This window comes from Camellia sinensis, chromosome 5 (assembly GCF_055761805.1).
Source record: "Camellia sinensis isolate YWXY chromosome 5, ASM5576180v1, whole genome shotgun sequence".
Taxonomy (NCBI): domain Eukaryota; kingdom Viridiplantae; phylum Streptophyta; class Magnoliopsida; order Ericales; family Theaceae; genus Camellia; species Camellia sinensis.
The window spans coordinates 198,331,039-198,447,221 of record NC_138965.1 but is presented as its reverse complement, the minus strand read 5'-3'; the positions used below and the strand labels follow the sequence as shown (position 1 = coordinate 198,447,221).

Sequence of the window (116,183 nt, the reverse complement as noted above, 5' to 3'; positions counted from 1 at the left end):
AAACACCATTCTCCTTAGCATATGGAATGGAAGCGGTAATCCCACTAGAAGTTGGCCTCCCCACAATTCGAAGCGAAAATTTTGATCCAGACTTAAATGAAGAAGCCATAGCCTTAGAACTCAACCTTGCAGAAGAAAGAAGAGAAAGAGCGTTGGTCCACATCGCCGCATACCAACGAGAATTAATCAAAAAATACAGCAAAAAGGTTCATCCAAGACAATTCAAAATTGGCGATTGGGTATTACGCAAAGTAATGGGAAACACCTTGGTCCCAGGAGACGGCAAGTTAGGCCCAAATTGGGAAGGTCCTTATAAGGTGGTTGGGTTAGCCGGCAAAGGGGCATACCACCTAGAAGACAAGGATGGCAAGGCAATCCCTAGGCCATGGAATACGGCCAATCTCAAGTTATTTTACTTTTAGCTTTTCTTTTTCAAACATGTGTAATTTTTTCTTCCTTCAATAAAATGAGCAATTCTTTTTAGCACAAATTATTCTTTGTAAAAGTTAGCTTTAGAGACTAAATTTTTTGCGAGCATTCTATTCCAAGTTAGCTGGAAAAACTAACTCAGAGGTTGGCTGGATTAAACCAACATCCTTCCTAAGCCCAGGATAAGGATCCAGGCTGCAGGACATTTGGTCGGAATAACCAAATACTATAAGTTAGCTGGAAAAACTAACTTCAAATAGTTGGCTGGAATAAACCAACCTGTAACTCTTCAGCCGAAGTAAGTGCAAGGCTGAAGAGTGGTTGGCTGGAATAAACCAACACCCGTAACTCTTCAGCCGAAGTAAGTGTTAGGCTGAAGAGTGGTTGGCTGGAACAAACCAACTCTTGTTACTCTTCAGCCGAAGTAAGTGCAAGGCTTAAGAGTGGTTGGCTGGAATAAACCAACACCTGTAACTCTTCGGCCGAAGTAAGTGCAAGGCTGAAGAGTGGTTGGCTGGAATAAACCAACACCTGTTACTCTTCAGCCGAAGTAAGTGTTAGGCTAAAGAGTGGTTGGCTGGAACAAACCAACTCTTGTTACTCTTCAGCCGAAGTAAGTGCAAGGCTGAAGAGTGGTTGGCTGGAATAAACCAACACCTGTTGCTCTTCAGCCGAAGTAAGTGTATGGCTGAAGAGTGGTTGGCTGAAATGAACCAACACTGTACTCCTCAGCCGAAGTAATTATATCGGCTAAGGAGTGGTTGGCTGGTAAGTATAGTTTAACCAACCAAAAACCGAAATAACACTTGGAGTAATAGAAGACATTACAAACCCAAGCATACACACAATAACCGGAATAAGAGAAGTGAAATTTTTATTCAAACAGAAGTCATTACAAGGGGGCTTAGTTCGGTTACAAAGTAGAAAAAGTAAAAAACTAAGAGAAAAGTTCATCAATTTCAGCGTCGAAAACCGCATCGGCATCTACTGGAAGACCGGTCTCTGGCGGCAGCACTCCTTCAGTCACAACGGTGGCATCGACCGGAGCCACAGTTTCATTCGGCTGTTCAATAGCCAGATCTTCCACTCTGGACTCCGGCCGATCTGTCTGATCCACGTTTTCAACTGGAGTACCCCCAGAAGCAGAATCTTCGTCAGTATCTGAACCTTCAAGGAATTACTGCTGCATGGCATCCGCGTACCCCGCAAGGGACTTCGGTATAAAGTACTCTGGAGGGTTGAAGACCTCGGTCTGTTGATCATGACCGAGCTTCTCCACAGCCGCCCTCCAGCCGCACTTGAAGAAAAGCTCCTTGGCGGCATCGCATTGCTTGACGTAGGCCTCCTCGGCCTCCTTGAAACCTCGCTTGTACCCCCCCTTGTCGACCGCCTCCATATTCTTTTTCAGTTCGCTCATTTCGGCGTCCTTTCTCTTCTCTAGCTTCAACAACTCCCGCAAATACTTGTCCTTCATAACAATGGCAGCTTTCTGCTTCTCCGCTTCCGCCGAATTAACTAGATCGGCAAGACGGCCGTTCTCCGCTTCCAGCTCGGCCATTCTCTTTTCGGCTTGTTGTAGTTCGGCCGACCTTGCTTCGGCTTCCGCCATCGCCTGCCTTGTGGTTTTGCGGAGCTCTTGGACTTTCCGGTAAGTGACATTGTTCTTTTGCAAGGCCTGGCAAAGCAAAGATACCTTTAGAACCGAAGTAAGAGTTAGAAAAATTTAGACAGGAAAAAGCAGACAGCTACTTACCAAGACCATGGACTTGGAAACAGACCGAATTGATTTCATTTCGGTATTCAGTTGCTTCAAGTGGTGCTCCATGTCCTTAGGGAGGCACACACTTTTGGCCAGGTTAAAGGCCAGTTGGTGGTCTTTTTCACCCACGACCGAATCAGTGACTTTGATGTTTCGGTCATTGAAGATCAAAGGCGGAGCCCACTTCGGAGATCGGGCTCGGTCAGTTTGTTCAGGTTGGGAGGCAGGTTGAGGACTTTGGGGAACGGTTTCGACTTCGTCAACAAGTTGTTGTTCGGCTGACGTAGATCGGGCGCGTTTTGAAGGGCGAGACGAAGAGGGCCGTTGTGAAGGAAGGGCCACGACGGCAGGCTGCACCTCAGTAGTTGGTGTTACTTCGGCTCTAGTTGTTGAAGTTAGAAGGGCCCTGACTCTGCTCTTCTTTGCCATTTCTTCCTCAGCGGTTAATGGAACAAGTCTTATCTCGGGCAAAGTGGGGTCCGGCTCCGGTGCTTCCTCGAGAAGAAAATCGGTTACTTTTGCCTTCCGTCGACCGCTGTAACGGTAGGTCGGTTCGAAATTTAGAAGCTTGGCCCAATCTCTTTCTTTAACCCGAAATGCGGCTCGCAAAACGCCGAGGTTAGGATAGCTATACAAGGAGTGGAGATGGGCGAAATCTGCAAAAAAAAAGACAAGTGTTAGTTCGGCTAGCAGATTAAACAACCGAGATAACATACAAAGCGGAAGACCGAAGTAAAATTACCAGGCTCTCCCATTTTCCAATTTATAGGTCGGCCAGGAATTTGAGCTTGAAAATCCTCAAAGTTCCCAGAGACCCAAAAGAAATCGTCATCATTGAGATCTTTGTCCGGAGTATGCTTAATTATCTTCTCTCGGCGGCGGCGAATTCTAAGGTAATATACCCACCCAGCATTCTTTGAACCGATGGAATACTGATGGAATATTTCGGCCAGACCAAGATTCAGTCCGGTTTGGTGGTTTAATGCGGCTATCCCCATTATAATACGATATGTGTTGGTGGATAGTTGGGTGGGACATAGCCTAGTCTGCCTAAGGAATTCGCAGATTAGCGGTTGGACAGGAAACCGTAGTCCGGTTTCAATTATTGATTGAAGGGTGAAAGGGACGAAGCCTTCATTGTCCCAGGGAGTAGCATCTTTCTTGGCCAACTCCAGTTGAACATCATCAGGAATCTGGTAGTCCTGCCTGAATTCGGCCATGCCACCAGGGGTTTCGACTAAATATCTATACTTACCCATTTGTTGTATAAATTACGGATAAGTTATTTCGGTACAAAAATTTGGCTCAGTAGCTCGGTTGAGCACACGCAGGAGGGCCTGGGCAACCTAAGTCTGCAAAGTAGAAAGCAAGGGGGTTAAGCACAGATCGTTGGACCGCGCTACAAATTATAAGCAAGATATACAAATCCTACTTCGGCTTAGTTGGCTGGTTCTACCTTGGCTCATCAGAAGGTTTCTTAGCTCGGTTTTGAGCAGTTTAGACCGGTTTAACGTCTAGGGGCAGCTTTCCTGAGTTCGGTCTAAGAAACTAAGAAAGCTGGTTTAGTCCCAAGGCCTAAAACGGTTTCAGTATAATTACTTCGGTTGAGCTCTTAGGGGCGGCTTTCTGAATTCGGTTTGAGAACTAAGAAAGCCGGCTTGGCCCCAAAATCTTAGCTCGGTTATAGACCGAAGTACCGAGTTCGGTATGAGCAAGCTTGTTCGGTGATCTTATCTTGGCTAGAGTGGGTCAGAAGAAACTGCTGATATTCCTACAAGTTCTAGTTCGGTTATGTTCAGAATCTATCCACACACATAACACAAACAGTTTTCTAGTCCGGTTACTAGGTGATTTTGGATCTAAGATTCCTACAAAATAGTTCATACACATACAAAGTTCTACTGGTTTCTTCATAGAAAGTACAAAAGCAGAGCAGATAAATGGAGAAAATGTTTGCAAAAAGCATACGAAAACTAGATATACAGTTGCACAAAACGAATGTAAAAGCAAAAACATAAAGGGAAAATGGATTTGCTTACCAGAATTAAATAAGGAAGGACTGAAGATGAAAACTGTCGCAGTAAAGAAAGAGCACGAGCAGCAAGAACACAGAGAGAGAAGAGGGAGAAATGGCAAAAGTGAAGGGACCCTAGCCTCAGGGATTGATCTTGTTAGAAAGCCCAAAATTTGGGCGGGACTGTTCGAATTTCACGAAGTACGAAAGACGGCGTGACAGCCGTCCTTAGCCAACCAAAACATGCCACGTGTCATAAGAATGGGAAGCGTTACAGACATTAAGATTGAAGAGACGTTTTTGACCGGACAAAACATGGCCAGGAGTAAAATTAGCTCGGCTTAAAACTCGAGAGTTTTTAGCTCGGCTGGAGAGGCTAAAGTATTTTTTAGCTCGGCTGGAAAAGCTTAAAACGACACTAGCTCGGCCAGTGGACTGGTAATCCCAATCATGCTATGCAGATGGAATTAAGGGGCAATTGAGAGGGTAATTTTTGGGAAAAATTGGGCCGAGCTGCAAGTTGGGCTTTGAGGCCCAAAACGCGAAGGACTAAGTAAAAAGGCCGTAAAGGATACTCCGGCCCAGAGAGCAATGTTACTCCGGTTGGGAGAAGTAAATGTTACTTCGGCTCATGGATGTAAAACTACTCCGGTCTGGAGGCAACTCATAGTTAGGCCGATCTCAGAGTTAGTCCGGTCGTGACTTACAATGGTTAGGTCGGTCAGAACTTGTTACTTGGAAGTTTGATCTAAGCGCATCAAGATTGAACAGGGCAGCCGAAGTAAAGAGTTGGAGGAGAGGACCGAGCTAAGGATAGTTCGGCCCTCTGTGGCTCGGTGTAGCCAAGGTTTATTTCGGTCAAAAGGAAGTTCGGCCGTAAAGAAAACCATCCCACTTGGTTTAAGCAGTGGGGGAGGGTGTAAAAGGATAAGCATTATCCTTAAGAGATTGAATCCTAGGAGGACTCTGTATGGAGAAATACAAGTCCTACTAGGATTGTGCCATATGAAACTTATAAAAGCTCACAAGTATCACCTTGGAGGAGGTAATTGAACACAATCTTTCTGAGAACTTAGAGCTTTGTCTATTTGTCAAGTTTTCTGACTTAGGCATCGGAGAGGTTTCCGGCACACACCCGCCGGCTAGCTCACGTTTGTGTTTTCAGGTGACAAAGCGACGTCGTACGGAGGAGCGTGGACTTGGTCAACAGGATTATACGAGGAGAATTATTTCCTCCCCGTACAATTAACAATTTAGTATGTTTTAATTTTTTGAATAAAAAATTAACTCTTGTTTGTGAGGTTCCAAACAACTCCCAAGTGGGCCATCGATATGTTGACAAAACAAAAAGCATATAATGAATGCGCCTTTGCGTAGAGAGACAAGTGTTTTACGTTTTGACTCTAACATAGTTGCGTGCCTTGTGATTTTTCGAAAAAGTTAAGGATAAAATTGGACAGAATTTATTTGCATGACAGGGGTCTAATTTTTTTGGGGGTCTAATTTTTTTTGCGGGTTTTAATTTTATCTTAAAGAGTTGTGTCTAATTTTATGATTAATGTTATTACACTTTTTGTTTTGATGGTTAAAGTTCTTTTATAATTGTAAGTATATACTTTTATTATATTTATTTTTTCTAAAACTAGATAATTTAGTTGAAAATTATACTCTCTATTTATTTTTTAAAAGTAAAATATAATGAAATCATGCTGTTATAATTGTCAAATGAATTTCATATTTTTATTAACGATCTATCTACAAAACCTAACAAATAAATATATCGAATCATCCAAGTAAATAAGGCTACCGTGACCTATGAATCCAATCTGTACAACGCAGTTTGCTTAGTCATTGGGCTTGTTTGGTGAAACATTTCTCAATTTAGAAATCGATCATCAAAAATCAAAAATTAAAATCACCTATTCTCTAGTTTATAGTATATCAATTTTAAAAGTTTATTTAAATTTTTCCTACCTTATAAATTATAAGTAGATTCTACATCAAAAATTAAAAACATCCAATCTATATAATCTGGTTGGTTCGGCTGGATTGCCCTCTTCACATTTTATAATGGTGGCAAATCAATAATGGTCTCGTTTGGTAGAGTTGTGGGAAAGTGATTATTATTAACATAAATTTCAAAACATAAACCTTACACTTTAGATCATTTACCATGTGTATTATTAAGAAATCAAGACAAAATGACATACCTGAATCCATTGATGAACGGTTAAACGGAAGCGTCTGATTGTCAATAAAACCTTAATATTGACTTTGTTAGAGCCTTCTAATCCTTTCCCTTTGGTGCCTTATGTTTCTCTTTGAGAGGATTTAGAGAAAAATGACAGTGTTCTTTTTTTCCACCTGGGAAGGAATAGGGACCATAACTTTTTAAAGGTTGTAATTGCTTTTCAAAACTGAAAGGTTGTGGAAATTCAAAAGGCATGAAAATCAACTTTAACCATTATTGGTTTTAATTACTATTTATTGGTTTTCAAAACTGAAAGGTTGTGGAAGTTCAAAAGGAATGAAAACCAACTTTAACCAATATGTTTTAATTTCTATTTCTACCCCTCATAGAAATAGAAATTATACAACTAGTATCTACACATTAGGTCCATAACACATATACCCTTAAGCCTATTAACTAAATTGAATCACTTAAATTGTAGGCTTCTTATAAATGATAACACTACATTTAATTATGTGGTCCCATTGAGACATTATCTAATAATTATACCTTATACCTTAACAACTTATAATTTATAACTGTGAACATAAACTGATTTTTGACTTATAAATTAAGGTTCTCCTCCCCCACTCAAAGAATAAGTTGATTTTTTACTTACAAAAAGCTATAAGCTGTATTGTTAAGCTGAACCAAACACATCAAAATAGCTCAAATTAAGTTAAAAACTGAAATAAGCTGGAAATAAACCCTACCAAATAGGGCCAGTATGAATTGAAAGATGGTGAAGAATAATAATTCATTCTCTTTAATCAATAGTAGATTATTTATCAATGTTAAAAAAATATAAAATTAGATAATTACGTGAAAAATATCTAGCATCACATGCTTATAAATCCAACATCAAGCAATGTAATATTGATATATGAAAGACTTTTAAGAGTTCTAAATTCTTGTTATAAAATTATTGAATTTTTTTAATTTTAAACAATTAAGAGAATTTTTATTGGTTAGTTTTTATTTACTTTTTATTTTGTAATTTCACATCGGAAAAAAAAAAGAAAAAGTGAATTGTTTCACTTACATAAATTGAATCTTATATTCCTATTTATATAAGTAAAAGGAGTTTTTTTAGTGAGAAACCTTATGATCAATATCGCGTACTAATTTTTTTGACTTTCTTAATTTTAAACAATTAAGAAAATTCTCATTGGTTAGCTTCCATTTAACTTTATTTTACAATCTCATATAAATGTTTTGATTTTAAAAATAATTTTATATGAGGTTTTGAAACTCTCATAATATCTCTATTTAAAAGTATTCTTTTGTAAAATATATAGATATATTGATAATCTCAATGCCATTATTACTGCTCCTTAATACAAAAATTATGACATAATTATGATAATTTTAAATTTGTATTTAAAACTTATAAATCATGGGATAGATTATTATAATTTTATATTTATATTGTATCAATTTGAAATTTAAATTAATAGATTACTTTCCATATTTAGTAACAGTTTAAATTTTAATAAAATAAAATTTAAAAGTTTTAATTAATTAATTTTTGTGTAAGCTGATTGGTCTTTTGACCTAACTGATTAAGCTAAATTATTTTTGGCTTGAACGGTTTGTTGGTTTAACTATGATTTTAGCGATTTACCAAAATATATTTGTTTGATTTGCTTTAATTTGAAATAAACTAAAGAACTGAGATTGCTTGATCATAAATAAACTTCTCGTCCAGACAATTGTTAATTTTTATTTTACAATTTCACATTCGGAAAAAAAAAGAAAAATTGAGTTATTTCACTTATATAATGTGAATCTTATAAAGAGCTCATTTGGGATGTGGGTTGGCTTTTGACTTTTTTAACCTGGAACTAAAAAGTATCGTTTGGGATAGGTTTTTTTGTTTTTTTTTGCATTTGTGAGAAAAAAAATAAAATGATCATGGGTTGGATGCGACATTTTGTTCTATTTAACTAAAATAACTTATTTTGTCTTATATGGCTATTTTAGCTTAAAGTGTCTTTCCAAACAAGCTCCAAGGGGGTTTTGAAAGAGAAACCTTCTAAAAATTCCAAACCCTCATTCTAAAATTATTGAATTTTCTTAATTTTAAAAAATTAAGAAAATTCTAATTAGTTAGCTTCCATTTACCTTTTATTTTACAATTTCACATCAGGAAAAAAAAGAAAAAAGTGAATTGTTTCACTTACGGAAAGTAAATTATATGCTCCCATTTATATAAATTATTAAATTTTCTTAATTTTAAATAATTAAGAAAATCCACATTGGCTAGTTTCCATTTAATTTTTATTTTATAATCCCACACCGAAAAAATAAGGAAAAAGTGAATTGTTTCACTTACATAAAGTGAATCTTATGCTCCTATTTATATAAGTAAAATGAGATTTTTAGTAAAAAACCCTATGATCAATATATCATACCAAATTTTTTTTCTTCTTAATTTTAAACAATTAAGAAAATCTCTATTGGCTAACTTCCATTTAATTTTTATTTTACAATCTCACATAGAGGTTTTGATTTTAAAAATAATTTTATATGAGATTTTAAAAAAATGTGAGTTGTTTCACTTATATAAAATGAATCTTATACTCACATTTAATATTGTAGTATTGTGCATGTTTCAGTTCAAGATGGTTTAAATTTTAAAATAAAATTTAAAAATTTTAATTAATTAACTTTGTTGTAAATTGGTTGGTCTTTTGACTTAGCCGATTAAGCTTAATCGTTTTCAGTTTGATTGATTCACTGGTTTAACCATAGTTTTAAATGTTTTATCAAAATATATTATCTAGATTTGTTTGATTTAAAATAAATTAAGATTAACCTTATTAAAAATTGAAGGACTGAGATTGCTTGATTAGAAATGAATTTTCCATCCAAACAATTCTTAATTTTTATTTCACAATCTCACATCAGGAAAAGAAGAAAAATATGAGTTGTTTCACTATATAAATCTTATACTCCTATTTAATATTGTAGTGTTGTGTATGTTTCAATTCAAGACAGTTTAAATTTTAAAATTAAAATAAAATTTAAATGTTTTAATTAATTAATTTTTGTGTAAGTTGATTGGTCATTTGACCTAACTAATAGGGTGAATCGTTTTCAGTTTAACTAGTTCACTGGTTTAATTGCAATTTTAGCAGTTTTATCAAAATATATTGGTTAGATTTGTTTGATTCGAAATAAATTAATGATTAAACGGCTGAGATTGCTTGATTCAAAATAAACTTCTTGCCCAAATAATTATTAACTTTTATTTTACACAATATCAGATTGGGAAAATAAGGAAAAAGTGAGTTATTTCACTTATATTATATAAAAAAAAAAGAGTTTTTAGAGAAAATTTATAGGAGATCCAAACCCTCAGTTTAAAATTATTTAATTTTCTTAATTTTAAACAATTAAGAAAATTCTCATTAACTAGTTTTTATTTAATTTTTATTTTACAATTCCACATCGAAAAAAGAAAAAAAAAGTGAATTGTTTCACTTACATATGTAGACACTCCATTTTTTACTATCCTCAAGACTTGGACGCTATCGTTTGTGCACACGATAATTGTAATTATTTGTGCTCGTTTTGTTGCCCCGAAGCCTTCGGCGGAATGCCCTATCTTTCAACCTTCAAACTCTCATCCATTCTATGCCCTGTTTTGGACCAAAATCTTTAAGCTTGCAATCCTTGGTGGCTGTTGGCCACCAATTGAGGTTACTTGCCACCAATTGAGGCTGTTGGCCACCCAAGTGGCCTGCTGGCCATCATTGGTGGATGACTGGCCACATTAGTGGCCGGCCAGCCATTGATGCCTTTTTGTAGATATTTTCTTGACAGCTGTTCCAGCTGTTGGCACAATGGGCCTGATCACCATACGCGTGTATGGACTGATATAACTCAGCCAGAAGCTTGTTTTTCTATAAATATGGGACTTTCTCCCCCATTGCAAAGGGTTAGAAAACTTGGAGTAAAATTCTCTCTCTCTACAAAACTCTCTCTCTCTTGAAATTTTATGCTTGGTTGCTTAGTGCCTCTACACTTTTGCATACACACCCTTGACCAAAGGTGTTTCTCTTTGGGTTGAGGTTACTTGAGACCCTCTTTGAGCTTTGGAAGGTGGTTGTGGCTTGTTTTGTTGCCTAATTTGTGCCTTGGCTTCAAGAGGTATAACTCTTGCTTTATTAGCTTGTTTTACATACTTGTTTGCCATCTTCTTCTACTATTTTGGAGCTGGTTTTGAATTGTAAAAAACTCTATTTTTATGGCCTAAAGGTGATAGTTTGAGGCCATTTTCAGTTAGGGTGTGGTTCACCCTCTTACTTCTTTGCATGTAAAGCTTTTGTACCTTTCACCACTTTCAAACCAACTTTTTTGGGCCTTTTAACTATTAAATTTCAGAGGTTTTTCAGTGGTAAAAAACTCATTTTGAAGTCCAAATTTGGAGGGATTAGCCTCCTTTTCTTGTGTCTTGTTTGCATGCCTAGTTAGCTCCATATGTTAGCATGTTTTTCTAGCTTAACTTAGCTCAAGGCCAGCATGTTTTAGCCTCTGAAATAGCTTGCTTTAGCTTTGTTTTGGGCTAGTTAGTTCATTTGAGTCTTGTTTTGCATGGTTGTAGTGCAATAGTCCTCACAAGTTGGTGTTTTAGGGTCTTAAATACCTCTTGTTTGAGTTGATAACATCTTTTGGTGTTGTTTTTCACTCAATTTTAGCACTATAAAACTTTGCAACCTTCCTCTTTGTTTCATTCTTTCATTTGCTTTTGAGGGTTGTTTCAAGCTTGAGATTGAGGTCATGCTTAATGGTTTAATTCTCTTTGAGGGTTCATTATCAACGGCATGATCTTTCTCTTGCCTTGCATTATCCCTTGGTTGACACTTCTTTTATTTTAGAGGACACTTACCAAAGGACAAATTAATTAAAGAATGATTTGGTAACTAAAATGTGTAAACAAAATTGGCAAGTAAAAGTGGCAACATAAGCATTCCTTTGTGTTGCATTGCATGTGTTCAAATCAGACGCTAATTTGAACGCAAGGGAAATGGGACATTTCATACTCAAAAGTGATGAAATGTGCCACTTTCTTAGGTCTTCATTGTCCTTGATCATGCATGATAGGGTGATGGTGTTTGAGTCTTGTTTTTGCATTCATTGAACTTGTACAAATTGGTCCATTGGCCATCATGTATGTAAATTGCTTGATTGATGGTTTGAGGGCCCAAATGTATCACTCCTTTGAGCTTGTGTTGATGATAAAGGGTGATACACAGTACAAATAACCTGTAAAAATACATTTTCTTTGCCTTGTGTGCTCTCTGTTGTAGTAAAAATGGTGTATCATCAGTGGCCTGTCGGCCACTGTTACTGGCCTGCCAGCCACCAATGATGGACGGTAACCTCTCAATGGTGGCTTGCCGGCCACCACTTCTGACCTGCCGGCCACCAATGAATTTTGAGCAGTGTGCTTATGAAGCATGACAGAGTTGATCTGGAGAAGGAAACAGTGCAAGGGTTGTGCAAACAGAAGCATTCGAGGGCAAACAAATGATGTTCTTCGAGTGGAAACCAAGCATGCATGGGCCTCCCTCGCATCTTGCGCCGAGTTATCTTGTTAATTAGTTTAATTTAGTTAGCCTATGATTAGCCTATGTCGTAATTCAATTAGTTTGTGTTGTAATTATTTAATTAGATAATTGTAGCTAATTAATTTGTGTTGCAATAATTAGTTAAACCAGTTTAGTTAATTAATTCAAGTTTTGTAATAATTAGCTTAGTTTAGTTAGCTAGTTAGCTTTTATTCATTCAGATCCTCATTCGCGAGGGTGAAATATTGTAATAAGTGTGCGTGCGTGCATGTGTGTATGTCTTCTAACCCCACATTTTTCTCCTTTTTATTTACCTGCTTTTGATGGTTAGATTAGAGACATGTTTCGATTAGCATACCTCATGCTTGCATCTATTTATTCGTATTGCATGCACTGAGGCTCGACCCATCATTCAAATTGCATTGTCATTTCAATAATTCTTTGAACATGGGTTTAATTGCATATTGTTTAAATTACTTCATATGCCATGCTTAGTAGCCGAGCCTATTAATTGCATTCATTGCATGTGTTGCATTAGACATTTGACATAGTTAGGAATCATGCATATTTTTCTAGCTCATATTTTCTTAGCTTAGAGTACTATGTGAGTTTTTATGCTTTAGCATTTTGCATTAAGTGTGAATGTTGCCATGTTTAACATGCTTGCCATGAGGCTATGTGCTTAAATGTTAAACTGTATGAATGCCTGTGGATGAAGGATTGTTGTTTGAATTGGAATAATTCAACGAATGTATATTTTAAGTCCACTATGTTTGGTGGCAAATTCGCAAACTTTAAACCCACTTCAGGTGGCAAATTCAAACTATTTTTGCAAAACAAACATGAATTTGAAACGTTTCAATTTGAGCAAACTAGTCTATACTTGCTTGTGCGCATCACATAGTAAAGGTAGCTTAATAACCGAAATAAGAACATATAATGTACAAAAAATCATATCATGATTAGTAGATGTCGATCTTTAATCGGGTGAGCGGGGATACTTAATTCATGACTTTCCCCTCTCGTCCCCAAGTTCTCGAGCTGAGACAACTTTGGTGATGATGGACATATGGCCTTTGACACGAGTCATGGGTTTCCTAAATTTCTCTAAAATAAAATATTTAGGTGGGACTCTGTATCTGGCAAAACAGTTCACTTTTGGCACTTTTTGATTTAAAATCAATTTTCCAAAGCGATTTGCCTGATTTGGACTCTTTGGTGTTTATCAGTTTCACATTGCACTTGTGAGATTAGATTCAGAACTACGGGAGTCCGAACTGTAGGGCTTCTTTTTGAGTTTCTGAAAGGGGGTGCGAAAAAGCCGAGCTACAACATAAAGTGAATCTTGGGCTCCTATTTATATAAAATATTGAATTTTCTTAATTTTAAACAATTAAAAAAATTCTCATTGACTTTCATTTAATTTTTATTTTACAATCACACATTGAGAAAAAGAAGGAAACAGTAAATTGTTTTACTTACATAAAGTGAATCTTATGCTTCTATTTATATAAGCAAAAAGGAAATTTTTAGTGAAAAACCTTATAATCAATATCTCATACTAATTTTTTTGATTTTCTTAATTTTAAACAATTAAAGAAATCCCGATTGGTTAGCTTCCATGTAACTTTTATTTTACAATCTCATATAGAGGTTTTGATTTTAAAAATAATTTTGTATGAGATTTTGAAACTCTCATAATATCCTTTCTTAAAAGTATTCTTTTGTAAAATATATAGATATATTGATAATATCAATGCCACTATTACTGCTCCTAAATACAAAAATTATGAGATAATTATGATAATTTTAAATTTGTATTTAAAACTTATAAATTATGGAAAAGATTATTATAATTTTAAATTTATATTGTGTCAAATTTAAATTTAAATTAATAAATTACTTTTCATATTTAGTAACAGTTTAAATATGAAATTGTGATTTTAAGCTAAACCATTTTTGGTCTTTTGACCTAACTGATTAAGCTAAACCATTTTTGGTTTGAATGATTTGCTGGTTTAATTGTGATTTTAACGGTTTTACATGTTACGATGATTATTTCTTATTCATTAAGTTTATAAAATTTAATTGTTTCCCTTTTAAAAACCAATATGACAATTTTTTTAAAATTAATATATTTTTATTCTAAAATAATGAAATATTAGAACTATGTCATTTTTTTTATAACAAAACATAATTTTAATTATTAATTGCCAATACAATAATTTTAATTTATCAATATTATATTTTATAGTAAAGGAACATTTGAAACAAAACCCTTAAACTTATATATAAAATTTTATTGACAAGAGACAAAATATAAAAAAATTAAATATAATTATCATATTTTTAATAAATAATATTTTATTTTATCCCATACATAGTACGGGTGACATGCTAGTAGTCTTATAATAAGAAAGAAATAAATAATAACAAAATAATCTTATAATAAGTAAAAAATATTAATCATGCCTTTGGAGAAAAAGAATTCCTAACTTCTCTGTTGAAATGAATGTTTAGTTAATTAAAAATAGCAATAGATGAATAACTCATAAAAGTGATTAAAAACCCAAGATTTGGTTGAATTGATATTTGTTTTTTCTTTTTTAATATTGCAAGAAAATATAAGTCTCACCAAAAATGCTTTCTTGAAATATTGTTTCAAATAATTTATTGTAAAAAACATATGACCTTGTATCATAAAAATATTAAATTATTATTTTTATTTTTAAATTAAAATTTAATTTTTATTTTTTATATTGACCTGGCCTTACATGCCGTGCACGAAGCTAATTCCATATGCCGATCAATAAACACATTTGAATAAAATAATTAGGAAGGGGCCATTAAGAGACAAAAATGTCACACCCATTATCCCAAAATTTCGTTGACATTTTACACTTATAAACAAAACAACCAAGCCAACTCTCCCAACTTTCCACTCTACATTATATAAATAATAATTAGTTATAATGATAAACAGAGTGGAGAGTAATTTAAGAATAATTTTACAGATATACTCTGTTTCATTTGGCAATTTCAAAAATTAATTTATAGGTTTACAATTTGTACCTTTTTTTTAATGAATTTTTTAATATGTTAATCATTTTTTTTTTAACTTTTTAGATTCACTAAAAAAATATATAACTTGTGTAAAAATATTTCAAAAATTCATTGAATACAAAAAATATTTTAAAAAATAAAAATTTAGTATATTTTTGTATTTTGTTCTATTCAATATTTTTTTTTATAAAAATTATATAAATTTTGTATTTTTTAAGCATATCTAAATTAATAAAATCTAAAAAATAAAAAAATTGATTAAAATGTGAAAAAAATTCATTAAAAAAATAAGAATTAAAAACTTAAGAAACTGTTTTTGAAAACGTTACACTAAACAAAGTATAATTTCCTAGAAATCTTAGTAAAAATATTAGAGATCAAGTATGATTAGTTGTAAAAAAAAAAAATAATACTTAACACAGATAATATTTGTACACATATTTTTTATAAGAGTTTTAATGACCTTGTTTGGTTTGTGCTTGCAGATATTATTTCAAAAATAATTTTCTAGAGTGTATTTAGAAAATTAAAAAATTTGTTTGGTTGTATATTTTGAAATTTTGGAGTTTGGAATGATTTGATATTTTTTAGTAATTGAATAGATGAGTGTGAGAAAAAAAATGATTGAAAATGAGAGAGCAGAAAAAAAAAGTGATTGATTGATGTGTAGTAGAGAGAAAAGTGACTTTCATTTTTTTTAAAATTTTTTTTTTTTAACCAAACATATTTTTAGAATTTTTTCTCCAAAAATATGTTTTGAAAAGCAAATCAAACATGCCTAATATATTTTACACTCCTCGTAATTTAATTAGAGAGGTTGTTGGGTAAAAAAAAACTCCCAAATAGAAAATACTCCATTGCAATTTTAGTAGACAAGTTAGATTTATTTTTTAAAATCTGATAATGTAACAGTAAATATTTAATACAACTTTTTCCTTTTTTTTTTTGTGTTATTTATCAATAGATAAAATAGTAATTAGAAATATGAGAAATATTTAGATTATTAAATTGACTATTAACCTACGAGAATTAAAAAATCAACAAAATCATAACAACCAATTACCCTAAGAGAAAAGAGTGAGACCCCACCACGTCCAGTAATTTTTGATTGATCCTTTTTTTTTTTTTTTTGTGTGTGTGTCATTCTCTTGGGGTCAACTCTCACTGGGGGTCTGGAGTATCACTCTATAATAAAGTCTAACATAACCATCAATAATCACATAAAATCTCCATTACAAGGAATTGGGAATGTGGGTTGTGTAGCAACAACTGTTGTGTAGTAAAATGGGTCAATTTTGAGACTCATTTCGATAATTCGAATCGTTCATATTTTAGAATACATCAAGTAGAATATTCTTGCAAAAAATTAAGTTAATTGGATATCGTTTACCCATTCATCTACTCACATTTGTATTCATTTTAATAATTTAAATCACAATTATTTTTTTATTTTTGTAGATATAAATGTGAGTTGATGAATAGGTAAACAATATCCGATTAATTTGATGTTTTGTAAATATATTTTACTTGATACATTCTAAAATAAGAACGGTTCGAATTATTAAAATAGACCTATTTGCTACATAGCAGTTGCTGCTGCACAGCCTGTGCAACGACATTCCCAACTCCCCATTACAAAGGGTATCACCAATTCAAAAAAAAAAAAAAAAAAAAAAAAAACACACACACACACCTCCTTATAAGGATTGAAGTCAAAATCTCACATTACAAAAAATATTACACAACCACTAAACTAAACATTTTAATTATTAATTGGTATCTGTTACACAGTCCAAAAAATAAATTTAAAAATTGAACCTACCATTTTCCATAAAATTAAGAAAATTGTTTGTGTAAGATGTATACCATGTATACTTGCATAAATTCTCATAAATATATATAAATTATCTCATAAAATTATGTAATTTTTACAAATATACATATTTTTTGTAAGATAATGTAAAAACTTATTTAAATATGGAAATAGGGTCACCGTTGTTTTAAAAGCACAGTTATGACTGTGGTGTCTTTATTTGAGGTGTATTATGACTTTATTTTTATGATCTAAATCGTTAATTTTGTAAGATTTGTTGAGTATTTCATGCCTATAAAAAATCATATTAATCGGATATCAACAATTATATGATCGATAATCAAGAAAATAAATAATAAGTTTTTCTTTTGAGAAATAGCATAAACAATATGCAATTCAATCATATAATTATTGATATCCAATTAATATAATTTTTGATAGGCATAAAGTACTCAACAAATCTTACAAATGAACCGTTTGAATTTTAAAAATAAAGTCATAATATATCTCAAAGGGAGAAACTTACACACTTAAAAATTATTCTGAAATTAATATCCTAAACCCCATGATTGTTTTAAAAACTCTGTCGATGACTTGTTGGCTGATTCGAAAAGGCAGTGGCAACCCCGTGATTCCTGAAGTCATTGGGTACATTTCCCTCAATATATTTATTATTTTAATTTTGATTTTCATTTTTATTCTCAAACAAACTAAAAATAAAAAAAAATAATGAACTCGTTTTTTCGTATCTCCTGCGTGGACTTTCTACAGAATTTCAGATCTTCCAAAACGAGAGAGCCTAGAAGATAGAGAAACTCGAGATAGAAGAAGAAGAAGCGGAGAGAGAGAGAGAGAGAGAGAGAGAGAGAGAGAGAGAGGTTTTCGTCTGCGACTCTACGAAAGCCCTAACGATGAACAACTTCAATTGGAGATTAGACTAAGCTTGAAAGTCATCAACATCAATGGCTGAAAACGAAGGATCTTTGCCAAGAGCTTCATCAGCTCCTCTCCGCCCTACGATCATGCTACCTCCTCGTAGTTCCATGGAAAATCTCTTCACTGCTGGTCCAGGTGCGAGCCCTGGTCCGATGACTCTCGTTTCCAACTTCTTCTCCGAGAACGATCCGGACTCCGACTGCCGCTCCTTCTCTCAACTCCTCGCCGGAGCCATGTCCTCTCCCGCGGCCGTTTCAGGCCACCGGCCGAGCTTTCCGCCGCCGCCGCTGGCTGAGGATTCGTCTTCCAAGGATAAGAACGGAGATTTCGATTTCCGGTTCAAACAGAACCGGCCGTCCGGTTTGATGATTGCTCAGGCTCCGATGTTCACGATACCTCCCGGTTTGAGTCCTGCGAGCTTGCTCGAGTCGCCGGGGTGGTTCTCGCCTGGTCAGGTATTCAAGCTTTGATTGATTTGTTTCGAGTAAAACAATGGATGAGTTTGTTAATTGTATGTATTTTGGTGCTTACATGTTGATTTGATGTGTAGAAGAGTTCAAAACACATCTAAATTTGTCATTTAATTTCGTTTTGTTCTATTCGGTACAGTCTATTGAGGAAACATAGAGAGGAGATGTTGTCTAAATTGGTATTTATATGCTTATACATTGGTTTGATATGTAGCAGAGTTCAAATCACATAAAAATTTGTCATTTAGTTTCGTTTTGTTCTATTCTATACAATTTATTGAGGAAACATACAGAGGAGATATGGTTTAAATAGGCATATGAAAAATGATATATACGACCGGTTTGACATGGTTTTGTGCGCTGCCTATGTGCATCCTGTATTTGGTTCCTTGCTTGCAAGTAATAATTAAGTAAATAATGAAGATGAATAATATATTGTCAGTGAAAAACATGTAGTGATATAAAGAATTGCTCTTAATGAGTTCATTGCAAGAATGTTGTGTAATTTTACTCTTGACTTAAAAACTAAGGCCTCTTAATTAATCTTCTCTAGGAGCTTGATTAAACTAATGAAATGATTCAAAGTTTGAGTTGATACTGTACAGTTGGGTCACGTTAAATGCTGAGGGAGTACTTCTGTAAGTTCTTGTGATTAGCACAACACAAAAGTTTCTTTATATTTTCCATTATGATAAATATTTTCGTTATCACTCTGTGAGGGGTACATTAGATACAGACCAAACTTTTGGGGCTTTGGCGGATATTCTTAGATGCAACGTTGATCAGTTGTCTTCTTCCTACTTGGGGTTGCCTCTGGGATTCTCTTTTAAGGTGAAGTCGGTTTGGGGTGTGATGGTGGAAAGGTTTTAGAAGCACTTGGCAAGTTCAAGGAGAGAGTATTTATCTAGAGGAGCAATGCTGATTTTGGTTAAGAGCACTTTTTCCAACCTCCACATATATTATGTCTTTGTTCACCTTTCCTCCTTTGGTTGTGAAGACGTTGGAGAAAATGTAGTGTGATTTTCTTTGGGGGAGGAAAAGTAGAGGAGTTTAAGTACTGTTTGGTGGACTGGAATTCGGTGTGCTCTCCTGTAAGGGGAGGAGATTTGGGAATTCGCTGGCTTTCCATCTTCTATGAAGCCCTTTTTGATTAAGTGATTGTCAACATGTACTTGCGAAAAGAAGTATTGGAGGAATGAGTGCTTTGTAAATATGGGTAAGTTTGGGCGGGTTGAACGACAAAGGATGTGAGTTTATGGTATTAGTTTGTGGAAAGTGATTATGAAGGGTTGGGTCTCCTTTGCTACTCATATTAAGTTTTCGGTGGGCAATGGGGTGCAAGTTAGGTGTTGAAGTCACAGATGGAGTGGGAAGCACATCTTGGAGGAGGCGTTCCCTAATATTGCCCATATTGCTCTGGACAGAAAGCCCTCGATGAGTGATTATTTGTAAAGGGAGGATTTGCAAGCTTTCTAGGATATTGTCCTTCGCATGGAAGGGTTGCTGGAGTTTCTTGGGCATCTTTATTGGATGCATATTGGTTCAATGGTTGAGATCATCCATTAGGCAGTTTAGTGTGAAGCCTTTTTATGATTTTTTAACATGGTGTAGGGGCTCTTGGCCTTTTTCATTTGGTGTGTAGCACGTGGGAAGATCTTTACTATTGATAATTTTATTAAGAGAAGGTTAGTCAATGTTAATTGGTGTTGTATGTGCACGCTTGACGTGGAATTGGTTAGCCACCTTCTTATTCATACTAAGGTGGCACAAGAGTTGTGGACATTGATACTTGGAATGTTTGGCATTGTTTGTGTGTTCCCCACGGAGGTGGTGGGGCTCATTTACTCATGGAAAGGAGCGTGGGTGGGAATAGGAGGAAGGCTAGGATTTACCAAAGAGTGGATTAAAGAGGGAGATAAAGATGCTTGAGTTGCAATGATGCTCATTTGATTAATTTAGTTTTTCCAAATTGCAACATCGTTTGAATGCTTATTCTCATAATTGTTTTTGTCGTATCCTATTTGATTCAATATTGCTTATTTTTATGTGGTTTGGACCTAATGCAAAATGGGTATTTAGGCCACAAACATGAAATTAACAAAAAAGCTCACATAATAAACAATACAAAGTGTATAAGATTGGATTGGGTAGGTTAGGGATTTCCAACTATTAAAAATTTTGAAAGTTAATTTTTTCTCCTTCACGTAGCTACTCCGTTCATGCTTTCGCGCTGGTAAAATTTGTACAGCTCAATGATATCCATCTCTAGAGAACTTTAGTAACAGCATTCTCCATAGTGAAAGCATATCTATAATTATATAGTTTATCTGTTCGAACCCAGTCATTTGTCATGAATGTGTTGGTGTTCTTTGAGATAATTTTGTGAGTTTGAGTGCTTAATGCTTTTTGTCTAAGACGCTGTCAAATTGTTAAGATTAACTGATTTGTCTGAGGTATGTGTGCATACATGCAGAATGACCATTTAATGAGCCACAGTTTTTAAACTTATTTTCCTCTTTGTATTTTATACAATTGATGGGAAATATAGAATCATGCCTGTTTTGTTATCTTAGCACATTATCATGGACTTCAGATTAACTGTGGATGTGGTTTTGCATAGAACCAATTGGAGAAGAAAGAGTCCATATTAATAACTGCAACTAATTGGAGTAAGGCTTGTTGAGTTTAGTTGTATCACATATTCTGGTTCTTGAGTTTGCTGTCTATTTGTCGGGCATGACGCTCCAATATCATCATTTTGATAAGATGGTATGAGAACTTTTATCTTGATGGTCAATATTTTTCATTTATTTTTTTGTTTGAAAATAAAATCTTCTAGTCTATGGTTGGTCCTTTAATGCACCTTCATTCTAGAAAGAGGGAGACCATTATGGTTGAATCTTTCCAAATTGTGCAGATGATAATAGCATGTATAAAAAAAAAGAAAAGAAAAGAGAAGAAAAATAAAAAGGAAAAAGGAAAAAAGAAAAATGAAAAACAATAAATAATATTTACTGTTTACAATTCAAAAGTTAAGACTGCCTTCAGCTGTTCATTATTGTGATTTGTGAGATGTGTAGGGCCCCTTTGGAATATCCCACCGACAGGCTCTGGCACAGGTTACAGCTCAGGCTGTACAAGCTCAATCCCAGACGCTTGCCCATGCTGAATTTCCATCTATATCAGCAGCTCCTGCTACATCATTGACACAATCTTCATCCTTTACTTCCAATGTGACATCGCAGCAGCAGATGCCTCCCTCTATGCCAGACCCTGGCATCACCAAGGAGTCATCTGATCGTTCTCATTCTGACCTTAGATCCCAACCTTCTTCCTTTATTGCTGATAAGCCTGCTGATGATGGTTTCAACTGGCGGAAATATGGGCAGAAGCAGGTGAAGGGCAGTGAATATCCTCGAAGTTATTACAAATGTACACATCTGAATTGTCCAGTCAAGAAGAAGGTTGAACGTGCTCTTGATGGACAAGTAACTGAGATTATATACAAGGGACAGCACAACCATCAGCCGCCTCAAAAGCGTGCAAAAGATACTGGAAATCCAAATAGTTACTTAAATCATCAGGGAAACTATGAATCGGCTGTGGAAGGTCAGACTGGGTTTTTGAACAAATCAAAAGAAGCTGCTAATTCATTGTCTTTGAAGGATCAGGAATCTAGCCAAGCTACACAGGACCATCTGTCAGGATCAAGTGACAGTGAGGAAGCTGGTGATGCTGAAACTAGAGTCAATAGAAGGGATGAAGATGAACCCGAAGCAAAGAAAAGGTAAACTCTCTTTCTTAATTATTGAAGCCATTCATACTGGAACGATTTTCATTTACCAAGCTATCTTGATTGCTACAATTTTTTCTTTTTCCTTCATCTATATTTGATAGGAACACAGAGGTCAGGGTTTCAGAGCCAGCTTCATCAAATCGTGCGGTTACAGAACCAAGAATCATTGTACAGACCACCAGTGAAGTTGATCTTTTGGATGATGGCTACAGGTGGCGGAAGTATGGCCAGAAAGTTGTTAAAGGAAATCCTTATCCAAGGTAATACAGTTGGGCCTGTTTATTTATTGTAATGGAGAAATAGTGTGCTACGATACAATGTCAAAATGTTTCAGTACAGTTTTGCTCCTAGCATCATACAAGGTAATTCTAGGACATTTCCTGAAACCATTTGATAGAACTTGTACCCATTGAACTATAAGTCCATTGTTGTAGCTATTTTTGAAGCTCTAGTACTTACCGTATTAAAAAAAAAAAAATCATCAGTCAACCGCAGTCACAGTCCTTGGTTCTGTAGGCCGCAATGATTGACATAGTTTATTCATGTAAGAGTATTTTCAAGGGATACAATAGTACAAATAACTAGTACGTAACCAACTAAATTTTCCTTTCCTCATCTTATTCTAGGAAGTCAAGTTCATACATTTTTTGATAAGTAAAGATGTATGTGAAAGAACCACCAGGAGGCGGCAAACCTCTACACAAAATAAAGAAATAAAGAAGGCTCAACACAACCAAAAAAAGGCTCGACATGGATTATTTCTCAAAAAAGTATTTGACAGTAGATTGAGGCATCCCAATAGCAACAATGATTATGTAATCACTAAATTTACATCTCCTCACCTTAGCTTAGATAATTAAATTGCATGCATACAATTAACTCATTGGTGAAAGCAAAAGAAAGTAATGTAGCAGTATCAGGCAACCTTTTCTTTGCAGCTCATCCTCATATTGGAAGGCATACACTATTATGTATGCTTAAGCATTACACCAAATAAATAGGCTCCTTTTAACCCCTCCCAACAAAAAAGATGGGTAGAGAACTAGAGCTCAAGAGCTTGGAACAATGGGAATGGAAGAGTGTCTACATTTTGGCCCCATATGACTTGGTTCTTCACCCCAGGAATCAAAGTATACCAAAGGGGAGTTTGAAGTTTATGAATTAGTACCTTGCTTGATACTTCACTCAGGCGAGCTGCTAGCACCTTGGGCAGTGCGAGGCTTATTGCCCTGTGGCTTCCTTCTTTAACTATATTTTGTGGTAGTGTAAATGGTTTTATTTACCTTATCTGCCATTGATAATAAATTTTATGGTATCCTTGACGCTCTTGTTAGATCAAGTTCTACTTGTCAGATTTAATGCTCTCTCTCTCTCTCTCTCTCTCATATTGATTATTCCCTTGTACAAAGTGTGCGCTCCTACAAGTCATTGTAGTATCTGACCCAAAGTTGCTATTTTTAGGTCCATGCTTTATTCGCACACTCCACTTCCAATGCTGCAGTTCTATGGCTTCTCTTCATTGAATACTAAATACTAATTAATTTGCTTTCAGAGGAAAAAGGGTTTTCCAATTTCCTTCCTGAACCTGTTATAACCCATCTTCTTTTGTATCAGCCTATGTTCCACAAAAGTTGCAGCTTCAGTCTTGGTGCTGATCTATGAAAGGCATCATGTTGATATTATGAATCTATGATAATTTGTCAATGGTAGTTAACAACGTTCAATCATTTCTTCCAAATCAAATATCATAGTACTTTATTTTGGTTATAAACTGAAATTTCCTCCTTTTTAACCTGTAATTACAGCTCCATCTAGTGGATACCCGTGTATTTTGTTCTTTGGTATTATTCTTGAATTGTCTTACTTCTATTTGCAGGAGTTATTACAAGTGCACAAGCCCAGGGTGTAATGTCCGTAAGCATGTTGAGAGAGCCGCAAGCGACCCTAAAGCTGTCATAACAACATATGAAGGCAAACATAATCATGACGTACCGGCAGCTAGAAACAGCAGCCACAACATGGCCAACAATAACGCGTCACAGTTAATGCCACCACACAATGCCGTATCTGACAAGCATAATACTTCAGCGAGAAAAACAGATTTTGGAAACAATGATTCACAGCCAATAGGACTTCTTCGGTTTAAAGAAGAATTGACATAGCTTCTTTGAAACTGTAAGTTTGTTTTCTTAGCTCTTTATTTATGCTTGTGGCTACAGTTTAGCCCACGATTATCTTCCCAAACTGCAAAAACACAAAGGACAGGATATAAAAAGAAAGAAGACCGGGAAGATAGTTTAAAACCAAAAAGGATGTCGGTATGGACTAGCAAAGAATGAATTGAATAGGGACATTGTTGTGTGTAAACTAGTTTGAGAGGGGGATTGGGGGGGTGATATACAGTAATTGTAATGTTATTCTTCTGCGTAATTCTTTTGTTAAATGAGATTTTGGTGGTAATGCTGTTACGTATCGTTACTCTTGGATTTGGAAATGAGAATATGCATTTGTTTTTGCATTTTTGTTTTCTTTGTTTTGTTTTTGTATTTTTTTTTTTTTTTGGGGGTAATATTCTGCTATGTTGGGCCTTTCAATTTCCTGTTTATATTTTCCTTGTTCTAATATTATCTGCTGTTGGAAAAAATATTGTGTGCTCCGGGGATAATATGCCCCACTAGTCTTAAGAGTCGCACAATCATTTGGACCGATAAAGATTTGTGAAGTGAGTTGTGTTTAAGCTGTAATTTCCATTATTGAAGTGAGTTGTGTTTCAATTTTTAAAATTTATTTATTATATTAACACTGCAGCTAATATATATATATATATATATATTTTGTGGTAATACTTGTTAATTTATATATCATTTTAGAAAAACATATTAATCCCTATCCAAAATACCGACTTATTGGCACCTTTGTGTTTACATTTTTCTAGGCGTGGATGACTCAATGGTTCGGATGAATGAAGACACAGTTTCTAATAATTTTGTATAGTTGGGTGATGGGGAGTGTCTTCGGATCTGTTTGTTTTTGTGGATTTTATAGCTGCTTGTGTGTTTTGTTAAAAATCTCAGATGGTAATCGTTAGCATCATCTTGATGCTCGTTTGTTAATAATATTTTTTTTTATTCATCCAAAAAAGAAAAAGAAAAAGAAAAAAACCTACTTATAGGACCGATGAAACTTTCAATAGTTTCTCAAGTCCTCCATTAATCTGGCCTGTGGATGAGTTGTTTTCGTTTTAAGTGACGTAATGTTAGGGGTTTTAAGTAGTGAGAGTGTTGGGGTTCGGTTCCGGTCTGAAAATTTTTAATCAGTCATTCGTCCATCGGAGAAGTAGATTGAAAAAAATTAATTTGTATCCGTTTGTCGAATTGATGGATGCGAGTCAAGCGAATTGACGGATGGATACGAATGACGGTTTAAACTTTTACAAATTTTGAATATAATATAACTTGTCAACATTTTTTTTTGAATAACAATTTAACACAACATACTCAAAAGATTATTAAGGAAATTGTCAAACACTAATAATAAATATATCAACAATGATAGATTAGAGACTCCTTTTTGTAAGACCTCTATAGCCCCTAAAGTGATCCACACTACTCATGATATGGGCTCCACACATACATAAGTGGGTCCACACATTATGAGTAGTGTGGATCACTTTGAGTGATCCACACTACTCATGATATGGGCTCCACACATACATAAGTGGGCCCACACATCATGAGTGGTGTGGATCACTTTAGGGGTTGTGAGGTCCTCCAAAAAGGGGATCTCACTCATTTTCCTAAATATATATAAGAAAATTATGCATAATCAAAATTATTTCATTATTTTTTTTATTCAAAAATTATTTAATTTGATTTTTTTTTTAAAAAATGATAAAATTAAGTCTTATTTTTCTATACAAAAATACCAAATATCAACCCTTACCATTTGATAAAAAGATTTCCAAATTAAAAACAAATTGAAAACATAATAGAATATTTAAATTTTTTTTTCAATTGAAAATACAAATAAAATATCTAAATGAATTAAAAATACAAAATTTTACAAATTATTAAGGGTGCTCGCTATTTGATTGTTCAGTTGCGGCCAAATGAATCTCAAATCCGCCATCCGTCCAAAACTAGGCGGATTGAAAAAAAATCAATCCGCAACCGTCCGCTCGTCAACACGTATCCGTCTAAAGTGCGGCAGATCGGTTCGGTTCGATCGGTTTGGACGGATCAAAATATCCGCTACTCATCCCTAATTTTAAGTCTCACCACTACGTGATAAAGTGCCCTCGTTTGGCATGTTAATTCTTGGAGTTACTAGGTTAAAATAGTTACAAAAAGACAAAATAAGTTAAAAAGTCAATTAGGTAAAGTGTCACATCTAAATTATAATCATTTTATTTTTTTCTCATAGAAGTCAGAAAAATCAAAAAGTTCAATGCAAACAAAACTTTTTAACTCTAAACTAAAATAGTCAAAAAATTAAAAAGTTAAAAATTCAACCTCCCTAAATGAAGCCAGTGCAATGCATTTCATAGGCTAAGGCAAAGGCAAAGAATAACAAATCTAGATCATTAAATTAAGGCAATAATAAAAACTTTAAATTTAAAAGGGGTAACTTTTCTTTCTCTTTTCCCCTTTTCATTTAAATAAAATTGAATCGTGGCTCAAATTTTACGAGGTTCCAAAAATTGACTGAACTGTTGTAACATTAAATGCATGACTCTCCAGTTCCTGATCCAAATATATCATTCTCTACTGTTACAAATCTAGGTATCTGACCATGATTTTGAAAATCAATTTTGTTCAACCGCACGCAGCACATGACTTTCTCCGGCAGCTCCTCTGGCTTTTGTGCCTGTCAGTATAGTGAAATGATAAAAATAAAAATAAAAATAATAATAATAAAAAAGCATTTAGTCCTAATTCCGAAAGATTAGAGACATATCATTTTTTTACTTAACTTTTTTTTCTTATGTAACTCGCGATATCTTCAGATTGGAAAAGTTTGAGATATAACCGTACCTGTATAGTTAAGCCTAGATCAAGTATTCCGTATTTTAACCTTTCTCGGAATGCATCAAGTCCTTTCCTGGATATGTAGCTAAACCGGTGTATATCAAGGTCAATCTCAAAGTAATTTGGTCCCTGAAGAAAAGAAAAGAAAGGAAAAAAGGACAATATTAATCTTGATGCAAAACACAGTAACACTCAAACTAATAAAATATCTGTAGCCAAACAAGCAGCTTATGAGTTTCTATCCTTACTTGGTCCTTTTACGTCCACAAAAAACTTTGAAAACTTCGCAAATATATAGAATGTCATATGAAAGTAAAAAGTGGAATATAACTTACACTATAGAAACCGTGTTGAGGGCGTGAGAGCACGGGCTTTTCATTATAAGCTTGCAAAAGTTTTCTTTCAGCAGAACTCAAGTGGAGGTCCTCTGGATTAACCACCCCGGCCATGATTTTCAGCCTCTCTCTGAAAGGAACTGTAGATTCTTTCGCAAACCCCTTCACCGTTTCCATCTCATCTTCAACCAGCCTCTGTCTCAAATCAAAGCAATGCAGTCAACTAAAACCTTATGCAAGATTGCAAGAAAGTAATAACTGTGTCGAATATTTTTCATCAAGTAGAAACTTAGCCAAATATATATATACTAGCACTCATTTAATATATAAAAATAAAAAGTACATTATATGACCTAAGTAAACTGAGAGAATGAAAAGAACGTGAGAATATTAATACCCCAACTGCCATTAAAACTAATAAAGGGCCAAATTGTAAGCGGGAATGCGCAAGTACCTTGATACTGTCTTGAAATTGAGGAGAAATCTCTTTGTTGAAGTTCTCGGATACTTTGAAATATAATACGAGGCTCATGCCCTCCCCGTCATTATCACCAAGGAACATGGTAGCAGGATAAGTAGGCACCTGTCAAGAGAACATCCGGATATAAAATTTCACAAGACGAGTCATTTCTAGTGTCATAGTTTCTCATACAAGTTGATAAAATTGCAGTTCATTTTGGATCACTACTACCCCCCTCATTGTGTTTGGAAAACATAACCACAGGTTCCACATTTTACAATCCATCGATTCTCTCAATCACTGTAAACCATAATGAGGAATGCATGCACAGTTTTGTTAAAAAGGATGACAAACAACTCATTAAGGTGCCCCATTTTTCTTATTACAATCACAACCCGCATCATAGAAGGAACCAAATGAGCTGTAAAATGGGGTATTTGAGGTAGATCTGACCCCTCCAATACTCCCAACCAATAAGAGTGAATGTGAGAAGTTATGATTAAGAAAAGGAAGAGATAAATGAAAACAAATACCTGTATATTAACAATCAGCAATGACGGGACTTTCTTGTGTGCTTTTAGACAGGGAAGCTCGAGGTGTTGAGCAATGTGATTGATCTTTTTTGGGCATACAAATAAATCAACACCAATTGGAGTATATGGGCTGTAATCTGGAGCAGAGTATTTCCGTTTATCTCTGCAGAATAGATTGTTAGAAGTATATACCACAGAAACCTCATTTACAAAGCTGACATATCAATTAATAAGCACAATGAACGGCAATAAATGCACAGAAAGTCTGGTGGCATGCCTGAAATAATTCAAACCCCGGAGCTTAAAGACTGAAGGTGCAAGAGGACACCAACATCCCTGAGTCGGCTTATCCCCCACTGAACAAGGAATGAGAAGTCCCGCTCTAGGACGTAACAAGAATCTTCTAGACGGACCTGCTATAATGCTCATTTGAATTATACAAAATTACTGTTAAACTTCCTTTCTCAAACTAAGAATAAAGGTCAGTGGTATTTTAGTACCATGAAAGTTCCCGATTAAAAGTCAAATTCAAGAAAGAGTTACTATGTAACAAGATGTATTTAAAACAACCTAAGGTACATTGTAGATTTTAGGAAAGAAATGCAAACGAGAAAGGCCATTCAACATACACAAGCTAGTTTTGGTTATCAATTAGAGGAAAACATAATCTAGAATCGGTTACTAATTAAAAATTAAAATTAGATAAAAATATTAACTTACCCCCATAAACACTTATGAAGTCATCGTCTGAATCAGACTCCAGGATACTGTGAGAGTCAAACCATGCTTCCTCTTGGCAAATTCCTGCAAAAAAAGAACTTCACTTGTCAACAAAGTACCTAATCAACAAAGTACCCTTATCCACAGCGTGTCTAACCATAAGAACTACCATTAAAAGGTATCCATACTAGAATTCTTTTTATCCAATTTGAATGAAACCCATATTCCAATTTCAAAACTTCTGACATCAGGTGATCAGTTGGTTAAAACTACCTAATTATGTTGAAAATCTGACTCCGATGAATTTGGATAAGAATTTTTTATTTGAATCAAGGACAGAAATATACCATTTGAATCAATTTGGCTGTGGTTCCATTGCAGCTGGGTGAGATGAAATGTCAAATTAGATACCTCAGATCTTCTACAAGTGGTCGTAGCACCCTTCTCAAAGTCCACACGGACAAACTCGCTAACAGCAAAATCTTCTAAAGAGTTTCCTGCATCACTAAGCCGTTCCATGGGCGCAATAGGGACGGCGGTTGAAATCTTTCTGCCACATCTGCGATACCTTTTTAAGTACTTCTTATGAGTTTTGATTTTTCTACTAGGCTTTGAAGCACAACCGCCCATGATGATGACTTGATTTTTAAAAAACCCGAGTGAGAATAAATGTCTTCTTCATATCAAATGGCACAAAGCATATGGAGAAGTAGAAGAAGACAATGGTATCGCCTTGCGTTCCTCAAAACAAGAACCTATTGAAAGAATATCTGAAAATTTAAAACCAGAGAGACACTCATTCCTCTAAATTCTCTACTACAAACTAAACTGCGTAAAAGACTTGATAAGCAATAGCCAGATATAATGTAATTCGACTTAAAGGGAAGAGCACACTCTTTCGTGGGCGCTGCAAATTGGAACAAAAGATTCAATTTGTTCTCCTAACTGAATTCCACATATTTTAGACTGAGCAAAACCAGGAAATGAGGTAAAAAGCTATTATATATCCACCGTTCTACATTCACATCCGTGACATTCTTGAAAGCAAATACCAACATTCATAAAATTAACACATTTCTTATGCAATTTCATGCAATGAATACAAAGCATGTTCCCAAAAAAAGAAGAAAAAAGAAAAGAAAAGAAAAAACTCATGGGACCTCTCGTACACATTGTAATGGAATCAACAAACAGAGTATTCTATGGAAGTCTTGCCCTTTATGCATGGTTTCGGCACAAAATGAAAATACTGCTTTGTGAGGAATTCTCCCAAAGAAGGCAAAGTAAAACAAGGATAAGGAGAACAGTTCACACATGCCCTAAGGAAAGTAAAACAAACAAACAATAGCATCTCTAACAACCACTCCCAATTTTCCAATTCTAGTTATTGGACAGACATAGAGATTTTGACTCAAACAATTACCTCGAACATCAAATAAGACCACAATTTGCATCTCCATGTAGCTTCCAGTTAGTACAAAAAATCACTCTTCCAATAAGATGGTGAAAAAAAATGATTTTGCAAATTATTGATCACATGAAAGTATTTGCCAAATTGCCTGATTACAATTTGCCTTTACAGAGAACCTACAAAAAATTAAAGAATGTGTGACTGTGAATTAGTGACAACTTCAAGAACTTCTGTGATGCAGATCCAACAATGAGAAAATCTAGGTACAAGACAATTTTTTTAAAAATGATTAGAGACAGCTATTTTTTGACAAAAAAACAAGACAACTATCCACCCAAACCAAACGCAAAAATTAAAAAAAGAAAGAGTATGATGGCATATCAAGAAAACATATTGTCTTCTTTGGTGATGCCCAAAAAACAAGTGAATACAGTAATATGCGAAGAAAATGAACTCAAGAAAGTTTTTCAGTTGTTCCTGTCTAATAAGATAAAAGAAAAAAGTCAAGAAAAGAATCAGAATGGGCTTCAAACTAGTTGATAAAGTAAACAAGTAATGAGTCCTTATCAGAAGGCACATATGACACACTAATAATGGCACATAACTAAAACAGAACTGTGACAAACCAGAGGAAACTTCGATAATTAGTTGAGCAACATGATGAACAATATATTCGGAATACATATCATCACATATGAATTTGAAAAAAATAATAAATTAAAAAAAAATTAATTTCTAAACACTAAACTCTGCTGAAAAAAATGACAAAACCGACAAGTAAATTAAATTTTAAAAATTCCAAGTATGCGACGTAAATAATGAGTATGTCAACCACAATTGAGACATTATGCATGTAAAAGAAACAATAAACTTATGCATATAGTTAAATTTTACTGAATTAAGTTTCATATTATGCAATTATTTATGCTTTTTCAAGCTTTGTCACACAATTTTCATTTCAAAAAAAGCCTGTAATTAGTTTTCAAAACCAAAACATATTTTTCAATCTGCAAACCGTCCAAAAATTTAAATATAAAATTACAGACGTGCACAAAATAGCTATATATATATATATATATTTATATATCCGCGTGTGTTACAATTATTTCTACTAGAAGTCATGTCGTGCGCATAGGATCGTTTCCTTTCAGCCAAATAAGGTTGTGAAGAGTGATTGAATTCAAAATTTAAAAACTAGAACAGAATTTTTGAGTTTCCATGTTTGCCTTCAAAATTTGTGAAACTGAAGAACATTTAAAACATTTTGTGTTCATACTAAGTTCATTGCAGAATTTATTATACTTCATAATAATAATAGTATACATATATACAAATACAAGCATACATATATACAAACATGTATACATATATATATATATATATATATATATATTAGTGTGAATTGAATTACAAGTAATGTACAAGGGAAATGGATGAAGAGAGAGAAAGAGAGAACCTTAGCACAGAGAGAGAGAGAGGGAGAGAGAGACGTACTCACTCACTTTCTCACTTTGAGTCTCTGTGTGCAAGCAACCACCACAAATGGCGGTGAAATGGAGAGAGAGAGAAAGAGAGAGAAAGGAAAAAAATGTAGAGAGAGAAGAAGAAGAAAGGTTTCTTCCGTTGTAATCGGATCACGGAATTGAAAGTCCCGCCCCCTTTTAAGTCCTCGTTTGTAAACATTTTTGGATTAAAAAAAAGTATAAAAAATAAAATAAGTCATATAAATTAATAAAATAAAATAATATATTTAAATTATAATCATTATTTTTTTTTTTTATAAAAGTTTAGAAAATCTAAACATAATAATTAAATGAGATTAAAAAAATTAAATTAAATTTTTTTAAGAATAAAAAAATTAATCACCGTAATCAATACTAAGCGAAACTTAAATAGTGGTGGTGCTGGTGTTTTTCTTCTTTGAATTGTTTTTGTTTATGTCTTTTTTTATTACTGAAATCCATGTACTTCGCTTTCCTTTCCTGCCACGTGTGCCTGTCACCCATTTTTATGAAGAAAAATGCTTGGGAGCATTAATTAGTGCTCCCATTAATTAGGTGGCAGTGGGTTCCGTCATTAATGATGTGATGTTTTGGTCTTTGAGTTGTATTTTTTTTTTTTTACTTTTTTAATGCATTAGTGCTTTTAGTAGTGATGTTTTTAGTGGGATGAATCATTGTTGTTTTATGAATATGAAATTATTAATGCCAAGTACGAACTCATTCAATCAATCAAACAAACAAAAATAAAACAACAATGATTCATCCCACTAAAAATATCACCACTAATAGCACTAATGCATTAAAAAAGTAAAAAAAAAAAAAAAATACAATTCTAAGACCAAAACATCACATCATTAATGGTGAGACCCACTGCCACTAATTAGTGCTCCCAAGCATTTTTCAAAATAAAAATAAAAATAAAATAATAATAACAAGATTCGTCCGGCTTGTCTAACTAAAGGTTAAAATTGGATCGCTTAGTTTGTATCGTAGGCTTATTTTTTAGCATTTTTTTGATAATTTAAATTGTTTATATTTTAAAATTCGTTTAGTACATTATTCATGTTAAAAATTAAGTCGATTATATAACGGAAATTAACGTATTTGAATTAGTTTTATATGAACCATTTATTTTCTTACTATTCATATTTTTTTATACAAAAACTAATTCGAATACTTTAGTTGTCGTTATTCAATTGACTTAGGCATTGTTTGGAAAGATTAAATAAGTCCACACTTTTTATTTTTTTTGGCTCACATCAATCAATATTTCCCCTCTACTTTTTTACACATCTTTTTATAAAAAGTTAAGAAGTGCACTTATTTAGAACATCCCAAATAATCTCTTAATTTTTTTATATAAATGATATACTCGACGAATTTTAAAATATGAACAATTTAGATTATTGAAATAGAATCTAAAAATGAACCCATGGTGCAGATTGATGCCTTGAACTCTACCTAAAGACAAGTTAGACCCTAAAAAAATCATATTTGCCCTCTTTCATTATTGTCAAAAGACTATTAGATAGTAAAAGAGATAAAATAATCTTGAGTACTAGAATAGTAACAAATTTTAAGTGTAAAAGGTAATATATATATATATATATATTTAAACTAATAATTAAATATAAGAGCTCCTTTTAAAATTTTGCCTAGGGTCTTTAAGAGTATAGGATCGATTTACATATGGTGGAATAAGTTAGAATTGAATTATATTAAGAATGAGAGGAAAGTAGAAGATAAGTCTAGTGGTACAAGAAAATATTAAGAGTAATATTCACTAAACATTTCTCAATCTATATCCTTCCCATAGACGACTTAGCCCTTGAGTTTGATAACTTTTCTTTGAATATCATGTTGCAATATGGGTTTTCACAATAATGAAAACTTCATTTACCATTTTTTGGGAATTTCTATAAAATTTTATGTTCTTTGATATGGTAAAATAAGAATAACGAGTCAATCATTTGCTTTAAATACAATATCATGAAATACCACTTGAATATTCATGAAGCAAAAACAAATTAATCATTTACCTTATCGAACAAAAATAATGATATTGTTCCTCTTATAATCAAGAAATTTAATTTTTGAAAAGTATATCATCTAATAAAAAGGCTTTCAATGCAATGGCCCCGTTTGGTAGAGCTGTGGGAAAGTGCTTATAGCTTATGCCTAAACAGCTTATAGCTTATAACTTTCAGCTTAAGCTGATTTTCAGCTTATTCTTAAAGCATCTCCTGCCCCACTCAAAGAATAAGCTGTTTTCTGACTTCCACAAAGCTATAAGCTATAAGCTATAAGCTATAAGCTAAACAAAACACATCAAAATAGCTTAAATTAAGCTGAAAGCTGAAATAAGCTGAAATTAAGCTGTACCAAACAGGACCAATGTCCCTTATGTGGTTATTTTTGAAGTTCGACATCAAACCATGCCATTAAATTTAGAGTAGCCACATTATATGCTTCTAATTAATGAATGCCTTTTTGTTTCAATATTGGTTTCATTTTTGAGGATTTTTTTTCTTTCAAAGGTGTGATGTTAAAGGGTTTGTAAATTAGATTACTACTAATAGATAATAGATATTTGATGTTCCTCCATAAACATGAACCCTAAACGATACCAAAGGGTATAGCCACTTTGAGTTAAGCTCAAATTTCGTTTTTGGGGACTTGGAAAATAGTTTGATAATATTGGTTAACAAAAACACAATAAATTTAAATTTGGTATCATTTAACATAATTGAGTGAATAAGGTACTCTCTTATAAAAAATGACGCTTGAGTTTAAACCTTACCTACTACACGATGCAATTTTCCATTATCCTAATTCCCTTTTATCATATTGTAAAATTTAGAACAAAGTTAAGCAATATTGACAAGAATTTAAGTGAAGTGTAAAATGCATGGTTGGCCGTAGAATAAGACCCTAATTGGTTCCTAACCCTATTTCCTTCCAAATTTTATAATGGATTCAAGGGTGTTTTTATCCAAGATTTGATGAAAATTGGCCGAAAACGACATTACAAACATTTAAATACCAATTAAATAAGTTAAAATGATACAATTAAAATATCAAGAACTAGAATGAAATATAAAACATATTTTTGGAATCTAACAATGTGATTTTCGTTTCATTTGGACCTTTGAATTTGTGGTTGAATTTTTGCCAAATTGATCATTGACTGATTTACACATATAGCTGATCCCATCTGAATGCATATGTGGTCTATTTACATCACTGTATATCCATTATATTATCTTCTATTCTATTATTAAAAGCACATATCACAGAAAATGAAAGTTTCATCACATTTTTTCATTTTTCAAAAATGCTCCTCAAATTTACCACGGGGTGTGGCCCAATGGATTACGCATCTCCCATTCACCCAGTAGAGTAGGGGTCGATTCTTGTGAGTGCCAATTTGCTTTGACTCATCGCGTTGTATTTTAATTGACACTTTGCCTTCTGTGTAACGGGTGGGTGAGATCTATTTGTGTGCCCCAATGGTGGGTTTCTTCTTATAAGTTGAATTAAATCTGACTGTCAACTGGTTATCCTAGGGCCCCGGTCTATGGATGCTACGATACCCTCAGAATATCCTCTCTTTTTTTATTGATCAAAAAAAAAAATTGATTATAAATTTTACATCAATTAACTGCTTCAAATTATTTTAAAACTATCTTAAACCGTTTTCAAATTCCATTAATTTTCTTCTTTATTTACCTTCATCACTAGTATATATATACCAAAAGATTATCCATACATTGACGCATATGTAAAAATGAAATATAATTGTAACCATCCTTTGATAATTTAAAAAAAAAAAAAATGAATGTAGATATAAATGGAAGAGGGAAAAAAAATTGAATGTATATACATATGACTTTTGTTTCAGTGTGTGTGTGAAGTCCACTTGTTTATTATAGGTTAGGTGCAGAGATTGACATTCCCAAGTTTCCCAAATTATGAAATGAAGCAACTAATTAAGTTGAATTTCTATACATCAGCATGGCTTCTATTGACCAAAAAAAAAAAAATCAACATGGCTGCAAATGCAAACATGTGATTGCATGAAAATCGTGCTTTTTTTTTTTAATTATTTTTTTTCTCAATTATGGCCGTTATGTGTTAGTGAGATGTTATTGTCATTCCCATTGGTCAATCTAGAAAATCATCATTTTCTATATCAAATAAAAAAAAAAATTATTTACAAACATAATTTCTATACATAAAAGTGTATTCAAAATGATGTGATAATGTTATGCTTGTAATTATAAGATATGATAGTGATTATTTTGAATAGAAATGAAAAGATCACAAATAGCTATGTCAGCCTGTATGAAATTTTTGTATAAAAATTTTGTCTGTATAGTATAATCCATAAAATAAAAGCTATTTGGCGTTTTATTTTATTTTTTTTGGTGTGATTTTCTTGCCCTTTCGATTTTTTAGGAATTTAAAAAATTATTATGTTTGAAAAGTTAATAAAAACAAAACTTTTTAAAGTAAAAAAATTGATGTGACATCTAATTTTTTCAAGTTGATAACAAAACAATTTAATGATTTTTAATTGTTTTAATAAAAAATTGACCTTTTTTTGGTTTTTTTGACAACCGGCCCCCAAGTATGACAAAAATTAAAGGGTTAAATTATATTTTGTACCCACAACATTTTACAATTTTTGTTAGCAAATTTAGGAAAAAGGTTAAGACTCCTTTTTTTTTTTTTTTTTTTGACCCCCACCACTTTCAATATATTGGGATTGGCCAACTTTTCGCTTTTTGTCTTATTTTGTTTTTTTTTTTCTCTTATTACTCACTAACATGTGTCTGTAGGAGATTGTGAGGTCAAGAAAAAAGGAGAACTCTATCATTTTTAGAAAATTTAATACAAAATTAACGGAATAACCATAATTGAAAATGAGAGATCAAATGCAGTGTAAAGTACAACAGTTTAAAGTTTAATAATTTATCAAAAATTAAATAAATTATTTAAAAAAATTTCCAACACTAACTAAAGCTAAGTCTTGAAAGTTTCACCAAGGCCCATGCAACAAACTGTTATGTGTATTTGGGTGAAATTTGCTCTCTAAAACACCTCACTACAATTATGGAATTTTTTTTTTTTTTGGAAATTATCGTTTTCATAGATTTATTTTGGGTCATCTTTGAATTCAAATTTGAGTGCAGCCCATACGTCTTTTGTGGAGGTCTAAAGAGGTGACGTGTTCCTTACTGCGTGACAAGTCACAGAGTGAAAACGGTTAGTCAAAGCCATTTATAAGTAAAAGAGAAGTTGATGTCGTTTTCAGATTCGTGAAATGAGAAGTTAAAGAGTCAAAAGTGAGTTTCCTTAAATTAGTTGTCCCACATTGAAACTTTAATAGAGCTAGTGTGAGTATATAAGTTTTACGTTGACACACTTGAGTTGAGCTTCAAGGGGCGCTCAAGTTTTTCAAGGAGGAGAATTATGAACAAAGTGGGTTTGGCCCAAAATCACCACACGCGCACGCCGTCACAGCCATGCCAGGATCGGGTCCTATCTTTAATTTTTTAAACAAATTTGTTTAAATTATTTATTTATTTATTTTATTTCCCGTAGTGATTTTATTAAATACATACAATTTGCTATTTAATAGACGTAATTGAATTTTATTTTGCCCCGTTTTCAACTAACTAGTATGTAAAATATTGATTTTGTTTACAATGGCCTGGTTATGAAAATGGGAAAAAGGCATTGAAAAGCTTATATAGAGAAAATAGATGATTAAATTCAAGCACAATATGCATCCAAACACACTATTTTAGAATTTGCAATTGAGTAATACTAAGAATACAAAATGAATCACAGAATGACTGATAAAAAATAAATAATGGATGACATTTATTAAACCCAATTATAATAGGAGTCACGTTTAAAATAAATCTTAGTCAGTCCGTACATATTTTTATAATCTGTTTTATATTCTTAGTGCTAATATTTACAATTCAATACGATTTATACTTGTGATGTACCCCTACTAATTTTTACATGATAATGCATAACAAGATCATTTAAAAATCAATTTCCTTAGCATGAATTGCATGGTACCTAGTCTAAGAACTAGTGCATGATTGCACATTTTAATAAATGAAGAGTGAGAATTAAACAAACCAAAACAAGGTTGCTTTATCAACAACAATGCAAAATGTTCTGAAGTGGAGGATTCTTAAAATGGTTGATGCTCAAAACAACCACTTTATTATGAGCAATGATTAAGATGTTTGCATTTGATTAAGTATGGCATTATTATAGTTGAAGTGTTGCGAATTGTTGGACCATAATCAAAATTTTATTATTTTGTTCGACCGTAAAGGAATTCGATTCTTTTTTTGAACATATAAAAAGGATCCAATTCAAGTCAAGGTGTTTGTTTTCCATCTCACCTACCATTGAAGGGAAATTTGATCCAAGAACTAGACTTCCACCTCTCAAGCAAAACAAGAATTAGGTAGAAGAGAAAATGAATACGGCTATTTTTTGTGTAAACTCTTTGTTTCCTTTCAAATTGGATTTGAATTCAAATTGGAATGTAACTTTTTTCTTCACTTTTTTTTTTTTTTTTTTTTTTTGGTTTCAATCAGAGAAATCAAAGAAAGAAACACAGTCGAAAAAATAAGAAACAAAACTAAGGGTTTGTTTGGGAAGTTGGTAGGTTTTTTGGCTTTTTAGTTATTTTGCCTGGGGCTAAAAAGTCTCGTTTGGGAAGGATTTTTTAACTTTTTTGACTTTTTGTGAGAGAAAGAATGTAATGATTATGAGTTGAATGCGATATTTTGTCTCATTGGGCTAAAATAGCCTATTTTGTCTTATATGGCTATTTTAGCACAAATCTTCCTTCCCAAACGGAGACTAAGTCTATGTTTGGGAAGAAGGATTGGGTTAAGTTTGGGACTATTTTAGCTACAAAAATACAAAATAGGCTTTTTAATCCAATAAGACAAAATATCACATCCAACCCATAATCATTACATTCTTTCTCTAACAAAAAGTCAAAAAAACCCTTCCCAAACGAGCCTTTTTAGACCTAAATTAAAATAGTTAAAAAGTTAAAAAGCCAATCTAGTTTCCAAACGAACCCTAAGACACTCCAGATTGGAATGCAACTAAGACACCAGTTTATGTTTTGAGTGAAAGGATCTCATCCTCAATTCAAACATCCTGTCACATTTTTTTTTTTTTGATTTCTAAATTACCTTTTTTTTTTTTTTTAACTGTCAAATTCATATACACCTATGAATCTCTATAATTGCATATTTACTTATCTTCTAATTATTATTATATAATGCAAACACCTTAGTTTGGTGTGAATAATTTTTTAAAGCTTTTTCACCCATTTTATATAATAGTAACAAGTTAAGGGCTATTTTGAGAAGATGATTATAATCAGTTTTTTGGTTAAAAACTGCTTATAAACAGTTTTTTTTGTAAGAAGGAAAGTGAGTTATAATCTGAGAAGTGAATTATAATCTACTTCCCAAAAGGGATATATATATATATATATATATATATTTTTTGGGCACAATGGAGGCCACGGCCGAAGAACCCCCCTAAAAAAATAAACACACACACACATTATTTAATGGCTTCCTTCTCTTAGCAGTTTGGTTCCGCCGATCATAGCCATCAACTCTTTTTGATTTTGTTGTTGAAACCCACCAAAAGAGAGGATTAGTTAACATTTGGGGGTCCATCAAGAATAGTATTGTAGCTAGGTAGGTATCAAAGGGACAATAACGATAGAAAAATGTTAATAAACAATAACAAGAAAAATTAAGGGGAAGAATCTCAAAATGTGTTTTATTTATTTAATCATGTCTTCCATGAATTCAAACCAAATCCATTAAGAGTTAGTGGAGTCTTACCAAGAAAATTTGTTTTCAATTTGTTTTTGAAACACACCTACCCATTTATTTTGTTTTGTTACTTTCCCAGCAAATTTTGATAGCACTATACTAACTGAATGTTTCCTAAGCTGGAACCCATACTTTTGGACTAGTGCCTCCATGAAAGAGAGATCAATGGCCACCCAAGCAATTAAAAGTCCTTTTTTTGTTTTTATAATTTTCTTTTGGGTCCAATGCCAGTGGTGCAATACATAGTAATTAATGGGTGGATATTGGAGATTCTTCTTTCTACTAATAAACCCACTTAGCAAAAGTATGAAACAAAGAACTAGCTTGTTGATCAAGACACTACAACAAAAAACACTATTGGCGACTAAAATGAGAATTTTCATCGCTGAAAGTCGTAGAATTGGCGACTAAAATGGAATTAGTCGCCAAAATTGGTCACTTTTGCCGACTAAAAGAGTTTAGTCGCCTAATGCAATGGTTTTAGCGACTAAAAGGCAGTTTAGTCGCCAAATATAGGGGTTTTAGCGACAAAAAAATTTTTAGTAGCCAAAGGTTAGGGTTTTTGGCGACTAAAACCATTTGGTAGCCAAACGTTAAGGTTTTGGCGACTAAAAACCACTTTGGTCGCTGATTGTACCTGTTTTGGCGACTAAAAACAGTTTGGTCACTGCAGGTCAAGCTTTTTGTCTACTAAAAAAAAATTAGTAGCTAAAAACAGGTTTACGGCGACTAAAATTCACTTTAGTAGCCAAAGGGGGAGGTTTTTGGCGACTATAAACAGGTTTAGTCGCCAAAAGGGTAGGTTTTTAGGCGGAATAGTTTTCTTTAGCGACGGAAAATTAATTAGTAGCCCAAAAATAATAGAATTGGCGACTAAATAATTTTTTTAGTCGCCAAAAGTGATCTAATTTTTTTTTAATAAATAATTTATTTTTTTACATAAATTATATTGAATATATATAATTACATTTATATATATAGTTTTGTATTAATACTAGTGAAAGTAATATATAAATAATATAAGTTGCAACTATAGTCATGAGATGGTTCAGTGGCATAGTGGGATTGCGTGTGTGGTTAAGGTTTGGAACCACCTGGAGGTTTCGGGTTCGAAGCGTGGGAGGTCTAAGGCAAAAAGGGAAAATTTTTTTTTTCAAAAATGCTTTTGGCGACTGAACACTGTGGTTGCCAAAAGATTGAGCATTGCCGACGAAAAAATAGTCGCCAAATGTATAAATAATAAAAAAAATTAATTCACTATTGGCGACTAAAATCTTAGTCGCTGAAGACCTGTGTATTGTCGACCAAAAGTTTTTTAGTCGCCAAAGGTATTGGCGACCGTCTCTTTGTGACAAACCCGGCGACTAAAAGATTTTGTCGGGGAAAGTGGAAATTTGACATTTGGCGACTAAAAAGGGACTTTTGGCGACTAAAAATTTAGTCACCAAAGGTGTATTTTCTTGTAATGAGAGTCTTGCACTTTGTTTGGAGCTCAAGGATGGACTCTCCCAATTCATGCGTGTGTCTTTCATCCTTGCATTTGTTGGTTTTATTATTGTATGTTTGTCATTGTGTGTTAGACTTTTATAGTTGAATGTTTTATTTAAGAGTAATATTAGAGATCTTAAAAGATTTATTAAAATTTTTACTAAATGTCTCACGTAGGACCCATACCATGCAGGTCCCATGTAGATTCCACACTTATGTGAGACATTTAGGCCCCGTTTGGGGACTTACCTTTTTAGTCAAAAAGCCAAAAAGTTACCCTTTTAGCCAAAAAGCCAACTACTCATACCAAAAAGTCAAAGATTCTTTTTTCTCTCTACTTTTTGCACATCTTTTCGTAATTAGCCAAAAAGTCATCCCAAACATATAAGTTTTTTTTACCTACTTTTTTAGCCAAATAGCCAAAAAGTTACTAAATTAGCCTGTTCCCAAACGAGGCCTAGTAGAAATTTTAATAAATTTTTTAGGGTCTTTAACATTTTGGTTAATTTAATTCAGTTTTTATGACAATTGGAATGAAAAAATTGGTGAAAAGTCTATTTTGATGGATATATGCGGCATTAGGTCAATGATTAATTTATTTTATTGATAAGGACATAATAATAAAACGTTTTGGTGGAAAAAAAAAACAAATTATTGCTTTGAAGATTTATTTATTTATTTTTATTTTCACTCTTGTGTAGTTATACCCTTACACACCACAATCACTCGACTGTCGCTAGATAGTCACAGGACCATCATCGGAAAAGTCATCGACAATTGTGGTGATAATTTGGACAAATGAGTGACACGTGAACAGATAAATGACAATTAGATAAATAGAGATAACATGATCTTTTACGTTGTTGTTGTTCTTATAGTCCCTGTGCCTTAAAACATTCGTTAATCAGATCCAACATATAATTACTTTGGATTTTTCTCATATTAAGATCTCAATAAGAGAGAACTTGAGGGGCCTATAGAGCCCACCACAAGTTCCGTTTCGATGATTCGAACCGTTTATTTTGTAAAACCCTACATTATCACATTTTAGTACCCTTTTGGGAACTTTATTTTTTTAGTAGCTTTTTAATTTTTTGGTCTTTTTATGAGGTGAAAAAAATTAATGTGTTTGGAATTTTTTTTTTAATTGAATAAATAGTTGTGAAGAAAAAAATGATGGATATATATGATGTGATCTTTTACTTAGGTTTCGTTTGAGAAGTGAGTTGGTTTTTTGGCTTTTTTTGCTATTTTAACTTGGGCTAAAAAACTTGATTTTGGAAGGATTTTTGACTTTTTGACTTTTTTGTGAGAGAAGAGTGTAATGATTATGGGTTGGATGTGATATTTTGTTTGTTGTGACTAAAATAGTTTATTTTGTCTTTTGTGGTTATTTTAACAAAAAAACCCCAAAAAGTCTCTTCTCAAACAGAGGCTAATAGGGTTGAATTTGTTAACTTTTTGAAATTTTTTTTTTTATTTTTTTAGTTGTCTTTTCAGCCAAATATTTTAGCCAATTTACCTTTGGTCAAACGGACCTTAATTAGCAAATCCCATGGGACTTGAAGGCTTAAGCACATTATGACAAGCGTCTTTTTAACATGTGCCTAATGTATTTAATTATTTTAACTATCTTCATTTGTATAGGAGAATGTAAAACATAAATAGAAATAAATATGATGAAACTTAGATATTTTTGTACATGGACAAAAATGTTCTAACATCTGAAATAATGAAATTAACTAATTTATAAAAAAAATATAACAAAATAAAATGATAGTACCCTCTTGAATAAAAAAACAAAAAACATTAATATTTCATTATAAATAAAATATAAATTTGTAAATCATATGAAATAATATTACTTTCTTTATTTGAAAGCTCATTTAAGTTGAAACAATTCTTTGAAATAGATTGTTGAGTTTCACTTACAATTAGATTTTAATCTATTAATTTTATAATATTAGAACCAAAAAAATAAAATCCATTGATGCTATAATATTACAAAAAAAAAAAAAAAAGCATTTCAATTTATTCCAAAAAATAAAAAACCAAATAAATAAAAATACTTTATTTAAAATTATATAATGACAGTATATGTTTCAAATTAAAAAAATATATAATTATAATAAAATAAAATAATAAAAGCCAAATTAATGAATGAAATTGAGGAAAATATAAGGGGGGTATTTTGGTCTCTATGTAAGAAAAATAATTATTAATCCTAATAGCTTTAAAAGTTTTATTACTCATTTATTGCATTCCTTAACATATGTTCTTAAGATACATGTTAATAAAAACCTTATGACAATATGCTAATCTTAATTAACTCATTAAGTAGTTTCTGAATCTAAGGGTCTCCCTTGCTAGGGACATTGCAGACTTTAGGGTAATTGAAATTTGGTAATGGGACCAGTGAATTTTGGACCATTGAGTCTCACGTACAGGGGGGTCATAGGCTTCAACACAACTGTGTTGACAGTAATTTCCATTTATTAATTATAATGAGTAAAGCCTGGCCTAGGCAAGGCAAGGCAATAGAGGACAGACAAGGCATTAAAATCCCCCATGTTCTTTAAATTTAAAGCATTTGTATTTTATTTATTTCAAAATGAATGGTTGCACATGGGTTGGGCCTTCCAGTTATTATGCTCCTGGATTTATGATATCGGAATATGTCCTTAAGAGTACTTCTCTGCATTTATATAGATCCATTTGGCAGGCAATTTTTTGGTTAAAAAAATAAAAATTATAAAGTTACATCATACAAACTAGTTAATCATTTTTTTCTTTCCATAATTATCTATTCAATTTAAAAATTATTCAAAACTCACTCACTTTTTTTCACCTTATAAAAAAGTTAAGTTGTCAAACGGGTACATAGTTCAATCTGAGAATTTGTCCTTTTGACAATTGGATTTTCTAGGATGAAGTTTTGAAATATAAAAATTTCGAGATATAATCTGATCACTTTTTTACATAGGAAGACTGATAGATTTAAGAGAAAAAAATCTTATGCCACTTGTATAATTGAACAATTATTTGTTACTTCCCGAGTATTGCTTTACACTACACACCAATTTTATGTTCGAATTTTGCTTGACGTCTTTTATCCACTGAATATTGCCACCAATAATATTAAACTAAAGTTGTGATTGGATCATCACTTTTTCCTTCTCATTTTTGTTCCTTCAACAAATCTATGATTCAAAATTACGTTAGGAGAAAATAAAGTAATAAAAGAAGTATTTTATTATGATATTTGTACAATTACAATTCTTAGTATGAATGATTTTTCTTGACAATTGCCAAGAGGAAAATAGAGAATGAGAAGTTGTACATAGTGATAAGATTCGAACTCAAATATCACGTTTGGTAAGAAATATCTCATCTACTAAAGTAAACTCCTTAGAAAATAAATAGCTACATTTATAGTATTATTATTTCAAACCCATCACAGTAAAACTCTCAAATTCAATATTAAAATTTATATATCATATTTTATTTCAAATCCATAAAATCCAAATCACAACCCAAGTCTTGCATTTGTGGGCAACTTTGGGCCATGATGTGAGCCTTTCAATCGGATTCTAACTTTGGGCTTAAATAGCAACTTGGGACCAGGCCTAGGTTTGGATTAGCAGATGTCTTGCCGAGCCTTTGCCTTTCAAAATTCATACAAACAAGGTTTTTTATTTATTTTTTATTTTTATTTTTATTTTATTTTACTTTTTTTTTGTTGTTGTTGGGGGGGGGGGGGGTGTGTGTTTGTGTTTACTTTTAGGCTATTTTTGGAAATTGGATGAAAGAAGTTTTGAGGGAAAATGAAAAAGTCATTACTAGTAATAAAATTTATGCGTTCTTATTATTCAAGTATTGGTTTTCGTTATAAATTCTCTATCAAAAGATATTAAATTTTTTTAAAAAAATGTGACATATAATTATATTTCTTAACTTATTTTTTCACTTCTAAACAAAAGTGAGTGGTCCTATATATTTAACACTTCTCAGGAATGTGCCTGAGGGACAGTGAGAAAATTAATTGGTATTTAGTTTATATAAGGAAAATGATTTCTACTTGATTCGAAACAATGGAATCATTGGAATCCAAAATTAAACTCTTATTTCCTCCGAGAATTCCTGCTATCCAAGATAAATTATGTTTCCATGATAGGAATAGAAGACCAAAAATGGGTATCACAGTCTTAGGAATCTAATTTCCATTGTTTGGATAATTCAAAAAAACTTGTGCATGGAAAAAATATAGGAATATAAAAGGAAATAAATCAACCTCAAACTTTTTGTTATTTTTGAATTAAATGTGGAGTTGAATCAGATTCTCGTTCAATCTACAAAACTAATCCAAATAGATTGAAAAATTAAGAATTACATTCTCATATCTACGTCATCTAAATAAATACTAATATTATAAAAATTCACAGATCACATTTTTATCATTCTCAAACATTAATGTCATCCGAACCTACTTAAATGAAGATGATGATACAACTGAGAGATCAGGGGATCAATCACTGTCATAATTTTTTTTTTTTTTTGATTATTTAGGTCGTATTAGATGGTCTTTATTTAATTATTTATTTCTTCTTTATTATGAATTTCTTTCTTGTAATGGTTTGGTGTTAGACTTGTAATTTGTTTTGTTGGACCTTTTATATGAATTGATGTCTATAAATATTCCCTCTCTACCTAGCAATAAACCCTAATTCTAAACCCATAAGCTATCATGACTCTTCTCGTTAATGGTCATGGGTTCTATTCTTAGGAGTAAAATATGTTGAGTCTCTGAAACAAATTATGAACTTGGATTTTTTGGACAATTTTTTCTAATGACATGCCCAAACTTATCCAATACACATGATTGGCGAGTGATTGTGTGTATCCTGGATTTGTTTTATATGGATGGATCAATGTAACTTGCTATGGAGACGTTCCCAATTTTTTTTTTTTAAAAAATACTACATAATATATTTTTTCACTAGATTTTATTTATCAAATAATTTGTTAACACTGTATTGATTTAATAAATTCTACCTTCATAGTATCCATCCAATACTAATTAGTTGTGAATTGAATACATGCCACAAAAAATCTATGAGGCATCAATAAATGAATCAGATCAAGCATACTTCAAGCTAACAAACTACTTCTCATTAAACCCTACTAGATGTAGGTGCTGACAAAATAATGAGATTTTTTTTGCAAATAGTGGTTTTCGAAAGCATAAAAATTAAATGTCCAACTCTTTTTAATATCGTGATGACTTAGCTAGCATTGGTTTGCTCCATCGCTTGAGCCCACTAAGTTTGGGTCCAGGACATCCACCTATACTACGACACTTTGTCACTTGGATTTTTTGTTTTCTGTGTTTTTAAAAACGAAAATAATAAAATCTCTCAAATTTTCCAACACTCTATCGACATTAGGGGGTGCAACTTGGGAAAAGAAAATCTGAGTGTAATCTAAAAAAATTTAGGAATTGAATAATATAATTTTATGTATGGTAAGGGCTTTGATTAGGGGTGCAATTCGGGCGGGTTTGGGTGGGTTGCAAGGTTGTCCAAGCCCAACCCAAGTTGTGCTGAGATCTGCCCAGGCCCGCCTAAGCCCGAATTGTAACCCGAGATTCTTTGTTCAAGCTCGATCCAAGTTAAACTCGAATTGTTTGAATTGCTTGAATTGTATTTTTTTTTGTAACTACATTATTAAATTATTAAAATTTGACTTTATATACATTTTTTATATATATAGAAAATCATTAGTACCATCAAAACAAATAATTTATATAATGTAAGAGAGATGCCGCAATAGTAATCTTTACAGTTTATGAGTGAAAATAAAAAAAATAAGATTTTATATTATTTGTATATATAATATATATTCAATATGATTTAATAATTTAAATTATTTTAATATCATGTAATGGCTAATAATTTTTATATATATATATATATATATATATCTATATATGTAAAATTCAGGTTTCGGGATGCTTGGTTTGTTTGATGTCTTTGTCCAAGCTCGTCCAAATTTAATTCGGGCTTCTAAATTTTTGCCCAAGCCGGTACTGAATTTAAAACTATCTTGTCCAAGCCTTAAAAAAATTCGGACTGAGTTCAGGTTACTCGGGTTGAGCCTGCCTAAATTGTACCCCTAACTTTGATCTAATTGTCGGCCTGAATTAAATTTAGACAAAGCTCATAGAGGGCTTCTCATGACCCGAGCAATTCGAATATATAAGAAAACTATGCATTATCAAAACTATTTCATTATTTTTTTTAATCAAAAATTATTTAATTTGATTTTTTTTTTAAATGATAAAATTAAGTCTTATATTTTCCACACAAAAATATTAAATATCAACCCTTACCATTTGATAAAAAGATTTTCAAATTAAAAATAAATTGAAAACACAATACAATATCTAAACTTTTTTTCGATTAAAAACACAAACAGAATGTCTAAATAAATTAAAAACACAAAGTCTTACAAATTATTAAGGATGCTCGTGATTTGGCTGTTCAGTTGCGGCCAAAGGAATTTCAAATCCGCCATCTGTCCAAAACTAGGCAGATTGAAAAAATCAATCCGTAATCGTCCACTCGTCATCACGTATTCGTCTAAAATGCGGCAGATCAGTTCGGTTCAATCGGTTTAGACGAATCAGAATATCTGCTGCTCACCTCTAGTTTTAAGTCTCACCACTACGCGATAAAGTGCCCTCGTTTGGCATGTTAATTCTTGGGGTTACTAAGATAAAATAGTTACAAAAAAACAAAATAGGTTAAAAAGTTAATAAGGTAAAATGTCACATCCAAATTATAATCATTTTATTTTGTTCTCACAAAAGTCAGAAAAGTCAAAAAGCTCAATGCAAACAAAACTTTTTAATCCTAGACTAAAATAATCAAAAAATTAAAAAGTTAAAAAATTAACTCACTTTCCAAATGAAGCCATTAAAATGCATTTCATAGACTAAGGCAAAGAATAACAAATCTAAATCATTAAATTAAGGCAATAATAAAAACTTTAAATTTAAAAGGGTTAACTTTTCTTTTTACTCTCTTTTTTCCCTTTCATTTAAATAAAATTGAATCATGGTTCAAATTTTACAAGGTTCTAAAAATTGATTGAACTGTTGTAACATTAAATACATGACTCCCCAGTTCCTGATCCAAATATATCATCCTCTACTGTTACAAATCTAGGTATCTGACCATGATTTTGAAAATCAATTTTGTTCAACCGCACGCGGCACATTGTTAGGATCAAACACACGCAGAAAATAAATCTCACCCACACAGAGAACACAATATTTTCGTGGTTCGGCCCAATGCCTACGTCCACGGAGCAAAAAGCAGAATTTTACTAAAATGGAGCAAAATACAAATGCAGAGGAGGAGATAAAAATTCTCACTCAACTCATAGCTCTCTCTCTATTTTCTGATGCAATTCATCCTCTCCCCCCCATCTCTATTTATGCACAAAGATGAGAGAGAGAGAGAGAGAGAGAGAGAGAGAGAGAGAGAGATACCAACCCATCAAAAATTTCTACCTTCTTAAATAGTTAATGGTGAAAATCAACAAACAGCAACAACGTGAAGAGAAGGGAGAAGATTGCAGATATGCCCAGCATAGACTTTTACTTCCAGTGGAGGTCTTCTTACGCCATCTTTGCATGACTCTCTACATGCATCTCTACATGCATGCATGGGGTTGGAACAACAATTCTCCCCCTCCATACCCACATGCATGACTGACTTCTCACTTGAAGTCCATCCCTGCAATGTCTCTGTAAATTTTGAGTTTGTCTCTCAAGACTACCTTTGTAAGCATGTCAGCTAGATTCTTATTTGTGTGGATCTTGATCAGTTCAATAATTGTTTGTTCATCACTTTGCATATCCAATGATACTGAACATCAATGTGCTTTGTGTGAGAATGGTACATCGAATTCTTGCTCAGGTCTATGGCACTTTAGTTATCACAATGTACCGTGAACCTTTCTTGCTTTAATCCCAACTCTTGGAGAAACCGCTTCAACAACAACATCTCTTTTCTAGCTTCTGCAATGGCAATATACTCTGCCTCGGTTGTGGATAAAGCAACACACTTCTGCAGCTTGGACTGCCAAGACGCAGCACCTCCTGCGAAATTGAACATAAATCCTGATGTAGATTTCCTACCATCAAGATCGCCTGTCATATCTGAATCAGTATAGCCTTCCAAGACTGGTTTAGCTCCTTTAAAGCACAAACACATTTTAGATGTACCCTCAAGGTATCTCAAAACCCACTTGACTGCTTCCCAATGCTCTTTCCCTGGATTGGAAAGGAATCTGCTTACAACTCCAACCGCATGAGCAACATCTGGTCGGGTGGACACCATTGCATACATCAAACTCCTTACGGCGGATGAGTAGGGAATAGCCTCCACCTCTTCTCTTTCTTTTGTAGATGAGGGACAGGAACTCTTGTTTAGCTTGAAATGATTAGCTAGCGGAGTACTGACTGGCTTGGCATATTTCATGTTGAACTTCTCAATCACCCGTTCAATGTATTTTTCCTGTGACAGCCACAACTTCTTGGCTTTCCTGTCACGCATAATTTTCATGCCCAAAATTTGCAGTGCAGGGCCTAGATCCTTCATGTCAAAAGACTGAGATAACTCCTTCTTCAGTGATCTGATTACTATGGCATCTTGTTCAACGATCAGCATGTCATCAACATAGAGCGGGAGTATGATGAAGTTTCCACCGGGAAATTTCCTGACATAAACACACTGGTCTGCAACAGTTCTCTTGTACTTATGACCGATCATGAATGAGTTAAACTTTTTGTACCACTGTCTCGGCGCTTGTTTGAGGCCGTAGAGACTTTTCTTCAATCTGTAGACTAAGTTTTCTTTCCCTTTGATTTCAAAACCTTCTGGCTGCTCCAAGTGAATTTCTTCCTTCAGATCACCATGGAGAAATGCCGTTTTCATATCCATCTTTTCAAGTTCCAAATTCAAACTAGCCGCTAGTCCCAAAACTACTCGAATGGATGTCATTTTCACAACTGGTGAGAAGATTTTATCAAAATCAATACCCTTCTTCTGCCTAAAACCTTTGACAACCAATCGAGCCTTATACTTGACTAGCTTTCCGCTGCCATCTTTTTTCAACTTGAACACCCATTTGTTCTGCAATGCTTTTCGACTTTGGGGAAGTTTCACCAAATCATAAGTCTGATTTTTCTGCACGGACTGCATCTCTTCTTGCATAGCTTGTTGCTAGCTACTCTTCTCCTTATGATTCTGAGCTTCTTGAAAACTTTCTCACTCCCTCTCATCAGTAAGCAAAATATACTCAGAAGCAGGGTATTTTGACGACGGCTTAGGCTCTCTTGTTGATCTTCGTAATTGTGGGCCAACAGTTTTTGGCGAGGGGGTTGTGGCTCCTCCTGCTCAACACCCTCTGCTTCTGGATCTTTTTCTTTTAGAAATCTATATTGCAACTCTACATCATTGGTCGCATGCTGCGGTAGCTCTTTTGCGTCAGTGGCGTGCTGTGATGGTGCAGGATTCAGAATAATTTCTGAAACATCATTAACTTTGGGTTTGGCTGGTTGCCCAAAGTCTTCTAAGGTCTAGCCTTCTTGAAATACCACATCTCGGCTTCGAATGACCTTCTTATTTTTCGGATCCCACAATCTGTATCCAAATTCTTTATCTCTATAGCCAATAAAGATGGATGAAGTGGTTTTATCATCTAGCTTCTGTCTGTGCTTCTTGGATACATGTGCAAATGCTTTGCATCCAAACACTCTCAAGTGAGAGTAAGAGATCTCCTTTCCAGACCATACTTCTTCTGGAATCTGAAAATTCAGTGGAATTGATGGCGATCTATTGGTCAAATAACAAGCAACATGAACAGCTTCTCCCAAAAATGGCTTTAGCAGCTTTGCCATTTTGAGCATACATTTGACATTCTCCACAATGGTTCGGTTTATCCTTTCAGCTACACCATTGTGTTGTGGGGTTCCAGGAACAATCTTCTCATACCAGATGGCATGAGTAGTACAGTAGGCTTCAAACTCCTTTGACGGGTACTCGCCTCCATTGTCTGTTCGGAGACATTTCAACTTCTTTCCAGTCTCCCTTTCTACCATGGCATGAAATGTCTGAAAATGCTGGAACACCTTAGCTTTGGTCTTTAGGACATAAACCCATACCTTCCGTGATGCGTCATCAATAAACGTCAGGAAGTATTTTCTGCCACCCAAAGATTCCACTTCTATGGGACCGCAAATATCAGAGTATACTTTGCTCAACAACTCTGATTGTCTTCTAGATGATGAATGGAAAGCGACTTTATGATGCTTTCCAAACAAGTAGTTGTCACAAGGGTTCAATTTTGCATCTTTGGCAAATGAAATAAGAGACTTCTTTGCCAGAATTTGCAACCCTTTTTCACTCATGTGACCCAGTCTTTTGTGCCACAAATTTGGTGATGCCTCATCTTCTGCTACGTTGAGGCTATCTGAATTCAGCTCCACACGAGGCTTGTACAGTGTGCCAATTGTCTGTCCTCTGGCTACCACCAGAGATCCCTTTTTCAACTTTCATATGCCTTTGCCGAAGTAGTTCTCATAGCCTTGTCAATCTAAGTCTATCCCTGAGATAAGATTCAGGTGTAAATCGGAAACATGCCTGACATCTTTCAACACCATTGCGCACCAAACTTTGGTTTGGATGCGAACATCACCAATTCCCCCAATCTTCGAAAAACTGGAGTTATCCATCTTCACTGTACTAAAATCTCCAGCTTGGTACGTACTAAAGAACTCATTCTGGGATGTAGTGTGGTAGGAAGCTGCTGTATCTACCACCCACTCGGTGTCGTTGTCTGACATATGGAGGCATTCTTTTTCTTTAACAGAGAATAATTCAATATCCTTTGAGACAGTAACTGCAGTGTTCCCATCTTCAGTCTTTGCCTGCTTAGTGCCTTGTTTTTGTTCTCCCTTCAAGGCATAGCAATACTTCTTTATGTGACCCTCCTAGCCACAATGGTAACATTTGAACCTTGGCCGGCTCGTACCTTTTCTGGATTTCCCTCTGTCTTGAGATCTTCCTCTGCTACGTCTTCTCCTTTTGCTTCTGCCTCTGCCTCTACCTCTACCTTGACCTTTATTTTCTATGACGAGGGCATGGGACTGATCTCCACCCATGTATTTCTTTCTTGCCTCTTCACTGAATAAAGCATCTGTAAACCATGCTCATGGTCAAATTTCCTTCTGGTGCAGAGTTGCTGAGGGACACCACCAATGTCTCTCAACTGTTTGGTAAAGAACTGAGCAACAATAGGGCCTACATCTCACCATCCAACTCCATTTTGACAGTTGCCAGTTGGTTCACCAGATTTTGAAACTCACTGGTGTGTTCAGCAAAAGAGATACCGCCTTTCAGCTTCAAATTCACAAGTTTTCTCATCAGGAGGGCTTTGTTTCGGCAGTCTTTGACTGGTACCTGCCTTCTAACTTCATCTAGAGAGCGTAGACATCAGTCTCCTAGGCGATATGGTGGAAGACACTATGATCGATCCATTGTCTGATTTGGCCAATGGTCTTTCGGTTCTTCCGCTTCCAGCCTTCATCATTTTTCGTTGCTGGTTTAACTCTATTAAGCTCAATGGGGTCAAACAAATCTCGACAATATAGGACATCCTCCATTCTGGGCTTCCAAATGGCATAATTGAAAGCATTCATCTTTATCATGGAACCTAAAGTCGACGTTGATTCCTTCATCAGACTTCGTCGTTGAGTCCGAACTAATCAAATTAGTCGGAAAAACACTTCGAATTTCCAAAATAAAGACTAAATTTTTTTGAAAATCTGATTTGCAGAATCTGACCATACAGATGTGTCCAGAATATTCCAAATAATTGGAAAGCACTATTAGATCACCTAAATCGGACCTCAAATGGCTTAGATCAAGCCAAAACATGTTGAACGGTTCAGATTGGTGAATTCTGGTGCGGCTGAGAAGCACCAGATAATTTCTCCAGTTTGGCTGGCGTTAGGCTGATGTCAGCGGCTTGGTTAGCGGCTTGACAGCTTGGTTAGCGGCTCTGGTCAACGCAGTTTAGTCAGCGGCGCGGCTCCAGTCAACGGCTTAAACTTGGCTTGGTCAACGCAGCTTGGTCAGCGGCTCAAGTGACGTCAGCGAATGACGTCAGATCGTCTAGTCCGCGCGTGTGGCGCTTGCTTGCTCGTGGGATCACGCGTCTTCTTCCTCTGGCAGCGCATACGTTGCGTGGGTGCGCGTGAGAACGACGTCAGTGGCATGTGTGAAGTCGTCTGAGCTCGGTTTTTGACGCGGTTTTCACGGTTATGCTCGACTTGTTGGGAGCTTCAAGCTGATGTGATCAAAAGTGGATTTAGACCACTATGATTTCTGGGCAATTTTTAAAAAACACACTCTGTTTTTCTGAAAACGCACAAAACCTGCTCTGATACTACTTTGTTAGGATCAAACACACGCAGAAAATAAATCTCACACACACAGAGAACACAATATTTACGTGGTTCGGCCCAATGCTTACGTCCACGGAGTAGAAAAGAGAATTTCACTAAAATGGAGCAAGCCCTTTATACAGAGGAGGAGATAAAGGGCTTGTTTGGTTTGTTTTTGGGAAAAATTTTTGGAAAAAATTCTCTACAAATAAATTTTCAAGAGTAATCAAATCAAACAAATTTTTTCAAAAAAAATCTCAAAATTTTGTTTGGTTTGCTTCTTTCCAAAATCACTCTCTTTCTCATACACATTAAATCAATCACTTTTTTTAAAAATCTCTCCCCAAAACAATTTTCCAAAATCATTTCTGAAAAAAGGCAAACCAAACAAGTTTTTGTACTTTTTATCTCAAAAACTACTCTACAAACACAAACCACTCAACTCACAGCTCTCTATCTCTATTTTCTGATGCAATTCATCCTCTCCCCCCATCTCTATTTATACACAAAGATGAAAGAGAGAGAGAAAGGGATACCAACCCATCAAAAATTTCTACCTTCTTAAATAGTTTCCAGTGGAGGTCTTCTTACGCCATCTTTGCATGACTCTCTACATGCATCTCTACATGCATGCATGGGGTTGGAACAACACACATGACTTTCTTTGGCAGCTTCTCTGGCTTTTGTGTCTATCAGTATAGTGAAATGATAAAAAAAAGAAAAAAAAAAAAAAAACAATTAGTCCTAATTCCCGAAAGATTAGAGACACATCATTTTTTTACTAAACTTTTCATTCTTATGTAACTCACCGTATTTTCAGATTGGAAGAGTTTGAGATATAATCGTACCTATTTAGTTAAACCCAGATCAAGTATTCCGTATTTCAACCTTTCTCGAAATGCATCAAGTCCTTTCCTGGATATGTAGCTAAACCGGTGTATATCAAGGTCAATCTCAAAGTAATTTGGTCCCTGAAGAAAAAAACGAAAACAGGACAATATTAATCTTGATACAAAACACAGTAACACTCACAAACTAATAAAATGTCTGTAGCCAAACAAGCAGCTTATGAGTTTCTATCGTTTCTTGGTCCTTTTACATCCACAAAAAACTTTGAAAACTTTGCAAATATATAGAATGTCATATGAAAGTAAAAAGTGGAATATAACTTACACTATAGAAAGCGTGTTGAGGGCGTGAGAGCACGGGCTTTTCATTATAAGCTTGCAAAAGTTTTCTTTCAGCAGAACTCAAGTGGAGGTCCTCTGGATTAACCACCCCGGCCATGATTTTCAGCCTCTCTCTGAAAGGAACTGTAGATTCTTTCGCAAACCCCTTCACCGTTTCCATCTCATCTTCAACCAGCCTCTGTCTCAAATCAAAGCAATGCATTCAACTAAAACCTTATGGAAGATTGCAAGAAAGTAATAACTGTGTCGAATATTTTTCATCAAGTAGAAACTTAGCCAAATATATATATACTAGCACTCATTTAAAATATAAAAATAAAAAGTACATTATATGACCTAAGTAAACTGAGAGAATGAAAAGAACGTGAGAATATTAATACCCCAACTGCCATTAAAACTAATAAAGGGCCAAATTGTAAGCGGGAATGTGGAAGTACCTTGATACTGTCTTGAAATTGAGGAGAAATCTTTTTGTTGAAGTTCTCGGATACTTTGAAATATAATACGAGGCTCATGCCCTCCCCGTCGTTATCAACAAGGAACATGGTAGTAGGATAAGTAGGCACCTGTCAAGAGAACATCCGGATATAAAAATTTTACAAGACGAGTCATTTCTAGTGTCATAGTTAGTTTCTCATATAAGTTGATAAAATTGCAGTTCATTTTTGACCACTATTACCTCCCTTATTGTGTTTGGAAAACATAACCATAGGTTCCACATTTTACAATCCTTCGATTCTCTCAATCACTGTAAACCATAATGAGGAATGCAAGCACAATTTCGTGAAAAGGGATGACAAACAACTCATTAAGGTGCCCCATTTTTCTTATTACAATCACAACCCGCATCATAGAAGGAACCAAATGAGCTGTAAAATGGGGTATTTAAGGTAGATCTGACCCCTTCAATACTCCCAACCAAAAAGAGTTAATGTAAGAAGTTATGATTAAGAAAAACCAGAGATAAATGAAAACAAATATCTGTATATTAACAATCAGCAATGACGGGACTTTCTTGTGTGCTTTAAGACAAGAAAGCTCGAGGTGTTGAGCGATGTGATTGATTTTTTTTTGGGCATACAAATAAATCAACACCAATTGGAGTATATGGGCTGTAATCTGGAGTAGAGTATTTCCGTTTATCTCTGCAAAATAGATTGTTAGAAGTTTATACCACAGAAATGATGAAAGGGTTTATCAAGAACTAGAGAGAGAGAGAGAAATTAGAGAGAGATATTAGAGAAATAAATTCTCTATTCCATTCAATTTCAATACATCTAACCTTCTTATAACTGATGTGGTACTCCTCTATTTATAAGATACACTATTTATCACATGATATGCACATGACACTACATCATACTTCCCCTCTTAAGAAAAGACTTGTCCTCAAGTGAAGACAACAAAATACAACCAATACTAGAAATAAAAGATACAAAAACCAAAGTACGAGATGACAACTTTTCAAGGAACTAATCTACAAGGGTAGAGGTATCATCAATGGAAGAGGCATCTGGAATGTAGGGTACAAGGTGTTGTACATTAAAGGTATTGGAGATGCCTAAATGAGGCGGTAGCTTGACTTTATAAGCATTATCGTTAATCTTGCGCAACACCTCACAAGGTCCCACCTTCTTGTCACTCAACTTAGTGTAGTTGCCATGGGGATATCGCTCTTTGCTCAATACCACTTGTAACGCCCCGAAATAATACAACATGAACCACCCACATTAATCAACATTCACCCAATAAATACTGTCATAACTCTAACCTTTACATAATATACCATCAATGTTTATACATTCAAGAATATAAAGATACATGAATCTACAACATGTAAAGCATCTAATCTCAACACAAATAAAATGCCCTTAAGGGCTTACATCTTCCAAGACAATAGCTCGATTACACAAAATGGTCTCTCGGACCCATACACATTAGCCCTTGGCTTACAAAAAGATTACAACAAATGGAAGAGCAAGACTACTCTTCATCAAAACATATCCATGCCCTTAGCCCGGCGGGACCACTACATCTTAACCTGCACCAAATCCCATAGGGGTGAGCATAATGCCTAGTAGAGAATTCTAACAAAGTATATACAGTTATGCAATTCTCAATAAAAAATAATGCATATGCCAATGCTATGCCATGCTCTTTCAAAGAAATTTCATTTCATGCTTTTCTTAAAGATTTCCATTTTTCAACAAAAGCTTGCAATCGCAACACATTTCAAAAACTTTCAATTTTAATCAACAGGGGCGGTAAATACGACACTGGTAATCCCTAGGCTGGTGTCTGCAAGTAGACTCTGCGAGTACTACCAAACTGTTATTTTTACCGGGATTAACCGGAAGGCTCGACACCTATCCGTGCGATTTTCTGGTCTTTCACCATGGACACTCAGGCCAACTTAACAAAATTCATCTACACCCCCTAACCAGACTTACCACCGTATTTACCCCTTTTCACATTTCCATAATTCATATCACAACATTATTTTCTTTCATAAAATAAATATCTTCAATCAGACTTTACAATGCAAAAAAAATGATAATTGAATGAATATGCAATGCAATGATTTTCCATAACTCAAAACATTTCTCCATTCAAGTACATGACAACAATATTGAATAAATACATTTCTCATTTTCTTTCTTCAGTGTTATATCACAAAATAATATATATACCTTTAACTCATAGCGATTCCCGTAATCCATGGTTCATACCAATTTTCCATTCCTCAATCATGCATGCTCATGTGTTATATAATAACTTCATAAATAATTTCTCATTTTCCAAGTCTCGACAATAACATCAACAATCACATTTTTCCATTTACCTCTTTTCATTACTCTTTCCCATGATAACCACATGTTACCTACACTTAGCCACAATTTCACCTTTCACAATGCTTAGCAATATAGTCTCATCAATGCAAGATGTAATGTTTTTCAAACATTAATTTTCACAATCTATAATGCACAACAACCATCATCTTCCACTTAAATATTTCCAAACATTCAACAATAGTTTAAAAAATAAGTCCTCCACTCTTTTATATCATGGAAATTATCATTTCTTTATATCACATTGTGAAAACCACGCTCATTTACTTATTTAAACACAAGAAAAAAAGAATTTCATAGTTTTCCTCATGTTTTTAAAAACCCCCAAATTTCTAGGGTTCTTTCTCAAAACCTAAAACACCACCCATTTTCATGTGAAAGCTCATCAAGATCATTTTTCTCATATCATAGGAAAAAGGATTCAAGGGATTCAAGGATCCCTTAGAACATTTAAAGTTTAGATCCTCGTTTTTAAAAAAAACTCATCATTTTGAAACAAAACTAAAATTTCATTATGGAACCAAGATAAACATAAAACCAACATTAAACCTTGCACAACATGTATATATAACTCAAGAATGTCCCTGCCTTAAGCTTAGAAGAGAAGATGAGCAAAAAGGTTGAAGCTCCAAAGTTGTCGAAACCAACTTCTACTTGGATTAAAACGAAGCTCTTGATGAGATCTACAATCTTTCTCAAAGGAGCAAGGCAAAAAGATGCTTCCAAGAGAGTAGGTCTAAAGATTTTGAGTGAAAAGTGCTTTTTGAGAAAGAGAGAGAGGGTCTCACGATTTTAGAGGGAGAAAAGAGAAAAAAAAATAAAGAAATAGGTTGAGTGGAAGCCTATTTATAGTACTAGGTTAAAGTAAAATAAAATTCCAAAGTCAACCCAAAAGATGAAGTCAAAATCCCCAAAAAGTAAACCCAAAACCGGACTGAAAATCTGGAGAAAAGTTCGCAGGTATCAACCCTTGTAGCACAGGTGTCGACCCTTATGAAGAAAATCTGGAACTTTTTGTTTGACAGTAATACATGTGTCAACCTTTACAGCAGAGGTGTCGACCCTTCAGGTAGAAAAGCAAAGAGTGTAACAGGCAAGGTGTTGACCCTTCCCAAATTGGCGTCGACACCAAAATGCAGTGAGCAATTTTAGAACAAGGGTCGACTCTTTCCAGATTGGTGTCGACCCTTGTGGCCAACAAAAGAGAAGGTGCCGACACCACTAAGACCGGTGTCGACCCCAGAACAAGATTTTTAAGCTTCCAAACGACTTTTCAACGTAAACAAGCGTGAACGAGCAATCCCAACTAGTTTAATTAAATTTTCACTCATCCAAAACCAAGATACAACAACAATAAAGATTCCCAAAACATAATAAATGATTCAAATACTCTTCCCAAAAGTTTAAAAAGGGTACAAGTGCTACACCACCCACACAATAAGATCCCCTACTTCAAACACCACTCTTCACTTATGCACGTCACCGTCCGCCTTATACTTTGCATTAGACTTTTCAATTTGGGCCCTCACTTGAGAATGAATGCTTTTCATGAACGTGGCCATATCCTCCGCCCTAACGCTTCCTTTCATTGAGAGTGGCAAAGGCACCAAATCCACCACACTTTAAGGCCTAGTCCCATAAACTACTTCAAAGGGAGAAGTATTGATGGTGCGTTGATAGATGAATTGTAAGTAAATTCTACCAAAGAAATGATGCCATCCCAACTCTTGGGGTGATCCCCCACAAGGCACCGCAACAAGTTGCCAAGGCTACGGTTCACTACCTCCATTTGACCATTGGTTTGCGGATGGAATGTAGTATTAAAACTCAAGGCCGTGCCAATTTTCCTCCACAAAGTTCGCCAAAAGTGAGTAATGAACTTAGCATCTCTATCGGACACAATAGAAGTCGGCACCCCATGCAACTTGTAGACTTCCTTGAAGAAGAGATTAACAATGTTTGTAGCATCCACGGTCTACTTGCAAGGTATGAAATGTGCCATCTTGGAGAAACGGTCCACCACTACTATGATATAATCACTTTGCTGTTGAGTAGGAGGGAGACCTAACACAAAGTCCATACTAATTCATCGCCAAGGAGCATCTGAATCAGTAAAGGTAGATATAGCCCTGCATTAGTGGTAGTCCCCTTGCTCCTTTGACAAATTTGACAACGCATCACATGACTTTGCACATCCTTGGCCATGCCCGGCTAATAATAAGCATCTTGAAGCAACCTAAGGGTCTTGTCCTTACCAAAATGCCCCATCTTATGATGCTCAACCAACAAATGTGCCCTTAAGGAGCAACTAGGAACACACAACTTAAGGCCATGGAAGAGGAAACCATCCCTTATCATGTAACTTGGATAAGTTGTCCTATTTCCCCCGTTGCAAAGCATCAAAGATCTTGGAAAAGTGAGGATCATTTGCATAGAATGTGCGAAATTCATCAACACCCACAACTTCATTTTTCATTTCAATTAAGAGAGCCATGCGCCTACTCAACCCATTAGCCACCTTATTAAGAACCCCCGATTTGTGTTGCAAAGAGAATGTGAATTGTTACAAGTAGGCCACCTATTTGGCATGGCGCTTTTTAAGATGGGATTGACTATTGATGTACTTGAGAGCTTCATGATCGGTGTTGAGCACAAACTCCTTGTATGCAAGATAGTAGCTCCAATGCTTGATGGCTTGGATAATGGCATAAAATTCCAAGTTATAAGTGGAATACTTGAGCTTAGCCCCATTTAACTTTTCATTAAAGAAAGCAATGGGCCGCCCTTCTTGGCTAAGGACGCCTCCAATACCCAACCTCGACGCATCACAATCAAGTTCAAAGGTCTTGGAAAAATTTGGTAATGCCGAAATTGGAGCCTTGGTAAGCAGCTTCTTCAAAACATGGAAGCTCTCGCGGTTTCCTTGCTCCACTCAAAAGCTTGAAGCTTGAGAATGTTGGTCAAAGGGGCAGCGATGCTACTAAAGTTGCGGATAAATCGCTTATAGAAAGTAGCCAATCTATGAAAACTCTGTACTTCTTGGATACTAGAAGGAGTAGGCCATTCTATAATTGCTTTGACCTTCTCCACATCCATAAGCACCCCACGAGAAGAAACAACATATCCCAAGAAGATGACTTAGTCCACGACAAATGTGCACTTCTTAGTGTTGCCATAGAACTTGTCTCGCCTCAAAAGTTCAAAGACTTGCTGAAGGTGGCACAAATGCTCTTCCAAACTTCGCCTATAGATCAAGATATTATCGAAGTAGACCACTACACACACCCCCAAAAAATGGTTGCAACAATTGTGTTATCACTCTTATAAAAGTACTCAGAGCATTGGTAAGCCCAAATGGCATCACAAGCCACTCAAATAGGCCATGGGGTGTTTTAAAGGCCGTTTTCCACTCATCATCGGGCTTGATACGGATTTGATGATACCCGCTTCTAAGATCAATCTTAGAAAACACCTTTGATCCGGCAAGACAATCCAACATATCATCCAATAGTGGAATTGGAAAGCGGTACTTAATTGTAATCTTGTTGATGGCACGATTATCCACACACATACACCAAGACCCATCCTTCTTAGGTGTCAAAAATGCCAGAACACCACAAGGGCTAAGGCTAGGCCGGATAAACCCTTTAGCCAGAAGCTTGTCTACTTGCCGTTGTAACTCCTCTTTCTCTTTTGGAGACATGCAATAGGCCGGTTTGTTTGGAAGTGCTGACCCGGGTACCAAATCAATACGATGTTGAATGTCACGCATAGGAGACAAATTGAGAGGAAGCTTTTGGGGAAAGACATTGGAATACTCTTCCAAAAGAGTAGCCACCTCTTTAGAAGCACCCGTGTGTACAACCAGAACCAACACCAATACAATTTCAAAATCCTGACTCTCTTCCACAAACTCCTTGGAAGCAAGCAATGTAGTGGAGGAGATGACTTTGAAACATCCTTGGAAGTAACCTTTTCCTTCATTGGAAGAAAGGTAAATAGGATATCATTCTTGACAACGGTGTAGGTATATTGCCAAGGTCGCCCAAGTAGAATGTGACAAGCATCCATGAGCACTATATCACACCATGCCTCATCAAAGTATTTTTTCCGGATAGAAAATGAAACCAAGCACCGTTTGGTAACCTTGATCTCATTGCCTTTCTTGAACCAAGATAGAGAATAAAGATGTGAATGTTCCTCCACCAGAAAATTGAGTTTGTCCACCACTTCTTGAGAAACTACGTTCTCACAACTTCCACTATCAATGATCATGTTACAAACACGACCACCAATGTTGCAAGTGGAGTAAAAGATATTGGTACGCAACCAATCTTCTTGGCTCTCTAGTTTTGGTGAGAGAAGAGTCTTCTTCAACATAAGAGCAAAACCTTCTTCTTCATCACTATCTCCACCAATTGCCACATTACCTGAATGATCAAAGATTGGAGCATCTTTAAAAGTCACCATGCTCCTCAACTTCTTTAATGAGAAGCGTTTTGTTCCGTTTATTACCCATGTTCTTGCGGCAATCGGAACATCTATGCCCCGGTTCACCACACCTAAAGCATTTGAATATCCCACCTTATGTTGTATGTTGGTTTCCGGAAGCACCATTAGAACGAGGAGCTTGAGAGGAGGAAACACCCTTATCCACAAACTTGGAAGGAGGATTAGCTTTGGCAAAGCTAGGAGTGGCAGGGCCCAGTCTAAAACCACCTTGGAACCCTCATTGGGAATATTGTCCCATTTGGGAAGCACGACGGCTTTGTTGATTCTCCATAGCGAAGGCCCGATTAGAAGCTTCGGAAACACTATAGAATGTGTGCAAGACAAGAACATCTTGGATGGAAGATTTCAAGTTGCTCACATAGCGGGCCACCCGTTGCTTCTCATTTTCACTTAAGTCAACCCGTGCAATGAGTTGATAAAAGGCTTTCATGTAGTCATTCATACTACCATCTTGCTTGAGAACATGAAGGCGTTGATAAACACTTTGGAGGTAGTTGAATGGTTGAAAATGGCCCTTTAGCTTCTTTTTCATTTTCTCCCAATCATGGATTTTCTCATTTTCCACATCGGCAACGGTTGAGTTGAAGTTGTTCCCACCAAGCAGAAGCTCTCCCCTTCAACCGAATAGCCACAAGCTTAACTTTCTTTTCAATGGAGGCCTCTCCATAGTCAAAGATCCGCTCAATGGTGTTGAGCCAATCAATGAACTCATCGAGATTGAGGCTTCCATGAAATTCGGGAAGTTCAATCTTGATATTGTTCTCCTATTTGTGTTCCATTCTACTTACATTCGTTCGACGCCGTCGTGGGGCCCAAAAGATATTATCAAAAGAATGATGAGTACCACCTTCAGTCTCATCGGAACCATCACTACCCTCGGTAAGTGGTAGGAGACGTTATACCGTCTCGGTTAATGCGGCAATTTGCTGTCTCATCTCGGCCATCTCATCTCTTGGATACGGAATCCTATTACCCCCATCATGATCACCCAAATCTGGGATATTAGCCCTACCACGACCACCCCTACAACCTTGACCTCGTTGAACCATTGAACAATTCCCAAGAATATGCAGAGACATAGTAATTTCACCCAGTTGAATATTGATAAAACAGTGCACCAATATACAATCTCAGAATAGTGAACAGATAATGTCACAACAGAGGCAAGACCCAAAATGTTGAAGACAAAAATTGAACTCAGATTGATGCACACAGATTTAAAGAATTCGAGACTTGATATAACACAAGAAATTCAACACAGATGGAATTAAAGACTTCAAGAATCACTTACCCACATATTGATTTCAGTCAACCGAGTCCAGAACAATTTCAAAGAACAGCCCAGGTATGATTTCATCACAAGAGAACAAAACCCAGATTCAAAGATGGTATGACGTGAGTCGCAGATGAATTCAAGGGTCAGAAGTCGTGATCTCAAATCAAATGAACCAGGTCGCAATTGCAAAAATCCAAAAACTTTGAATCGATGTGTTCTGTGATTCTGAAATCGCAATGTGAACAACAACTTCGATTTGCGACTGTGACTGGCTTCAAACTCGAATCTTGAATGAAGACTTCAATTTCCTAACAGATTCGAATCAAATTCAAGGCTTTGCAGGAGATCGCAAACCAGCCAGGGTACGTAAGGATGATTCAACGAGTGCAACATGAGATTCAACCCAGAGTAGAAGGTCGAATTGCAATTAAACTTGGATTCGAGTTGTGGAGATGCGATTTTGCTTTGAGTCGCAATGTGATTTCGTGGGCAATCGACTCAGGTCAGTTTCTAGGTAATGAATCTTGAAAATTTAGAAGGTTACGATCCAAACTCAAGGCTCTGATACCAAAATGATGAAAGGGTCAATCAAGAACTAGAGAGAGACAGAGAAATTAGAGAAAAAAATTCTCTATTCCATTCAATTTCAATACATCCAACCTCCTTACAACTGATGTGGTACTCCTCTATTTATAAGATACACTATCTATCACATGATATGCACATGACACTACATCAAGAAACCTCATTTACAAAGCTAACATATCAATTAATAAGCACAATGAACAACAATGAATGCACAGAAAGTCTGGTGACATGCCTGAAATAATTCAAACCCAGGAGCTTAAAGATTGAAGGTGCAAGAGGACACCAACATCCCTGAGTTGGCTTATCCCCCACTGAACAAGGAATGAGAAGCCCTGCTCTAGGACGTAACAAGAATCTTCTAGATGGACCTGCTATAATGCTTATTCGAATTATACAAAAATTACTGTTAAACTTCCTTTCTCAAACTAAGAATAAAGGTTAGTGATATTTTAGTAACCATGAAAGTTCTTGATTAAAAGTCAAATTCAAGAAACAGAGTTACTATGTAACAAGATGCATTTAAAACAACCTAAGGTACATCGTAGATTTTAGGAAAGAAATGCAAACGAGAAAGGCCATTCAACATACACAAGCTAGTTTTGGTAATTAATTAAAGGAAAACATAATCTAGAATCGGTTACTAATTAAAAATTCAAATTAGATAAAAATATTAACTTACCCCCATAAACACTTATGAAGTCATCGTCTGAATCAGACTCCAGGATACTGTGAGAGTCAAACCATGCTTCCTCTTGACAAATTCCTGAAAAAAAGAACTTCACTTGTCAACAAAGTACCTAATCAACAAAGTACCCTCATCGTAAGAACTACCATTAAAAGGTATCCATACTAGAATTCTTTTTATCCAATTTGAATGAAACCCATATTCCAATTTTAAAACTTCTGACATCATGTGATTGGTTGGTTAAAACTACCTAATTATGTCAAAAATCTGACTCAGATGAATTTGGATAAGAATTTTTTCTTTGAATCAAGGACAGAAACATACCATTTGAATCAATTTGGTTGTGGTTCCATTGCAGCTGGGTGAGATGAAGTGTCAAATTAGATACCTCAGATCTTCTACAAGTGGTCGTAGCACCCTTCTCAAAGTCCACACGGACAAACTCGCTAACAGCAAATCTTCTAAAGAGTTTCCTGCATCACTGGACGGCGGTTGAAATCTTTTTGCCACATCTGCGATACCTTTTTAAGTACTTCTTATAAGTTTTGATTTTTCTACTAGGCTTCGAAGCACAACCACCCATGATGATGACTTGATTTTTAAAAAACCTGAGTGAGAATAAATGTCTTCTTCATATCAAATGGCACAAAGCATATGGAGAAGTAGAAGAAGACAATGGTATCGCCTTGCGTTCCTCAAAACAAGAACCTGTTGAAAGAATATTTGAAAATTTAAAACCAGAGAGACACTTATTCCTCTAAATTCTCTTCTACAAACTAAACTGTGTAAAAGACTTGATAAGCAATAGCCAGATATAATGTAATTCGACTTAAAGGGAAGAGCACACTCTTTCATGGGCACTACAAATTGGAACAAAAGATTCAATTTGTTCTCCTAACTGAATTCCACATATTTTAGATTGAGAAAAACCAGGAAATGACGTAAAAAGCTATTATATATCCACCTTTCTACATTCACATTCGTGATATTCTTGAAAGCAACACTGCTGGAAATCAGACTTTTAGTGGCGTTTAAAAAATGCCGCTAATTCCTTTTGCGGCGCTTTGTACCAAACGTCGAAGATGCGGCCATCACTATAACTCTATGGCACTTTAAAAACGTCGCTATATGACAATAGGCGGCGTTTTCTAAAAACGTCGCTAAAAATTCTACTAACGGTAACATGACGTCACCATGCTGTTTAGCGACGTTTTTAAAGCGCCGCCATATCTTTGATGTTATTTAACGACGTTCTTTAAAAACGCCGTGATAGCCCCTTTTAAAAAAAAATTGTGCTAATTTTACGTTATTAAACTAAAAAAATACCTATAATAAAACTGAAAAAATAACACTAATATGAAATAATAACTCCCATTCACATAATAAAATCTTATCAAATGATAATTCATAATCGTTGTGCAAAAAAAAATAATTTCACACACAAATCATTTGAATGACATTAAGGAGTCACCAAAATTGGATACCCCTTCATTTGAGCCAAAATAGGAATTTGAGTTCACCAAAATACGAAAACCGGTGAAATACAAGCAAAACACACAATTAAACACCTGTTTTAACAAGATTTTAGCTTCCAAAAAGTAAATTTTATTTATTCTCTCCCACACACTTGCAGAGGGGTTTTGGGGAAGGAAGAAAGAGAAGAAAAGAAAAGGACAGTAGAATAATTACGTAGATAGATAGAATACAGACACTAGAATAATTTCTTATTTAAGAATCTACTTGTGAGTTAAGATAACATCTTGTATAATGTATCTGTGTAGCCAGTCAACATTCCCACACATATAATCAAAGATGATCCTTGACTTGAAGCACACGTTACTAGTCAAAAACATGAAAAATGATGCACCTTATATGACTAACATAATGAATGCACAAATTCTTTTGGTTGACTTGTATGCCTTGAGAAAGTTAGGCATGTCAATCACAATTTAATTAAATCTTGCATTTGACTCGTTACATTCTAATTTTTCCTAGAATCACTTGATCCTAATACTGCATAGAAATCATAGAGCAACTAGATTGTAGCATGATCTAAAGGTCGTGCTCTGGACACCTAGCATTCATATTGCTTTTCTAGGTTGTGCACAAGACTTCAAGAAGTTATATTGTTTTTGAAAACTATTATCTAATTTAGGAAAATACAGATAACATGAAAAAACATTGGTGATATGGTCCAAAGCTTCTTTTAGAGAGAAAAAGTGGTAAGGGTATTTTTAGAGTTTTGATGAATTATATTCATATTTCAGGAACTTGAGCTGATATTCTGGAAGCAACCCAAATAGAAAAGTGCTGAAGGTTTTTGCTTTTTCATTTTCAGCTTATGAGGTGGAATGTGGTACTCTCACAGAGCGATGTGGGATGCACTCTGTAGACACCCCATTTTTGACTGTCCTCAAGACTTGGACGTCATCGTTTGAACACTCGATGATCATCCATGTTCATTCGTTTTGAGTTCCCGGAGGCCTCGGCCGAGCGCCCTGCCTCAGGATCTCTTAACTTGTTTGTTTTGTGCTTGGTTGGACCAAACACTTGTTGATTTTTGCTTTGGAGGGTAGAGAGTGGCTTGTCTGCCATTCCCTAAACCCACCGGCCATGGCTTAAGGCCACCGGCCCTAGTTTCTTGCCACCGGCCATGGACAGTCGGTCGGTCGGCACCATTGATGGACGGTCGGTCAGCACCATTGATGGTCGGTCGGTTGGCACCATTGATGGACGGTCGGTCGGTCGGTCGGTCGGTCGGCACCATTGATGGATGGTCGATCGGCACCATTGATGAACGGTCGGTTGGCACCGTTGATGGTCGGTCGCACCGTTGACGATCGGTCGGCACCATTTGATGGTCGGTCGGTCGGTTGTGGTCGGTCGGTCGGTTGTGGTCGGTCGATCGGTCGGCACCATTGATGGTCGGTCGGTCATCTTTGTTGGCTGATTAGCCTTTTTTTTTTTTTTTTTGCTGGCTGAACCCTCGGTTTTAGCTTCTTGAGGAAGCTTGAACCTTTGTTTTAGTTTCTTGAGGAAGCTTGAACCTTTTGCTCTAGCTTCTCCAAGAAGCTTGAACCTTTTGCTCTAACTTCTCCAAGAAGCTTGACCCTTTTGCTTAAGCTTCTTTGAGAAGCTTTGACCCTTTCTTGAGGCTTCTCCAAGAAGCCTTGGCTCTCTTCCTCTATAAAAACGAACCCTCCTCTCCATTTGCAAGGGTTAGAAAAACATTTGGCTGGAGCATTTGCATACACCTCTCCATATCTCTACATTCCAAACTCCATAGACCCTTATTCCTGGCCATTTACACTACACCTCATAGCCTACCACCTCCACCATCCATTCAAGCATGTTGGGACTGATTTTCAGAGGTTGAAGGTTCACTTTCTTGGTCCAGAAGTTGCTGCATTGCTGTGCTATAAGGGTAAGTCTATATTTACCCCTTTTTTGCACTATTTTGCTCTATACTTTAGCTCCATTTGCAAGCATTTTTGAGCTTTGGCATGAACTGAAAAGTGTCTTATTTTGAGCCCCTCTTAAACTTTGTTTAAGGACACTTTTTTATTTGAGGCCATCTACCTCCTTGTTTGCTCCATCTCTCTTTTAAGGCTTATTTTGCTTCAAATCTTAGCCCTATTTGTGAGTATTTTTGGACTTCGACCTAAACTGAAGAAAGTCTTGTTTTGACCTCTTCTTTAAGTTTTATTAAGGTCACTTTTCTGTTTGGAGTCATCTTTTTCCTTGCATGTTTCATTTCCTCATGCTTTGAGCCATGCATTTGAGCATTTGCATTGGCCTTGTTTTGGCATCTTAACCACTGAAATCCAGTGGATTTTTAGTGGCTTTGATGTGTCTTTGAGCTCCAAAATCATAGAGGGGTGACCCTCTCATCCCTCATTCTCTTTACTAGCTTTGTTGGCCTTCCAAAGGAGCTCCATTTTGCATGTTGTGAAGTCACATTCCAGGACTTATTTTGTGAGTTTTATGGTCTGCATTAGCTCTTTCCGGAGCCCATTTTGCCATATTTTATGTCTATGATGCATGTGTAGAGCAATCCTATTCAAGGCCTTTCAAAGAGACCTTTCATTGCATGCTTCCTAGACCAATTCCAGGGCCTATTTGGTGAGTTTTAAGGTTGTCATAACTCATTTCCAGAGGTGGTTTTGACCTTTTATGTGTCCATCATATAGGTGTAGAGTAACCCCTTGCATAGCCTTCCAAAGGAGCTCGTCATTTTTGCATGCATTGACTGAGTTTCAGTGGTTATTTGGGCATATTTTGGCATGGCATACATCTGTTTTTTGGCTGGTTTAATGAGCTTTCATATGCTTCATATAGTTGTAGAACAACTCATGGTTTACTAGCTTTCTTTGCATGCTTTGTGGGCCCTTGATTTTAGCACTTTTTAGCCATGTCATAAACTGATATTGTGCTTATTTTGGACTTCCCTAGCTCTGTTTTTGGGTCTCATGATTGAATGATGTTTGTTTTGCATGCCTGTAGTTCAATACCCATGCTTAACTTTGAGATTTGAGGTCCATTGCATGCATGTGCTAAGGTGTGTTCATGTTTTAGGCTCATTATACATCATATTTCAGAGCTTGTATCAGTGCCATATTTCCATGTTTTGTACTCCTTAAGTGTGCTTGAGAGTTGTGCATGAATGCCTTGTTTTTGGACCATTGAATGAGCTCCATTTTCTTGCATGTTGAGCCACCATTTTAAGCCATTTCCCCACTGTTTCAGACCTGCCTAGGGTCTGTTTAGGGTTGGTTTTGCCTTTGGTGCATTGCTTTGGGTACCTCTAGTGTAACGCACTTCACTAGTTTCGGTACCCGGGCCCCTTAGCTTACATTGTGTGACATATTTGCATGTTTCGGGACCATATTACATGCTGTTTCAGAGCTGTAATTTATGCTATTCTATGCCATATTGCATCCCTTACCATGCTTTGGTAGAGTGGTATGTTATGCCTTAGGGTCGGTCCTTTGTATCCGTGCAAGTTTGCATGTGTTTCGGTTGTCTCATTTCCATCCTAATGGCCACTGATGTGAGTGTGGCTGAGGTTCACTCACATTGGTATAAGTCCATCTTGCATCGAGCATGCCATGTAGTTCATGTTGTTGCATGTTTAGCCTTTGCATTGCGTATGTTAGGTTGTTAGGAGCATTGTTCATGCCATGATATGTCATTCCTCGCATTATGTATGCTAGGTTGATAGTCGCATTGAGTATGCCTTAGTTCACAAGCATTGCGCATGCCATGTAGTGTTAGCATTGCATATGCTAGGTGCATGTTTGCATTTTATCCCTTGCATGCTTTCATCACTTGGTTGCATCACACTTAGGATTGCATGCTAGTCGCATTTGCATGTGCCATGCATTGCTTGTTGCATTGTGCTTGGAGTAGGGTTTAGTCCAAGCACGGGAAACGAGGGACGTTTCGTACTCCAAGTGACGAAACGTGCCTCGATTTTCGGTCGCCAACATTCCGGATTTCCCATGATGGAGTTTAGGCCTTAAGTGTGTATTTGTGCATTTATGTCACATTAAAACGTGCAATTCGACTCCTCGGCCATCATGCATTGAGATGCGTGGTTGATGGCCCGAGGACCGAGGGCCACACTCCCTAGAGCTTGTGCAAGGACGGGGAGGAGTGGTCGCGCACACATATGTTGAAAATACCTTGCTTTCTCTCTTTCTTGCCTTTGTTGCAGAAAAACCAGAAAGTGGTCGGCCGACCAGGTTTCCTGGTAGGCCGACCACCTTTTTTGGTTTCCACCATAAGGGGTGGTCGGCAAGGGTTTTCCAAGCCAATACCTGGTCGGTGGCTTTCCCAAGGTGGAGTTTCAGCCTTCTGGAGCTTTGTGTAAGTTTCTGAAATCAGCTGCAAACAAAGGCGAGACGAGGCATCGCGATGGAATTTACCGACAAAGCGCATCGAGCATGCATGCATCCATTATCATCCAAAACAGAGCCGAGGCAGTCACATTCATTTAATTTATTTGCTTACTTAGCTAATTTGTTAATTAGTTAGTGGTTGTGTAATAATTAATTGTAATTCGTTATTCATTCGGACTGTATTACTATCGGACTATATATTATTTATTCGGACCCTCCGAGTGAGGGCAATGTTGTAATAAGTGTGCGTGTGTGTGATGTATGTCTTCTAACCCCTCGTCTTTCTCCCTTTTATTTACCAGCTTATGATGGTTAGATTAGGGCATGTTTCAATTAGCATACTTATGCTCGCATGTTTGCATTCATTCATCTGTATTGCATGCACCGGGCTCGGCGCATCATACTAACTGCATTTGTATTTCAATTCCAAATTGAATACGTGTTAGCTGTAGCATCATCATATGCCATGTTTAGAATAGCTGAGCCTATTGTAGTTGCATTTTTGCATGTGTTACATTAGGCATTTCTGTATAGTTAGGATCATGCATGGATTTCTAACATAGCTTCTGTTTTGGCTTGGAGTACTTGGTAAGTGTTTATGCTTTAGCATCTGTAGACGTCCCCGAACGTCCCGGGAGGAAATTCCCCCCGTTTTGTTCATTGGGCTCACTACAGTTCAGGACTCAATGTCACGGTCCTGTATCTAATCTCGCAGAGTGCAATGCAAGACCGATAAAATCATCAAAGAGTCCAAATCCGGCAAATCGTTTTTGGAAACAGATTTTTTGAAAGAAGTGCCAAACATGGACTGTTTTGCCAGATACAGAGTCGCCACCTCAATATTTTATTTTGGAAAATTTAAGAAACCCTGACTCGTTGCCTAAGGCCACGTGTCCGTTATCACCAAAGTTGCCTCGGCTCGAGAACTTGGGTACGATTGGAGAAGGTCACTTCGTGAGCACCCCCGCTCGCCCGATCAAAGATCGGCCTCTACTAACCATGATATTTAGTTTTGAAAACATTATGCGTTCTTATTCCGGTTATTAGCCTAGATTTACTATGTGATGCGCACAGCATACAAGTATAGACTGGGTCGCCTGAATTGGAACAAAACATTTCATGTTTGTTTTTTAAAGCGGTTTGCTACTCGCAAGTAGGCTAAAATGTGGATTTGCCACCCTCAGGTGGGCTTAGAAAACAAGGTGATTTGCCACTATCTATTGGGCTTAAAACTCACAATTGATGAATTGTTCCAATCCAAATAACCTAACCTTCACCTACAGGCATTCAGGCAGGTATATCATATAAGCAAATAGCCTCATGGTAAGCATGCTATCATGGCAGTCACTCACACGCATGCAAGGATGCTAAAGCATAAAACTTACCGAGTACTCCAAGCCAAAACAGAAGCTATGTTAGAAATCCATGCATGATCCTAACTATACAGAAATGCCTAATGCAACACATGCAAAATGCAACTAAGATAGGCTCGGCTATTCTAAAGATGGCATATGAAATGCTACAACTAACAAGTATTCAACTTGGAATTGAAATACAAATGCAGTTAGTATGATGCGCCGAGCTCGGTGCATGCAAGATAGATGAATGAATACAAACATGCTATCATACTGTATGCTAATTGAAACATGCCCTAATCTAACCATCATAAGCTGGTAAATAAAAAGGAGAAAAACGTGGGGTTGGAAGACATACATCACACTCACGCACACTTATTACAACATTGCCCTCGCTCAGAGGGTCCGAAAGAATAATACAGTCCGAATGAATAATACAATCCGAATAAATAGTACAGTCTGAATAAATACAAAATCCTAATTAATTAACAAATTAATCTAGGAAAGCAGGTAAATTAGTACGCAAATCCATGGACCGCCTCAGCTCTGTTCCAAATGATGAATGATGCATGCTCGAGTTGCCTTGCACAGAAATCCATTGCGATGCACCGGTTTGCCTCTGTTTGCAATTGTTTTGGGAATATTGCGCAATGCTCCAGAAGGCCGCTGATTTCTGATTTGCTGCAACAGAGAGCAACAAAGGGGCATGGCAAAGTATTTCACATATGTATGCATGACTACTCTTCAGGGAGTGTAGTCCTCGATCCTCGTGCCACCAATCACGCATATCGATGCATGATGGCCGAGGAGCCAAATTGCACGACTCAATATGAGATGAATGCACATGAAAACACAACAAGACCTAAACTCTATCATGGGTAATCCGGACTGTCGGCGACAGGGAATTGAGACACGTTCCGTCACTCGGAGTACGAAATGTTCCTTGTTTCCCGTGCTTGGGCTAACTCCTATCCCAAACACAATGCGAATGAGATGGCATACACAATGCGACTAACATACAACCTAGCATACGCAATGCTATGAAATGGCATACACAACGCTCGATGTAACATGGCATACACAAAGCTCTAACACGCAACCTAGCATACGCAATGCTATGAATTGAAAAGGCATACACAATGCATAATGGACTTACATCAACATGAGTGGACCTCAGCCACACTCACATCAGTGGCCATGAGATGGAAAAGAGACAACCGAAATGCGTGCACACGTGCACGCATATCGAGAACCGAACCTAAGGCATAAAATACCACTCTACCAAAGCATGGAAAGGGATGAAAGATGGCATACAAACATGTAATTTCCAGCGCTGAAACATGATGCTAAATGGTCCCGAAACATGGAAATATGGCACCCAATGCATGGAATAAGCCTCGAAACTCAAAACTAGCACATGTATTGAACCACAAGTATACAAAGCAAGCATTATTTGATCATGAAGTCAAAAGACAGAGCCAAGGTAGTCCCAAAACATGCACATTTCTAGTTTAGAGCATGGCCAAAAGATGCTAACATGATGGACTAAAATAGCATGCAACATTGGCTAGCAAACATGGTTTACATGGCATGTATATGAAGCAAATGAGAACTTATCAAACCAGCCAAAAACAGTGAATAAAACATGCCAAAATATGCCCAAATAATCACTGAAATGTAGCCAATGCATGCAAAAATGAGGGGCTTCTTTGGAAGGCCATTCAAGGGGTTGTTAAGCACATATAAGATAGACACTTAGCATGACCAAACCAACTCTGGAAATGAGTTATGACAGCCCTAAAACTCACAAAATTGGCCCTGAAATCAGTTAAGGAAGCATACGATGAAAGGCCCCCTCAAAAGGCCTTGAATGGAATTGTTCTACACATGCACTATAGACATAAAATATGATCAAAAGGGCCCCAGACAGACCTAAGGCAAACCTTAAAACCCACAAAATTGGGCCCAAAAAGTGACTTTAATGCATGCAAAATAGAGCCCCTTTGGAAAGCCAATGATGCTAGTAAAGAAAATGAGGGGTGAGAGGGTCACCCCTCTATGATTTCAAAGCTCAAAACCTTATCAAAGCCACTGAAAATCCTCTGGATTTTAGTGGCTAAGAGGCCAAAACAAGTCCAATGCAAATGCTCTAATGCATAGCCCTAAATATGAAAGAATGAAGCATGCAATGAAGGAGATGACTCCAAACAGAAAAGTGACCTTAATCAAACTTAAAGAGGAGGTCAAAACAAGGCTTTTTCCAGATTATAACAAATCTCAAAAATGTTCACAAGTAAGGCCAAAGTATGATGCAAAAATAATCCTAAAAGAGAGATAGAGGGTAAGGGGAAGTAGATGACCTCAAACACCAAAGTTCCCTTAAACAAAGTTGAAGAGGAGCTCAAAATATTACACTTTCTAGTTTATGAAAAAGCCCAGAAATACTTGTAAGTAAAGCTAAGTAATGAAGCAAAAAAATACAAGTTTAAGGAAAATAGACACTTACCCTTGAAGAGCCGACCTCCAGCAACTTTTGGACAAAGTTGGTGAGCATTCAACCTCTGCAAATGACTTCCAAGGTGCTGGAATGGATGATGGAGGTGTGGTGCTAAGGGTTGTAGTGCAAATGGACCAAGAAAATTAGGGTTTTGGAGCTTGGAATAGTGACAATGAAGGAGGGAGGTTATATGCCTTAGTAAATTTTGTTCAACCCTTTATAGAGGAGAGGCTCCAAAATATCCAAAAAGGTCCCCAAGTATCCTCCATACACGTGGATACACCAAATGGCCTCCAGCTGGCACAGCTGGACTACACTCAGAAAAAGCAAAAAGTAAGAAGCAGGCCGGCCAGTTCAAGTGGCCGGCCGGCCACCCCCCCTGGTCGGCCGACCAGGGGTCAAAAGGGTCAACAAAATTTTCTGGCCGGCCACCCCAGAAAGGTGGCCTCCCAGATGAGTGCAACATAGCTATGTAGAGAAAAACCAGAAAATGTGACCCAAGAGAGAGAAAAGCTAGCTTTTAGAGGGGGTAAGAAGAGAAAACTGGTCGGCTTACCATATTGGTGGCCTCCCAGATGAGTAGATCACAATGGTGTGGTGGGAGGCCAGAAATTGTGGCTCAAAAGTGGGAAAAACCAGCTTTCGGTCGGAAAAACCAGCTTTCGATCAGAAAAACCAGCTTTGGAGAGAGAAAATGAGGAAAATTGGTTTTTTAGGAGAAAAGGTGGCCTCCCACCATCCTACCACCTTCCTAACAATAAAGAAAGGGTTCCTACCAAAAATGGACCAAAACGGATGCAAAACGAAGGTTCGGGGGCCAAAACGCGCGGTTCGGGGCCCCAAAAACAGGCGGTTAGGCACCGAAAGTGGCATATGACCACGAAGGTGGTCTCCCGGTCCACAGTGTCCCTTTAAAGGGAGGAAATAAGGTGTGTGCCAAAAACCGGAGCAATCGGAGATAGTTAAGTGGTCCCGAACCGAGGCACACGGCCGACGGCCCCGAAAACCGGAAATTGGCCTCCAAATGGGAAAAATGGCCTACGACCACGAAACGTAGCCTACGGCCACTGAAAGATGGTCTACGAGACCTCTCCATCTCTTTGGGAAGAGAAAATAGAGAAAATAGGACTCGGTTCGCAAATCGAGGCAAGGCACAAAAAGAGCCTCGAAGTCCGGAGGCAAGGCTCGCAACCGAGACTCTGAAACCTCAAGACGAGCACAATATGCAACATCATCGAGCGCTCAACTGGTGACGTCTGAGTCTAAAGGTTGGTCAAAAATTGGGTGTCTACAGTTGCCCCTCTTTGACAGAACTCGGAAGTCATTCGTGACGGGAGTGAATGTCAAAGCCCAGAGACGACCCATTTTTGACAAGGCCGAAGACTCAGACAAACATACAAGATAACAAAGATGTGCCCGCAGGCATGCCCGCAGGCAGGGGCAAAATGCAAAATGATATGTACAAAGCCTGACGTAACTCATGATCATGCAAAGCAGCAAGTTGTAATGAAGCGCACACGCAACAGTTTTAAGCAAGAATGCAAAGCAACAACTACATTTCATGCAGTTTAAGAATGCGAGGAATTATTCAATTCTCGCCACATCTCACACGGAGAAGATACAATACTTGCGCGATTCGTCTGGTTGCACCAGCTTCAAATGAACCGTACATACAATATCGTGCCTGTAAAAGAGAGAAACTTAACAAGTACAATATCATTAGCTACACATGTTCAACACTACATCGAATGCAGACAAACAGGGTGTCGATGGGAAAGTGCATCGCAATGCGAGAGACACGCGCATAACAATGCAAGCTAAGTGTGAGGGTATAACAATACCAATGAAACGTGCACAACAATGCAGGTGGTATGCATGAGAATGCAAGTGACATGCATAACAATGCAGGATAAGTGCAAATTCGAATGCGTGTTTGACGCGAAACAATGAGCAATGAAATGCAAGTTTCGACGAGTGCAATTCAATCGCGACCTCCGGTTTACCTCCTGGAAGGGTCACAACGTGATCAAAAAGGATACATTTTGCTCTTGACGAGTGACGATGAAACACGCATCGAAAGTTGGAGTTGGAGTTCCCGCGGAGGGATTTCGCGACGAAAAGTGCACTTTTCTTGTACTTTCTCGGGTGCCGGGGACTCCGATGACTACCAAAATTTGCAGAGACCTTGGAGACCACCTTGGGAACACCACCGACCAGGTTTGGAGTCCAGGGGAGGCCACCGACCAGGTTTGAGTGCAGGGGGTGGTTGGCCTACTAGAAAAGGTGGCCGACCAACCACCTAGCCCAAATTCGGGGCAATTTGGTACTTTCACACTTGGATCTTTAAGTATACTCGGCCAAAGCTCTTTTTGCTCACATCTTCAGATCCAAAATCACCTCCTCCTCCTTCCTAGACCATTTTCTCCCTCAGATCTGCGCTTTATACGCGTTTTCCAATGCCCCACGTCAAGTTGTTTCGCGAAAACTTTCAGTTCTCTTCACTTTGAACCGATTAAATTTTGATTTTGGATCTTCTTTTCTCATTTTCACCACTTGAGGTAAGTTTGTCTCAATATTTGGAAGATTTTCTCGAGAGTTGACTTTTGTTGACTTTTTCTAATTTTGGCTCATTTCGCTCATTTTTGCTCTTTTTTGCAGATTCCCTGAGATGGCGGGTCAATTTCCCCATGGCGGAGGTTCTCCAGATGCCGGAGGTGATCCAGATATCATGTCTCTACCGCCGAGGATTCGGCCATTCATTCCCGAGAGGTATGACCCTCCGGCACACGTCCTTCTTCAGGCGATTTTCGACCACTTTACCGACTTCGATCCTTGAGCTCCTGTGGACCTGCTACTGCGGGAGTCGGAGCCCCATCTCTCTCATCAGGCACGAGAGGTACGTACTTCACTTTTTACATTTCCTGCCTTAATTCTGCATTTTCCATGCATTTCATGCTATGTATGCTTATTGCTCGTTCTGAACACATTCGCATGCCATGCTTCTGCCCATTTTAGCACACAACTTGTTCTGCATGCTTAGTCTATAACACAATACTCCATCTTGAACACACAGCTCAATCACTTGAATCACTAAAATCTGAACACACAGCCCAAATTTAATTGTGAACACGCAGCCCACATTTGTTGAAAGTTGAACACGCAGCCCAAGCTTTAAATTTCTGAAATCTGAACACATAGCCCAAATTTGATTGTGAACACGCAGCCCACATTTAATTGAAGGTTGAACACGCAGCCCAAGCTTTAAATTTCTGAAATCTGAACACACAGCCCAAATTTGATTGTGAACACACAGCCCACATTTGTTGAAGGTTAAACACGCAGCCCAAACTTTAAATTTCTGAAATCTGAATACACAGCCCAAATTTGATTGTGAACACGCAGCTCACATTTGATTGAAGGTTGAACACGCAGCCCAAACTTTAACTTTCTGAAATCTGAACACACAACCCAAATTTAATGGTGAACACGCAGCCCACATTTAATTGAAAGTTGAACACGCAGCCCAAACTTTAAATTTCTGAAATCTGAACACACAGCCCAAATTTGATTGTGAACACGCAGCCCACATTTGATTGAAGGTTGAACACGCAGCCCAAACTTTAAATTTCTGAAATCTGAACACACAGCCCAAATTTGATTGTGAACAAGCAGCCCATATTTGATTGAAGGTTGAATACGCAGCCCAAACTTTAAATTTCTGAAATCTGAACACACAGCCCAAATTTGATTGTGAACACGCAGCCCACATTTAATTAAAGGTTGAACACACAGCCCAAGCTTTAAATTTCTGAAATCTGAACACACAGCCCAAATTTGATTGTGAACACGCAGCCCACATTTGATTGAAGGTTGAACACGCAGCCCAAACTTTAAATTTCTGAAATCTGAACACACAGCCCAAATTTGATTGTGAACACGCAACCCACATTTGATTGAAGGTTGAACACGCAGCCCAAACTTTAAATTTCTGAAATCTGAACACACAGCCCAAATTTAATGGTGAACACGCAGCCCACATTTAATTGAAAGTTAAACACGCAGCCCAAACTTTAAATTTCTGAAATCTGAACACACAACCCAAATGTGTCAATTCATCTAAAACAAACTGTTTCCTTCCTTTTTTTTTTCTTTCTTCCCTTCCTTTTTCATCCTTCCCAGCAAACCAACCGCGGTTGACAAGCTCTCTGTTTTTGCATAACTCAGCAAAATTTCATCCACCGGTCGACCACCTGGTCTTTCAGTTGATCGACCAGCCAAGACAGTTGTCCAACCTCGGCTTCAGTTGGGATTTGTCAAAATGGCTTTGTATCATTGGAGCACTATTGCTATAATTTGACAATTTGCTATTATAGTATGTCTTTGGAGATGTTATAATAACATTTACCATTAGAGATGCTCTTAGATTTAGTATTTATGTAAAATTGTGAAAAATACAAATTTTTGCACCTTTTTTTTTCTTTTTATTTATTTATTTATTTTTTGTACTCAGACTTAGGATGGCCAATTATTTTGAGCTTCAAATTGTATGAAATTGTGTGCATTTGCAAAAGTTCATCTCAAATTTAATAGGGACTTTTAAATTTTTCTCCAATTATACACAAAATTTGAAAATATGTTATTTAAATTTTAAAAACATTTCATCTGTGTTTGAGTTGCTCGGATTAGATCTGCCTAAATTTAACTCCTACATGTATAGAATGATTTGCTGGTGATTATTGATATTTTTGCTACCAAAACAAGCTTATAGTATGGGTCGGAAGCTCAGGTTCAACAGGCTGATCTATAATTGGGCCATATTTTTAGCCCAATCTCCTTCCATGTGATTTTGTGAAAAATGTATTTATAAACTTCTTATTCAATGATCGGTTTTAGAACTCCATTTGTTTATTATTACATGTAATCGGGACGGTTTAATGCGGTTTATCTTAATTGATTATACTTTTTTTTATTCTAAAAATTTTTGACAAATTATTTGATTAAACTTTTGCTTATAATTTATTATGTAAAAATAATTTATGAAAACATATTTTCAACTGTGCAAAGAAAAACCAACCATCATCGACAATGACCTTGTTCTGGTTCTTGATGAAGGTAAGACTTATAAATTTATGAAAACATATTTTCAACTGTGCAAAGAAAAACTAGCTATAATGAAACATGATTGACATTTCAAGATAAATTTGGTAATACTAAAGCCAAACTAAGACTTGTATCATAATCAGGTAAGATCGGCTACTGGAATCATTTTCACTATCATGCTTTGCCAAGGTTATATACTCTATTAAATACTTAGATGGGGTTTGGCAATTACTTTTCTATTATTTTTTTTTTTCATTTTTTTCTTTCTTTGGGCTTTTGAATACTTTTCCCTATTGTGTTGTGGAGCCCTTTTTAGAGACACGGTGGGATTTCTGAAAGTATTGAAGGTAAAATCATCTTTTCACAAAATTGCTAAAAACAAATTGCTTTTTTATGAAAACCCATCCCAAGCTTTTTCTTTTTCTTTTTTTTTGGTAATAGAAAAACCTACTTATTTAGTTCTTCCAAAGCAAAGCCTAAAAAAAGTTGATGTGTTTGCTTAAAAGTTACTTTTTAAAATCTTTTCAAACTTGTTTTTTAGTGAGAAATTATTATATTACCCTTACAATACTGTGGAGTCCTTGTAGGGACATGGTGAAATTTCTAAAAGTATTGAGAGTAAAAATTGTCTTTTTACAACTATGCATTTAAAAAATAGTTTTTTTTGTTATTATTAATGGAGAAGCCATCCCAAACAAGCTTATTTGCTTTTGGCTTTCTTAGCAAAAAAAGCTACTTATTTAAGTTCTTTCCAAACAGGCTTTAAACTTGGTAGTACTAACACAGAAAATATCAAATTGCTTACATTAGGATCTTGATTAATGTAGGCAAGGTTGTTGAGTATGATTCGCCAACTGAGTTGCTCAAAAACAATTCTTCTGCTTTCTCAAAGCTAGTAATGGAATTCAAGAGGAGGTCTTCTAGCGGTAACAACCATTGGGGTCTGCCTTGAGAACCGTGGCAGAGACTACCCATAAAGCTCAATCAAGTTTCACTATGTAAAAGTCAGACACAAAAAAAGGGGTTTCAACCAGTTCAAAGTAAATAATATACCAAGATGATTGTTAATTGTAAAAATATTACCCTTATATTATTTGAGTGAGAGATTCTTTATGAATTTTCTATAACAATTTTTTCACTTTTAAAATTATGCATTCGCTTAATATATCAAAAAATGAGACAGTAAAAATTGACAACCCAAAATTATTAATAAAACCAAAATTGTAAGGCTAATTTCAAATTTCATGTAAAAAAAATCAATGGATCAAAAACATTTTTTTATTCTTTTGTTATTTTTACTTTGGATCAATATGCTAATCTCATTGATTTTGTAATACAATTGATTTGGGAAAAGTCATTTTTTAAAGCCAAATTAATGTTCCTAAATTTTATTGCTTTAAATAGAGCCTTCAATAGTTTGTTATTAGAGCTGCTTAATATAACAATTTTGGTGCAAAAGTGATTCTTCAATAATTTGCCATTGGAGCTGTTAAATTTGGCAAATGCCAAATGTGTCAATTCATCCAAAACGAACTGTTTCCTTCCCTTTTTTTTTTCTTTCTTCCCTTCCTTTTTCATCCTTCCCAGCAAACCAACCGCGGTTGACAAGCTCTCTGTTTTTGCATAACTCAGCAAAATTTCATCCACCGGTCGACCACCTGGTCTTTCGGTTGATCGACCAGCCAAGACAGTTGTCCAACCTCGGCTTCAGTTGGGATTTGTCAAAATGGCTTTGTATCATTGGAGCACTATTGCTATAATTTGACAATTTGCTATTATAGTATGTCTTTGGAGATGCTATAATAACATTTACCATTAGAGATGCTCTTAGATTTAGTATTTATGTAAAATTGTGAAAAATACAAATTTTTGCACCTTTTTTTTTTCTTTTTATTTATTTATTTATTTTTTGTACTCAGACTTAGGATGGCCAATTATTTTGAGCTTCAAATTGTATGAAATTGTGTGCATTTGCCAAAGTTCATCTCAAATTTAATACGGACTTTAAAATTTTTCTCCAATTATACACAAAATTTGAAAATATGTTATTGAAATTTTAAAAACATTCCATCTGTGTTTGAGTTGCTCGGATTAGATCTGCCTAAATTTAACTCCTACATGTATAGAATGATTTGCTGGTGATTATTGATATTTTTGCTACCAAAACAAGCTTATAGTATGGGTCGGAAGCTCAGGTTCAACAGGCTGATCTATAATTGGGCCATATATTTAGCCCAATCTCCTTCCATGTGATTTTGTGAAAAAATCTATTTATAAACTTCTCATTCAATGATCGGTTTTAGAACTCCATTTGTTTATTATTACATGTAATCGGGACGGTTTAATGCGGTTTATCTTAATTGATTATACTTTTTTTTATTCTAAAATTTTTTGACAAATTATTTGATTAAACTTTTGCTTATAATTTATTATGTAAAAATAATTTAAACTAAGAAATGAATACTTTAATTTTTATTTTTGATTATTAATTTTTAATTTATAATAAGTTGCACTGAACAAATTCGTGTTGTTTCATTTTGAGCTCATGTTTGATATATGACAGGTCAAAAATATATATATATATATATATATATGGTTTAGAAATATAAAGTATATGAATATATATATGGTTTGATATAAATTTTTTATTTTTTTATTTTAGGGTTTAGGATTTAGGGTTTAATTTTTAAATTTTTTTTTTTATTTTTATTTTAGACTTTTTGGTTTAGAGTTTAGGTTTAATTCTTAAATTATTTATTTATTTTTTAATATTTTAGAGTTTAAAAAAACACAGTGACAACATGAGAGAAAAAAAAAAAAATGGTGAAACTGTGCCGTTTTACGGCACAGCAGGAACAGCGGGAAGGGGGTGAACTGACTAAGGAAAAGAATCCAGTCGCGACGTTGCTGCCGCCAATCACGGTGAAGTCCCCGACGTATGAGGCTTCCTTCCATCTGAGCTTCCCGCTGTCTGGTATGGTTGAGCCATAGGGAGGGAATTTTGAATTTTATTTTATTTTTTATTTTTTTTTTTCTGAGTTTCATCTCCATCTCAGCTTCCCGCATATATAGGGGAGGGGAGGGGAGGGAAGGCAGCAATTGAAAGGGGAGGGGGAGGGAGCTTCGATAACAGAGGGAGGGGGAGGGAGCTTTGATAACAGAGGGGAGAGGGAGGGAGCTTTCATAACAGAGGGAGGGGGAGGGAGCTTTCATAACGCCACCGCCAATACCTCCTCCAACACCACCACCACCACCACCACCACCTCCTCCTCCAATAGCACCACCACTACCTACACCACCACTGATACCCCCGCCAGTACCTATACCACCACCAACGGCCTCCTCCAACACCACCACTACCACCTATGCCCCCACCAATACCACCACCGCCACCACCAATACCTCCTCCAACACCACCACCACCACCTATACCACTACCAACGCCTCCTCCAACACCACCACCACCACCACCACCAACACCTCCTCCAACACCATCAACACCTCCCACTATTCCACCACCAATACCCCTGCCACCACCTATACCACCACCACCACCAACACCTCCCCCTATTCCACCACCACCACCACCACCACCACTACCACTTAGCGAGGGGAGTGGAGTGAGGGGAGGGGAGTGACGTGAGTGACGGGAGGGGTGGGGAGTGACGTGAGTGACGTGAGTGACGGGAGGGGAGTGACGTGAGTGAGGGGAGTGATGGGAGTGATGTGAGGGGAGTGACGGGAGGGGAGGGGAGTGAGTGACGGGAGTGACGTGAGGGAGGGGAGTGATGGGAGTGATGATGTGAGGGGAGTGACGGGAGGGGAGGGGAGGGGAGTGAGTGACGGGAGTGACGTGAGGGAGGGGAGTGATGGGAGTGACGTGAGTGAGGGGAGTGACGGGAGGAGAGGGGAGTGAGTAAGGGGAGTGACGTGAGGGAGGGGAGTGACGGGAGTGACGTGAGTGAGGGGAGTGACGGGAGTGACGTGAGGGGAGTGACGGGAGGGGAGGGGAGTGAGGGGAGTGACGTGAGTGACGTGAGGGGAGGGGAGGGGAGGGGAGTGACGTGAGTGACGAGAGTGACGTGAGGGGAGGGGAGTGAGGGAAGGGGAGGGGAGTGACGAGTGTGACGTGAGGGGAGTGACGTGAGTGAGGGGAGTGAGGGGAGTGACGTGAGTGAGGGGAGTGATGGGAGTGACGTGAGGGGAGTGACGGGAGGGTAGTGACGGGAGTGACGTGAGTGATGTGAGTGACGTGAGGGGAGGGGAGTGACGGGAGTGACGTGAGGGGAGGTGAGTGACGTGAGGGGAGTGGGGGGAGTGACGGGAGTGACGGGAGTGACGAGAGGGGAGTGAGGGGCGGGGAGGGGAGTGACGGGTGTGACGTGAGGGGTGTGACGGGTGTGACGGGAGTGACGTGAGTGACAGGTGTGACGGGAGTGACGTGTGTGACGGGAGTGACGTGTGTGACGGGTGTGACGGGAGTGACGTGTGTGACGTGTGTGATGGGAGTGACGTGTGTGACGGGTGTGACGGGAGTGACGTGTGTGACGGGAGTGACGTGTGTGACGGGTGTGACGGGAGTGACGTGAGGGGAGGGGTGGGGCGGGGGGGGGGGTTGGGTTGGGGGGGTGGGGCGGGGGGTTGGGTTGGGGGGGGGGCGGGGGTGTTTGTGAGGATACAATTAGCAAGGGCAATCTATGGTGATTCAGATGTTTATTTCCTTGATGATCTTGTACTGTTGATGCACATACCGGGGCACACTTATTCAAAGGCAAGCAACACCTCTTCATAATAATTGTTTTTAAATTATGTGTGATTTTATATTTTTTGCTTATACATTTAGATCAATTTATTAAGAACTTGAAACTTAATTTGCAGACTTGTCTACTGCATCTCTTGTCTGAGAAGACAGTTCTTTTTATAACACATCAGTTGGAATTCTTAGACGCTGCAGATCTTGTCCTGGTAAGTTACTAAGTTTTCGCAACAATTGTGGCCTGCTTCTCTTTTGTTTTTTCTTTTTCTAATCTCTTTTCTTTGCTGATAGGTAATGAAAGATGGTAGGATTGCTCAGTCAGGAAAATATGAAGACTTTGGGAGGTAAGAATAAAATAAGTTGTTTTTCCTGAAGATTAAGAATTAAGAAGCACACGACGCTTAACTTTCGCTTGAACAATTTAGCATGCTAGGTTTGTCTTGTGAACCGACAGATGATATCCTGCGACTCAAATCAAGTTAGTTCAAGGTGGCATTCACCATGGTACCTCATTCTTTGACATGGTGAGCAGTCAGAGTGCAGTTTTTTTTTTTTTGGATATGCTATGGAGAAATATTATTGAACAGAGTAAGACAAGAAACACAAGAAAAAGGGAGGACAATGAATCCACCAAAAAGAAATGTGGAGAGCAAATTACAAATAACAAATAACAAATGGCTCTCCAATCTCTAGAAATAAAACACAAAGGTATCCTTTTGAAAGGAGATGACACCAAGGCCCAAAACAAAGATAAATGGCACTGGGAGTGCAGTCCACATGTAGTTTTGGGAATATGATACATTTTCTTAGTTTCAAAACTAGTTTTTTCAGAATATTTTCCATGTATTTTCTTATGCTTTATCCTATTACCCTAGAGAAGAGATTTGTATAACTTTGATGGAGCCATTTTCATTCTTTTATTATTATTTTTGTAGAACAAATATGAATTGAAATGCATTCACATATCTTCTAACTGGAGCTGGTTGCTTTGTACTAGAGTTCCTTTAAAAGTTTTATGATGCTGAAACTTTTGTTAAGGTGTTTTTCTCTTCTTTTTTTTTTTTTTTTATATATTTATTTTCCTTTTTATGGTTATAGGTTTATCCTGGTTGGAAATGGTTTGAGAAGCAAGATGGGATTCGTTCTTTGCAAAAAAGTTCTAAAGATCCAGCGCCAGAGTTCTACAACATTTATCTTGAGCGGCCAAAGGTGCACTTTATGCTTTACTTGAACAAATTTTGTGCTTGAGTTGTTACGACCTTGTGTTTCTTCTTGATTGTTTGAACTTGTTCATTTGATCGTGTGCTCTTATTTGCCAGGGTGATGCTGATGGGTATGATTTAGTTGTTGTTGATGCGATGCACAAAGCAAACTACGCAAGTCGAATTTGTCATTCATGTCGCCCTAATTGTGAAGCAAAGTAAGTGATATATACTTGTATTCATGTCCCCTCTCTGTGAAATGCATGGCTGTATGATTGCTTATCCACGAATTTTTGATGGTGTTTTTTGTTGCACACATTATTAGAAAGTGTATCTCCAAAGAGGAAAAATACATAATTTTAGAAGTAACTATTCAACTTATCAATAGTGAGCATGTATATATTGTTGCTTAAAATGAACTTGAAGTTTTGTCTCCTATTACACCCATTAAAAGCCGGTCTAAACGTGTCCAAATTCATAAATGGGTTGCATTTTACAAACCCAATTAAAATTGGGCTTAAATGGGTTGGACGTGGTATCCGTTTAAACCATTTAAACGGATACCACTTCCTCCACCACACCAACACTATCATCTCCATTACAACTCCACCACCACTGTCGCTGCCACTCCACCAGCACCAGCACCACCATCAACACCACCATTGCTGCTGCCACCGCTACTCTACCTCCACCAGCAGCAGCAGCAGCAGCAGCAGCAGCACCACATAGTCTGAGAATAGCTTGAGAACCTGAAGACAAACCCAGTAAATCCTATAATGAAGCAGATGATCGAGAAAGAAGTAGAGGGAGAGCAACCTTAAGCAATGTAGAGCACCCAATCTATTAGCTCGGAGAATAACATCCTCTATGTTCTTGTTGATTTAATCTAGAGCCTGTGTTTCCATTTTTTCATTGTTCCTTTTTGCTGTAATATTCTCAAAAAGTAAAAATAGCAAGAAGTTTGCAAAGATTAATTATTTTTATATTATTATTATTATTTATATGAAAATCTTTTTAAAAAAATCAAAATTAGTTGTTTTTTTTTTCAATTTTTTTTATTATTTAAAATTCACTGAATAAATTTGTTGTAATTTTTGAAATAAAAATTAATGAAGTAAATGTGTTGTTCATGTTCATTTGTTCAGTCCAAAGCAACCCGTTTAAGCCCGTTTATTATATGGGCGGATTTGGGCTGAGTTGTTTTAAATGCATAACCTATTTTGACCGGCCTAAACCTGCCTGTTTGCCTCCCCTAATATGTAATCGGTTGTACACTACTTGAAAACGACTCTTTTGCTTGGAAACAAAATGTTCTTGGAAATTCTTGCTCCCATTGGACCATTTGTGTGTTGAATAGCATTAAAACATCATCTTTGAGTTCGTGTTGTGGGTGGCTAAGAAGCACGGACACTTCTAAAAATGTGGCGTGTTCGTGTGGGACACTTCTTGGCGTGTCTGACACTCATCCAAATGTGTCTTAGTTTTTTTTTAAAAAAATTTAGTCCCATACACTCTTGGGACACTTGGAGGACACACGTTTCCATTATTTAAACACACGTGTTCATTGATTAGACACATGAAACTAATTATAAGTTTAAACAAAATAACTTAGAATATGATGATAAAAAGAAAAACAATGTCAATTTATAGAAATTAGTGTTATATTATATTTGTTTATTTTCTTGGAATGATATTTTCATATATATATGACATATAACAAATATATAAAATTTTATATTTTGTGCGCACATGCCCGTGTTCTGCATTTTTTGAAAATTTCCGTGTCCGTGATTCTTAGTGGGTGTATGCTTTTGTTGGTATTCGGAAAATTTATACAGGTAACCCCTAGGAGAGATAAAAACTAAAAATTGGTTAGCAAATTGAATCTCTTGAATTTTTCATTTTTGCATCTTGGAATTTTGTTGATTTTTGTGATTGTTTGAAGCTATGAATTATAGCTATTATTGTCAAATCACGAATGGAATTGTGAATCTTATTGCTAAAATAGTTAATCGGGAATAGTAAGATTCATTTCATTTAATATGATTATATGATATATATAATTTTATATATTTATATACATATTTAGTAGAGAGTTTTCATTGAATAGTACATAACATACTTATAGAAATAATCCAAAATTTGTATTATATAAATTACTCAACATCATCCATTGCCTTTCGAAGAGAAATGGGATATGTTGTTTGAAGCCAATTGTGTACATAAATCAAATGGATCAACTATGCGTCCTGTACTAAAGGCCAACTTAGAAGCAATGAAGTCAATTCTGTGCACAAATCAGAATCTCTAGCATCATGGGAGATATGAATTACGGAATGGATCAAGTATTTTTCTTCCCAAACAAAAGGCTGAGAAACAACTGTATAGATGGGTATTGTCAAGTCATCATGTGCTACTTGGGACCACACTCTTTACTTCGAAGAATTGACCTTCCATGATCCCAATATATCAAAATTCTCTTCATTAGAAGCTTCACACAAGTTGGCCAAGTATTTATCTTCTTCAGACTTACACATGCTAGTATATTTCTCCTCCAAAAAAAAATCTAAATTGAGAAGCAATTAGAAGACGTAGATTATCACAATCATCATCCACCTTCGTCCCAGAAGCTTCACTCAAATTAGACATTTGGACACTTATTGAATCATCCGCCTGCCATCTCACTCACCACTTTTTCAACTAATTGTAAGAAACAAAATTTCAAACATTTAAATTTCTTTAGGGGATCAAGAACCATAACAACATAAACAAGTAGATTGATTTTCTCCCCATTCCTCCAATACTTGTCAAATTTTGCTTTCATATTTTGTGCTATTGTAGACAGAAGCTTGTTGCCCTTTTTGGTTAATTGCTCTATCTTGGTTTGAGTGACAAACATCTTATCAAAGAAGTAATTAGAAGTAACAAAAAGTGACCCCGAAAACCATTTAGTTGTATTGTATAATTGTTTCGAGAACTTGCAAAAAAAAAAAAAAAAAAAATCCTGCAATTATTCGAATCTCATTGTTGGGGCTCTCCTTGACTTCTTCCTCCCACTTTTCCCATCCTCATCTCCATCCCCACCGTCACCCCTAGAGTCTGTTTGATGGATTTATGTTTGTTTGTTTGTTTGTTTGCTTCTTCTTCTTCTTCTTTTTTTTATTTTTTTATTTTTTTAACAAGTTTGCTCTATATCAGTTGATAAAATTTTCCCTTCATGATTGACTAGTTGTGGTTGTCTGAATGTTGCATACTCATTCCTCCTTTCTGTGAAAGCAGAGTTACTGCTGTTGATGGTCAGTACCAGATTGGAATCTATGCAGTACGCCCAATTGAATATGGTGTAGAGATCACATTTGATTATAATTCTGTTACGGAGGTGTGTGTTTTGAGCTTGTTAAGCTTTTATTTCTATTTCTATTCTGGGTGATAATTTATGTGATTGTTAATAGAAACTGTTATAATATTGCTGGCAATGTATGTCTGCTTATTATGCTGCAGAGTAAAGAAGAATATGAAGCATCAGTTTGTTTATGTGGGAGCCAAGTTTGCCGTGGGAGCTACTTGAATCTGACGGGTGAAGGAGCCTTTCAGAAGGTACAGGCTTGAATATGTTTTTCTTAACTGTAATTTCCAAATCTGAATATCACATCAAGTTTTGTCAACTGGACAAAACAAAAGCAAAAGGAAAGGAAAAGAAAGTTTTAGTTGGTCCCGTGGAGTTTGGGGTTCAACCGGCCTTGTACAAGGGGCTTGCTTCATTAGCATTCTGGCTGTTGTAAGCTCATTCCATTTTTGGAGGATTCGCTCCTTGTTCCTGCGGCTGATGAGCTTCAAGCTCTGCCCCCCTTACTCAACTCTTAATCTATAATGAATTCCTTTCCCCTTTCCGAAATAACACGGCAAGCTTCAGAACCTGTGGTGTTGCACAATCCTATCTTTCCTCAAAGTAAGCTCAGAGTGGGAGCAGTTTCTACAGCAAACCATCCATGTTTATTTACTTTTAGTATTTTCATGTGGTGGTAAATGTGGTTATTCCTTTCTTATCGAAATTAAGTCAGTTATATTTTCATTTAACTTTATTCTAATATTCACTAGGTTCTGAAGGATTGGCATGGAATACTGGATCGACATCACTTGTTGCTAGGGGCTTGTGAATTAAATTTTGTATCTGAAGAAGATTATATTGACTCGGGTAGGGCTGGTTTGGGAAGTTGTTTACTTGGGGGATTGCCGGGTTGGCTGATTGCTTACTCAGCTCGTCTGGTATATATCTATGCTATATCTAGCTTGCATTTATGGGTTTAGGCTTTTAAAAGGTTCTGTTCATCTGAAACATTCATCTTATGTGAAGGTGAGATTTATCAATTTTGAACGAACTAAGCTTCCTGAGGAGATTTTGAGGCATAATTTGGAAGAAAAGAGGAAATACTTTGCAGATATCTCCATTGAGGTTGAAAAAAGTGATGCTGAGGTCCAGGTGAATATTACTGACAGCACCCCCTCCCTTCCAACAACACACATACACACTAAGTTCTCCCTTCGTCTTTGTTTTCCATGTGAACTTAGGATTAGAGTAATATATTGAGAGGTATTCTTGCTGTTAACTATTGTTGATATTTATCCCTTTTGTTTTTGTATGAGACAGGCAGAGGGAGTCTACAACCAAAGGCTTCAGAATTTGGCTCTTACTCTTGACAAGGTATGTTGTTCTTAAATACATTTATGTTTCATAAGAATGGGAGCATGTTTGTTATTGAGTTTCAGACACTAAATGTGACTACTTAAAAACATCATATCTGAATGAATGATATATGAACTATCAAAGATGGTGCCTGTGTAAATGAACCATAATTTCAACACAAGGAGTTGGGTCCTTCCAGTCCAGACGGTGAATTAGTTGAAAATTAATTATGCATTTTACTTCTGTTTATTATTAGTTGGGACCGAGTGATCTTGAGACAAATTTTCATTCATGTCTCCATGAGATGTGAGCGCTGTTTGCGAAGGAGGATTTTTGTTTTTTTTCACTAAAAGACAAATTGGTTACAAAACCAAAAAAAACAAATCCAAACAAAATATCACATCAAACCCCATAATCATTTCACTTTTTCTCTCACGGACATCACATCCAACCCCCAAAAAACCAAAACAATCTTCCCAATCACACAATTTTTTTTCTCCAATAATATCCTACAACTAAAAAAACCTACAAAAAAACCCACTTCCCAAACACCCACATAGTAGGCTGGTCGACGTCTCGGTGCTTGGATTAGAGGTTTTCAGTATAAGAGATGAAAAGCAGTTGTGATTTTATATTTTTTACATTTTGAATGCCTTTTACAGGTGAGGTATGTCATGAGATGTGTTTTTGGTGACCCAAAGAAAGCTCCGCCACCTCTGGAGAGGTTGAGTCCTGAAGCAGCAGTGTCCTTTCTCTGGAAAGCGGAGGGATCACTTGTAGACGAACTTATTCAGTGCATGGCACCTCATATGGATGATAGCATGCTAAATGACCTTAAGTCCGAGATTCGTGCTCATGATCCATCTGGTTCTGATGACATCCAGAAGGAGCTTCGGAGATCTTTAATATGGTGAGTTTCGTGCACTCTTAATTCATGTGAGTATATTTACTTGGTGGAACAAGCAAATCTCATGGACCTTGTTCATTCTTGTTTCAGGCTGAGGGATGAAGTACGAAATCTTCCATGTACATATAAGTGTAGGCATGATGCTGCTGCTGATCTGATTCACATATATGCTCATACAAAGTGCTTCTTTAGAGTAAAGGTGGGCCTTATCATAATACTTTTTTTCTTCTTCTTCTTTTTTGGTTTGGAAATTCGAGTAACTTAAAGTTGTAATTGTTTGGCCCTTCTTGGCTTAAATCAGATTTTACTTTTGCCTGCAGGAATACACGGCTGTAACTTCCCCACCTGTTTCCATTAGTCCTCTAGACCTGGGCCCCAAGTACACTGATAAATTGGGGTCAGGTTTCCAGGAGTATCACAAGAATTACGGTGAAAATTATTGTTTAGGGCAGCTGATTTATTGGCATAACCAGACTAGTGCTGCTGAGCCAGATTCTAGCCTAGCCAGAGCGATTAGGGGTTGTCTGTCGTTACCTGACATTGGTTCCTTCTATGCCAAGGTCCAGAAGCCATCTCGACATCGTGTTTATGGCCCAAGGACTGTAAAATTCATGTTGGCAAGGATGATAAGCTTTATTTTTGTTTGCTTTGTCATTATTTGTTTATGTTTCTGGAATACAAGTTGACTTAATCAATTTGTGATATTCTGTAGTAGTAGATCCCTAACATCTTCTTTAGTAGTAGATCCCTAACACCGAGCTTTATCATGTTGGTAATTTTTCTTTTAAAATTCCACTTTAGTGTTGCTTATGATTGGCTTCCTTGTAATATAAATACTGTAACTGGTATTAACCGGTCTAATTATACCCCGGGCAGTCAAATTTGTTCCATAAATTGTAATAAAACATATTAGCGTTAACCTCTTGACTAACTCTATAATGGAGCTCCTAAAATATTTTATGTAATAAATGTTTCTAAACTCTTTATTAGAGAATTTATAGTTGAATTGCTCGAGAACTCTACAGGAATACTAAACTGACGACCTGATTGTATTGCAAATTACTAATGAATTTAAATGTGCCAAAGGCATAAATGAATGTGAGAAAAAAAAAAAAATTCCGCTAGTTATGGTGGATGGTTGTTGAATATTTTTATTAATTTAAAACAAGGAGAGCTTTAAGTTGGTTGTGGCATTATGCAACCATGGCAAAGCCAACCCAGGATGGTCGTGATGGCATCTGGATGGATGGAGTTGGTTTAGGGTTCATTTTGTACAATGGGCCAAAAGATGAATCAAGTAGTTTGAGGCACCCTTAAGATTGGAGGATCAAATTGCACCAGTGGGGTCATTTTGTAGTTGTTATTGCCTTACTTCATGTATATTTTGATTATCCAGCAGCTCGTGTCCTTGAGACAAACTAGTTTCTTAACTGGTCCATTTCTGTTGTTTCACCAAGAAAAGCAGCCCCAGAGACCATGGCCCAAGGACCGGATATGGTCCTTCAAGAATTCGCCTAAAATATTTGGCAGTCCAATGCTAGGTGCTGTTTTGCATAATTCTCCACTAGAGAGGGATTTGGTACATTGGTTGAAGCACAGACCGGCCATTTTTCAGGCCATGTGGGATAGATGAACTTTAACAGGTTAGCAGATTAGCAAAGCATTGTGGAAGCAGCAATGGGTGTTTATCAATCCCGTTATTCAGAATGATTCTTCCATTTTAGTTATAGTTCCCCTTTTGTGTGGGAGTGTAGGTAATCATTCACAGAATCAAAAACATTCCTTGTGTTGCTCTGTCTTCATTCTTGTGTATAGTTTCAATAGGTTCTCAATATATTTGTTTTTTAATTTTTTTTTCTTTTTTTTTTTGTAATTTGAAATTCATTATTGGTAGTAGTGCAGTTTTTTTTTTCCCCCCCTAATTTAAGGGAAAAAGGTAAAAGGAAGAAAATATTTCAAGATAGCGTACCATCTTTTCATTATTCTTGTCGTTTCACGGCGTTCAAACTTTCTTTTCCGGCTATTGGAATGTCAGCACTTCTTTCTCGTCACGATTGTAACTTTTTGGGAGAGGCATGTGGTCCGATGAGCTACATTGTGTAGATTAGGGCCTGTGTGAAGTTTTGGGTTGAAACTAAACTTCGACATAGACTGCATCAGCTCTTACTGTGCCAGAAGATATTTGAATTATCACTGTGATTTCTTCCTCGAGCACTTGCGTAGTCTGTATTTTCTTAATGTTTGTTTCACGATTGCTGCATGGTTTGTGATTGAAGGTTGCGAGTTTTTGTGTGGGCATTGGCCTGTTTGGCGCTGTAATGATTGGTCTCTGGCGAGCTTTTGCAAGAGGCTATATAGCGTTTTCTTAATAATACAGTGCACTAGTGCATTGTGGAGAGGGATTTTTTTTTTTCCCTTAGAAAAATAAGCAGTTTAAAGTAATTGTGGGACTTTTTTTTTTCTTTCTTTTTTTCTTTTCTGTTTTTCCACAAATTAATGGATGCCAAATTGGAGTTTATAACTGTTAAAAAAAGACTCAATGCATGATGATTCTGTTAAAATGGGGTTTTGTAAGTGTCGTGTGCATGCCAGCTTTATGTGTGTTTTTTGCAAGGTTGTTTATACTTTTTTTTTTTTTTTTTTTTTTTCAGTTTTTGTAGTTATTATGAGAGCCTTATACATTGGGCTGTCCTCTGGACTCTTTTTGACATAAATTGATGGGTGTAAAATTGGATATTTAGGAGAACTTTTTATGAAGATGCATGGAGATGCCTGAAACTTCGTCACTCATTTTGTGTTTTGGTGTTTTTGTTATTTTATGAAATAATATTGGATGTGAAGAAAAGTTGAAAATTGTACGAAGATAAAAGGTTGCATTGCAAGTGTGAGAAATTTGTGTGAAAATGGGTAGATCACAGGTGGTGAATGCTTGTATGTGTCATTAGAGTGGAAACGGGGTCACTGCTGTGCCTAAAATGGCACAATTTTATCTTCTTTTATTTATTTATTTATTTTTTTATCTTTATTTTAGGGTTTAGAGTTTAAGGTTTAGCGTTTAATTCTTAAAATTTACTCTCTTTTTTTTTTAATTTTAGGATTTAGGGATAAAATTTATTTTTTTAATTTTATTTTAGGGCTCAAGATTTAATTCTTAAAATTTATTTTTTTTATTTTAAGGTTTAGGGTTTAAGTCTTAAAATTTTTTTATTTTTTTATTTTAGGGTTTAGGTTTAATTCTTAAAATTTATTATTTTTATTTTACAATTTAAGGTTTAGGGTTTAATTTTTAAAATTTATTTCTATTGTAAGACACGATCAAAGGCTTCTTGGTATGCCAGGTATGAAAAGTGCGAAAATCCACCCCTCTAAACGCGTGCGAGCACACATTCTTTTCCTGTTACTAAGTTGTCCATTAAGAAGCATGAACACTTTAGCAGAGGATTTGACACTCGTGTCCAGCACCAACACTTTTTGGACACTCCTAAAAATGTGTCTTAATTAAAAAATTAAATTCATAATATCGAACACTTTACCGACACTTCTTGAACCTTTTCTAAACACGTCCTATGTGATGAATCCCTTTATAATAACAAAGTTTTTGCATTCTTTAGACCACAATTTGTGTACTCTAAATATGTTTTGAAATATTTATAAGATAAATATATCATATATACTACAATTTTCTATTGTAGTTTTGCATTCTTCAGAGAGTAATTGTTACGTGATTGACATTTTAATCTTTAATTTAAGAAATATTGAGCCTTTCAATGTAATTTGTATTATATTACATATTTTTCATTATCTTTGAATTGGTGGTGCAGTTGCGGAAGATGGAGAAAATTGGAGCATGGGACAAAGGCAGCTTGTGTGTTTTGCTCGAGTGCTACTACAGAGGAGGAAAATATTGGTCTTGGATGAGGCCACGACATTAGTAGACACAGCAACAGACAATGTAATTTAATGGAGAATCAGACAAGAAACAAGCCGGTGCACGTTATAACAGTGGCCCATTGGATACCCACCATCATCGACAATGACCTTGTTTTGGTTCTCGATGAAGGTAAGACTTATAAATTTATGAAAACATATTTTCAACTGTGCAAAGAAAAACCAACTATAATGAAACATGATTGACATTTCAAGATAAATTTGGTAATACTAAAGCCAAACTAAGACTTGTATCATAATCAGGTAAGATCGGCTACTGGAATCATTTTCACTATCATGCTTTGCCAAGGTTATATACTCTATTAAATACTTAGATGGGGTTTGGCAATTACTTTTCTATTATTTTTTTTTTTTTCATTTTTTTCTTTTTTTGGGCTTTTGAATACTTTTCCCTATTGTGTTGTGGAGCCCTTTTTAGAGACACGGTGGGATTTCTGAAAGTATTGAAGGTAAAATCATCTTTTCACAAAATTGCTAAAAACAAATTGCTTTTTTATGAAAACCCATCCCAAGCTTTTTCTTTTTTTTTTTTTTTTTGGTAATAGAAAAACCTACTTATTTAGTTCTTCCAAAGCAAAGCCTAAAAAAAGTTGATGTGTTTGCTTAAAAGTTACTTTTTAAAATCTTTTCAAACTTGTTTTTTAGTGAGAAATTATTATATTACCCTTACAATACTATGGAGTCCTTGTAGGGACATGGTGAAATTTCTAAAAGTATTGAGAGTAAAAATTGTCTTTTTACAACTATGCATTTAAAAAATAGTTTTTTTTATTATTATTAATGGAGAAGCCATCCCAAACAAGCTTATTTGCTTTTGGCTTTCTTAGCAAAAAAAGCTACTTATTTAAGTTCTTTCCAAACAGGCTTTAAACTTGGTAGTACTAACACAGAAAATATCAAATTGCTTACATTAGGATCTTGATTAATGTAGGCAAGGTTGTTGAGTATGATTCGCCAACTGAGTTGCTCAAAAACAATTCTTCTGCTTTCTCAAAGCTAGTAATGGAATTCAAGAGGAGGTCTTCTAGCGGTAACAACCATTGGGGTCTGCCTTGAGAACCGTGGCAGAGACTACCCATGAAGCTCAATCAAGTTTCACTATGTAAAAGTCAGACACAAAAAAGGGGTTTCAACCAGTTCAAAGTAAATAATATACCAAGATGATTGTTAATTGTAAAAATATTACCCTTATATTATTTTAGTGAGAGATTCTTTATGAATTTTCTATAACAATTTTTTCACTTTTAAAATTATGCATTCGCTTAATATATCAAAAATGAGACAGTAAAAATTGACAACCCAAAATTATTAATAAAACCGAAATTGTAAGGCTAATTTCAAATTTCATGTAAAAAAAATCAATGGATCAAAAACATTTTTTTATTCTTTTGTTATTTTTACTTTGGATCAATATGCTAATCTCATTGATTTTGTAATACAATTGATTTGGGAAAAGTCATTTTTTAAAGCCAAATTAATGTTCCTAAATTTTATTGCTTTAAATAGAGCCTTCAATAGTTTGTTATTAGAGCTGCTTAATATAACAATTTTGGTGCAATAGTGATTCTTCAATAATTTGCCATTGGAGCTGTTAAATTTGGCAAATGCCAAATGTGTCAATTCATCCAAAACGAACTGTTTCCTTCCTTTTTTTTTTTCTTTCTTCCCTTCTTTTTTCATCCTTCCCAGCAAACCAACCGCGGTTGACAAGCTCTCTGTTTTTGCATAACTCAGCAAAATTTCATCCACCGGTCGACCACCTGGTCTTTCGGTTGATCGACCAGCCAAGACAGTTGTCCAACCTCGGCTTCAGTTGGGATTTGTCAAAATGGCTTTGTATCATTGGAGCACTATTGCTATAATTTGACAATTTGCTATTATAGTATGTCTTTGGAGATGCTATAATAACATTTACCATTAGAGATGCTCTTAGATTTATTATTTATGTAAAATTGTGAAAAATACAAATTTTTGCACCTTTTTTTTTTCTTTTTATTAATTTATTTATTTTTTGTACTCAGACTTAGGATGGCCAATTATTTTGAGCTTCAAATTGTATGAAATTGTGTGCATTTGCCAAAGTTCATCTCAAATTTAATACGGACTTTAAAATCTTTCTCCAATTATACACAAAATTTGAAAATATGTTATTGAAATTTTAAAAACATTCCATCTGTGTTTGAGTTGCTCGGATTAGATCTGCCTAAATTTAACTCCTACATGTATAGAATGATTTGCTGGTGATTATTGATATTTTTGCTACCAAAACAAGCTTATAGTATGGGTCGGAAGCTCAGGTTCAACAGGTTGATCTATAATTGGGCCATATATTTAGCCCAATCTCCTTCCATGTGATTTTGTGAAAAAATGTATTTATAAACTTCTCATTCAATGATCGGTTTTAGAACTCCATTTGTTTATTATTACATGTAATCGGGACGGTTTAATGCGGTTTATCTTAATTGATTATACTTTTTTTTATTCTAAAATTTTTTGACAAATTATTTGATTAAACTTTTGCTTATAATTTATTATGTAAAAATAATTTAAACTAAGAAATGAATACTTTAATTTTTATTTTTGATTATTAATTTTTAATTTATAATAAGTTGCACTGAACAAATTCGTGTTGTTTCATTTTGAGCTCATGTTTGATATATGACATGTCAAAAATATATATATATATATATATATATGGTTTAGAAATATAAAGTATATGAATATATATATGGTTTGATATAAATTTTTTTATTTTTTTATTTTAGGGTTTAGGATTTAGGGTTTAATTTTTAAAATTTTTATTTTATTTTTATTTTAGACTTTTTGGTTTAGAGTTTAGGTTTAATTCTTAAATTATTTATTTATTTTTTAATATTTTAGAGTTTAAAAAAACACAGTGACAACATGAGAGAAAAAAAAAAAAAAAATGGTGAAACTGTGCCGTTTTACGGCACAGCAGGAACAGCGGGAAGGGGGTGAACTGACTAAGGAAAAGAATCCAGTCGCGACGTTGCTGCCGCCAATCACGGTGAAGTCCCCGACGTATGAGGCTTCCTTCCATCTGAGCTTCCCGCTGTCTGGTATGGTTGAGCCATACGGAGGGAATTTTGAATTTTATTTTATTTTTTATTTTTTTTTTCTGAGTTTCATCTCCATCTCAGCTTCCCGCATATATAGGGGAGGGGAGGGGAGGGAAGGCAGCAATTGAAAGGGGAGGGGGAGGGAGCTTCGATAACAGAGGGAGGGGGAGGGAGCTTTGATAACAGAGGGGAGAGGGAGGGAGCTTTCATAACAGAGGGAGGGGGAGGGAGCTTTCATAACGCCACCGCCAATACCTCCTCCAACACCACCACCACCACCACCACCACCTCCTCCTCCAATAGCACCACCACTACCTACACCACCACTGATACCCCCGCCAGTACCTATACCACCACCAACGGCCTCCTCCAACACCACCACTACCACCTATGCCCCCACCAATACCACCACCGCCACCACCAATACCTCCTCCAACACCACCACCACCACCTATACCACTACCAACGCCTCCTCCAACACCACCACCACCACCACCACCAACACCTCCTCCAACACCATCAACACCTCCCACTATTCCACCACCAATACCCCTGCCACCACCTATACCACCACCACCACCAACACCTCCCCCTATTCCACCACCACCACCACCACCACCACCACCACCACCACTACCACTTAGCGAGGGGAGTGGAGTGAGGGGAGGGGAGTGACGTGAGTGACGGGAGGGGTGGGGAGTGACGTGAGTGACGTGAGTGACGGGAGGGGAGTGACGTGAGTGAGGGGAGTGATGGGAGTGATGTGAGGGGAGTGACGGGAGGGGAGGGGAGGGGAGTGAGTGACGGGAGTGACGTGAGGGAGGGGAGTGATGGGAGTGATGATGTGAGGGGAGTGAGTGACGTGAGGGAGGGGAGTGATGGGAGTGATGATGTGAGGGGAGTGACGGGAGGGGACGGGAGGGGAGGGGAGGAGGGGAGGGGAGTGACGTGAGGGAGGGGAGTGATGGGAGTGACGTGAGTGAGGGGAGTGACGGGAGGAGAGGGGAGTGAGTAAGGGGAGTGACGTGAGGGAGGGGAGTGACGGGAGTGACGTGAGTGAGGGGAGTGACGGGAGTGACGTGAGTGAGGGGAGTGACGGGAGGGGAGGGGAGTGAGGGGAGTGACGTGAGTGACGTGAGGGGAGGGGAGGGGAGGGGAGTGAGGGGAGTGACGTGAGTGACGTGAGGGGAGGGGAGGGGAGGGGAGTGACGAGAGTGACGTGAGGGGAGGGGAGTGAGGGAAGGGGAGGGGAGTGACGAGTGTGACGTGAGGGGAGTGACGTGAGTGAGGGGAGTGAGGGGAGTGACGTGAGTGAGCGGAGTGATGGGAGTGACGTGAGGGGAGTGACGGGAGGGTAGTGACGGGAGTGACGTGAGTGATGTGAGTGACGTGAGGGGAGGGGAGTGACGGGAGTGACGTGAGGGGAGTGGGGGGAGTGACGTGAGTGACGAGAGGGGAGTGAGGGGCGGGGAGGGGAGTGACGGGTGTGACGTGAGGGGTGTGACGGGAGTGACGTGAGTGACAGGTGTGACGGGAGTGACGTGTGTGACGTGTGTGACGGGAGTGACGTGTGTGACGGGTGTGACGGGAGTGACGTGTGTGACGGGTGTGACGGGAGTGACGTGTGTGACGTGTGTGACGGGTGTGACGGGAGTGACGTGAGGGGAGGGGTGGGGCGGGGGGTGGGGCGGGGGGGTGGTTGGGTTGGGGGGGTGGGGCGGGGGGGGGGGGTTGGGTTGGGGGGGGGCGGGGGTGTTTGTGAGGATACAATTAGCAAGGGCAATCTATGGTGATTCAGATGTTTATTTCCTTGATGATCTTGTACTGTTGATGCACATACCGGGGCACACTTATTCAAAGGCAAGCAACACCTCTTCATAATAATTGTTTTTAAATTATGTGTGATTTTATATTTTTTGCTTATACATTTAGATCAATTTATTAAGAACTTGAAACTTAATTTGCAGACTTGTCTACTGCATCTCTTGTCTGAGAAGACAGTTCTTTTTATAACACATCAGTTGGAATTCTTAGACGCTGCAGATCTTGTCCTGGTAAGTTACTAAGTTTTCGCAACAATTGTGGCCTGCTTCTCTTTTGTTTTTTCTTTTTCTAATCTCTTTTCTTTGCGGATAGGTAATGAAAGATGGTAGGATTGCTCAGTCAGGAAAATATGAAGACTTTGGGAGGTAAGAATAAAATAAGTTGTTTTTCCTGAAGATTAAGAATTAAGAAGCACACGACGCTTAACTTTCGCTTGAACAATTTAGCATGCTAGGTTTGTCTTGTGAACCGACAGATGATATCCTGCGACTCAAATCAAGTTAGTTCAAGGTGGCATTCACCATGGTACCTCATTCTTTGACATGGTGAGCAGTCAGAGTGCAGTTTTTTTTTTTTTTGGATATGCTATGGAGAAATATTATTGAACAGAGTAAGACAAGAAACACAAGAAAAAGGGAGGACAATGAATCCACCAAAAAGAAATGTGGAGAGCAAATTACAAATAACAAATAACAAATGGCTCTCCAATCTCTAGAAATAAAACACAAAGGTATCCTTTTGAAAGGAGATGACACCAAGGCCCAAAACAAAGATAAATGGCACTGGGAGTGCAGTCCACATGTAGTTTTGGGAATATGATACATTTTCTTAGTTTCAAAACTAGTTTTTTCAGAATATTTTCCATGTATTTTCTTATGCTTTATCCTATTACCCTAGAGAAGAGATTTGTATAACTTTGATGGAGCCATTTTCATTCTTTTATTATTATTTTTGTAGAACAAATATGAATTGAAATGCATTCACATATCTTCTAACTGGAGCTGGTTGCTTTGTACTAGAGTTCCTTAAAAAGTTTTATGATGCTGAAACTTTTGTTAAGGTGTTTTTCTCTTCTTTTTTTTTTTTTATATTTATTTTCCTTTTTATGGTTATAGGTTTATCCTGGTTGGAAATGGTTTGAGAAGCAAGATGGGATTCGTTCTTTGCAAAAAAGTTCTAAAGATCCAGCGCCAGAGTTCTACAACATTTATCTTGAGCGGCCAAAGGTGCACTTTATGCTTTACTTGAACAAATTTTGTGCTTGAGTTGTTACGACCTTGTGTTTCTTCTTGATTGTTTGAACTTGTTCATTTGATCGTGTGCTCTTATTTGCCAGGGTGATGCTGATGGGTATGATTTAGTTGTTGTTGATGCGATGCACAAAGCAAACTACGCAAGTCGAATTTGTCATTCATGTCGCCCTAATTGTGAAGCAAAGTAAGTGATATATACTTGTATTCATGTCCCCTCTCTGTGAAATGCATGGCTGTATGATTGCTTATCCACGAATTTTTGATGGTGTTTTTTGTTGCACACATTATTAGAAAGTGTATCTCCAAAGAGGAAAAATACAAAATTTTAGAAGTAACTATTCAACGTATCAATAGTGAGCACGTATATATTGTTGCTTAAAATGAACTTGAAGTTTTGTCTCCAATTACACCCATTAAAAGCCGGTCTAAACCTGTCCAAATTCATAAATGGGTTGCATTTTACAAACCCAATTAAAATTGGGCTTAAATGGGTTGGACGTGGTATCCGTTTAAACCATTTAAACGGATACCACTTCCTCCACCACACCAACACTATCATCTCCATTACAACTCCACCACCACTGTCGCTGTCACTCCACCAGCACCAGCACCAGCACCACCATCAACACCACCATTGCTGCTGCCACTGCTACTCCACCTCCACCAGCAGCAGCAGCACCACATAGTCTGAGAATAGCTTGAGAACCTGAAGACAAACCCAGTAAATCCTATAATGAAGCAGAGGATCGAGAAAGAAGTAGAGGGAGAGCAACCTTAAGCAATGTAGAACACCCAATCTATTAGCTCGGAGAATAACATCCTCTATGTTCTTGTTGATTTAATCTAGAGCCTGTGTTTCCATTTTTTCATTGTTCCTTTTTGCTGTAATATTCTCAAAAAGTAAAAATAGCAAGAAGTTTGCAAAGATTAATTATTTTTATATTATTATTATTATTTATATGAAAATCTTTTTAAAAAAATCAAAATTAGTTGTTTTTTTTTTCAATTTTTTTTATTATTTAAAATTCACTGAATAAATTTGTTGTAATTTTTGAAATAAAAATTAATGAAGTAAATGTGTTGTTCATGTTCATTTGTTCAGTCCAAAGCAACCCGTTTAAGCCCGTTTATTATATGGGCGGATTTGGGCTGAGTTGTTTTAAATGCATAACCTATTTTGACCGGCCTAAACCTGCCTGTTTGCCTCCCCTAATATGTAATCGGTTGTACACTACTTGAAAACGACTCTTTTGCTTGGAAACAAAATGTTCTTGGAAATTCTTGCTCCCATTGGACCATTTGTGTGTTGAATAGCATTAAAACATCATCTTTGAGTTCGTGTTGTGGGTGGCTAAGAAGCACGGACACTTCTAAAAATGTGGCGTGTTCGTGTGGGACACTTCTTGGCGTGTCTGACACTCATCCAAATGTGTCTTAGTTTTTTTTTAAAAAAATTTAGTCCCATACACTCTTGGGACACTTGGAGGACACACGTTTCCATTATTTAAACACACGTGTTCATTGATTAGACACATGAAACTAATTATAAGTTTAAACAAAATAACTTAGAATATGATGATAAAAAGAAAAACAATGTCAATTTATAGAAATTAGTGTTATATTATATTTGTTTATTTTCTTGGAATGATATTTTCATATATATATGACATATAACAAATATATAAAATTTTATATTTTGTGCGCACATGCCCGTGTTCTGCATTTTTTGAAAATTTCCGTGTCCGTGATTCTTAGTGGGTGTATGCTTTTGTTGGTATTCGGAAAATTTATACAGGTAACCCCTAGGAGAGATAAAAACTAAAAATTGGTTAGCAAATTGAATCTCTTGAATTTTTCATTTTTGCATCTTGGAATTTTGTTGATTTTTGTGATTGTTTGAAGCTATGAATTATAGCTATTATTGTCAAATCACGAATGGAATTGTGAATCTTATTGCTAAAATAGTTAATCGGGAATAGTAAGATTCATTTCATTTAATATGATTATATGATATATATAATTTTATATATTTATATACATATTTAGTAGAGAGTTTTCATTGAATAGTACATAACATACTTATAGAAATAATCCAAAATTTGTATTATATAAATTACTCAACATCATCCATTGCCTTTCGAAGAGAAATGGGATATGTTGTTTGAAGCCAATTGTGTACATAAATCAAATGGATCAACTATGCGTCCTGTACTAAAGGCCAACTTAGAAGCAATGAAGTCAATTCTGTGCACAAATCAGAATCTCTAGCATCATGGGAGATATGAATTACGGAATGGATCAAGTATTTTTCTTCCCAAACAAAAGGCTGAGAAACAACTGTATAGATGGGTATTGTCAAGTCATCATGTGCTACTTGGGACCACACTCTTTACTTCGAAGAATTGACCTTCCATGATCCCAATATATCAAAATTCTCTTCATTAGAAGCTTCACACAAGTTGGCCAAGTATTTATCTTCTTCAGACTTACACATGCTAGTATATTTCTCCTCCAAAAAATATCTAAATTGAGAAGCAATTAGAAGACGTAGATTATCACAATCATCATCCACCTTCGTCCCAGAAGCTTCACTCAAATTAGACATTTGGACACTTATTGAATCATCCGCCTGTCATCTCACTCACCACTTTTTCAACTAATTGTAAGAAACAAAATTTCAAACATTTAAATTTCTTTAGGGGATCAAGAACCATAACAACATAAACAAGTAGATTGATTTTCTCCCCATTCCTCCAATACTTGTCAAATTTTGCTTTCATATTTTGTGCTATTGTAGACAGAAGCTTGTTGCCCTTTTTGGTTAATTGCTCTATCTTGGTTTGAGTGACAAACATCTTATCAAAGAAGTAATTAGAAGTAACAAAAAGTGACCCCGAAAACCATTTAGTTGTATTGCATAATTGTTTCGAGAACTTGCAAAAAAAAAAAAAAAATCCTGCAATTATTCGAATCTCATTGTTGGGGCTCTCCTTGACTTCTTCCTCCCACTTTTCCCATCCTCATCTCCATCCCCACCGTCACCCCTAGTCTGTTTGATGGATTTATGTTTGTTTGTTTGTTTGTTTGCTTCTTCTTCTTCTTCTTTTTTTTATTTTTTTATTTTTTTAACAAGTTTGCTCTATATCAGTTGATAAAATTTTCCCTTCATGATTGACTAGTTGTGGTTGTCTGAATGTTGCATACTCATTCCTCCTTTCTGTGAAAGCAGAGTTACTGCTGTTGATGGTCAGTACCAGATTGGAATCTATGCAGTACGCCCAATTGAATATGGTGTAGAGATCACATTTGATTATAATTCTGTTACGGAGGTGTGTGTTTTGAGCTTGTTAAGCTTTTATTTCTATTTCTATTCTGGGTGATAATTTATGTGATTGTTAATAGAAACTGTTATAATATTGCTGGCAATGTATGTCTGCTTATTATGCTGCAGAGTAAAGAAGAATATGAAGCATCAGTTTGTTTATGTGGGAGCCAAGTTTTCCGTGGGAGCTACTTGAATCTGACGGGTGAAGGAGCCTTTCAGAAGGTACAGGCTTGAATATGTTTTTCTTAACTGTAATTTCCAAATCTGAATATCACATCAAGTTTTGTCAACTGGACAAAACAAAAGCAAAAGGAAAGGAAAAGAAAGTTTTAGTTGGTCCCGTGGAGTTTGGGGTTCAACCGGCCTTGTACAAGGGGCTTGCTTCATTAGCATTCTGGCTGTTGTAAGATCATTCCATTTTTGGAGGATTCGCTCCTTGTTCCTGCGGCTGATGAGCTTCAAGCTCTGCCCCCCTTACTCAACTCTTAATCTATAATGAATTCCTTTCCCCTTTCCGAAATAACACGGCAAGCTTCAGAACCTGTGGTGTTGCACAATCCTATCTTTCCTTAAAGTAAGCTCAGAGTGGGAGCAGTTTCTACAGCAAACCATCCATGTTTATTTACTTTTAGTATTTTCATGTGGTGGTAAATGTGGTTATTCCTTTCTTATCGAAATTAAGTCAGTTATATTTTCATTTAACTTTATTCTAATATTCACTAGGTTCTGAAGGATTGGCATGGAATACTGGATCGACATCACTTGTTGCTAGGGGCTTGTGAATTAAATTTTGTATCTGAAGAAGATTATATTGACTCGGGTAGGGCTGGTTTGGGAAGTTGTTTACTTGGGGGATTGCCGGGTTGGCTGATTGCTTACTCAGCTCGTCTGGTATATATCTATGCTATATCTAGCTTGCATTTATGGGTTTAGGCTTTTAAAAGATTCTGTTCATCTGAAACATTCATCTTATGTGAAGGTGAGATTTATCAATTTTGAACGAACTAAGCTTCCTGAGGAGATTTTGAGGCATAATTTGGAAGAAAAGAGGAAATACTTTGCAGATATCTCCATTGAGGTTGAAAAAAGTGATGCTGAGGTCCAGGTGAATATTACTGACAGCACCCCCTCCCTTCCAACAACACACATACACACTAAGTTCTCCCTTCGTCTTTGTTTTCCATGTGAACTTAGGATTAGAGTAATATATTGAGAGGTATTCTTGCTGTTAACTATTGTTGATATTTATCCCTTTTGTTTTTGTATGAGACAGGCAGAGGGAGTCTACAACCAAAGGCTTCAGAATTTGGCTCTTACTCTTGACAAGGTATGTTGTTTTTAAATACATTTATGTTTCATAAGAATGGGAGCATGTTTGTTATTGAGTTTCAGACACTGAATGTGACTACTTAAAAACATCATATCTGAATGAATGATATATGAACTATCAAAGATGGTGCCTGTGTAAATGAACCATAATTTCAACACAAGGAGTTGGGTCCTTCCAGTCCAGACGGTGAATTAGTTGAAAATTAATTATGCATTTTACTTCTGTTTATTATTAGTTGGGACCGAGTGATCTTGAGACAAATTTTCATTCATGTCTCCATGAGATGTGAGCGCTGTTTGCGAAGGAGGATTTTTGTTTTTTTTCACTAAAAGACAAATTGGTTACAAAACCAAAAAAAACAAATCCAAACAAAATATCACATCAAACCCCATAATCATTTCACTTTTTCTCTCACGGACATCACATCCAACCCCCAAAAAAACCCAAACAATCTTCCCAATCACACAGTTTTTTTTCTCCAATAATATCCTACAACTAAAAAAACTTACAAAAAAACCCACTTCCCAAACACCCACATAGTAGGCTGATCGACGTCTCGGTGCTTGGATTAGAGGTTTTCAGTATAAGAGATGAAATGCAGTCGTGATTTTATATTTTTTACATTTTGAATGCCTTTTACAGGTGAGGTATGTCATGAGATGTGTTTTTGGTGACCCAAAGAAGGCTCCGCCACCTCTGGAGAGGTTGAGTCCTGAAGCAGCAGTGTCCTTTCTCTGGAAAGCGGAGGGATCACTTGTAGACGAACTTATTCAGTGCATGGCACCTCATATGGATGATAGCATGCTAAATGACCTTAAGTCCAAGATTCGTGCTCATGATCCATCTGGTTCTGATGACATCCAGAAGGAGCTTCGGAGATCTTTAATATGGTGAGTTTCGTGCACTCTTAATTCATGTGAGTATATTTACTTGGTGGAACAAGCAAATCTCATGGACCTTGTTCATTCTTGTTTCAGGCTGAGGGATGAAGTACGAAATCTTCCATGTACATATAAGTGTAGGCATGATGCTGCTGCTGATCTGATTCACATATATGCTCATACAAAGTGCTTCTTTAGAGTAAAGGTGGGCCTTATCATAATACTTTTTTTCTTCTTCTTCTTTTTTGGTTTGGAAATTCGAGTAACTTAAAGTTGTAATTGTTTGGCCCTTCTTGGCTTAAATCAGATTTTACTTTTGCCTGCAGGAATACACGGCTGTAACTTCCCCACCTGTTTCCATTAGTCCTCTAGACCTGGGCCCCAAGTACACTGATAAATTGGGGTCAGGTTTCCAGGAGTATCGCAAGAATTACGGTGAAAATTATTGTTTAGGGCAGCTGATTTATTGGCATAACCAGACTAGTGCTGCTGAGCCAGATTCTAGCCTAGCCAGAGCGATTAGGGGTTGTCTGTCGTTACCTGACATTGGTTCCTTCTCTGCCAAGGTCCAGAAGCCATCTCGACATCGTGTTTATGGCCCAAGGACTGTAAAATTCATGTTGGCAAGGATGATAAGCTTTATTTTTGTTTGCTTTGTCATTATTTGTTTATGTTTCTGGAATACAAGTTGACTTAATCAATTTGTGATATTTTGTAGTAGTAGATCCCTAACATCTTCTTTAGTAGTAGATCCCTAACACCGAGCTTTATCATGTTGGTAATTTTTCTTTTAAAATTCCACTTTAGTGTTGCTTATGATTAGCTTCCTTGTAATATAAATACTGTAACTGGCATTAACCGGTCTAATTATACCCCGGGCAGTCAAATTTGTTCCATAAATTGTAATAAAACGTATTAGCGTTAACCTCGAGAACTCTACAGGAATACTAAATTGACGACCTGATTGTATTGCAAATTACTAATGAATTTAAATGTGCCAAAGGCATAAATGAATGTGAGAAAAAAAAAAAATTCTGCTAGTTATGGTGGATGGTTGTTGAATATTTTTATTAATTTAAAACAAGGAGAGCTTTAAGTTGGTTGTGGCATTATGCAACCATGGCAAAGCCAACCCAGGATGGTCGTGATGGCATCTGGATGGATGGAGTTGGTTTAGGGTTCATTTTGTACAATGGGCCAAAAGATGGATCAAGTAGTTTGAGGCACCCTTAAGATTGGAGGATCAAATTGCACCAGTGGGGTCATTTTGTAGTTGTTATTGCCTTACTTCATGTATGTTTTGATTATCCAGCAGCTCGTGTCCTTGAGACAAACTAGTTTCTTAACTGGTCCATTTCTGTTGTTTCACCAGGAAAAGCAGCCCCAGAGACCATGGCCCAAGGACCGGATATGGTCCTTCAAGAATTCGCCTAAAATATTTGGCAGTCCAATGCTAGGTGCTGTTTTGCATAATTCTCCACTAGAGAGGGATTTGGGACATTGGTTGAAGGACAGACCGGCCATTTTTCAGGCCATGTGGGATAGATGAACTTTAACAGGTTAGCAGATTAGCAAAGCATTGCGGAAGCAGCAATGGGTGTTTATCAATCCCGTTATTCAGAATGATTCTTCCATTTTAGTTATAGTTCCCCTTTTGTGTGGGAGTGTAGGTAATCATTCACAGAATCAAAAACATTCCTTGTGTTGCTCTGTCTTCATTCTTGTGTATAGTTTCAATAGGTTCTCAATATATTTGTTTTTTAATTTTAATTTTTAATTTTTTTATTTTATTTTATTTTATTTTTTTTGTAATTTGAAATTCATTATTGGTAGTAGTGCAGTTTTTTTTTTTCTTTTCCCCTAATTTAAGGGAAAAAGGTAAAAGGAAGAAAATATTTCAAGATAGCGTACCATCTTTTCATTATTCTTGTCGTTTCACGGCGTTCAAACTTTCTTTTCCGGCTATTGGAATGTCAGAACTTCTTTCTCGTCACGATTGTAACTTTTTGGGAGAGGCATGTGGTCCGTTGAGCTACATTGTGTAGATTAGGGCCTGTGTGAAGTTTTGGGTTGAAACTAAACTTCGACATAGACTGCATCAGCTCTTACTGTGCCAGAAGATATTTGAATTATCACTGCGATTTCTTCCTCGAGCACTTGCGTAGTCTGTATTTTCTTAATGTTTGTTTCACGATTGCTGCATGGTTTGTGATTGAAGGTTGCGAGTTTTGGTGTGGGCATTGGCCTGTTTGGCGCTGGAATGATTGGTCTCTGGCTAGCTTTTGCAAGAGGCTATATAGCGTTTTCTTAATAATACAGTGCACTAGTGCATTGTGGAGAGGGATTTTTTTTTTCCTTAGAAAAATAAGCAGTTTAAAGTAATTGTGGGACTTTTTTTTTCTTTCTTTTTTTCTTTTCTGTTTTTCCACAAATTAATGGATGCCAAATTGGAGTTTATAACTATTAAAAAAAGACTCAATGCATGATGATTCTGTTAAAATGGGGTTTTGTAAGTGTCGGGTGCATGCCAGCTTTATGTGTGTTTTTTGCAAGGTTGTTTATACTTTTTTTTTTTCAGTTTTTGTAGTTATTATGAGAGCCTTATACACTGGGCTGTCCTCTGCACTCTTTTTGACATAAATTGATGGGTGTAAAATTGGATATTTAGGAGAACTTTTTATGAAGATGCATGGAGATGCCTGAAACTTCGCCACTCATTTTGTGTTTTGGTGTTTTTGTTATTTTATGAAATAATATTGGATGTGAAGAAAAGTTGAAAATTGTACGAAGATAAGAGGTTGCATTGCAAGTGTGAGAAATTTGTGTGAAAATTGGTAGATCACTGGTGGTGAATGCTTGTATGTGTCATTAGAGTGGAAGCGGGGTCACTGCTGTGCCTAAAATGGCATAATTTTATCTTTTTTTTTATTATTTTTATTTTAGAGTTTAGAGTTTAAGGTTTAGCGTTTAATTCTTAAAATTTACTCTTTTTTTTTTAATTTTAGGATTTAGGGATAAAATTTATTTTTTTAATTTTATTTTAGGGCTCAAGATTTAATTCTTAAAATTTATTTTTTTTTATTTTAAGGTTTAGAGTTTAAGTCTTAAAATTTATTATTTTTTATTTTAAGGTTTAGGTTTAATTCTTAAAATTTATTATTTTTATTTTACAATTTAAGGTTTAGGTTTAATTTTTAAAACTTATTTATATTGTAAGACACGATCAAAGGCTTGTTGATATGCCAGGTATGGAAAGTGCGAAAATCCACCCCTCTAAACGCGTGCGGGCACACATTCTTTTCCTGTTACTAAGTTGTCCATTAAGAAGCATGAACACTTTAGCAGAGGATTTGACACTCGTGTCCAGCACCAACACTTTTTGGACACTCCTAAAAATGTGTCTTAATTAAAAAATTAAATTCATAATATCGAACACTTTACCGACACTTCTTGAACCTTTTCTAAACACGTCCTATGTGATGAATCCCTTTATAATAACAAAGTTTTTGCATTCTTTAGACCACAATTTGTGTACTCTAAATATGTTTTGAAATATTTATAAGATAAATATATCATGTATACTACAATTTTCTATTGTAGTTTTGCATTCTTCAGAGAGTAATTGTTACGTGATTGACATTTTAATCTTTAATTTAAGAAATATTGAGCCTTTCAATGTAATTTGTATTATATTACATATTTTTCATTATCTTTGAATTGGTGGTGCAGTTGCGGAAGATGGAGAAAATTGGAGCATGGGAAAAAGGCTGCTTGTGTGTTTTGCTCGAGTGCTACTACAGAGGAGGAAAATATTGGTCTTGGATGAGGCCACGACATTAGTAGACACAGCAACAGACAATGTAATTCAATGGAGAATCAGAGAAGAAACAAGCCGGTGCACGGTCATAACAGTGGCCCATAGGATACCCACCATCATCGACAATGACCTTGTTCTGGTTCTCGATGAAGGTAAGACTTATAAATTTATGAAAACATATTTTCAACTGTGCAAAGAAAAACCAACTATAATGAAACATGATTGACATTTCAAGATAAATTTGGTAATACTAAAGCCAAACTAAGACTTGTATCATAATCAGGTAAGATCGGCTACTAGAATCATTTTCACTATCATGCTTTGCCAAGGTTATATACTCTATTAAATACTTAGATGGGGTTTGGCAATTACTTTTCTATTATTTTTTTTTTCATTTTTTTCATTTTTTGGGCTTTTGAATACTTTTCCCTATTGTGTTGTGGAGCCCTTTTTAGAGACACGGTGGAATTTCTGAAAGTATTGAAGGTAAAATCATCTTTTCACAAAATTGCTAAAAACAAATTGCTTTTTTATGAAAACCCATCCCAAGCTTCTTCTTTTTTTTTTTTTTTTGGTAATAGAAAAACCTACTTATTTAGTTCTTCCAAAGCAAAGCCTAAAAAAAGTTAATGTGTTTGCTTAAAAGTTACTTTTTAAAATCTTTTCAAACTTGTTTTTTAGTGAGAAATTATTATATTACCCTTACAATGCTGTGGAGTCCTTGTAGGGATATGGTGAAAGTTCTAAAAGTATTGAGAGTAAAAATTGTCTTTTTACAACTATGCATTTAAAAAATACTTTTTATTGTTATTATTAATGGAGAAGCCATCCCAAACAAGCTTATTTGCTTTTGGCTTTCTTAGCAAAAAAAGCTACTTATTTAAGTTCTTCCCAAACAGGCTTTAAACTTGGTAGTACTAACACAGAAAATATCAAATTGCTTACATTAGGATCTTGATTAATGTAGGCAAGGTTGTTGAGTATGATTCGCCAACTGAGTTGCTCAAAAACAATTCTTCTGCTTTCTCAAAGCTAGTAATGGAATTCAAGAGGAGGTCTTCTAGCGGTAACAACCATTGGGGTCTGCCTTGAGAACCGTGGCAGAGACTACCCATGAAGCTCAATCAAGTTTCACTATGTAAAAGTCAGACACAAAAAAGGGGTTCCAACCAGTTCAAAGTAAATAATATACCAAGATGATTGTTAATTGTAAAAATATTACACTATATTATTTTACTGAGAGATTCTTTATGAATTTTCTATAACAATTTTTTCACTTTTAAAATTATGCATTCGCTTAATATATCAAAAATGAGACAGTAAAAATTGACAACCCAAAATTATTAATAAAACCGAAATTGTAAGGCTAATTTCAAATTTCATGTAAAAAAAATCAATGGATCAAAAACATTTTTTTATTCTTTTGTTATTTTTACTTTGGATCAATATGCTAATCTCATTGATTTTGTAATACAATTGATTTGGGAAAAGTCATTTTTTAAAGCCAAATTAATGTTCCTAAATTTTATTGCTTTAAATAGAGCCTTCAATAGCTTGTTATTAGAGCTGCTTAATATAACAATTTTGGTGCAAAAGTGATTCTTCAATAATTTGCCATTGGAGCTGTTAAATTTGGCAAATACCAAATGTGTCAATTCATCCAAAACGAACTGTTTCCTTCCTTTTTTTTTTCTTTCTTCCCTTCCTTTTTCATCCTTCCCAGCAAACCAACCGCGGTTGACAAGCTCTCTGTTTCTGCATAACTCAGCAAAATTTCATCCACCGGTCGACCACCTGGTTTTTCGGTTGATCGACCAGCCAAGACAGTTGTCCAACCTCGGCTTCAGTTGGGATTTGTCAAAATGGCTTTGTATCATTGGAGCACTATTGCTATAATTTGACAATTTGCTATTATAGTATGTCTTTGGAGATGCGATAATAACATTTACCATTAGAGATGCTCTTAGATTTAGTATTTATGTAAAATTGTGAAAAATACAAATTTTTGCACCTTTTTTTTTTCTTTTTATTTATTTATTTATTTTTTGTACTCAGACTTAGGATGGCCAATTATTTTGAGCTTCAAATTGTATGAAATTGTATGCATTTGCCAAAGTTCATCTCAAATTTAATACGGATTTTTAGATTTTTCTCCAATTATACACAAAATTTGAAAATATGTTATTGAAATTTTAAAAACATTCCATCTGTGTTTGAGTTGCTCGGATTAGATCTGCCTAAATTTAACTCCTACATGTATAGAATGATTTGCTGATGATTGTTGATATTTTTGCTAGACCATTTTCTCCCTCAGATCTGCGCTTTATGCGCGTTTTCCAACGCCCCACGCCAAGTTGTTTCGCGAAAACTTTCAGTTCTCTTCACTTTGAACCGATTAAATTTTGATTTCGGACCTTCTTTTCTCATTTTCACCACTTGAGGTAAGTTTGTCTCAATATTTGGAAGATTTTCTCGGGAGTTGACTTTTGTTGACTTTTTCATTTCCCGAGAGTTGACTTTTGTTGACTTTTTCCAATTTTGGCTCATTTCGCTCATTTTTGCTCTTTCTTGCAGATTCCCTGAGATGGCGGGTCAATTTCCCCATGGCGGAGGTTCTCCAAATGCCGGAGGTGATCCAGATATCATGTCTCTGCCGCCGAGGATTTGGCCATTCATTCCCGAGAGGTATGACCCTCCGGCACACGTCCTTCCTCAGGCGATTTTCGACCACTTTACCGACTTCGATCCTTGAGCTCCTGTGGACCTGCTACTGCGGGAGTCGGAGCCCCATCTCTCTCATCAGGCACGAGAGGTACGTACTTCACTTTTTACATTTCCTGCCTTAATTCTGCATTTTCCATGCATTTCATGCTATGTATGCTTATTGCTCGTTCTGAACACATTTGCATGCCATGCTTCTGCCCATTTTAGCACACAACTTGTTCTGCATGCTTAGTCTATAACACAATACTCCGTCTTGAACACACAGCTCAATCACTTGAATCACTGAAATCTGAACACACAGCCCAAATTTAATTGTGAACACGCAGCCCACATTTGTTGAAAGTTGAACACGCAGCCCAAGCTTTAAATTTCTGAAATCTGAACACACAGCCTAAATTTGATTGTAAACACGCAACCCACATTTAATTGAAGGTTGAACACGCAGCCCAAGCTTTAAATTTCTGAAATTTGAACACACAGCCCAAATTTGATTGTGAACACGCAGCCCACATTTGTTGAAGGTTGAACACGCAGCCCAAACTTTAAATTTCTGAAATCTGAACACACAGCTCAAATTTGATTGTGAACACGCAGCCCACATTTGATTGAAGGTTGAACACGCAGCCCAAACTTTAACTTTCTGAAATCTGAACACACAGTCCAAATTTAATGGTGAACACGCAGCCCACATTTAATTGAAAGTTGAACACGCAGCCCAAACTTTAAATTTCTGAAATCTGAACACACAGCCCAATTTTGATTGTGAACATGCAGCCCACATTTGATTGAAGGTTGAACACGCAGCCCAAACTTTAAATTTCTGAAATCTGAACACACAGCCCAAATTTGATTGTGAACACGCAGCCCATATTTGATTGAAAGTTGAACACGCAGCACAAACTTTAAATTTCTGAAATCTGAACACACAGCCCAAATTTGATTGTGAACACGCAACCCACATTTAATTGAAGGTTGAACACACAGCCCAAGCTTTAAATTTCTGAAATCTGAACACACAGCCCAAATTTGATTGTGAACACGCAGCCCACATTTGATTGAAGGTTGAACACGCAGCCTAAACTTTAAATTTCTGAAATCTGAACACACAGCCCAAATTTGATTGTGAACACGCAGCCCACATTTGATTGAAGGTTGAACACGCAACCCAAACTTTAAATTTCTGAAATCTGAACACACAACCCAAATTTAATGGTGTACACGCAGCCCACATTTAATTGAAAGTTGAACACGCAGCCTAAACTTTAAATTTCTGAAATCTGAACACACAACCCAAATGTGTCAATTCATCTAAAACCAACTGTTTCCTTCTTTTTTTTTTTTTTCTTTCTTCCCTTCCTTTTTCATCCTTCCCAGCAAACCAACCGCGGTTGACAAGCTCTCTGTTTTTGCATAACTCAGCAAAATTTCATCCACCGATCGACCACCTGGTCTTTCGGTTGATCGACCAGCCAAGACAGTTGTCCAGCCTCGGCTTCAGTTGGGATTTGTCAAAATGGCTTTGTATCATTGGAGTATTATTGCTATAATTTGACAATTTGCTATTATAGTATGTCTTTGGAGATGTTATAATAACATTTACCATTAGAGATGTTCTTAGATTTAGTATTTATGTAAAATTGTGAAAAATAACACTTGGCAATTGACGACGTGGGGCCTGACTACCTGTCATTGCCTTCGAGGATGGTTCAGCCAACCAAGGGGAAGTTGGTATGGATTTTGGACATGGTGGCTGCCTCGAAACTCGACGGTGCTCAATTTTCCGACTAGGGCCGAGCTCTTCTTGCCAAAGCGCTTATGTTTGTTGTATGTAGCTGAGGGATCGTACATTTGTCGAAACACCCTCTTCCATTAGTTCTTTTCCTTTTCTAAGTTGGGTTAATCTCTCTCTCTTTCTCTCTCTCTCTCCTTTTTTGGGCTTTTTTCCCTCTCTTTTGTGGGGGTTGTTGGGGAAAGTGTGACTATGCTTTCTTGTAAGAAGAGGTTGAGAAGTTTGGGGCTTTTAAATACTAAGTCCTCTTCTGTTTTTCAGTTCCACATTGATATGAATCTGATCTCATCAATCTGTGGGAAAACAAGCCCTTCTTTTTGTCCATGATGGTGAAATGTAAATAATGGCATTTTGGGTACTACAAAATGCATTCACCAACTTCTCTCTACACCTACGTAAAGCACAATTTTTGATTTATAAAGTTGTTTGGTATAACTTATATGGGTTGTTCCTTTTTCTTTTTTCGTTTTAAATGTGTGCAAGACTGTTTAATATAGTTTTTGCCTCTCAATGTATTAGACAAATAGTTTAAATAAATTAAAAAAAAAAGTGATTATTAGAAAGGTGAGAGAGGGTTGTTTTTGTCTTCTATTTTTTTATTATTAGCTTTTAATTTGAAAAAAAAAAAAAAAAACTATACCGAAGTGACCCATATAGGGAAAGGAGGAAAGGTGGGTGAGAAAAGAAATTCAGTTGGTGTTTTCAGCAGTACCCTGGCATTTTCCCCCCTCATA

General features: G+C 36.2%; 5 protein-coding genes, 3 long non-coding RNA genes and 1 pseudogene across 39 annotated transcripts; 6 read left to right on the top strand and 3 right to left on the bottom strand.

The window, feature by feature from the left end:
- Positions 1–1,606: 1,606 nt before the first annotated feature.
- On the bottom strand, positions 1,607–3,186 carry LOC145792005 (uncharacterized). Its single transcript, XM_082872480.1, has 3 exons — positions 2,931–3,186; positions 2,183–2,844; positions 1,607–2,104 (listed from the first exon to the last, which is right to left on the bottom strand). Exons 1-3 carry the CDS (start codon positions 3,184–3,186, stop codon positions 1,607–1,609), a joined length of 1,416 nt encoding a protein of 471 aa, XP_082728606.1.
- Positions 3,187–17,474: 14,288 nt separating this feature from the next.
- LOC114309551 (putative WRKY transcription factor 3) lies at positions 17,475–25,299 on the top strand. Of its 6 annotated transcripts, none has more exons than XM_082871093.1 (6): positions 17,494–17,532; positions 17,656–18,275; positions 21,371–22,077; positions 22,188–22,346; positions 23,963–24,261; positions 25,022–25,299. In XM_082871093.1, exons 2-5 carry the CDS (start codon positions 17,847–17,849, stop codon positions 24,246–24,248), a joined length of 1,581 nt encoding a protein of 526 aa, XP_082727219.1. In that variant the 5' UTR covers positions 17,494–17,532; positions 17,656–17,846; the 3' UTR covers positions 24,249–24,261; positions 25,022–25,299. The 6 variants fall into 6 exon arrangements, 5 of the variants coding, with proteins under 5 accessions (XP_082727218.1, XP_082727219.1, XP_028111114.2 ...); XR_014330836.1 differs by lacking the exon at positions 17,494–17,532 and adding an exon at positions 23,701–23,792 and having other exon boundaries at positions 17,582–18,275; XM_082871092.1 differs by lacking the exon at positions 25,022–25,299 and having other exon boundaries at positions 17,475–17,532; positions 23,963–24,604.
- A 1,393-nt stretch (positions 25,300–26,692) lies between these two features.
- Positions 26,693–32,210, bottom strand: LOC114309553 (beta-hexosaminidase (DUF1336)). 26 transcript variants are annotated; one of them, XM_082871088.1, is made up of 10 exons: positions 32,029–32,210; positions 30,585–30,748; positions 29,509–29,916; positions 29,162–29,245; positions 28,719–28,854; positions 28,442–28,604; positions 27,903–28,031; positions 27,449–27,643; positions 27,120–27,242; positions 26,693–26,952 (listed from the first exon to the last, which is right to left on the bottom strand). In XM_082871088.1, exons 3-10 carry the CDS (start codon positions 29,789–29,791, stop codon positions 26,806–26,808), a joined length of 1,260 nt encoding a protein of 419 aa, XP_082727214.1. In that variant the 5' UTR covers positions 29,792–29,916; positions 30,585–30,748; positions 32,029–32,210; the 3' UTR covers positions 26,693–26,805. The 26 variants fall into 26 exon arrangements, with proteins under 26 accessions (XP_082727214.1, XP_082727203.1, XP_082727196.1 ...); XM_082871077.1 differs by having other exon boundaries at positions 28,719–28,857; positions 29,509–29,931; positions 32,071–32,208; XM_082871070.1 differs by having other exon boundaries at positions 29,509–29,931; positions 32,071–32,208.
- A 16,348-nt stretch (positions 32,211–48,558) lies between these two features.
- Positions 48,559–83,424, bottom strand: LOC114309487 (uncharacterized; annotated as a pseudogene). The gene is made up of 10 exons (XR_014331227.1): positions 83,362–83,424; positions 83,160–83,292; positions 65,072–65,155; positions 64,625–64,760; positions 56,143–56,312; positions 55,605–55,733; positions 55,151–55,345; positions 54,826–54,948; positions 54,626–54,666; positions 48,559–48,733 (listed from the first exon to the last, which is right to left on the bottom strand). The product of XR_014331227.1 is annotated as an uncharacterized LOC114309487 (transcript).
- Positions 83,425–84,656: 1,232 nt separating this feature from the next.
- On the top strand, positions 84,657–85,204 carry LOC145790327 (uncharacterized). The gene is made up of 3 exons (XR_014329011.1): positions 84,657–84,894; positions 84,977–85,029; positions 85,111–85,204. It is a non-coding gene; the product is annotated as an uncharacterized LOC145790327 (long non-coding RNA).
- Positions 85,205–85,359: 155 nt separating this feature from the next.
- Positions 85,360–92,223, top strand: LOC145792004 (histone-lysine N-methyltransferase ATXR3-like). The gene is made up of 11 exons (XM_082872479.1): positions 85,360–85,464; positions 85,784–85,894; positions 86,005–86,105; positions 89,167–89,266; positions 89,389–89,484; positions 89,986–90,153; positions 90,242–90,367; positions 90,536–90,589; positions 91,234–91,481; positions 91,569–91,677; positions 91,799–92,223. Exons 1-11 carry the CDS (start codon positions 85,360–85,362, stop codon positions 92,162–92,164), a joined length of 1,584 nt encoding a protein of 527 aa, XP_082728605.1. The 3' UTR covers positions 92,165–92,223.
- An 8,123-nt stretch (positions 92,224–100,346) lies between these two features.
- On the top strand, positions 100,347–100,870 carry LOC145791121 (uncharacterized). The gene is made up of 3 exons (XR_014330835.1): positions 100,347–100,560; positions 100,643–100,695; positions 100,777–100,870. It is a non-coding gene; the product is annotated as an uncharacterized LOC145791121 (long non-coding RNA).
- Positions 100,871–101,026: 156 nt separating this feature from the next.
- LOC114293157 (histone-lysine N-methyltransferase ATXR3-like) lies at positions 101,027–107,876 on the top strand. The gene is made up of 11 exons (XM_082872478.1): positions 101,027–101,131; positions 101,446–101,556; positions 101,667–101,767; positions 104,813–104,912; positions 105,035–105,130; positions 105,632–105,799; positions 105,888–106,013; positions 106,182–106,235; positions 106,881–107,128; positions 107,216–107,324; positions 107,446–107,876. Exons 1-11 carry the CDS (start codon positions 101,027–101,029, stop codon positions 107,809–107,811), a joined length of 1,584 nt encoding a protein of 527 aa, XP_082728604.1. The 3' UTR covers positions 107,812–107,876.
- Positions 107,877–110,900: 3,024 nt separating this feature from the next.
- LOC114309502 (uncharacterized) lies at positions 110,901–112,201 on the top strand. Its single transcript, XR_014329010.1, has 2 exons — positions 110,901–111,088; positions 111,904–112,201. It is a non-coding gene; the product is annotated as an uncharacterized LOC114309502 (long non-coding RNA).
- The last annotated feature ends 3,982 nt before the right edge of the window (positions 112,202–116,183 follow it).

Excerpts from the sequence above, each read along its gene's own strand:
- LOC145792005 (XM_082872480.1), bottom strand. The coding sequence starts at position 3,186 with ATGGGGATAGCCGCATTAAACCACCAAACCGGACTGAATCTTGGTCTG. Across the intron at positions 2,845-2,930 it reads TTGGAAAATGGGAGAGCCTG|ATTTCGCCCATCTCCACTCC; the intron begins GTAATTTTACTT and ends TTTTTTTTGCAG. Across the intron at positions 2,105-2,182 it reads TTTCCAAGTCCATGGTCTTG|GCCTTGCAAAAGAACAATGT; the intron begins GTAAGTAGCTGT and ends TTGCTTTGCCAG.
- LOC114309551 (XM_082871093.1), top strand. The coding sequence starts at position 17,847 with ATGGCTGAAAACGAAGGATCTTTGCCAAGAGCTTCATCAGCTCCTCTC. Across the intron at positions 22,078-22,187 it reads GAACCCGAAGCAAAGAAAAG|GAACACAGAGGTCAGGGTTT; the intron begins GTAAACTCTCTT and ends TATATTTGATAG. Across the intron at positions 22,347-23,962 it reads AAAGGAAATCCTTATCCAAG|GAGTTATTACAAGTGCACAA; the intron begins GTAATACAGTTG and ends TTCTATTTGCAG.
- LOC114309553 (XM_082871077.1), bottom strand. The coding sequence starts at position 29,791 with ATGGGCGGTTGTGCTTCAAAGCCTAGTAGAAAAATCAAAACTCATAAG. Across the intron at positions 27,243-27,448 it reads CTCAACACGGTTTCTATAGT|GGACCAAATTACTTTGAGAT; the intron begins GTAAGTTATATT and ends TCTTTTCTTCAG. Across the intron at positions 26,953-27,119 it reads ATCTAGGCTTAACTATACAG|GCACAAAAGCCAGAGGAGCT; the intron begins GTACGGTTATAT and ends CTATACTGACAG.
- LOC145792004 (XM_082872479.1), top strand. The coding sequence starts at position 85,360 with ATGGCTCTCCAATCTCTAGAAATAAAACACAAAGGTATCCTTTTGAAA. Across the intron at positions 89,485-89,985 it reads GTGAAGGAGCCTTTCAGAAG|GTTCTGAAGGATTGGCATGG; the intron begins GTACAGGCTTGA and ends AATATTCACTAG. Across the intron at positions 90,154-90,241 it reads TTGCTTACTCAGCTCGTCTG|GTGAGATTTATCAATTTTGA; the intron begins GTATATATCTAT and ends TCTTATGTGAAG.
- LOC114293157 (XM_082872478.1), top strand. The coding sequence starts at position 101,027 with ATGGCTCTCCAATCTCTAGAAATAAAACACAAAGGTATCCTTTTGAAA. Across the intron at positions 104,913-105,034 it reads ATTATAATTCTGTTACGGAG|AGTAAAGAAGAATATGAAGC; the intron begins GTGTGTGTTTTG and ends ATTATGCTGCAG. Across the intron at positions 107,325-107,445 it reads AGTGCTTCTTTAGAGTAAAG|GAATACACGGCTGTAACTTC; the intron begins GTGGGCCTTATC and ends TTTTGCCTGCAG.